A 121,317-nucleotide genomic window follows, 5' to 3' on the forward strand; every position below is an offset into this window, starting at 1 on the left:
TACAAAGTATCCTTTACGCGCGCTGTAGTAAACAGAAGTAGTTTTAAACAGCCTCCATGTACGAGGAAGCTCTGATACCTCACGTACATGGGATCCACACTTCCACCATCTTCCTGTAACACCGTCGTTGAAGCGTATGACTCTTGGAGGCTTACCTGTCTCCAAAATGGATTCCTGTCTAGTCTCGTCGATTCTGAATAGGAATTGAACCGCTGGCAAAGCTGCATGCATCGTTCGAGCTTGATACAAAGAGTTCCAAGTGCCTGCACCAATTATTTCAGCGTGACCGATAGGTTCTGCCTTAGCCGCAGTCGTTGCATCAACCGGAGGCGGGTTTATGGCGCTAGAAGTGTGTACATAAGGTAGGTTCAGCACTGGTGGGAGCGGATCTTCTCTTGAAGCTCTGATAACCTCTCTCTGCAGTCTTCTCAGCGCGTTTTCCCGTCCTTCTCCGTATATCAGGGGCATATGAATACCGAGAAGTCCGAGCAATGAGTATGCTGCATCTTCTTCCCGCTTAGTGGTGCGCTTGCGTGCCCATGAAATTCGTTCATCAACTGAGAAGTTCGACAGTGGGCTTCCAAGTAGAGCTGCTTCAGCAATACCAGTAGTCCATTGAATCTGTGCGAGGAGTGTCGTACGATCCCCGAGTCGATATCCGTCCTGTGAGTAGAATTCGATAGAAATAGGAGCAAGGAGTTCCTGGAGTGTCCAGCCCCGAGTGAACCACCTGCTGCTTCGAAAGTCCGATAGCCACGCTAACTCAGAGTCCGTATCTTGATGCGAGGCGGCTCCAACAGTAACGTCGGCAAGATACACGTAACAAATGACCGCATTCTGGTACCAGCGATACATGGAGTTAACGGCCTCGCCGACCTCCTGGCTACTCTCCTGTTTGATGCAGCATGTATCGACCCAGAAGAAATGGATGTCGTCCCTTAGAGCTTGTTCTCCACAAAATCGGGCTTTGCGATAACCGAAAGGTTTGCTTCTTGCGCGGTTCTTTTTGACATCCTTGAATGAGATCTCCTCGTCGTCAGCACCCCACGTGTGCGATAGAATGGCGTAGGGAGGAATGCTGTTTCCGAAATATTCGACAAGGCTGAGGTCGCCATTGCTATTGATTTGAAGAAGACGCATTTGGACAGGGTAGTTGATGAGCGAGGCCTGAACTGCCGGACCAAAGATGGTGTCGCAAAGCGCTGCCTATCAGCAAGTGTGGTGCAGTCGGATGTCGCGTATATCTAGGTATCACTGTCAGCCGTGATGTTATGGGACGGCACAGATACACTGCGCTGCCAAGGTCCGGTGACCGTGATCAGCCACCCAACATGGGCGATGGGTATCATTGGACGAGGAACAAGCCCACTCCACCAATCGCGTCATACCGAGCCTCTCCATATATGTCAGCTCCCGATCGCGCAATGATGCTGCGAATAACTTGCCATTCAAGGCGGCCACTGCTATTGATCAGGATGATCGTGTATAGTTGAACTTGGTCCATGGATGACATTTGCAGGGCCTACTCGTATACTATGGTCGGCATCGCTGCGTAGATTTTGATAAGCGAACGGAGCGGCAGCCTTGTCCACGACCGCAATCCGACTGAAACTAAGCGAAGAATCGGAACTGTAGTTGATGGTATCTCGGGTGTGTCTTCGCGAACCATGGTGCCCCTCTGGCCACATCGCAGTTGCGCAGGCAGCAGTTTTGTTTTCCGCAGGCAGCAGATGGCTCCTACTATTACCCCTCACCCCATTTCTCCATATGAATGGAACGTACTCTACAACAATGAGTCCTTCGCATAACGACATGGACCGTCTCGCATCAGCCTTGGACTCTATAACAATGAGGTTTTCGCACAACGACATGGACCGTCTCGAATCAGCCCTGGAATCGACAACGGTTCAACACAGTACATTATACTTGCGATTTCTCTCACTCGTGAGAGCATCTTTTCGTCTAGGTCGTCGATCGGTTCAACACAGTTTGGGTAACTTCGGTGTATTGCCGCTGGAACTCCGGGAACAGATATGGCTTTACGTTCACGACAGTCCCATCGTCTATGCGGCACCAGTTTGCGACACGAAGCCTTTGCCACTTCTGTGCTGTTGCAAAGCGCTCCGGGAAGAGATCATATCCACTATTACCAGGAGATGTGAGGTGAAAGCGAAATCGCTGGAGAGTCTAGCTTCACTCATGCCGAAAACGTCTGGAAGTCTTTCTACAACATCAGCAGGAAGTATCGTCGGAAAGATCTCAACACCGAGCAAGATCTACGTCGATTTATCGGCTCCGTTGGGGATACTTGCAGAATTGCCGAGACCGGGAAGACGTGGCGACTCAATCAAATGTGAACGAGACATGAATGATGGAGGATACACAATGCCTGATCTAACGGGGGCTGGATTTGTCGGTCTCATAGAGTCCCGCCTTGAAGACTGGCGCCAGATCTTCAGGGCTTCCACTATATCTCCAACCCAGAAGATGATTATCATTGGTCTCGGAGATGTGGGACAAAGTGGTCGCGTTTCCGGAACCTCCATCGTCCATGTATGCCACTTCGCGCGCTGGGCAGCTACCTTGATACAGTCAAAGAGCGAAGGAAACTGTCAGGTCGAGGTAGACGTGCCAGAGGCGTTAGTATTGCGGGTTATGAGACCGTCACCGTCATTGAAGCAGTACAAGAGGTAGAGCGCGTGCGAGTAGGTGGTAGTCGAAGACGAAAGCACCGAGAAGTCGCGACGCGAACAGTCGTTTGACCGAAAAGAAACAACCGAGTGCTTGCAAAGGAGTACTGAGTTTGAGACTATCAGCGTCAATTCAACATAATAGACGAATTTCGAGCAAGATATGAGAGATAGTGAATGCCGACGTCCACAGCAGCTTGGTTTTCATGGCCGTGTACGATCCAAAGCAGGCACCCTGCACATATGTATAACGGATAGAGCGACTCTTGTGTTGACGAATTGGCTGTCCAAGCGCGTTTCCGTCTTGTCCACGTGTATACAGCCAATATAGGGGCTTCGTGGTGTCTGTCAACGCGTTCGCAAGGCTCCTCGGTTGTGCTATGGCGCGGTCGAGATTCGGGGATCGAGCGATTCGTTTGACCCTGGCGCTGGGCATATGCGATGGATTGACGCGTGCGAGGTTCGAGTGGCTCGCGAGAGCGCGAATGCCCAGGTGGTGTTGTGGGATCAGAATCGAGCGACCCGCGATGTGTTGCCGGGTCGGGATGTTCCGAGCACGCTAATATCGTTACGTCATGCGCTTCCCCGACCTCCTTTCACCTCCGTCAGGCGTAGCGTGAAGTTGCGCGTTCACACAAACGATCCAACAACACGCTGGCAATACGCGTAGAGAAGTCTAGCTACCAAAAATCCTCTCAACCAGCTTGCACTACGGAGAGACTGTCGATATAGCCAAATGGTGGACGTGGAGCTTCTTTCTCAAAGGGCGAAAATTGACGATGCACTTTGGACTATGGCAGTATACGAACGATTACGATATGCCTTTTCACGATGGTCTTCGCGTCGACCGTGATGGTTTAAGTGCCCGGACAGAGATGGACCTTTACCAGTGTTCTATCGGCCTTCCATCCCATATCCTTCCTTCTCAACCACCCAACGTTGCGACTTCTCTCACTACTGGAACATCGGTTACGACTTTCTTCTACCAACCGAGGTAAACGTGCGTTTGCGCACTCGCCGAGACCGACATTGCTTCATTGCCCGTTTGTTATTAACTTATACATGCTCTACCGTTACAGTAGCCTACCTAGGTAGAAAGGTTCTTGACTTTACTGCGGGGTTCGGGAACACGCTATGGGGCGTATAAGAGAACCTTCTAACCGTATATTTGGCACTGCATCATATACTAACCACCGCTAGCATTAACTAACAGCCAAAATGGCCCCTTCAACCCGACTACGAGCTAGGCCGGACCGCCGTGTCAACTATGCTGAGCCCTCTGGCCCGATAGGTACCCGCAATAACCCTGTTCGTATCGAAGAAACCCCAGAGCCCGAAGCCGGCTCCCGAACCTCGCCTGCTCCTACCACATCCGGCAGAAAGCGCGGTCGTAATCTTCCTGTTCGCAAGAAAACTAGAGCTATCTCACCCGAAGCACCAGAGGCCTCTCGCAAGAAGGATCCAAAAGCTGTCGCTCGTGTCAAGGCTGGTGCCGTCGTCAAACCACAAGCAGAGCCGAAGACACGCAAGAAGGTTCCGACACCGAAGGAAAAGGAGCGGCCGAAGAAGCAAGAGTGCTCAATCTGCGCAACAACAAAGGACACGTCTAGATCTTTCAAGGTCCCCAATGATGCTTGCGAACATCTTCAGACTATTTGCAACTTATGTGTCGCAAAGATGCTCAAGACAAAGGTCGCCGATCGTCAGCTTAAAGACGCAGAGCTGAGTTGTCCGGTCGGCAAATGCGACTACTTGTTAGACTATGCAGCTCTTCGGGCCATAGTGAGTAAGGCAGCTTTCGAAGAGTAAGTCATTCACCAACAACTCCATTGATCAATATGCTAACCCATTCCAGCTACGATAAAGCCGTCACGAAGCATGCTCTATCTAGTGGCGAATCATACATCGCCTGTCTTTCTGCCAAATGCGGCCGATACTTCTCCATCGAAGACTGCAAGAATACCAAGCAAAGCAAACAGCAGGTTGCCTGTCCCTACTGCGAACACAAAATTTGCTTGAAGTGCAATCGCCCCTGGACGTCGCATGGAAAAGGCGGGTGTGACCAGGCGAAGAAAGCAGAGGACGATTTGTCTAAGAGGGCTGTCAAGACTATGGGGGCCAAGCCATGTCCAAAGTGCGGTATGAACATCCAGAAGCACGGTGGATGCGATCACATGACATGTAAGTCTCGAATAAGGTCAAACATCAGCCGTGATATCCGATACTAACGTACATTTTCAGGTGAGCAGTGCGGCCACAACTTCTGTTGGGTGTGTCTCGTTGAGTACACCAAGGACATTCGGCACCTCGACGACTGCCCGCATGCGCGAGTTCACGTTGCTGTCGATCCTGGCAATTGGCTTCCTGAAGACTTGACTCTTGCGCAGATCAACCGCCTTATCGCCGAAGCAGATGCTCGTCTCGATGCGCCGGTGGAAGCTCCCGCACACGCTCATGTGAACGTTCCTCATGTAGCGCCGGCACCACAAGCCCCAGCACCAGCACCACCGCCACTAGCCGTCGCTTTCGGCGGGATGCTCAACCCTCTTAATTGGAGGGGCGGTGGAGGCGGAGGTGGCGCAAATGCAGGTGCGGGTGCTAATCGTCACCCACCTGCCCGGGACCATGAACGCAGACGACGGGACGATGAGTTTTGATCAGCTAACGAAGCGGAGCAAAGACGGTCAGAGTCAAACCTACGTGCGGTTGAGCAGTGATAGCTCATGACAAAGCGATAACGATAGACTTTAAGGTATCGAAAGCGCGCCGATGGCGGACATCAGTGTAGGTCTAGCTAGCGATAAGAGTTGGATGCAAAATTTGACAAGATCATCGTCATACCTGTATGTGTCCGAGCTACCCTATCCTTTGTGAGCGGTGACCACTCTACACAGTTTTGCTTGAGCAATAGTCGTCTTAATACGCTGAGTCACAGATGTCTAGGAGATGTCATGACCATATTTTTGGTACGATGTTACACATCCAACACTAGGTAATCATGTCACGTTTGGTCCTTCGAAAGCTCAGACGCCAAAACATACCTGAACATCATCAATACCACTACCACTCGTTCCCAGAGTCACTACAGTCATCTAGGAACAACTAGCCACGTTACGACAAATACTATGAGTTGCATCTGAGGCTGTCATACTGGTAACAGCTCGTCTCCCATATGGGGTCTCGGACATCGTACGTAGTGCGGGCCACTTACGCTAGTGAGGAAAACCTGTGCTGTTGGATGAGTCTTGCTCCTGATATATTAATCTGCTATCTGCTGATTACCTGCTCACTAGATTCTCATTAGTTGATAAAGCCGTCAGTCAACATGACTGACGCGACGCTGCCTTCCGACGTCCTGGGACCATTCTCTGGCCCGGTTTCTTTCGCAGTCATCGCTACTATACGCGTATACGTTAAGACTCTGAGAATATGTACGGAGCGAGAATGAGTAAGAAATATGATGCATAGCAGACGAGCGACGCATACGCTGGCAAAAGCCTACGACTCATGCAGAGTATAAAAGGTTGGGGGATGTTGGCATATACATTTTGCATCCAACAAGCCCACAACCTTACTACAGACTCCATCTCCATACCTACTCACCCAGCAATTTGCTTGAAGATATTTATCGACAATAAGCGAACATGTCCGACCAGTCTTCCAGGAACACGCATCCCGAGGCCAGCTCTAGCCGAGAAGCACCAGACGAGGTGATGGTACGGAAGTTGACGAATGAGCAGATCAAGGAGAACGCGTTAGAATCCTGTTCCTTCCCGGAATAACAATACTGACATGCAGCTTAGTCAACCCAAATCAAGCCTTATCACCCCAATGGTTGCCCGCGAGCCAGGAGAAGCCCAGTTGCAAAGAATCGGAGAAACCGATCACGGCGAGTCCTACAAGAACGATCGACACGGAACGCAGACAAAGGATCCTGTTACCAGCGGAAATTGGGGTGACGCTTATTATTCCACCAAGAACAAAAATCTGGAACCCGAAGAAATGACAGCTGAAGAGCTTGCTAGAGCATCGCGCTGGGTGACTTGCCCGACCTGTCGGTATCCAAACTCCCCGGATAATGGAAATCAGTGTAAAGGCATGTTCAACAACCAGCCTTGTACAACGACATTGAAGGACGTTGTCACGGACAGGTCGCGAGGATAGGGCTAGAGACACGACTAGTCGAGAGTTTTCGAAAGATTCTGGGCTGCAGCCGGTGTGAGAACGGATCTCGGCATTGAGAGAGGCTATATTCACGAGCACCAAGACTTTAGTTTATTTAAAGTCTTTCAAACCAACTGCAAATGCTTACCATGAAATTAAAGTGTTCACGATAGACTTTGTAAGATTATTTCAAGTTCATCGAGCGTTGTTTGGTGTGATGTCGTTCTACTGGGTCGAACACGGATGCCTCAGGGCTGACATGCACCTTCTCTAGCACTACTACTCGGCAGGCGGTAAGAAGGCACAGCGTTTTCGCATACCATAATACGAAAGAGATTGAATGTGATGAACCTTGTCTCTCACATCAAAAGCTACCCTGAAGCCTACATTGTCGTTATGCTGTTGCAATTGTGACGTAGAGTCGATGTCACGCTCAGAATCAACTTCCAGCGCTGCTTTCTGTTAGCTTTATCGCACCTTCCCATACACCCAGCAGCAAACAACAACAACCGTGCGGCATATCCGATGGCAGTCGCGAACCACACCACCCAACATGACTTACTCGCAATTGCGCTCTCACAGTCCTCCTTTCTACAACCCGCTCCGCGAAGTGCGCCACCATGAGCGATGCAAACTCCGACGACTGGGTCGACTCATCAGAGGGCTCAGACGACGACATAGACGACGAGGCGAGGTAAGTGACCTTGAAATCCTTCATGTCCCAATATGGAGTTTTCTGTCCGCTTATGCCGCTAATGTATCCGACTCGCAGCGACGGAGATGATGAGACCAGCACCAGTGAGCAACAGTTCCCGCGCAGGAGCGTGGATGAAGTGGAGAGCGCTGCGTAAGTATCTGGCCACCCCCAGCAGTCTTCCGCCCACTGAACTCACCTATTGGCTCGATATGACGGCTAACCTATATCTACAGCGCAAACACGCGCCGCCGTACGTCATCCATCTCATCCGGGCTCGCCGCCATGACACCCGCCGAACTCACGTCCACTCAACCACGCCAACCCACTCCCCCGCCCCCAAGACGCAGCTCCACGCTCCCGGATCAAATCGAGCACGACCCCAGCCATGATAGGGCACGATCTCCCAAATCATCACTGCCGGACTACCACGACCCGGACTCACCTACCCAGAAACGAGGCCACGGTATACCTCGCAACCCCGTGGCGGATACATGGCGTGAGGACGCGTACCTGAAGAAGGAGCCCAGTGAACGGAAGATCTCCAGCGCAGAGGCCGGGAAAATGCAGGATAGGTGGCGATGCGAGTATTGCGGTCGACTGAATGAGAGGGGAGCCGAGACAACAACACCAATGCCTGATCCAGAGGATCCACGTGTGGGTACTGCTGGTCCATCTACCGCGTACGTATACTTTTTCCACGTCGGACAGCAACCCCCAAAAAGTCGTTCGGAAACTTCAATGCTAATACAGATGTCAGACCAACCGGCCCAGTTCGTATTCCCGCATACGAACCCTCAGGTGTGTCGGAAACGAAATGCGCATACTGTGGCGAGAAACTTAAATTGGACTTATCCCAATACGATCCACGTGAATTTTCGGAGTTTGGAGTCAACTTCAACCTTATGTATTTCAAGGACAAGGCGGATTACGTAGAACAGGCGAGGAAGGCTTGGCAGAGAGCGCGTCACAGGGTTGGCATTAGGTGGAGCGAGGATGACAGGAGACACAGATCAGAATCAAGGAAAGCAAAAGAGAGGAGAAGGGAGGAAGAGGAAGTTCAGAGTCCGCTTGGATGGACGGTGAGGCCAGGAAGTGAGGAGAGAGTGGAACCTGGAGAAGACGAGGGTGGAGATAACGATGCGAAGGAGAACGATGATGAGTGGGAGGATGACAATGAGCCAGGAAGCCCTCAAGAGTAGACCGTTGCGCTGATGTAGGCGCCCGACCACATCGATAACTGAACAATCATACTACCAACTTCCCAGCCACCAAACCAGACCCCCAAGCCCCAGCGTGACACCACCATGCCACGCGATGCCCCAAGCCATCGCGAACAAGAACTTGGGACTAAACACCGTCCAAATGAAAAGATGCTGCCTCAACACCGTACAAGCCAGCATAACAGCGCCCAACATACCCCCCGTCCAAAACGTCAACAAAGCAACATGCCCCACCCACTCCTTCCTTTCCTTCCTCGTCTCCCGTCCCTTCTCCTCCTTCCGCGCCAGCTCATTCAACCACTCCCTTTCCTTCGCCACCCAATCCGCAACATGCAGCTCACTAGTATCAATATAGCGTTGCGTGCGCCCATGAGATCCCAACAGCAGTATACCCGCCAAAGACCAATACACAGGTCCCGCCCAGTTCGACAGGAACACCAGTACACCGACGGCGAGGACGTTGTAACCCGAGATACCGTTGTAAGAGTTTGACAGGTCGATGGAGGAGATGGAGTTGCTGTTTCCGAGGGCGAAGAAGGAGGTTTGGGTTAGGAGGAGGGTTGTTAGGGTTACGGCTGTGGGGGTGAGGTCCAGGAGGGCTGTGGGGGGTTGGGTGGTTAGCGCGTGGTGTGCAGAGAGAGGGGGATGTGGAGGCAATATGGGGTGGCTTACTGAGGAAGAAGTATTGGAGTCGGAAGAGGAAGTAGAGGGGTATGTTTTGTGCTTTTGTCTGTGTGAGCAGGAAGAGCGTTGTTAGGTCGAAGAAGGCGACGGCGAGTTCTGGGGTGCTGTTAATAAGTCTTTTCGACTTCATGTAGGAGGGGTGTGACGTACCGCCGTTGCCCTGCTTTCCTCGTCTTTTTCTCCGCTGCGATCGTGTCCATTCTGCGAAGGTAATCCAGACTCCGCTTAGAAGTAAACCTCCGAATACCATGCGCGCAAGACCTACGAGCTCCAACGTGTCGACCATATCTACCAAGCCTGCGCTAAGGCCGTAGGTCATCTCGGGTGCATCCTTAACGGTAAAGGCGAGTTTGAAGATCAACGCCGTGCCGCAAAGCGGTAGTACAGCAATAGTTCCAAACATGCGATTCTGATCCGTGGACTCAATCTCCACACTGTGCATCTTCTGTTCGCCGTCGAAGGTCGCAATAGAACGCGCAACATGTCTGGCTATACGGATCGTAACATCCATGTACGTAGCGCCGATGAGAATCCAGAGTATGACGGACGAGTTGCCGTGGAAGAGGCCGCTATTCACGATGTCGTCGGCGCCAGCGTACTTCTGCCCAGTCTGGTTCCATCGTCTGACAATCCTGTGTATGGCCAGTGCCATGATGGCAGGATGGAAGAGCCAATTATTGTACCATTCCTTCCGCATGTTGTTGAAGAAGAGGCATAGGAACCAACCGGACGTGGCCCAGTACCAGAAGTTGTGCTCTTCTTCCACGTATGAGGATGCGAACATGAGGACAGCGTACAGCACGAGAGCAAAGCCGTAGTAGATGCCAGCTGGCGTGGCAGGTCGGAAAGCGGGGAGTGTGGAATAGCTCAGCGCGCAGATGAGGAAAGCTAGACCGGTTCCGAGGAAGAGGCGAGTGACGTTGTAGTTTGAGGCTGTGCTGGACATCATCTCCTGGGCTTCGTGCATGAATTCGTACACGTTTTCTTGGAAGTCGGCACCACCGCTGATCGCACCGACAGCCGATTGCCAGAGGCATGCTAGCATCTGGCCGTCAGATAGGCGCGAGCGACTTTCCCCCGATTTGAAGCATGCAAACCCCAGATCATCCTCCGTCAATGGCTGCTCATCGAACCGTAGGCTGGTGTACTTGGCTTCGACAATCTTCTTCATCTGCTTAGCATTGCGGTAGAGAAGTTGCATGCGGTCCGACGGATTATCCCAGAATCCTAGGAACTCCTTCAGAAAGACACCGAGATTGTTCTGTGGAACAGGAAATCCTAGCAGACCCGCTAGTGTCGGAGCAATGTCGCTCTGTTCAACCAAGCGGTAGTACTCGAACTCTCCTTCGTTCTTCGGTTTGATGGGACTCCGCTTGTCAGCCGCTTCAGTGACTTTGCTGAGCTTCGGGCTCATGAAGACGAGTGCGGGAGAGGTCTCGCCTAGCGATGAGCCACCGTGATTGCCGCCATCGTTCATGCCGTGATCGCCGCAGAGTACGAGGAGAGTGTTGGAGAGGTGGTCTTCGTTCTCGATTGCTGCGTAGATGTCGCGAACGATACCATCCATCTCGACTTGTTTAGGGACCATGTTAGGACTGTAGATAGATTAGCCTTGTGCCGCTACTCAAGTGAGGGACCAGAGAAGTGCACCTCTTAGGACCAGCCTTATGCCCAATATGATCCAAGCCCAGATAATGCATAATCATAGCATTCCAGTCACTGTTCAGCAACTCATTAGGAACATGCCTCGTCACATTATTGTCAACCTCCGTGAAATCCTGCACTTGAGAATCAACAATCTATTACTCCTACATACAGCGGAGAGCTTATGACTGACCGATACAAAAAAGCTGCTTGTGCCATCGGCGCGCTCAAACACGTTTGGGAAGAGCTTCAGCCAGGTGTCATCGCCGTACATGATCAGCTTTCCTTTCCCATTATCATAGTCCTTCGCCTTGATCTGCGCGAGCCAGGTGTCTTGTGTCGCGAGGGTGGACGTCGTGTCTGATTCGGCGAAGTTTAGGATTACGTCTACGAAGGAGGGTATGGAGCCTGTCGTTATGGCTTTGACGCGGGGCATGGTGATCGTGGGAGAGGTAGCGTGAGCGGTGAACGGAAGCGCGGTTCCGTCTCGTATCAGACTAGGTAATAGTCAGTTCAATTGCGCATGCGCAATTGTTCAAGGAGTGCCATACCTCTGCACGAAAGTCATGCCGCTTTCCTCTCCGTACGCGAAGTCGCTCCTCAGCGCATCAACGACCATGAAGATGAGCTTGTCAAACGGTGCCGCGGGTGGCTTCTGCCAATCCTCTCCCATCTTCTCAGACCACGCAAGTTCTTCATACTCTGCTAATCCGGGCATAAAAGGTTTGTACGGGAAGAAGCCTGTCGCGAAGACCAGTATCGCGACCGGGATGAGGAGGTTGGCAACCGTGAGCAGAACCGTTCGAAGCGCCATGATGACCTGTCAATGTGCGTATTAGTTGATTAAAAGTTCAGGACGCGCTCATAGCATGACGAGCAAGTCCAATGCCAGATGGGAAATTTGACGCGTCCAACATGGTGTCGCAAGACGCGACGTTACGTTTGAGGCTCTCAGAACTCAGGGTCCGAGCTCTAACTCCAAAGGACTTAGTGGGGAACGCCATGGAGCCAATGACATCACTACCTCGGATGTGAGCTTCCTTATTGTCAGCATTTGCTCCGAGCAAGCATTCATGTCTCCAACGCCATTGGGACTTACTGGCTTAGCAAGGACGAGTCTACCTGTGTGTAGCCCGATTCGACACACCTTTCTCCCGATCCGTTGCATCCGCTCAGCCACGCGTTTCTCGAGATCCGACCGAACTTTCGAAAAGCAGCTCTCTGCATACCTCCAGCAGCAACACCTTCCGCACACTCCGAGCTCATCATCTCCGGCTTCCAACATGTCCTTCCTACTTCCTGGTCTTCGTAGGGGCTTGATGCTCAGCACGCCACTCATCTTGTCGACGCCTTTACTGGCGTATCAGTTCCGAAATGCGCAGCGCATACGATGCGATGGTCCGGATCCTATCACCAAGATCAAAAATGACCTCACAAACAACTACACAAATGAAGCGAGAACACCAGTCATCACTCAGTCAGGTGCCATGAACCCGCAGGCAGTTCGTCAAATCAGCATGGGAAGCATTCTGGGTGTGATTGGAGGACTGGGAATCAGCGTGTTCAGCAAGCCATTGGCTGTACTGATTGGGCTGGGGATCTTTGCTTTGCAGGTAAGTCAACGGTATTGTTTGTGAAGTTTCGATTGGAATCTAGGATACATGGATGGGTACGCCGCATGCATTTGTGGATATCTATGTGGTATATGCAAGACACGCTACCGCTCGTTATGCTTGTAATCTCGAAGAAGATGAGACTGACAGAAGATAGTTCATCGAGTCGCGAGGTATCCACGTCATTCCGTACTCATTCCTGGAGCGCCGGGTAAAGTCGATGAATGTCCGATCACTAGTACGCGACAACGTTGCCTTCAAGTTGTCTTTCGGCCTAACGTTCGCAATGGCCGCATTTGCCGAGTTTTAAGTTGCTGGACGATGTGTATTCTTTCAGTATGCATTGGGCTGTGGGAATCCATGGCCGAATCGATGTGCTGGGTTCATTGTTTGGGGCTGTAGTTGCATTTGCAGTTGCTTGCACGTCTGCCAGAAAGCTTTCACGCTGTCTTTGAAGGCCGCGCCATTTCTTGCGTTTCTGTGTGTATGTCAGTACCAAAATACAGAAATCCAGATCACGAGCCAAACTTACCTGGTCATGCTCTCGATGAGCTTGCGCACCAGATCTTGAACACTTTGATCCTGCTGGAACCGCTGCAAAAGCGGCTGCTCTGCTAGCGCATTTGTGATGTATGCCCTAGAGTTCTTGTCGGCTCGAATTAAAGCTCGCAGAGGTGCGACAATGTGCTCTAAACTCGTAAAGTCCACCTCTCCGCATACGTTGGCCATAAGTGCAAGCGTCACTGTCGGACCGAAGTGCGCCACAATCTCCTGCGTTGTAGCCTGGTGAGGGCTATTCGTGTTGCCTGCAAGCTCGAAAATGTCTTTCCACAGCTTAGCAGCCGCGCGTTTTGGTAGGACTTCAGGCGACTTGATGGACTCAACCGTGAAGCCGAACATGCCCGATAGATTCTCGGGTGATTCTTGAGTCATGATACGCGGATCAGTGTTGATAAAGTTCTGGACCAGTTCTATACAGCCGACAGCGATTTCCGGGTCGTTGCGTGGATGTTGCAGTGCCCGCATGATGCTGAGGTCGTGTTGGAGTAATCGCTGGGCCTGAGCCTGGAAGCCTTCCGGTTGGTGATGCTTATGCGATGAGATCCAGCAGCATGCTGTCTCCAAGACGAATGGCAGTCTCGGTGTCTGCACAGTGGTCTTCGTAATGAAGTCGATCGCAGCAGAATGAGGTAGTACGAATGGACCCGACACGGTTTCCTTAAAACCTGTGCGGAGAACACAGCACGCCGCTTCGATAATCTCATCATTTCCAGGAAATACCTGGGTCATATAATTGACAAGATTTATGACCTGGTTCTGGATCTCTTTGCCTGGACCTTGCAACCAGAACACTGAAGGCTCCTTGTCGGATTCCAAGTCCACTACTTCTTCGTCCGATGCTTGCATTGCCTTTCCAACGCTTGCAAGACACTTCAAAGTAGTCAGGGCCAGCACTTGGCCTTCTTCTGCGTCGCCTCCTTCTTTGGTGATGTTGATTGACTGCATGGCATCGCGTGTGATGTATTGGAAGAGCTGCCGTACACCCTCGAACTGCTTCTCTTCTGTATCTTGAGCTTGTACTATAGCGGCGATTCCCTTCAAGACCATACTCTTGGTGAACTCCTCAGCAGTGGCATACGTTAGGAACTGTTCGTACATTTGGAAGAATGAAGGCAGCTCCCCTATCAAGGACTTCCGGCACTCGGAGCAAAGTGAAGCAAAAGACTTGGCAGCGCCGTGAGCGATAGCTGGCTGAGCAAGAGCTGTGAGCAGGAACGGAAGAACTTGAGGCAGGAACTGCGGGTTTCGAAGGAAGAAGTGGTTCAGGGCGGCGACGAGTTCCACAGCGGTCCTTCGGGTGATCGCCGGTACACCAGGAGTGCTGGATATGGTTGCGAACAACGGTTGCTCGAACAGTCGGGTTAGACGATTGTCGGAATTTTGAGTTAGAGCGTCGGCGATGGCGATCAGACCAAACAGTCCAGTCTCGAGCTCTAACCAGTCACCCGCACCTAGTCCGCGTAAGGCGAAATCGACAAACTGGTCAGTGAGCACGTCACGTAACGGGTCGTATGCCTCCATGATGATATCTCGGACGTCAATGCGGAAGACCTTGAACGTCTTCCTTGCGTCCGAATCCCATGAATCGGTGACATCAGCAGGTGGATAGATGATCTTCTGTACAAGCTCAGAAACTGCTTGGAGAACATTGGTCTTTGCAGTATTCATCCAGTCGGGCACTTGCTCTCCAGCGGCATACAAGAAAGTTTCTTCGGCAACAGCGCTGACATAATTGCTCCAGAAGTCGAGCACCACAGGTGCAATCTCGTCTTCAGCGCCTACCGGGTCTGGGTATTTCAGAAGATTATGCAAGAAGGACATGACCTGCTGATGATGTGTGCTTTCTGGCTGCGTGTAGATAACCTTGGTTTCAAGCAGAATCTGTCCGTAGGCGACAATGATCCGGGCGAGGGAAACGGTTTCGGCGTCAGAGTTGTTAAGTATCTCCATGCCCCATGGACCTGAGATTGCCGACCAGAGCATTTCTTGATGTTTTGCTTCGAAGAAAGTAGGGTAGTTCTCAAGGATCTCAGCTACTAGTTCCATGGCATCTTCAACATGATATTCCAGACACGTCAGTGCGAGCTCATTCACTGACCGGAGATGTTGGAGCTTCTCGAGGTCGTCTTTGAACTCGGATTGGGCGTAGAAGATCCATCCGGTAAAGCACTTGAGAGCGGCGATGCAAATCTTCTCGCCTTGCTGCACTGATTGTGCGTAGTTGGGGTCGTCGATGGAGATTGACAGCCATTTAATGCCACGACCGAATGAAACGTGGAGAAGAATCTCAACGCTCTCTACGTTTGCTACCATCCGCTCTTGTGACTTCCGGTCTGGGGTGTTAGACGGCTTCTTCGCTTCATCTGCTAAGCTCATGGCAAAGTCAAGCATAACTAGAAGTTGCTCATCTGAGAATTGCGGAAGGAGATCCCATGTTGAAGGATGTTCTTTCAAAGCCTCGTCTAGGACTGGACGCTGGGCGGCAAACGATGCGGCAAGACTCCTGATGCAGTGGGTCCATACGGAAATGGGCTTTGAGAAGTACTGTGCCAAGGTCGAGCTGACTTTCCGGGTGGCGATGGATGAGCTAGGGCGTGAGACAAGATGATGAATAAGTGTTGAAAGCAGTTGCTCGGATTCCTCTTCGCTTAGTTCAGCCGAGTCGGCGTTGAGCTTGACGGTGAGGGTCAGGGCACCGAAGAAGCGAACCTGCTCGTTGTCGCTCTTCAAGAGGGTATCTGCAATTTCCCAGCCTTGGGGAGAGCGTTGAAGAACGCGAAGGGTGGCCTCGGTTTCGGCGATCTTCTTTGCTTGGCCGGGTTCGTAGATGGACTTTACTAGGCGTTCAATCTCCTCGTAGGGCAGAGGAAAGGCCCCGTTGCTCGCCATGCTGAGTTCTCTAAAGAGGCTTTGCACTACGGACTGCTGTCAGTTTTGCTGCCAGATGCCAGGGTCCCAGGAACCAGGTCAGACGTTACCGAAAGCAGGAAGGTGCGACGTGAGATGTGGAAGGCGCGAAAAGAGGGTACACAAAATCGAGTGCGATGGTGACTGCGATTGGCCCCCTAGACGATAGACATAGCCCGTCGTATTTCGTGATTGTTAGGGATGGCGGTTCTAGGCCGTGCCGAAATATAAAGGTGCAGGGCTGGGGGTTGGGTAAGGCTGCGCGAGGTTGCCTCTACCTGCGCGTATGGTGGGGCAGAATCGGAAGCAGACTACGGCGACGGAAGCTCATGTTAGTGACTGTCCAACGTCGGGGACCTGGTGTTGCAATAAATACAGATGCGCCTCCCTACGGTGCCTGGGGGTGAGGGCTCTTGCGCTTGGCAAGGCTTGATTGGAGCCCTGGCGATTGCGCTTAGTGCGGGACTGGCTGCGGCGTTGTCGCTGTGCTGTGGGCGGGCACGGCGGGGTGTTGTGCATGTCCCGATCGTAGGCGCGAGACCGTGGCATACCCTATATGCTCCTCCCGCGTTTTCTAGGGCGCTCCCACGCGACAGCTGCTGCATATGTAGCCGCAAGGACGCCATCTTTCCGAGCCAGACCCTTCCACGCTTCTGCTGCCCTGCGTGCCATCGACATGTCCAAGGTAGACACGACCCAGCGGCTGGCGGACCTCCGCAAGCTCATGAAGGAGCGCAATGTCGACATCTACAGTAGGCGCGCCCGTGCAGACATGTGATGACATATAGCTGACGCATAGTAGTGGTCCCGTCTGAAGACAGCCACCAGAGCGAGTACATCGCCCCATGTGACGCGCGACGAGGTCAGGCCCCCGCTACCTATCGCATCCCACCCATTGACACCACTCAGAGTACATCAGTGGCTTTACTGGCTCCGCTGGCTATGCAGTCGTCACCCACGACAAGGCCGCCCTCTCCACCGACGGACGCTACTTCAACCAGGCCGAGAAGCAGCTGGACAGCAACTGGGAGCTGCTGAAGCAAGGCATACAGGATGTACCCACCATCCAGGAGTGGACCGCAGACCAGGCCGAGGGGGGCAAGGTCGTTGGTGTAGACCCCAGCGTTGTCACTGCAGCAGACGCCCGCAAGCTTGCCGACAAGATCAAGAAGAAGGGCGGCGAGTACAAGGCCATCGACGAGAACCTGATCGACCTCGTATGGGGAGACAAAAGGCCAGCCCGACCGAGTGAGAAGGTCATTGTTCAGCCTGAGAAATACTCTGGAAAGAGCTTCGAAGACAAGATTGAGGACCTGCGCAAGGAACTTGAGAAGCGGAAGAGCCTGGGCTTTGTCGTATCCATGCTCGACGAGGTCGCATGGCTTTTCAACCTCCGCGGCAGCGAGTATGAGCATTCTTTCCCGATCAGAGTACGTCACTGACAACATGCAGCATTCCCTACAACCCCGTATTCTTCTCGTACGCCGTCGTCACGTCCACCGCAGCCACCCTATATGTCGACGAAAGCAAGCTCCCCGAAGATGTCAAGAAGCACTTGGGCGACAAGGTTACGATCCGACCATACGAGGCTATATTTGGAGATGTCACATCGCTGAGCAAGGAGCTGTTCGAGGCCATGGATAAGACCGAAATACAGAAGAAGTTCCTGACTTCCAACCGAGCATCGTGGGCCCTGAACAAGGCCCTTGGCGGGGACGACAAGGTCGAAGAAACCCGTAGTCCGGTCGGAGATGCAAAGGCAGTCAAGAACGAAGTCGAACTGGAGGGTATGCGTCAATGCCACATCCGTGATGGGGCTGCGCTGAGCGAGTACTTTGCCTGGCTGGAGGACCAACTCATCAACAAGAAGGCCACGCTCGATGAAGTTGACGGTGCCGACAAGCTCGAAGAGATTCGTAAGAAGCACGACATGTTCATGGGTCTTTCTTTCGACACCATCTCATCGACAGGGCCGAATGCAGCTGTTATCCACTACAAGCCGGAGAAGGGTGAGTGCTCGGTCATCGACCCCAAAGCTATATACCTCTGCGATTCTGGAGCGCAATATCGAGATGGTACTACAGACACAACGAGGACCATGCATTTCACAGAGCCGACCGAGATGGAACGTACCGCATATACGCTTGTGCTCAAGGGCAACATGGCTCTCGAGCGCGTCAGGTTCCCCAAGGGTACGACAGGCTTCGCATTAGATAGTCTGGCTCGCCAGTTCCTATGGCAGGAAGGTCTCGACTACCGTCACGGCACTGGACACGGCGTGGGCTCATTCCTCAACGTACACGAGGGTCCTATCGGAATTGGCACTAGGGTTCAATATTCTGAAGTCTCCTTGGCTGTAGGGAATGTGGTATCTGACGAGCCTGGATACTACGAAGATGGCAAGTTCGGTATCCGCATCGAGAACATGGTCATGGTCCGAGAAGTCGAGACGAAGCACAAGTTCGGTGACAAGCCATTCTTGGGATTCGAGCATGTTACGATGACTCCACACTGCAGGAACCTTGTCGACATGAGCTTGCTTACAGAAGACGAGAAGAGCTTCATCAACGAATACCACAAGGAGGTCTATGAGAAGACGAGCAAATTCTTCGAGAATGACTCTTTGACATTGGAGTGGTTGAAGCGGGAGACAGCACCGTACTAGAGAACTAGGGTGCCGACATTCTGAACAGCGCTTTTATGCATCGCAAGGTAGTCTTCGGTATTGGCACGGCATTGGCATACTTACAGCGTTAGTAGTGTATACGGCGACATGCATGGAGCCTGGCGTTTCCACCGTCTATCAGGGTCCAGGGCCGGCTACTGCCCCACTCGGCCCGAAATCACATTAGATGACGGGACAGCTTGTACCATTCTCAGCGACAGCACTACATAACCAAATGAAACCATTCAAATCCTCTGACTAAGCCGACGGCAATTCACGGCCATGGATCGCACTTTCCCGACGGCTGATTGGCGCATACACATCGCGTGTGTCAAAGGGCGCATAGCGGGGTCTAGATGTCCCTACGCCGCCGCGGAACATGGCGGGGCAACCTCCGAGCTGCGAAGGCGGGATGGAGGGACCTTACAAAGGCAAAAAAATATTGCGATTCCGCGGGTACATGTACAGGTAATACATCGCGGACGACTTTGACTCACGATCTTACCTTATTTTCCTCCCCTTAGACTTTAATACCTCATCGTCTGTGAAAGTACCTTGCTCTACTACACTACTAATTGACCCGATCTTACTTTACTCTTACCTCCGACATCTTTTCGATTTCCTCCGATCAAAACTCACGATACTTCACAATGGCAACTGAACTCCCCACCACAAACGGCCACGGTGCGCAGGATGGCGAGAACAACTTTGCCGTCAAGGCCGGTCTGGCACGCATGTTGAAAGGCGGAGTCATTATGGACGTTGTTAACGCCGAGCAAGTAAGTCTTGTCTTCTCCAAGCTCACTACGCGGTGCTTTGGGTAACGCGACCAATTGCTAACCAATGTCTCCTCACAGGCACGGATAGCAGAAGAAGCCGGTGCATCAGCCGTCATGGCTCTGGAGCGCGTCCCCGCCGACATTCGATCCCAGGGTGGCGTAGCCCGCATGAGCGACCCCAAGATGATCAAGGAGATCATGGACACAGTAACCATTCCCGTCATGGCCAAGGCGCGAATTGGCCATTTCGTCGAATGCCAGGTACATCCAGCGCTTCCCCCAAACCCACAAACGGCCTGCTAACACCAAGACCCCAGATCCTCGAAGCCCTAGGTGTAGACTACATTGACGAATCCGAAGTCCTGACCCCCGCCGACGCCATCCACCACGTCTCCAAGCACCCCTTCCGCATCCCCTTCGTGTGCGGCTGCCGCGGCCTCGGCGAAGCCCTCCGCCGCATCTCCGAAGGCGCAGCCATGATCCGAACAAAAGGCGAAGCCGGCACGGGCGACGTCATCGAAGCCGTGCGCCACATGCGCACTGTAAACAGCGAGATTGCGCGCGCAAAGAGCATGTCGGACGAGGAGCTGTACTCGTACGCAAAGGAGCTGCAGGTCGACTATGCGCTGCTCAAGGAGACGGCTAAGCTGGGTCGTCTGCCTGTTGTCAACTTTGCGGCGGGCGGTGTTGCGACGCCCGCTGATGCCGCGTTGATGATGCAGTTGGGCTGTGATGGTGTTTTCGTTGGCTCGGGTATCTTCAAGTCTGGAGATGCGGCGAAGAGGGCTAAGGCTATTGTGCAGGCGGTTACGCATTACAAGGACCCCAAGGTGCTTATGGAGGTTAGCATGGATTTGGGTGAGGCTATGGTTGGTATCAACTGTGGTAGCATGGGCGAGGACGAGAAGCTCGCTAAGAGGGGGTGGTAGATGTGCGACCTTGTAGCGAGAGACACCTACTGAAGGTGTCTGCAGCTGGTATTGGCGTTTTGGAAATTTAGCTCGGGCATGGGTTATGAAAATGTATAGAAGAATAAGCTCAACTCGGAATGACCATCAGTTCAACATGAATCTTCTTCTACTTCAAACTGTATTAAACCACGATGTATCGCGGTGACATAGAAACTAATAGTTGCGACATCTACTTCCACAACTTGCAGATCACGTCATACGGAAAGCCGAGGTTACATGCGGAGTCAAAAAAGGTACAAGATGGGGAGAAGTGATTTTACGTTTTGATTGAGCTACCTGCAATAGGTCACAAACGGACGTATCGAATGCAACGTACAGTAAGCCACCGTAATGTCCATAACCTGCTGGTGCCCAATACAAGGACAGTCTCAGCATCATGCGCTTTGAAAAATACCACAACCATGAACTCCGCTGCGCCGGAGACAAAACCCTTCAACATATGCACCGGCCGGTCCGTATTTGTCCGCGGTCCGTTGACCAATGCGATACGGCGGTAAAGAGGTCAAGCGTACCCAGGCGCGCGCATTTAGCGGTCCTCGGCCCACTCGTTCTCGCGGCGGATCTGCTCCTCCTCCTCGGGGGTGAAATCGTTCTGGATGTTGAACGTCTTGCGGATCTCATCGGGAGACTTGCCCTTGATCATGTTGGCGACGGTCTTGCAGCCGACGTCGAGAAGAGCCTTGATGTCGAGGTAGTTCGCGGCGAGGATGATCTCGAAGAGCATCTCCTGGTCGACCTGCATAAACTTTTGGTCCCACTCGTCGATGTCGGTGGACTTCTTGCGCGAGTCGGAGTCGTCGTCTTGGGTGGCGGGCGGGTCGTTCTTGTGGTGGCCGCACCACTCGATGACCTTCTTCATGACGGCCTCGTTGACCTGCGACATGTTAGTGGCTGTTCTTGGTGGAGGTGGGAAGGTGAGTACGTACGTTGGGGATGGGAATGGACTCGGAGGATTCACCACCAAGATCCTCGAGCAAGTTCTTGATCAGGATGGAGCGCTCGGCGACGGGGCGCTCGACATCCATCTGGATGCCATCGGAGGTGGTAATGTTGATCATCTTGACTCCCTCAGCGTTGGTGGTAGCCATTGCGATAGCTTAACGTTAGGTGTTGGAGGTGGTTGTAGAAGTGGGGTAAGCTGCGGATGGAATTAAGCGGCAGGGTTAAGCGGCCGTTGCGTTGAGAGTTGATGGAGAATGTGTGTGGGAAGAGCGTCTGGGGCTCGGGTGGGCAGTGATTATATAGGCGCAGGCGTTTTGCTTCCACGTTTGCGCGCTGTGAGGGTGAGAGAGGCAACCACGGTCCAACTCCGCCTCGCTGTTTAAGCTCAGGCGCCAAGCTCGCTCGATGGGGCAAGGCGCAAGGCTGCAATCATCAAAGGGACGCTGTGGTGACGGGAGAACGCAGGCTGTATGTGCTTTGAACCAGCTTTGTTAGACGGCTTCACTTTGCTGCTTGCTGATTCAAGAAAGACATTGTGAATTGCTGTCCTCTCGTTTGTGGGCCAGCAGCTTGTGCCGTGTTTGCGCTCACTTGAACTTTGGGCGAACCCCCGCGAATGGCACGGAGGATGACTCCACGCCGCACACAGCCGGCAGAAGTTACCAGAATACGACGTGGATTCGACTCACGGAGGATGATGCCTGGGGCCAACACGACCCGTTCCAGATACCTGTCCTTGGAAGAGATGTACGTTGAGTCCCCGGCGACATCTATCTGGGTAGGTAAAGGTGCAAGGATCAGCCAGAGTCGCCAGCGGGCCAAATGCGCGGTGACTCAAAAGGCTACTTGATACGTTTCAGTATTGCTCACACCAGAATCGCAACATCAGATCTGCCGCATCAACTTCAACCCCATCTACACGTATCCTTGAAGGGGTACTTGGGTACCTGATCCACTGATGTTGCGCCACGTGACCTTTCTGCCTGCAACGGATCCGCATGCAAAGGCAGCCTAGACAGCCGTGGACAAGTCCGATGCACCATCGGTTGCTGCCACATCGCATCTGATCAGGCCGCATGATAGTCGGCCGATATATCAGCCATGCTTCTGCTCGCCATGTAGTTCGCAGATCGTCACAGTGCACGAGTCGCAAAGCATAACTCACCATTCGCTCTTGCAACCGGCCCCCCTATCCGCGTGCAACTGGTGATTGATTGACGTAGGCCACTAAAACATTTGTTGGCCTCACTTTGCGAAAACAAACACCACAGCGGACAGATATGCGCCTGCTCAACCCCGCCAAACCCCCAAACGGCACATCTCGACTTTCGACATCATGTGGCGGCGTGTCTATTTCCTGCTGATCCTGGTGCGCATCTACTTTGCACTATCGCCGAGCTATCTGCACCCGGACGAGAACTTTCAGGGCCCCGAGGTCATTGCCGGTATGTCGCGACACTGTCTGGATATGCGCCCGTGGCCACGACTGACTTGTATCCAGGGCGTGTCTTCTCCTACCCCGTCCACGAAACCTGGGAGTTCACCTCCGAGAACCCCATCCGCAGCACGTTCCCGCTATGGCTCGCATACGGCTGGCCCATGTACATCTTGCGCTGGCTATGGGAGGGCTTCGGATATGACGTCTCGCCGTCGGTCGTCTACTGGGCGCTGCGCGTACTCATGTTGACGCTGAGTGTCGTGATGGAGGACTGGGCCATCCATGAGCTGGTCGCTTCGCCCCGCGCGCGTCGCGTTGCCGTAATGCTCGTCGCATCGTCGTATGTGACCTGGACGTTCCAGACACATACCTTCTCCAACAGCATCGAGACGCTGCTGGTGCTCTGGAGCCTGGTCTTGATCCAGAGGATAACGGACGATAAGGTGAGTTGTTTCGGTCCGCTCGCCGATCTAGGATATGCGGCTAACGCAAGGTGCAGAAGCGCTCTGGCATCCTGGCTTCGTCCATCCTCGGCTTCATGGTCGTCGTAGGCATCTTTAATCGCATCACCTTTCCAGCATTCCTACTTCTTCCTGCGACGACTTTGCTACCCCACTTCAAGCGCAAGTAAGTCAAGCCTGTTGTCGCCGTCTTTTGGATCCCCACTAACGTTTGCAGACCATTCTCTTTGGTCTTCCTTGCAACCTTCGCTCTCTTCACAGCTTTCCTTGCTATCTGCGTAGACACGGCGTTTTATACCCCCGGCGAATTCACCTTTTCCAAACTCCTCAGCGGCGCTGTCATCACACCCTTCAATAATTTCCGCTACAACTCGGATTCCGCGAACCTTGCCCAGCATGGCATACACCCACGATACCAACATTTCCTCGTCAATCTCCCTCAACTCCTCGGTCCGGCGGCACCACTTCTGTTCTTTCTGCGCAGGGCGCATATCTCTATGATTCTCATCTCAGCCATATCTGGCGTCGCACTTCTCAGCATCTTCCCACACCAAGAAGCACGATTCTTACTTCCCGCCGTACCATTAATACTCTCCTCAATACGCCTACCGACTCCGCGCATTCGAAAGAGCTGGATCGTTACTTGGGTAGTTTTCAACGTTGCCCTGGGTATCCTGATGGGCGTATACCACCAGGGTGGCATCGTCCCAGTTCAGATGAACATCGCCAAGACGAACGAGACAGTTTCCAATGCGTTCTGGTGGAAGACGTACAGCCCGCCAACGTGGCTACTGAACGGCAAGAACCAGGAGCTGAAGACCGTTGATCTGATGGGCTGTCCAGCGGAAGAGATGATCGAAAAGGTCAAGGAAGCACTACCGCCTTGTCGGACACGAAAGCCACCAAAAGCCGACCGAGGCTCTGTGTACGTGGTTGCACCACGATCAGCACATGCTTTGATACCATATCAAAGCCTAAACACTTCAAAAGACGTCTCGTTAGAGGAAGTCTGGAGCTACCGACAGCACCTGAACCTCGATGACATGGACTTTGCCGATGACGGCATCTGGAATACAATCAGCCGCGTCGTCGGCGATCGGGGACTGGTGGTCTGGCGAGCAACCCGGAATTGCTGGTCTACACCTGAGTGAGCTAGAGGGGTCACATATAAGAAGTGATCTCGTTGGTCTGATATTTTGGAGTCGTGGCACAAGATGCAAAGAATTTGGCAGCGCAAGCTGAATGTCGATTTGTTTCCTTCTTGACTTCTGCATATATACCCATCACACTTCTTCCATAGCTCCTCCTAATGTTAATAAAGTAAAACGTTCAACCACCCAAGTGCTACATCCTCTGATCGTGCTCTGCGCAAAACATCGCATGTATCTGATACATAGTGGTATACACAATCCTTAACCTCCTCACAAAGCACCACCCAACACCCTAACAGCCCACATCGCCATCCTAACATCCATCCCAACCTTCCTCTCCGGCCTCTCAAACTCCTTCTCACCCACCTCCCTCGCATGTTCCCCCAACCACCTAACCTCCTCCCCCAACCTCTTCCTCAACCCCGGATCCTCAGTCGCAATAACAATATTAGCCTCGAGATCCAACTCATACGCCCTCTTCGTATAATTACTACTCCCAATAACCGTCAGACTGGGATCTTCCTTCTCCCCTCCTCCATTGGCAGAGGGAAACGTAACCCACAGCCCCTTGGCATGATACGTCCACCCGCCCTCCTGGCCCACCATACCCTTCTTCCACTCCTTGAGCACGATGCTCTCGCTGAGACCTTCGTGTTTTACTTTACGCAGGAAGGATTTCGCGAGGTGTGTGTATGCGGCTGGGAGCAGGCCGCTTACGCCTTTGGAGCCGTAGAAGCCGTTGGCGTGGGGGTGCGCGGTTAGGACTGTACCCGAGGCGGGGCGGGTGGAGAGGAGGAGGCGGCGGAAGGAGGGCGTCATGTTGAAGTAGCCGGCTGTGAAGGTCCAGGATGAGTTTTGTAAGGGGGGTGTGGTGAGGTGGGTTAGGATTTTTGTTAGGGCTGGGAGTTCGGTTGAGGAGGGGAGGAGGGGGACGAGGGAGAGGATGGGGTAGATTGTTGTTTTTGAGGTGGAGGGTGAGGGGGATGTGGTGGTTGGGGAGTTGGATGGTAGGAGGAGGTGGGCGAGGTGCTTCTCCGCGGCGGATTTGTAGTTCGAGGGGGAGTCTAATGGTGAGGGCGCGGCGTTGGTCGTTGGCCAGGTCATGGTGTAGCCTCCGCTTCCTTCTTGGGTGCTTGGCTGTATGTCGAAGCTTAACTTGGCGACGCCGTCGTGTATCCTCTTAAAGTAGTCCGTCAGGTCTTTTGACTTGAACAAGTGATACCGGTCCTGTCGGTTCGTGAAGTAATCTTCACTGAGGTTTGCTCCGGACATGATGATCTCATCATCAACGCCGTACAATTTCATGTGCTGCAGACCCCAGCCTTCGTTGATGCGTTTTGGGATGTACTTCTTTCGCAGACCGGTTAGGTTGGGCGTGTGGTACATGCGTACTTCTACGCGGTCTGGACCGAATTCCGAGATGAGAGGTGTCATGAGAGAGGCAGTTGAAGGATTTGGCGTTTCCCTAGTTCCGCGAAGAGCGTCGGTGAGGAAAGAGATCTTAAGGTTGGGGTTACGTTGGAGAGCATCTCGGATAGTTGAGATGAGTTCATGTTCGGTCTTGCCGATGTAGAGTGTCGATAGATAGACCCGGTATTGGGCTTTGGATATTTTGTCCTGGCTCCGTTAGTACGAAGTTTCATCACCGCGAGTAAGCTTGCTCACAGCGCCTCCGTGCCTCTAGTCATTCATTGGGGATGGAGTGTTGCCATGAAGTTCGCAAACACGGTACAAGGGCAGAAGGAAATAGGCATGGGGGATTAGTGTGCCCCTTGGCAAGATGACAGATAGTAAAGAAGCACGCTGATTGAAGCATGAGATGAAGGTTGTCTTGTATGTGTTGAACGTTCCAATAGAGAAACAAAACAGAAGAGTGAGTAGGGAAAAAAGACAACAACAAAGACCGACCTACCTTCAATGTTTGATAGAATTCAGCAGGCGTCTGAAGAATCTCAATCTGATCTGGCTGAATCTCAAATCGCGGCGCAATCTTATCCAAATCCGTCGTTATCGTGGCAAGCATAGACGCTTGGCTCTGAGGCACAGGTGAAGCCATCTCAGCACTCGAGGTCGAATATCTTCGCGTTGTCCTGAATGTCCGAGTGGGGATGCGGAAAGTTCTCCTCCCCGCGATCTTCGGTGCTTGGGCGCGTAACAAGCTTCTTATTATCATGTTGGCCACTCGCTATCACGCCGGATGCTGGTATGTGCTTCGACTCCTGAAGTTTTGATGCACTTTGGGGTTGGGCGACAAGGATCACGTTTGCACTAGTATACTTTGGGAAAGGTGTGAGAGTGGTGCTTGGCATCGTCAATCGCGAAGCAGCAACATCCGACCAGCATCACGAACGCTGAACTGACCAAACGCCGCCATGTCGACGCTCATGAGAACACTGCGCAACCTGCGCCGAGTTGGACTTAAGGTAAGCTTCAATACCTGTAGTAATTGACGTCGCAATGCTAACACGTCCGCAGGAATATGGCCACCAAATGGCGGTACGCTCGCATCCCCGCGCCCTCACCTTATATCGCAGATAGACTGATCGAGTCGCCCGCACGCTTAGAACATCGGTACGATTGGACACAAATAAATCGCCATGTTAAGGGAGGGGCTAATGGGGCACAGGTGACACCAAAGCCGGAACCTTGATCGGCCAGGACAAGTACGGCAACAAGTACTTCGAGAACTTGGAGGAGGAGCTTCCTCGTAAGATTTGCGGATCGCAACGATGAAGGCATATATCTGACTGGCATAGTCCGAACCCGCTGGGTCGACTACAAGGACCATGAGTTCGATCCGTATGTTGCAACGAACGTGGAGACATGGAGCAAAACTAACGTTTGTAACAGTTCTCAGATCGAACCCGGATGGTACGCTACCGCACCAAAAATCGCGAAATACGACTTTCGGAAGAACATACATCTGACTTTGTACACAGGCACGCCTGGATGTCATACATGGTCGACAAGTCACCAGCCGCAGACCCGCTTCTGCAGCGCCAGGTCCGCGTCTGGGAGCCAAAGGAGCACAGGCCGACTCTCACATGGACCCGCTCGGGATACAAGCCTTACAACACGTACGTTCCAGACTGCGACATAGACAGGTCAGGTACTAACAGACGATAGTGTCAAGCCCAAGTACTCTCCTTGGACACCCGTCGCCAAGGCTCGACAGTAGACGCGCTTTCCATACCAAGCATTGTATATATCCAGAGAAGAAATCGATGTTTCAGATGCTATCACTTCCATCCACTCTCGATACTCAGAGTCCCTCCATTAACATGGGAAGCACAATCTCCTTATTGAACTTCCAGAGCGCGCTGCTATCTTGCGCTCGGAACGTCGCACCGCTCCAATACGTGCTCCTCACCCCCTGTAGCGCGTTTATATCGTCATAAATGCCAGCTTGTATATCCTGGGGACCGGCTTGCATGTAGAACGGCGCATGTGATGTAAACACCACGAACTCTGGCTCTGTTGCTTCGAACTTGTCAGCATTTACTGTTTGCAGTCTCTTGATACTCGCGATCATCTCCCCTTTAACAAAGTCATCAGAAAGTGGGTATGTCGCATTCGACCGTTGAGAACCATAATAGATAGCTTTGACACCAGGAATAGCGGTTGGCCCCATGGTATAGACACCCGGCAGGGCAGCGAGGTTGTACGGGGTGTCCGGCGCGCGATTGTAGATGACCAAATCGTCAGGTGTACCCGTATTTTTGACCAGAGCAGCATAATACCCAGTATCGACAAGTTTCCCAAAGACTTCACGTTCCTGCCTCCGCAAATCGAAACGCGCAAGCAGATCCACACGCGGCGGAATGGTAACAAGGAGTTTCTTCGCGCGTACCAACTTGACGCCATCGGGTGTCTTGACCACGAGTTCCACACCCCTCTCCCTCCGTACCGAACGCACGACCTCAGAAGACAACAACAAGCTACCTGCATCGAGGAGCTCAGCCTGCGCTTTCCCGTACAACTCGCTATTGTTGCGGCGAGCCGTGGTAACAAGACTACCGGAAGCGAGTTGCTGGACCAAACCCAACCCGTTGACACGCGCATTCTCCACTACGGGTACACCGAGTATATCTCCGATACCCTGGTTCGTATCGAACATCATCTGTACCAGAGCTTCCAGACCGAGCTTGGCAACGAGGTCGCCGAACGGTATGATTAGGTCTTCTGGGACGGGGTCAGGGAGAAACATGCCGCTTTCTAGCTCGGGGTATTGGGCTAAGAACGTGGCGTACTTCTGAAGTCCGGCGCTGAGGTCTTGTACACTCGGTGCGCTGACGTTGACGGCGAGACCGGTGCTGAAGTCGTAGTTTGCGTCGTTCGCAGCGTATTGTGGGGGTGCGAGGGGAATGTCGAAGCGGGCGAAGTAGTCGAGGACGGTGCTCTCATTATGGTAGACTTGTACGCCGTAGTCTTGGGCGAGACCGGTTGCGGGGTCTGTGTAGGTTTCTGTGTGGCCGCCTAGCCGGTTCTTGATCTCGACGACCATGACGCTTTTGTTGGCGTCTTTGAGCGTGATTGCGGCATGTGTGCCGGAGGAGCCGCCGCCGATGATGGCGACGTCTCGGGTTATGATGACGCTGGGATGGAAGGATGGGTGGTGGTGGTTGGGGGTGGTTGAGATGGTGGGAGATGCGAGGAGGGATGCTAGAAGCACTGCTGTCGAGCGTGTGAGATGCATGTTCGATGGTGAGAATGTTCCTTTTTGAACAACATCATCATTGAGAACCATGTGAGATTATATACTACGGCGTACTGTCTGTATGATCGCTTAAAGGTGCCGTTTGTAGACGACGTAGACTCCCGTCGCAGTGGAACAAATGCAGCATCCCGTGTCAAAGTACACAAGAGCGTTCGCAAGGAAATCAAGTCCCAATACTCAAGCCCGGTGTTAGCGCAACAAAGCCTCCAAATCATATGATCCAATGCCCTTTGCAGGAAAGAAAGGACATGAAGCATGTCAGCGTCGAGATTCAAGTATGCGTATGCGCGCCCTCTTATGTGCGCCTGCAGTTAAGCAGCTCGCTCGCATCTGAGATGGAGTTGTGGAGTTGTAAGCTTTCTGACAGGCTGACAAAGGCTTGAGGCGTTATATGTGGCGTCCAGTGACAGCAGCCTGGCGAGTTGACATGGCCATGCCCTGACTATCTCCGACGATTTCATGTGTTTCTAGATAGAAGGCGTACTGTGGGTTATGATTGACTAGTGTCTAGAAGCTCAAAGGCGTCCAGGCGAATGGAGCGGGTAGTCGACTGTCGTATCGTTAACGTATGGAGATCAGTAACATGTATGCGTTCCGAGTCCCAGACAAAGACAGACTATACGCAGGCCTGAGAGAAGGTAACGACTGTTCGTATAGGTCACGGGGATGTGAAGAGGCAGCACGTGGGCGGGTTGTTTTGTCTGACTGCTGCCCAGCGGGCTGCTGGAACCAGGCTACACCTATGGACGACAATGGAGAGGGGTTGAACGTAGGTTGACAAGAGAGCCCTGTATGTCTGCGCCGAAGTAAATCCTAACTATGTGGATATCTAGGTAGGCGCGAAATCGTCAATTGCTGTTCTCGATAGAAGTTGGTCGCCCAGGTCATGCCGCGACACTACCACGTGCCTCATCGTACCTTCCTGTTTGACGTTGGAGGATTGCCATCTCTTGGGTAGGAACTTGTCCATGTCGCCATCAACATGCCCTCTAAGCTACGTCGCTCGACGCGGTTTGTCGTTCTAACCCAGAACAATTTCTTGCGCATGCGAACTTGGTACATTGTGCGATTATAGAAAGACACCTGTGTCACAGTGGCGGCACCAAAACTCTGCGCTCCAACTGCAGATGCTTCAAGGACGTCCCTGGTATGACCAGAGCGACGATTGCGGAATCAGGCCGTTTTCACATGTCGCAGGACTCGAGCGTTGCGCGGCGTTCAACGCTGTGTTCTCTGGCCAAGGCGTTGGGCGCGCCAGGGGAGCCGGCACCTGCGCAGATGGCGCCAGCAGGTAACTTGGGGCGGCATGTGTGTGCGAGTCTCTCACCGACTTTGAGGCTGCGCCTAACGACGGGCCTATTGGCAATGTCAGCAGCGTTACAGGTGGTGTGCACGGCAGCCGAATTGGTAAGCTGTGGGGAAGCTAACGCCTGGTCCCACTTACCCTTAGCCGCGGAGGTGCTTGCAGCCATCACAGTACCCCGGACATCTGGACTTTGCCATGTCCGGCAGCCCGCGATAGAGCTGTCGTCGCTATAGGAAGGTCCCTTATGGCTCTTTCCGACTCGTTATGACTCTTCTCGACTCTTTTACGCGTTCGGTGTAATTCCTTGGTGCTTATCGGCCTCTACACTAGGGCGAACGTGAGGCCTTCTGGCATGCGCCAGCTACCACGGCCTGCCTGGTAGTGAAGAGAAGCATCAGGCAAGACATGGCGCGAAGACAGACGCAGTTAGCAACGTGCCCAATACTGGGTTGCACCGACGACACGACCGATACCTCCAATGTGGAAGCGGGAGGCGTACGGCACGTATCAGCGCGCCCTCGAACGGCCCTTTCGCCCTTGGAGCGGTTGTCACGAACCCATCGGATTATGACTCTGCGAACTTTAATGGAGGCGGTCAATATGTGAGCGTACGGTAGTGTGAAGCTGCAGAGCGGCAGAGCGCGACAAAAGCCGTGAGACGGATGCATGGCCTGCTCTGTGACACATGCGCATCGGTGCATCTGCTGCACAACCATGTCACCTTGAGTCAAGCGGAGACGAACCCTGTCAAACAATATGTCGTGACGATCTAGCTCTCTCTGTGAGACTGCTTGCTATATCCACACCAGCAGCCACGGTGACGGTTCGATAGAGTAGTTTGCGACCGCTCGCTGTGGCTCGTTGCACCCGTTCTTACATTGGGCCGGTTATCTGATCTGCAGCTATCTTATCTGATCCCAGCATCTCGGTTGCACATCGGCAGCAATAGCTAATTACATCATTTGTTAGTTCGGGCACGCGCGCGTGAACGTCAGTGCGGATCTGGAAAAGCTCTTGCGGCAAGTGGAAGCGCAAACCGAAGAAGCAGTTCCCTTCCTCACAAACCACCCTATCCTGGACACAATCGCTGGAGGTCCCCTGCCGCCGTTTGTTTACTTCGGCGCAATCGAGCAGAAGGCGCGAATACACCCTCCGGTCCTTCCTTTAGTCCCAATGCGCCTCAACAGCCGTCAATAGCGAGTGCGAGTGCTGGAGGTTTGAACACCACCACAGGTCACAACAGGTCTCGTACGACTGCGGCAGACACCATGTTCGCCCACTGTAGAGGCCCGTTCTGGGGCAGAGACGACTTCTCGAGGTGTTTCGAGCAAGAGTAGGTGCTTCTTTTTGCTTTGCGCCACGACGCGATGTCTCAGATGCCACTGCAGCCATCCGATAGGCGATGCGCCACCATCAACGACCACTCAGCTAACACGTCGCAGCTATCTTCAAACACTATTCCCTCTCATCGTATGCGGAATATCCGTCGTTTATCTACTGGTCCAACTCTATTTCGCCGCCACCGCGTCCCGATACTACCACGCCTACAGTGTCCTCGAAGACCCCACCAATGTTTGGTCCTTCCGCAGCCCTCGCTACGATGGCGACGAACCCTACGAGGATGCCGAAGACGACCTTGACCGGAACGAAGATCTCGCGCTTCATGCCGTCAATACGGTCTCCACCATGGCCGTAGACAAACCCCGCGGAGAGCTCACGGTCGTCATACTCGAGGAAGTTGCAGTACTGGCCCAGCTGGCACTCCACGTCGCTGTGCTGGTGACCAATGTCTGGGGCAGGCACGGCAAGCTTGCGGCCATTGCCAATGTTGCGGTCTGGGCCTACATTGCCACCCTGGCTTCGCTGCGATTGCTGTTCTCCAGCACCAGCAGATTCTCGTTTCCCAAGCTGTGGTACCACACTGCCTTCATTTACGGGTTCCAATGGGTCTTCAGCGTCCTCCTATTCCGGTCGGCCATCATCCACCCACGATCGCCTCTACACCGGAAGCTGATGATTGGCGATTTCGTCCTCGTCTCGCTACTATTCCTTATCTCTCTGTGCTCAAGGAAAGGCAACAAGGCGGTGGAGCTAGAGTATGAAGGCGACATCGCGCCAGCCCGGGAACCTATCGCCAGTGTTTTCTCGCTTGCCACTTTCAGCTGGGTCGATCCAATCGTCTGGACAGGATATAAGAAGACATACGAGCTTACCGATGTCTGGAACTTGCCCTCCAAGGACAAGGCTGCAGCTGTCATCGCGAACTATCGTCAGGTCAAGAAGACATCCGGCTTAGCTTACCACCTTTTGAAGCACTTCAAGCGTGGTCTACTCATCCAAGCAGGCTGGGCTGCCATTTCTGGTTTCCTTACTTTCGCCCCGACGCTCCTTCTCAAGGTCATTCTGGAGTACGTCGAGAAGCCCGAGCAGACGCCTGCCAACGCCGCGTGGTTCTACGTCATCTTACTGTTCGTTTCTGGCAGTCTATCTGCACTTGCTGACGGCCAAGCGCTGTGGCTCGGTCGAAAAATCTGCATCCGTCTGCGCGCTGTCATCATTGGAGAAATCTACGCGAAAGCGCTCAAGAGACGAGCAGCAGCTACCACAGAGAAGGCCTTGGGTGAGGAGAAGAAGAAGCAGGAGAATGATGAAGAACCCAAGGGACTGAAGCGCATCTTTACCTTTGGCAAGAAGAAGAAGGCGACTGGAACCTCGAAAGAAGACGAAACATCGAAACCCGAATCCGACGCCCAGGTCACCACCGGCGCTATCATCAACCTTATGGCTGTCGACGCTTTCAAAGTCAGCGAGATCTGCGCTTATCTACACTTCCTCTGGGCGAACACCCCAGTCCAAGTTGTCGTGGCTGTCTTCTTGCTCTACCGCATCTTGGGTTACAGCTCGATTGCTGGTATTGGCATGATGGTTTTCTTGCTCCCAATCAACATGTATGTTGCGCGACAGTTCTCCAAGATCCAGAAACTCATTCTCGCGGCCACCGATGCCCGCATCCACACGACCAACGAAGTCCTCACCAACATCCGGATTATCAAGTTCTTTGCTTGGGAGCAACGCTTCATTGGTCTGGTCAACGAAAAGCGGTACATTGAGCTCAAGCATCTGCGACGGAGATACATTCTGTGGGCGGTAGCAGCTACGATATGGTCGGGCTCGCCAGTCTTAATCACGTTCTTGTCATTCCTCGTGTACACGAACGTTGAACATAAGGCGCTCATTCCATCTGTCGCATTCACCGCCCTCTCGCTTTTCCAAATTCTGAGGATCCCGCTGGACCAGCTCGCAGATATGGTTGCCCACGTCCAAGAATCCAAGGTTTCGGTTGATCGTATCGAGGAATATCTGTCCGAGCCTGAGACGGACAAGTACTCGCAACTCGTGACCCAGAAGAAGGACGAAGATGGCCAAGCTATTATTGGATTCGAGAACGGTACATTCAGTTGGGGCGGAACAGACATGGCAGACCAGGCCTCGGCAGATGCCTTCAAGCTGATGGACCTCAATCTGACGTTCCGTGTCGGCAAGCTCAACGTTGTTGTTGGACCCACTGGCTCTGGAAAGACTTCATTGCTCATGGGCCTGCTTGGTGAAATGACAAAGCTCAAGGGTAGTGTTTACTTGCCTGGTGGACTAAGCCGAGAGGACCTGACTCCCGACCCCGACACTGGTCTCACTGACAGTATAGCTTATTGCGCTCAGCAAGCTTGGCTCGTCAACGGTACGGTCAAGGACAACATCATATTCGCAAGTCCTTTCGACCAGAAGCGCTACGACGAGGTTATCGAAGCCTGCTCTCTGAAGCGAGATCTTGAGATTCTTGATGCTGGTGACGAGACGATAGTGGGAGAGAAGGGTGTCACGCTCTCCGGAGGCCAGAAACAGCGTATTTCATTGGCCCGTGCGTTGTACAGCAAGGCTCGTCACGTTCTTCTTGACGATGTTCTGAGCGCTGTCGACGCCCATACTGCCAAATGGATCTTCCATTACGCACTTCACGGACGACTCATGGCTAACCGAACTTGCATCCTCGTCACACACAACGTCAGCCTCTGTTTGCCACACGCAGAGTTTGCTGTTGCACTTGAGAACGGCCGAGTGGTCGCACAAGGTACAGCAGATGAGGTCATCAACTCAGGAAAGCTTACCGAGGATCTTACTAAATCACGGCCCGCATCAAGAGGAGCGTCCAAGCCTCCTTCCCAAGAGCCCTCGGATGCTGGTGAAGAGGCAAACGGCGATGCCAATCATGCCAACGGGTCTGCTAATGGCACCGCAAATGGCAAGCCGGACGCTAAGAAGAAGAAGCCAGCCAGCAACAGTCAGGACGAAAAGAAGGCAGAGGGGGGCGTCAAGCTGAGCATCATCACCATGTATCTTCGAGCTATGGGCCCCTGGTACTACTGGCTTGGTGCTACCATTGCTTTTGTAGCTGCGCAAATCTCTTCGGTATCTACCAACCTCTGGATCCGCACATGGGCGAACGCGTACGCTGAAAAGGGCTATGCTGTGGCGAGCAGCCATCACCAATCTCCGGTAACGCATGCTCCGACAATAAGTGGCATGGGAACATGCATGAACAGTGGTACCTGCAGCTGGAACATTCCCTTCTTTACACAACCGGAGCAGCAGTCATATGCCTATAACACCATGCAGACTACCTTCAGTAACCCGAACCCGGACGTCAACTCTGCATACTTCCTCAGCGTTTACGCCGTTCTTGGACTCATCTTCATGTTCATCACCTTCTTACGAGAGGGCTTCCTCTTTGGAGGGTCTCTCGCTGCTTCAAAACGCATACACGAACGTCTCATTCAAAAGGTTACGCATGCCAAGTTCCGCTTCTTCGATCAGACCCCACTCGGTCAGCTCATGAACAGGTTCTCCAAGGACATTGAATCTGTCGATCAAGAGGTAGCGCCAGTCGCCATTGGTGTTGTCCACTGCTTCGCTTCCATCATCACGATCGTCATTCTTATCTCGATCATTACTCCTGGTTTCCTAATAGCGGCCTTCTTCATCTCCATCCTCTACTTCCTCATCGGTCGCTTCTACATCAACTCGTCCCGCGACCTGAAGCGATTGGAATCCGTACATCGAAGCCCGCTGTATCAACAGTTTGGTGAGACACTATCCGGCATGACGACTATCAGAGCCTACGGTGACGAACGCCGCTTCATCCGCGAGAACTTGGCGAAGATTAACACTCAACACCGTCCGTTCATCTATCTCTGGGCGGCTAACAGGTGGCTTGCGTTCCGAGTAGACGTCGTCGGTGCCATGGTCGCCTTCTTTTCCGGAGCTTTCGTTGTGCTCAGCGTTGGACACATTGATGCAGGTGCCGCGGGTCTCGCGCTTACCTATGCTGTTACCTTTACCGAGAACGTCTTGTGGTTCGTTCGTCTCTACTCTGCTAATGAACAGAATATGAACTCGGTCGAGCGTGTCAAGGAGTACCTCGATGTCGACCAGGAAGCTCCATCTGTCATTTCAGAGAACCGTCCACCATCCAACTGGCCGAGCAAGGGATCCGTAGAGTTCATCAACTACAGCACGCGATACAGGACTGACTTTGACCTTGTCCTGAAGGACTTGACCTTCAAGATCCTTCCAGGTGAGAAGGTCGGTGTTGTAGGCCGAACGGGTGCCGGCAAGAGTTCAATGGCACTTGCCTTGTTCCGGGCGTTGGAGGCTGAGAAGGGCAAAATCTTGATCGACGACATTGATGTTGGTACGATCGGCCTGCACGATCTGCGGGAGAACGTCGTCATGGTACCGCAAGGTAAGCACATCTTTATCTCTAATTAGGATAGAACAGATGCTAACACTACACAGATCCGACACTATTCACAGGCACTATCCGAAGCAATCTCGACCCCTTCTCTATCTTCACTGATGAAGAGATCTACACCGCCCTTCGCGAAGTCAACCTGATCTCTACTCTATCACGCCCCGCGTCCGGCTCTGTCACTCCTACTGGAGCGACCACCCCACCTCGCGCCGTCCAGATTCCCGTTCCGACAACAAGCGCTGTAACAGCGGATGTCAACGGCAGCTACTCAGCCGCTACCACAAATCCTGGGTCCATTCTGGCGAACCGCGACTGGGAGCGTGGCGAGACACAGGAAGACACTGTCGTGGTCATGCCTGATGGTCGTACTGCGGACCGCGACGATGTAGCGGCACAGGCTGCTATGGAGGCCGACAACAAGAACCCATTCAAGAACCTCAATTCGCTGGTGTCGGAATCCGGGTCCAACCTGTCGCAAGGTCAACGACAGCTCTTGTGCTTAGCGCGAGCGCTACTGAAAGCACCCAAAGTTCTGCTGATGGACGAAGCCACAGCGTCCATCGACTACGCCACCGATGCGAAGATCCAAGAAACCATTCGTCAGATCAAGAACACCACCATCACGATAGCGCATCGTCTCCAAACGATCATTGACTACGACAAGGTCCTTGTTCTGGATAAGGGCGAGGTCATCGAGTACGGCCATCCCTACGATCTTGTCCGGAAAGATGGCGGTTCATTCCGCTCCATGTGTGAAACCAGTGGCGAGCTAGAAACCTTGACCTTTACAGCAAAGACTGCATACGAGTCAATACCTACATCAGCTGCCGGATAGAAGGTCGTAGCTCCGCCGTACGGTCGAGGGGTCTTGGGACGAGAGGGGAGAGTCAAATTTAGACGGAGTTGGAGAACAAAAAGCATGTGATCAAGACGGTTTTGCATGAGCGAGGCATTATTTCCTTTCTGTTTCATTGTCGGCGTATACCAGACAGGGCCTATGGGTGGTTACCTGCTCTTAGTGTGCATATAATTATAATGGACACGTTGACGTACCTACCTCACACAAGAAAAAAACTAAACAGGTCTAGAGCCTACATCAACACCAGGTCCCCTATTTTGTAGGTCTTTGTGTTGATGTAGGCTGCAGGCCTGTCCAGCTTTTGCTTAGTTGACGTGTACCACTAATCAGGCTGGAGCCTACATCAAGATAAAAACATACAAAGTAAGCGGTCCAAGATCAACGTAGACCCCAAGGTGTCCGGTTTTCCCATTGTATAAGGTGACTTGGGTAAGCGGTGCTCGTCAGCATGTACATGTCAGCCACATTCGAATATCGGATCTTGGCGGATCTGACAAAACGCACCACCACGTCGACGAAGGCCACCGATCAGTAAACAGAAGCAAAGGCTGAACGCGTGCTATTAAGCCAGTCGCGCTACCGCGTTGCATCAACAATATTCTGATCGGTCAGCAAAAAGTGCAAATTACGCCGTTGGGCTTTGTGGCTTTCGCTGCGGTACCAATCACGTGGCTGTCGTTCCGCCGCGTTCGGGTCTTACTTGCCTTGTCCGGCGTCTTATCAGCGTTTTGTCATGCAACGCGATCTGGTGTATGAGTATTCGCTCAGTTGATGTCTAATGGCTTTTGCTGACTGTAGTGTTGATTTGTCGTTGGGGAGGAGATGGCTTTCCGGTGCGTTGGCTGGATGGGAGGAGGAGAGCAGAGCCGCTTGATGATTAGAATAGATGGTAAGGTTTGTTGGTATAAAGGAGGTGTTACACCGGAAAAGTTCGAGTAGCCTTTTTGATAGTATCGACTTTTGCGACATCTCGTTTGCGTACCTAGAGGCCATGGAGACGATCAAGGAGATCGTCCGCGACGCGCCTTTTGGCCAACTCGTCCGTTACGCAACGCATAACGGGTTCTTCAAGTATCCAGAAGAGCTACCCGATTTCGAAATACCATCTGCATACACCGACGTCGAGAAACTTCCCTCCCATACCGCAGGAGTTGAAGGGACTTCGACACGCAACTCAACCTCAACCACCCCGCTGCCATCGCACACCCTGCCATTCAGCCCCTCACGCCTCGAAGCCGACCTAGCCCTCCACGCCACCGAATCGAACAGCCACGCCATCGCCCCCGTCAAGACAGCCGACGGCCTCATACTGGCAGAGTGGTACACCACGACCGACACTGCGAACCCGCAGAACTGGTCGCAGGGCAAGAAGGCATGGACGGCGTTCTTGATCTGTCTGTATACGTTCATTGTGTACGCGGGTAGCTCCATCTATGTTAGTAGTACGTTGTTGGTCATGAGTGAGTTTGGGGTGGGGGCGTTTAAGGCGAGCTTGGGATTGGCGCTTTATGTGCTAGGTATGTTGCTGATCTGCGTTGAGATATATGATGGGATGGGATGGATAGCTGACGGTGTATAGGATATGGGATTGGTCCCTTGTTGTTTGCGCCGTTGAGTGAGGGTAAATCATGGCCTATCCTATGATTCTGGGGTTTTGCTGACGGTTCATGACAGTGCCGCAACTCGGCAGAAACATACCGTACATCACGACTTTCGCGCTCTTCACCATCCTCACTTTGCCTACCGCATTGGTAGACAATCTCGGCGGCTTCCTGTTCCTCCGTTTCCTGCTTGGCTTCTTCGGAAGCCCCTGTCTAGCGAACGGTGGTGCTACGATGCAAGACTTGTACTCTCTGCTACACATACCATACGGTCTAGCTTTCTGGACAGCCGCGGCTTTCGCTGGACCAGCTCTCGGGCCTCTTCTATCTGGATTTTCCGTCTATGCGGAGAACTGGCGATGGTACGTCTTTTTGCTTTATTGAATCAGTCTTCCCCTGTGCGCAATGCTGACTAGACCCGTGTTCAGGTCTCAATGGGAACTCCTCTGGATGGCCGCCCCAGTCTTTCTCCTTTTTTTCTTCTTCCTCCCAGAAACGCAGCCTACCACCATCCTTCTTTACCGATCCGCCCGTCTGCGTGCACTGACCGGCAATCCGAATATCCATACGCAAACCGAGATCGATCGCAAAGGCACCAAATTCTCCACAGAACTCCTCGATACTCTCATCAAACCTCTGGAGATCTGCGTCAAAGACCCTGCTCTCTTCTTCATCAACGTCTACTCCGCGCTGACCTACGGCATCTACTACTCCTTCTTCGAGGTCTTCCCTCTCGTGTATCTGGAGATATACGGGTTCAGCGTCGGCGAGATGACGATTGTCTTTCTGTCGATCATCGTGGGATGCGTCATTGCTATGACGATCTACTTCTCGTATCTGAGGTTCTACCTCATACCGGATATCCTCAAGAGAGGGCTGAGACCTCAAGAGCATAGACTCGTGCCGGCGATTTTCGCGAGCTTTGGGGTACCGATTGGATTGTTCATCTTCGGTGAGTCTGATTTTGCGACTGGACTTCAGACGTTGGGTACTAATGGCGAGACGTGTAGGCTGGACGGCTCGTCAATCTGTACATTGGATTGTTTCGACTATCGGTATCGCTATATATTCGACTAGCGTGTACATCATCTTCCAGGCTGTCTTTTGTAAGTTATCGCCTATACCTCTACTGTGGTTACTGTTGATATCGCTAACGTTTCTGCAGCCTACGTGCCCATGTCTTACCCGCAATACGCCGCGTCTCTATTTGCGGGCAACGACTTCTGTCGCTCCGCCTTCGCTTTCGGATCCGTACTCTTCTCCCGTCCCATGTATCTCAAACTGGGAATAGGGAAGGGCATTAGCCTTTTGGGTGGCTTGAGTGTCATGGGTATTGTGAGTTTGATAAGATCAAGCAAGTCCGTGAATGCGCGCTAACTCGAGATAGATTGGAATGTATCTGATCTGGGTCTATGGTGCAAGGCTGAGAGCGAGATCGAAATTTGCTGTATGAGATGCGAGCGACGACGATGCCGATAGAGACGGCTTCATGTGCGTCATGTGTGGAATTCTGGGTGGCTGGGTGGCTGCCATCATGTTGCCCGAGGTCAGAGCTCGCTGGGTGCTTGGGCTAAGCGCGATTTGGACTGGCGCGCACCACGCGCTCTGCGGCTTCCGAGGTCATGATTCCGGATCATTGCTGGGGAGGTGTTGCGCGTCTTCTCTGATATGACCTCACAAGCGTTTTCGAAGGCACGTAATTTATAACATCGTGGCTTTGTAATCTATAGTTTCGTCGCATTCCTTTGAAATTACAGCTGTTGATGTCATGGCCATGATCCTCAACTATCGAGCAGGAAGCCCACACAGCGGAGGGCGCGAACGGTATGTCTACGCGTTATCAGCGCAGAGCACAATCATTACTAACGCGCAATTCAGTGCCACGGTACGAATGACGAACACACTCGTTGCCACGACGCGTCGACCTCCCCTCCTCTACGCACAAGCTTCCGCCAACGTTGCGCACAATTTCCGGTGAAGCCACATGCATGTCCTCGAAATGAAGATTCTAGAAACAGGTGCATTGCATACCTACTGGCGTATGGGCTGATGCGCTGGTCGTCAGGAGCTCCCCGTGTTAGCGAGACTGCCATTTGCCATGGCTGTGACGCCTGCCGCCACTGATACCGCCAATGGGGTTGATTGCACCTGCCCTGCCTTGCGATGACTTTCCGGTGAGTACTGCTGAATGTTAGGCCTCATTGCACTACATCAACATATCTCCCGTCAGTTTTACATGGCGCTGTGCACTCTATGGCGCTCTCAATACCGGCTATGTTTTGACATTGTAGCGCTGAACGCTTTCTACTTACATTCAGTAGTACTTACATTCTACAACAACCCCACTCTAGCGCTAGCCATGTCAAGCTCCGTGCCTTCCAACACAGTAGGTAAGTACTTACTGTTCAACAAGCGCACCTTTTTGCTTATGTAGTCTTGAAGCACCCATACGAATCTTATTGTAGAAAGCACCTCGAAGATGCCCGTCAGGATCCCTTGTTCAATGCACCGCATCTGAATAAGATTTCCGTGATTACCTATCCGAACCTCCTTCGCAATGGCACCCTGGAAGTTACACAAACGGCGCTCGCTTTGCTTGGTTGTACACACATGCCATGGCTTATAGCCTCCAACTTTCTTCGGAGTTTAATCCAGAAGACTATGATCCGATCAAGACAGCTACCAAAAAACGTGAAGATCCGAAGTTACTCTTCCTTAGTGGTTATCCCTCGGCTGGTTGTGTGATTCGTTGACCCATGGTGTGATGTTGATGGGTACGTCACGTCGTGGAGCGAATCGGGCGTAGCGCCTTCCATACGGCAGGTGCGACTAGACTTCTCCCCAGCACACCTCACCATCTCAACTACACCATGGCAAATCCGAACGCCTTTAAGGATACGTTGCGTGAAGCAACAAGGCAAACGAGATCGATGGAGGATGATGGTGATGCGTGAGTACCTTCGCTCCTTCCTGTTTCTTGCTAACAATATGTAGGGATTCGGTGGCAGATGCATGTGCGGATGAGGATATGGAGAGAGCAGATGGTGGAGAAGTTGCGACGCCGATACCGCCGCCTGGAGCACGCCAGCAAGGCTTCAGCTCGATCATGAGGGCCGAATTCAAACCCGAAGTGACGACCCCATTCGGTGATGATGGGCGGCAGCAGCACACCACACCACCCCGCGCCATGGTGAAAGGCGACCAACTGTGGGTGTTTCGTGCGATGGAGACGAAAACGTTCGATTTCGAGATGCAGGACAAAATGGCTGCTGCGCGTGCAAAGCTGGACTTATTGCGAAGGAAGCGAGAGTTCCTCGCGGCACGAGGAATACGTCAATTTCTAGATGAATACGGAGCAAGCGATGCCGAGGCGTTCCGCAAGCTACTTGTCGAAGGCGATGCGCAAGTCCACAGGTTGAATGAGCTGGCAGCAGAGCTGAAGGGAGAGAGGGAGAAGTATGGACTGCAGCCAGCGGAAACCATGGAGCAGAGATATGACGAGTTGGCTTTAAGGTTCAAGAACCTCAAAGCCGAGCATGAAGGAGAGGATGGGAAAAGGGGGCTGGTGTTCAAGTACGAAGCTCTCGAGAAGAACCTCAACGAGCTGGAAGAGATGCATGACGGGGGAGACGGCAAAGGAGGGTTTGTTTCAGAGCCTGAACAGCTGAAGCAAAACCATGCGGACTCGACCGGCAGGTACAACGACCTGTTGGAAAAGTACCATGATAAAGACGGCAACGGGGGAGTTGTTTCGGAGCTTGAGTAGCTGAAGCAAAACCATGGGAACTCGGCCAACAGGTCCGAGCACCTGGAGGAGAGTGACCGTGGGAAGGGTGGCCAAGGAGGACCAGAGGTAGCTCGGCAGGATGGAAGAGCAACGGAGAATTGAGGTGATCTCGTGGGAGACGGTGGCGGGTGAGCGGCAACGTGAGGCGGCCTGGTGGAAGGATGCTGCGAAAAGGGCGGATGTGGCGATAACGCAACGCGACGCCGCGATCCAACTAATGCGTGGGCACATAGAGAAGACCGGTTAGTCGTCGTGTTGATGAATGCAGAGCGTTTCCATTTCTCTTTTTGGTTCTGGGAGAAGCAAAGGCTGTGATGATGCCTGCATGTACTCCCCTCAGCCTGACCCCGCACGAGGCTGGGAATTTTAAATCGTTTTCGACCTTGGCTTCAATCTTCTCTTACAGAGCGCAACGATCTGCCCCAACTGCTCTGCGCTATAGGTCATCGACACGAACAATAGCGTGATCAAAGGTGCACTGACGGCGAAAAATACCCATAGGTTGAGTGCCGGCTTTTCTACTAGTGGAGTGAGATTCATGCCAAAGAAGCTTGATACAAAGCTTAAAGGTATGAAAACGAAAGCCAGGCGAGTTAGTCTAGTGACTACTTTGGCTTGCTCAATAGCTTTGTTGGATTCAACAATGCCTGCACGTGAATAGAGTATCTGGAGACGGCCTTTACAGAGATTCAGAAGAGTTTCAGTACGGCGGAGGAGGGACTCGTAATCCTGTATCAAAGTCTGAGCAGCGAATTCAGTCTTGTTTCCAATGAGATCGCTCGTGGGATGCGGCCATCCGGCCAACTGGCGTGACTTGATAGATGCAATTGTACGCCGTATGCTTTCTGCGTGTTTGTCCAGAAGACCCTGGAAATATATCATATTTTCTGGGGGGATATTGTGATCTGGCATGAACTCGCGTGCCATGTCACTATCAATTTTGGACTCCACAGCATTCAGAAACTGTACTTCTGACTGTGCGCATATCATGAATAGTTCGTGAAGTGCATAGAATGGATCTTGGCATACGGTAGGTCCATCCAAGGTTTTTCCATAGTCGAGGTGAATGAGAGATGCTGATTGTTCCGGCGCGTGCAATGGCCGACGATCCTGTGCAATGGACATGCTGAATGGATGCAAAGCCGCGAAAGGTCGCGACTGAATCCATGGTAAAAACGTTTCCCTGCCCGCGATTCGATTCTTTTCCAGCGTGGATCTCCAAGGGCCAGGCTGGTCTGGAGACAGAGGTCTGCCAGTATCGAGCCAAATCAGGACTGCCGCTGTCAGATGGGAAAGAGAAGAAAGGCAGTCAAAACTCACCTGTCCAGCCCTTTCGTGTGCGACCCAGAGAGATCGATGCTTGTTGCTCTATTGCAAAGTGTTTCTTGTCGAGAATGTAATAATCTCGAACCATGGATTCAGCAGCAGACAAATTCCGCGCGATGACTTTTCCCAGATTGTTGTGATATTCGGATAGCTGTTTCACTGCCGAGTCTCTCATGCTGCTTAAACTGTCTTGATTCGTATGGTCGTGCTGTGGAGGAAATTCTCCGACTGTCATGTATCTAAGCTGAATGACGTTTGTTGTGGTTGACATGAGCGAAGGCGTTGAGAAGTATTGTTTACCTGGCATGTCGGAGATAAAGTCTAAGTGACGAAAGAAAAGCTCTGGATCAACATGGTACGCAGTGCCTGCCCGAACAAGCCATTGTGCACACGGTTGGCCTCGTAAAAAGAGGATGTTACTTGTCTCGGATCTCGAATGATGTAGTAGTTCAATAGGAGTCGTGGGCGCATGGTATGCTATCGAACCGTCTTTGGAGCATTTGAATAGTGTTGCAAAGTCAGACACGCACTTGTAGTTGTAGACGGGCGATTGTCCTGTGGTGTAATCGAAAGGTTTGCGGAGGTAATCGGCGATTCGTGTAAGATGAACACCAGCGAAGAGCGAGAAGTGCCGCTGTTTCGCGTAGTCTGAGATTGAAGAAGTATAATGCTCGGGCGTCCCTGAAATTCATGTACATATCAGCAACTACGATCAGGTGAGAAACTGGACAGAGAAGCCTACATCGACGAGCTGGACTGGAACTGATAGATGCGGGCTGATCTTCTTTGGCAGAAGGAGCAGGTGGTTCAAGAGTCGCTGTTGTCATAGTAGCGCAAAAGTTCCCCACTGAAGATCAGAAAATTATAGTGACAATACCACTACAGCACTCGGGCACAAAGTATATACGTTCGATTACGATGTGGACGGGCTTAGAATTTACCGGGGGCGTCGCTGTGCCCCGCAACCGCCGCGCACCTGAAGGACGCAACCCGCCTAGCGGCAGCCTGGAGCCTAATGGCTGACGCGCACGTACCCATTGGCCGTGGAAACACATCAGGGGCTCCCGCTAAGCCGCTTTCAAGTTTCAATTTCGCCCGAATATCGAGATTGTAACATCTCCTCAGAGAACATAACCCCTCCCTCTGGCCAGGGATGCAAAATTCAGGCGACGTGTGCAGTTTAAATCCAACGCAGTGTCGCTACACTGACTACCCCGTTTGTTATATCGTTAGGTACATTTAACGTGACCAAAAGGTGACCAATCCGTCAAAGTCAGCCTGAGAGGAATCACAGTCCCCTGACAACGGCGCACGTAGCACTTCTCTGTACAAACTTTTGCTCCTGCTACGCATCTCCTCTGCTTTAACAGAGAACCCTTGAGCTTTCGAGATTCTGCTCTTCCAGAAGACTGCTCTTGCAAGCTCAGGATGGAAGGATTCGCTCTTTTCAAAGATACGAAGCGCTTCGTCAATGTGCACACTTTATGTTTAGCATGCTACCATCACTATACAGCGACGAAAGGCCACACTTACTTTGCTACAGTGAAATCCTTCAACCTGAAGTAGTGTTCCGCGATCCTGACGTGAACGTCCCCAGTATGATGATGATCTGCCCCGATGGTCCTTGAGAATTGACGGAGCGCCTTCTCATGATAATCAAGGCTTTGACCGAAGGTGCCCTGTGATGCTGTAACATTACCAAGCGCGTACCAGAAAAGACCAGATCTGTGCAGTCTTAGTAGTCTGCCTTCGTGCTTTGAGAAGTAACTTACACAAACGATCTGTCAGTATCCTGTCTTCTCACACTCTCTCGGTGTTGCAGGCCTTCCTCAAGTACCTTCGTGGCCTGGTCAATACGATCTGTGAGACAATAGACCAGACCAAGGACGATATAGTACTGTGAAAAATGCCATGGTGCGAAGTTCTCAATTCGCCGCGCGATGCTCATGCCACGATCGAAACAACGTTCTCCTTCCGCCCACAACTGGTTGATCATGAAGGCGTTTCCTAGTTCAAACCAAGATACGGCAAGACGGTTCGCATTCATCTGCATACCTCCATTAGGCTGGTCAAGCAACATGGCGTTGTACCTGCTGAAATTGGCAAGGGTAGCGTCAGGCTGATTTGTCTCTGCGCTTATACGTCCAAGATTGTGGAACGTTTCTGCGAGTACCGCATCGCATAGACTCACTGAGATTTCAGTGCCGACGCTAGATTCCTTCAGATTCGTTCTTATAGCTTCCGCAATCGACTGAGCGTGTTTTGTAAAGATTTGCGATTCAGCGAACTGCCCAATCTCGCAGTAGTATCTGAGGGTAAGTTGTCAGCCTGGTCCTACACATTTGGACGATTAGCTTACAGCCCAGCGTTATTGATGAGCATGCAATAACTGAGATCGTCTTTGGCGCTGTCAATAACCCGAGGTTCGTTTCTTTTCAGGTTCAGTATATGTGGCAACAGCTGCTCGCATTTGCGCCATCTCAAGATGTCGCCACGCCATCCCAAGGTCTCGAAAGGCCATATCTGCGCAAGCAGGCGAGTTGCAGCGCTGAACACCTCTCTATACCGCGCATCGCTCATCTTGGATTGGGTATAAGCTGTGACCAATCTGTGAATCATCACATTCCTCAATGAGTTATCTCTCTGGATTAGCGAAGATCGAATAAGTTCGCGCCGTGCTTTGGCATATGCTGTGTCTGATGTCGGATATCCCTCAATTGCCACTATCGAGTATTGTTTTAACATAGCCTCTGGAATACCATCTGGGTCGAGCAGAGAGAGGACGTCCAAAAGTGATTTGGCGTACTGTAGTCGTGACAGGACTAGGTCAAACACATACGATAGTGAGGCGGTCTCGTCCTCTGGATCTTTGTTCCGCGGAGTGTCCAGGGCTTGCACAAATTCTTCGAATGTCCAGTTGTTCTGATGGATGAGTGCCGCAATCTGCGCGATGGCAAGCGGCAAACCTCCAATCCTTTCAGCGACCACACGTCCACCGTTGCTTCGTCTCGTAAGACGCTCTAGCATGCGTCCAGACTCTTCGTTATTGAATCCCTCGATCAACATGGAATTCTGGGTAGAGAAACCAGACTTCCTCGCGAAAGAGGGGTCTTGACTCGTGACGAGCAAACAGCCAGGTCCATCGAGTGGCCATAGGAGTCCAAGCCTGTCGGGATCATGCATGTCATCAAAATGATCTACATTGTCAAAGACGATTAGCCAACTGGGGCTGGATACCTGCTGTGTATCTTCTCTGTTGAGGAAGTTTGCGGGGTTAGAAAGCCATCCCCTAACAAGATTTGCCGTGACAACATCATCTGTTGCATCCTGGGGCCTGACTTGTGATATTCCGAGCCTAATCGCAATCTGTGAGATTCCTGCTGCTACACTTGCGGCGCTGTCGGCATAAATCCAGAACACACTGTGAAACGATCCCGTCCCGTAGCAACGATACACGTATTCCAGGGCAAGTTGCGTCTTGCCAACGCCACCCATGCCGTAAAGTGCGAGGCTCCGAACTTTAGTACCCGTATTGGGGGGTGACGAGGCCGGCGCCAGGAAATAGGAGTCTAAACTGTCCAACTGGGCTTGTCGACCAAAGAACAAGGGGTTGCGGGGAATTGGGACGAGAAATTGTCTACCAGTCTCAAGACTAGTGATAGTAGGAATGATGGCTGGCGTAGAAGTGATAGACATACTGATTGCACGTACTGAATTGGTCGGATCCGTACTAGATCCGACTAACTCGTAGGCATACTCATTGAGCTCTTCGCGTTCGAGACACCACTCTGTCAAGCGTTAGAGGGAAGCTTCGAAAGGAAACGCAAGTTGCTACACCTTGGGATGGTGCAAAATTGTACTCACCAGGATCATTAGGTTTCGATGAGATACGAAGTCGCGCGTTTACAAGTGCACTTCTAATGAACTTGAGCACCAATGGATTATCAGAGCCATTACAAAGATCTCGATGATCAGAGTCAATCCCAACGATAGACTCCTCACGGCTATTTGTCCATACGAGCTGTCTGTCCACGAACTAATCTGTCAGTACAGTGAATGTGACAAGAACACCATGTAGTATCCGTGATCCAAAAACATACCTTAATTTGTTTGAAGCGAGGCCATGTGCGCAGTTTTGTGGCACGCTCTTCAAATATCGTAAGAATTGAGCATGTCACCCCCCCTTGTTCAAATGAAGAGCAACGTGCAGCCAGTTCTCTGATACATCCCTGGTCAATCGGTGGTTTCATCAGTCGCGGAGTGTTCAAATAAGGGAGCCACGCGATGTCTCTCCATTTGCTCTGTTCCTCGGACACGGAATGAGGGGTTCCCATGAGTATGGCGCCCGCTAGGTTGTTTCTGAACAGATCACAAGCTAACGTGGTACGTTCAGAGGCATGACGGAGCGTCTAATTCTTATCAGCAAGATAGGGAGCTACAGAATCTATGTAGCGCCGGAAACAGTACCTCTTTGACAATGATGCCCCCGAGACTGTGTCCCACGAAGAGTACAGGGCAAATCTGAAGTTCCAAAAGTTAAATTGACCTGGTCCAGCGCCCGATGAGGTTTCTTGGGTTACTTACAAGGCCGTCCTCAAGCAGAGTCAAGATGAGCAGCAGGAGATCTTGTCCTAAATCGGAAAAGCGCATCCATAGATTGGGATCAGAATTAGTGATATTATGGTCGTATGCATATAAAGCAATCCCAGGAGCGTCGATCCCCGATAACCAGAGGTTCCCAGCCTTGTCAGTCCACTCGTCTGGTGGTTTGGTACCTACTCCGGGCACTGCTATCAATCTGTGAAACTCAGAACATAATTCTTCAACGCTAGGGCGGCGGTAATCTAAGACCTACATGGTATGGATCGCTTTATCGCAGCTAAGCGGGCGAAGGGTGGGCTTGACAGGAGAAGCGCCGTCATTCTTCCATCGAGGCATTGCTGACCACTGCGCTAGCCTGACCCCCGAAAAGGACAATGAGATTGTGCTAGGCACCACTGATGGCCTTCGTTCTGGGAAGAGGTGCTTCAGATGCTTAGGACTGATCTATTTCATTGTATGTGGAGAGAATGAGGGACAGCCTTCAGCTAAACCAAGTCGGGTATAGATCCGTTATGTATGGCGCGCGCTGCGCCTCGTTGCCTGGCAGCCATCTGCGTCACTGCAGTTTGACCAGGAGGACTGGCATCACCGACGTCATCACGCAGCTTACTCAGGCAGGCGAAAAGCAAGTCTCGCACCATTTGCAGGATGTAACCCCGCATCTGTAGATTATCATCGACGGGCCGCACTACATGCCCGTGCCTTTACTCTTAGTCCTCCCGCCTTAAGTAGAACATACTTGCAGATATTTGTCTATGGATGATCATATCTTCGTACAGTCGATTTCTTATTAGAATATCACGTGCTGCCAGTCAACCTGCTTCTTCGACAGCAATATATGCAAACTCGACGTCGTCTTTACGTACCCGCTGCCTATATACGACTACTAAACGTATCGCCTAGTTATCGTCTAGGTATTTGATATATATATAGGCAGCGGAAATGGTGCTCTGGAAATACTGGCGATTTAATCAAGGGAGCTGTGTATACTATAACCAGTAGAGAGTACTCACTGATGGACTGCTGTACCGCCGGCGAAAGAGAAGACTATGTAACAAGAGGGGATATCTCTCAATTGGTGACTACACTGCCTGTCTGCCGGTGCTTCGCCTTAAGGATTCCCAACCATCTGTGTGTCGTCATCAACTCTCCAAATCATACAGCAAGCACCCTCCAGTCCTGAAGTTGTACACGAAAGCCTTTCCTACAGCTCCTTCTCTATTTGTTCCACCTTCGCCCTTGTTCTCTACCCACTTCGCTCTGTAACCCAGCAGTAAGTCGTGCAGCTCTTGCAGATATTTCCTCTCAGCAAGCGGCATCTTTTGTATAAAGTAACGCCACGAGTCTGGATCGCTGAGACGCGTCTCCTTGAGCAAGTTCATGACCTCTTCCTTTGACTCGATAGCAGCGATGGGTGCGGATTGGAACGCGGAAAGTAAATCTGTCGATCGCGATTGTGCGGCTTCGACAATAGACCACTTGTTGCTCTTCTTAGATCGATGTTGGGCGATAAGGACGTCGACGTTCGCTTTTGACGCGTTGGAAGTGTTGCTTGAGGTTGGTGGCGGAGCCTTGATGAGGCGGGCTGCGCTTCCTTCGCGTTCTTCGCGGTCTCGGAGCTCGTTGCGCAGGTAGTTCAAAAGATCGGTGCTGCGCAAATCTGTGTCTTCTTTCTTTGCGATGGATTTGACCTTGAGCTCCGGCTTGTCAGGGGCGACGCCGTGTTTGATCACGATCACCCAGCTATGTCTGTCTTCGCGATAGTGACGTAAAATGTCTTCGATGGAGTGCGCATCGACGGCGAGTTCGGCGGTATAGCCATGGGCGATGAGGTCTGCTACCATCTTGATGCCAGTGGAACGGAGGACGTTCGGATCGAAGCTAGCGACTAGACAGTCACAGCGTCGTGGCATCCAAGAGATGGATGGCGTATCTTCTTCAGCGTGCTTCCGCAAGAACGTTGACTTCTCAGGCTTCTTGATGTATCGGCTCATGGAGTTGACGAGTCTGTCCCACCCCAAGTTTACACCAACAGCGTGGTAAGCAGCCGCTGGATGTGCATGACTCGAGCCTCTCGGGCAGTATTCTTCGATCAGCTTATCGTACCGGCCACCTGCAGCAAGCACTTCCCTCTGCTTTGTGTCGAACAGACATTGGAAGAGGATGCCACCGGAATAGAACTTCTCATTGAAGCTGCTCAGTACACTGATGTAGACCTTGCGCTTCACGCCCCACAACTTCATGTAATTGATAACAGAAGTTAGGTGTGCAAAGACGACGTGAGTCCGATCAAGGCACTTGGTGCCCTCGAAGAGTCGCCGCAGCTTCGCAAAAGCCTTTTCTGGGGTATCGCGCCAATCGAAGCGCGCCAGATCATCTAAGGATGTCGATGGAATACCTATATCGGAGGACCGTAATTCGTTGCGAATCAACTGCCAGTTGTTCTTTCCGATATTCAGCTTACTAAGAACTGCCTTGACCGCCGCGCGCTTTGGAACACTTATCCTGCAGAATTCCATGATCATATCTAACAGGTCGGCGTGATTCAGATGGAAGCACATCTGCGTTGATCGAAATGAAGGAAACTCATCGATGATCTCATCAACGACCTTGAGAACCTCTGCCTCCTTCAAAGTAAGGTCAAGCGTATCGTATGACAATATATCAAAGTCTGCCTCGCCGTTACTACGTGGAGCACTTCCGGTGTAGTCGTCACGATAGACATGACCAATCGTAAAAGTCTTCTCCAGAAACGCTCCACCTCTACCAATACTACGTGCATACGGCAATGTCAAGTCGTAAGGTAGCTGCACCAGGGTTCCAGAGGGATCGAAAAGCTTGACAACTTTCGTGTCCGCATAGTGGTCGGACCAGGGTAGTAGAACTTGACGTTGTATCTCTACAGCGCCATGGCTCCGAAAGACCATGGCCAATCTGTCCCTCACGAGATTCTGTAGAAGCACATCATTGGCCTTGATCTTCTGAGTGGTCGCGCTCAGATCCCAAGCATGGTCTTTTGCTTGCGTATCGGGCTTTTGTGAGAAAAGAGCAGCCATCATCTTTGCGTAGTGTGGTGAGTTTCGATCCGAGAGGGCCTTGAGCGCTTCTTTGACGGCCTCGTCCTCCATCTGAGCAGGCACCTTGCCGCTTCTCAGAAGCTCCGTACATCCAGGTCTCTCTGAAGGGCGATGGCTGATGAGTGACTTGATGATGCTACCCTGCAACGACTTTTCCGGTGTCTCAAACTCTTGTGGAAGATCATGTTTCCGCTCCCGCAACGATCGAATGACTTTGTCGCGCTCCATGGCAGTCCTTAGAGGAAAACACATCTCGAAGAAGATGATGCCCATGGAGTACATGTCCACCTTGTTGTTGTAGTCGCCGATAACGGTCGAGCTGAGCTCAGGAGCAACGTAAAGCGCGGTACCGACACTCCGCGTCATGTCGCCGCCATCCTGGGTACCGTTGGGGGACTTTGTATCAGGTCTCTGATACTGGCCACTGGTGGCTAGTCCAAAGTCACCAATCTTAGGCACCTTAGCCATATCGATGAAGACGTTGTCAGGTTTGAGGTCACGATGAATGATACCGTGGCCATGGATGTGAGCGAGCCCTTCGAGAATCTGCCGGAACAATCTCCAGTACTCGTCTGGATCGTCATAAAGTCCGGTACGTATCAAATCTCGGAGTGTCTGCTTCTCGCAAAACTCCATTTGAATGTACAAGATTGACCTCGAGGGTTTTACAGGTGTTGAGTCGGACATGGCGCGTTTCTTGACTGGCGAGAGTGGTCCTATACTTGCCTCATCTTCTGTCTTCAGTCAGCTTGTTGTACAGATCGATCCATGCCCTTGGCTGCTTACCTGAGTCGGAGCCAAAGATTACTGCACCGACGTCATCTTCCGATTCTGCATCAGACCCAAATTCGATCTTGGGATATCCACTGGAGCTGATGAAGTCTAAACCACCAGTGCTTTTTCCGTAACCGCCACCATCAGTCGTAGTGGTGCCTGGAGAAACGTCCGATTCCCAGTCAGACTCGTCGCCATCTGACGTTGCCGAGTCATAGTAATCATCTGCTTCGGCCTCTGGCCAGGCGGTGTAATAACGTACCACACAGCTGTGGTTGAGCCGTGAAAGTAGCATGACTTCCGAAAGAACTTCGCTTAACGCTGCAGCAGACTTCTGCTTGATCTTTTTGATAGCATACAGACGACCATCGACTTTGTTGCGGGCCTTTACGACTTCGCCGTACCCGCCCTTACCCAAGCGACCTTGTTCGGCCCAGTCATTCGCGTATCGTGAGTATGATGGAACAACACCAGAGGAAGACTCTCGTCGCAGCCTATACCGACCCAATGAAGTTGAAGAGTTCCTCGAACGTACAGGTGTGGGGGGTCGCTCGTATACGTCTACATCGTCGCGCAAGAACTCACATGGGATGAGGTCAAAGGCCGAGGGTCGTTTCTTGGGGTCGGGCTTGAAGAACTTGCGCAGAACTTCTTGTAACGGTTCGGAGCAGCCAAGAATATCGGACAGTTCTTTTGGCGAATTGTACTTTTCAGGCACATCGAGGCCGAAAAGCATCTGAAGGAACGTGACGCCGAGATCCCATACATCCGTCTTGCGGGTGTGACGCGCATCCTGAGACAGCTCGGGCGCTATCCAGTAAAACGATCTTACAATCTTCATCGGCTGTTCATCCCAACACAAGCTTCGCAGATGATAAAGAGAGCCTTGAAAGCTGGCGTCGGTTAGCAATACTGTGATTCCACCACCGGGCGATCTCTTGAACAGGATGTTGTGAGGGTGAATGCGCTTATGGACTATACCGTTGCGGTGATAGAAGTCCAGTGCTTCTAGAAGCTCGATGGTCCAGGAACGAACTCTTGCGACTGGTAGGGGTCCATCGTCGGCAAGCCGCTCGCCTAGAGATCCTTTGTCGGCGTGATCCATGAGGATGCTAATCTCCCATCCTGAATCGGGTAGATGCTCTACTTTGAACTCCAGCACCGCCATGATGGCTCCTTGCCGCAGTCGCTTGATCTCTTCCATCTCGTCTTCGAATTCCATAACGGCCTTTTTTAGCTGTGGGCCAGCAGCAGCGTTTCCGCCCCCCACCCGAGCACGTTTTAGTACTAATGTAAGCGTTGCTGTGCTTCCGGCCGGTTTCACCAACAGCTGTTCGGTCAAAGGGCCAGAACGCAAAGGAAGCGGATTCTCAACGCCACTGCATTGGATGGTCGTGTCTTCGTGCTGGATAACGATCGTCCTGTCGAATGAGATGTAGTTGTTACTTTCGGCGCTGGGAAAGTACGAAGGCGGAGTATTGGCGGACACACGGTGCTTCTTGCGCTTTGCCAACAGGTCTTTTCGGCGCATTTCGTCACCTACCATCTGCTGCAAAAGACGCTCCTCCTCAGCCTTCTCTTCGTCACGCTTTTTCTGCAACTCTTCTTCCTGTTGCTTTAGATGTTCGACAGCAGCGGCTTCTTGTACTGCTCGCTCGGCGTCCAGATTCTCGTAGGTACCGTCCGTCTCGCGGACAGCGATCTCGTCCTCTAGTATCTCTTGAATGGCCGTCGCAATATCGTAGATCATCACCTCGCCTAGCAGTTCACGAGGTCGAGACTTGAGCAGGCCATAGAGCCTGTCCCACGTGCTTTTCCTAAGGCTGCCACAGTCCTCTAGTGAAAGTTCGGGCAGGGTCTTGGGGTAAGTAGCGGTAAGCTTCGCACAAAGCGTGATGGAGATCTTTTCGTTAGAGAAAGACGTCAACTTGACGCGCAATACGCGATCTGTAGTTTTCTGCCATCTAGTTAGCGGAGGTCCAGTGATGAATACTCTGGTTTTGCACAATTTGGATGCAAAACTTGAACACATCTTAAAGGGTACGTTGTCGCAGGTCTCCAGGCCGTGTGGGCGTAGAGCCTGGACGGCGACTCTAACGGTGAGGTTTCTCTACTTACGCTCCATGCTCCCTTGGCTTCTGATTCTTCATAGTCGTCCATGAACACAGCCTTCAAGACTTCGCGTTCATCTTCTTGTGCCTTCTCGTAGGTTTCCGAGGTGTGTGAGACCAGCGAAGGTCGCGGTTCCCCGAGCGGGCTTGTTGGGCCCATGTCGTCATCTCCCGGCGTGGATGCATTGTGCGTTTGTTTCTTGTTCTTTGGTGTTCTTAGCGGTGCCATAGTGGGCTACTGGTGGTTGATTGAATAGGCCGTCATATAGTATGGGTATTGACGGAGAGACTAGCAGCCGTAGCCGCTGCCCTTCACACTGCAGACATCTCGATCTTAAAAATTTGTAGTGAATGAAAAGTGATGAGAATGGCGATATGTAGAGACTTCGTGGCCAGCGCACGTCGAGTAGCGGTCGGTGGGGGCGATATGTTGGCGACGCCCCGCTACCCTTCCTTTCCGCGCCATCCCTGCAGGCGCCAGCAGAGCCGCCGGACGCGACTTCCTCTTGTCTGGAGATCAGCGAGCAGGCACAACAAACAGCACCACACCTTCCCTTACCCTGACGATGCGCTAGCAGCCTGTCGCATGCTATCCCGGAGGTGTTTGCGACTCATCTGGAACTATTCGAGGTGCACGAAAACGTCCAGTCCACCTTCAGCCCTCGTTTTCTGCGAGTAAACAATCCGCCAAACAAACACGGAAATATCCACACGGCGCATGCGATCCCCATCCTCCCACCAACCCTCTTAGTTCTCTCCTCTCGCCCCACGACGACGACCCACGCTTCGCCATGTTCTCGTGGATTACCGGTCCGCGCATCACAAACGTGATAGAAGATCTCCAGCCTGGTTTGTCTCACTGAGCTACGCGTCCAGAGACGTACTAATAGTCTTAGAAAATGACTACGAGTCCACCTTCATCGAACCTCCCGAGACGCCCGCTCATCAGTTCGCCGTCAAAGCTTTCAAGCACGCCATATTTGGAACGCCTGCACCCGAAGAAGCGAAAGATGCCTCCAAGAAGAGCGAGAGGAAGGCGAGGATAGATGCAGCGAACGCAAAAGCATTTAATCTCCCCGCGCCGAAAGAGAGTGGGCCGCCCATCTCTCCCTCGAAACAGCCAGGCGGCATCCTCATGACGCCCGGTACCGCAAGCAAGGGAAGGAAGCAGGTGTCGTTCGGGTCGCACGTGGTAGACAATGAAGGCAAGCGCGGCAATATTGGCAAGACCGGCATACCAAGTGACTGCCCCGGGAAGTTCCCGAGCCCTTGGACACCTGGCACACAACTGAAGCTTGACCCGGAAAGTGACAAACGACCGCGCACCCGCCTCACCGAAGCCCTCCTTGACGCGCGGACAACCACACAGCCGAAGTCGGGACAGAAACCGAAGGCGCGAGACGACAGCGACATCACAATAGACTTGGGTGCCCCGCGTTCGGAGTCTGGAAAATACTGGAAGGAGCAATACGAGAGCTACGCGGACAAGAGCGAGAAGGAGATGAAGAAGGTCATTGCTAAGCAGCAGCTGGCGAAAAAGTTCGCCATGAAGAAGGACGGTGAAGCCACGGAACTATCCACCAAGCTCGAGCAGGAACGCAAGCGATACAGGCAACGAGAGCGAGACCTGGAACAACAGAACAAGGATCTTCAGGAAAGGCTACGTCAAGCGATGGCCGAGAGCATGTCGTCGAGTATCGAGATCGCAGCGCTGAAAGCCCGAATCACAGTCCTAGAAGCGTCAGGCTCGGTACCTTCCTCTGAACTTCAACAGAACAAAGCTCCATTCGAGATATACGAAGATGCGAATAAAGATAACCCGCAGTCGCCCACACGTGGCTTAGATATGGATCCTGAAGTGTCATTCGCTCCCAATAACAGCATGGCTTCGTCTACCAAAGAGAACTCGTCGCCCAAGCCCCACCGTCACCGCCGTGGTACGATCCCTGACACATTGAACCGACCAGTGCTCCCATCCAGACTTGGAACAGCAGAGGGTGAAGCCTCTATCATCCTAGGCAGATCGCCTCGTGCACCGGCACGCCCCTTTGAGGTTACACTGGAGAAGGCGCTTGCACAGCCTCAGCAAGAGCAACCCCAGAGATCGCCACTGAAGATTCGCAGACCAGTCGCAACTGACGAGAATCATGCGCCAAAATCGCCCGCCGCGATCCCGCCGTCCAGTCCGTTGCCTGTACCATCTCCGGGTCTTGATCCCTGGATGGAGATTAACAACAGTTCGATAGCGCAAATGGACAAAATGGCTCTACCGGTCTCTACTGGTCAGCCATACTCACGGCCTGAGTGGAACCCACCACCAAAGCAACATCGAGTATCGAAATCCGTATCGCACGTAAGGTCGACGGAGACAACCAAGTCAAACGAGAAGGTCACAGTTCCCGAGCATAAGGCTGAACCCACACGACGCCGAGAACGTGCGACTGAGAAGGCGACACACGTCTCAGAGCTCGAGGCAACCTCCGTTTCGTCGAAGAGAGAGGAGAGACAGAGGCCGGACGAGTCAAAAGTCAATGCAGCATCTCACCATGCTCCTACCGACAACAAGTTTGACCTCTCGAAAATCACAGCACACCATGCAGAAGGTTCTGCGCAAGTGACGCATGACCGGAGCCAGATGTTACCTGTTGACCGCAAAGAGCAAGCAAGAAGAAGACTCGAAGAGAGAAAGAGGCTGAGGAAGAACGGTACTACGATTGTTGGTTCTTGATTGTTCACTGGCGTTTTGCATAGGAGTGTGTTGCGTTTTCGTCTGGTTGATCAATATGTTCAAGACATATGTTATCGGAGTATGGGGTTGTCCTGAGCATTGGATTCTGGTTTATCGCACGATACCTTTATATGCTTCATCGTTTACAGCATTCAGTTGAATATTCATACATTGTATTGTTACTTCTCATGCAGAGCGCCTTACGGTGGCTCATAGGGTATCGTCCCAAACGCCTTAGAAATGCTTCATCGCCCTGTGCAAAGATCTTACTTCTTACCTGAAGCAATATCCTCCAACGCCTTATACACCGGTATAGTAGTCTTCTCCAGCTGCGCCCGCTGATACGACGTCATCTTCCCAAGCACATACTTGCTCACCACATTGGGATCCCTACTTTCGGGTCTCCCTATTCCAACGCCTACTCTCCACCACTTTACGCCTCCCAGACTTCCCTGACAGCTCTTAATGCCGTTATGCCCTTTCGCGCTCGCGGCACCATCTCGAATTGTAACCTTACCCAGCGCAGACTCAAGCTCATCGTGCACAATAACCAACCTCCCTTCTAACGTCGCACTCCCCGCAGCCTGCCGTACGCCGCGCAACCACTCACTGTAAGCCTTTTTCACTGAGCCCCCGCTTATGTTCATCAACGATGTAGACTGCCAAAATGTCCAGTCGTCCATTGCATCTTTGTCTGTCGCTACTCTCCGGTATCCGGTCAGGCCAAATGCCATGTGTGTGGCTGGAGGTTTTGAAATTAGGCCCGACATGCCCTTTTGGAAAGGGCCATAGCGCTTTGCTTCTGCGAGAGCGGAGGTGACGATGTGGCCAGCAGAGTGGAGCGTGTTGGCGTAGGTTGCGCCTGGGTTGCCGATGGAGGCTATGAGGAGGGGGTATGCGGTTTGCGCGGCGGGTTTCGCCATTGAGGGCGATTGTGGTATGGGAATGGTCGAGTCGGAGGTTTCGGTGGCAGGCTTGTGACTTTGCTTTGGTGACTTGTTCGGCTGGTTGCGGGGTTGGTTTATTGGTGTCTCGGTGTCGGAATGTGTGGGCGTAGGAAGGGCGGAGTCGTGCCTTTGCTTCTCTTGTTTACGCTCTTCTTTGCGAAGCTGTTTTCGCTTCCTTCGTCTTGCGGCTGCGGTCGTGGGCTCGTCGCTGCTGTACTCGCTGTCCTCCGGTGCTGAGGTTTGGACATTTTCTTGGGGATCGGCAGTAGGGATTAGCGAGGCCGCCGAAGGGCTCGCCACGTGCGCACGTGTGCTCGCGTCTGACATGATAATAGCGGAAATGGTTTCTGGAGAAATGACGGCAGGAGCATTATGCGGGATGTTCGGTCATTAAACTAAGCAACACTGTATGCTGGGTCCACTCTGTGAAGAGTGCCATGGTTCGTCATGACAGCCGCTGTGAATTGTGCCGCTCACAGCCACACGTAAGAGTCATAGGGGATTGGTAAGGGCGCAGCATGGCAAACCGCCCTTTTCCGGATGTGACAAATATGTCATCATGGAAGATTGGAAACGATTTTGCAGACTTCATTAGCATGTGGATAGTGATTTGAGATGCGCATCGGAAGGTACAGATCGTGAGATCTCTTGGCGTACATCATTGCTCAGGAACAAGGGTCCCGGTTCCACATCGCTCTAACCCCGATGACACTCGCCACTTGCGCGCCTCTAGCCCTCCTGTCAGGCAACTCTTGACTAATTCACTCGAGTACGAGCGAGCGTATCACAACCACATCTAAACCCTCCCATCATCTCGACATGTCCGGACGACCATCAACGCCGCCACGAGCGACTCGCTCAGCGGGCAAGCTCCCGCCAAATCCGCCCACTCCAGAGCAAATCAGGCGCATGGAGGAGGCTCGTCTGAGGGCGAAGGCGGCTGCACAACAGACACAATCATCGAAACCTTCACCAGCGCCGGTCGCAGGTGCGAAGCGCGCATACTCGTCCATCACCGCCGCGCAAACTCCAGCCACCGTTCGTAATGCGGCTGCAGCGTCTCCCCAGAAGCGCGACCAAAATGGCTTCATACAGCCACCCTCGAACGATTATATCCAGCCAGCGAAGAAGTACGCGAGATCCGACTTCATCGACTACGACTTCAGTAAAATGACGGACACGAAGGGTGGGTTCCTGAGTACCGTAGACGACCCACATAATAAGGCTATGCGGAAAGGACAACAGAATGAGGAACAGAAGCCAGAGGGCGTATCAATGGTAGAGTGGGAAAGGGAGCGCATAAGACGAAAGCTCCGCGCCAACCGGGCCGGACCTTATGAGCCAGGTATCTCTATCTTGGACACCGTCAATGGCAAGGAAGAAGAAGACGAGGAAGCCGCACTGCTCGAGGCTGCTGAAAACGCCGAGATCGAAAGCGGGACATTCAAAGGCAAATACGGCGACGGCAAGCGCGACGTAAAGGGCAAATGCCGAGAATGCAATAGTCTGGAGATCGACTGGAAGTGGCAGGACATATTCGGCATCGGCGTATGCAGTATCTGCAGGGAGAAACTTCCAGACAAGTACTCCCTACTCACCAAAACCGAAGCTCGAGACGACTACCTCCTTACCGACCCCGAACTCAAAGACGAAGAACTCCTCCCTCATCTCGAACGGCCGAACCCACACAAACAATTCTTCCATCCTATGCAACTCTTCCTGCGTCTGCAAGTCGAAGCTTATGCCTTCAGCCCCCAGAAATGGGGTTCAGCAGAGGCGTTGGATGAGGAGTATGCGAAGCGACAGGTCGTGAGCAAGGAAAGGAAGCAAAAGAAGTTCAAGAACAAGCTCGAAGACCTGAAGAAGAGGACGAGAGTGGAAGCATACAAACGGGCGCGGCTAGCAGGCGATAACGGCGATGCGCAATTCGGGCAGAAGATAAAGGGAAGGTATGATCGACACGAGCATGAATGGGGCAGGAGTGTGCTTGACCCGGAAACGGGCATGACAAAGAAGAGGTGTGAAGAGTGCGGGATGGAAGTGGAGGAGCTGGAGTTTTAGATAGTTTGGAGTGACATGGCGATACGATGCGCAATATGATACCCCATATATACGCGTTCTTCACAGGTAATGCGTTTCACTTTCCTCTCGAACTGTGTGCTCAGCGTATTCAGGCATACTGATCACGCTTAGACAGGATCGTGTCTAGCGCACAGGTTGGGGCTCGCAGCCTATCACCGTCCTTCAGCGCTAGCCCCACTGCCCCTCCTTCGCTACTGCCTCACACGCCACGTCTCGATCTCCACCTCGTCGCTTGGTCTCCTTTCCGCATCCACGTCGGCCCATAGTGCTCAGCAATATTTAACTACAGATTGCGGAATCATTCATCGAAAGAACTCACGGGCCGGTAACTCAGTGGTAGAGTGTAGGACTGCAGTTGACCAAAAACCGTCTTCCCGAAGTCACCGGTTCGACTCCGGTTCGGCCCTGAACGTTTCTTTTTGCCTTTTTGTCAAGCTAACAGTATCTTCTTTTTGCCCGCAGCGAGGGCGTCGAGAACTGGCGCGGCGTGGTGCGTGGTTGAGGGCTGTGGCGTCCTTTTTGCGCCGGTGTGAGCATGGTGGGGCAAGACACACGTACATTTGGACACTATACGTCGCAGGGACAAACGAAAACAGGATAGGTCGCTTCATAACCCTGCTACAAAAGATACGCAGCGCGTTGCCAGAGAGTTTCTTTCGGAGCGAACGCCTCTCAAATAACCTTCGATTATCGCGGGCAACCCTTTGTTCAACACAGATAGATGTCTTCCACCTGCGAATCCTCTAGTCCTTCCATCGCTTCACCCTCCATTAGACCTAAGACAAAACATTCGCCGATGAGCTGATAATGCCCAGGTTCAGCATTTGGTCGGACTACGAAGGGCATCTCGAGCCCAAATAAGATGACAATCTCGTCTCCGGGCTGCACGTCAGGATATACGAGGCCCATGAAGCCCGTCGTGCTCACGAAGCACTTGAAGTTCGAACTTTCTTTTCTGTCGTTAGCGCGACATTCGACATGTTCTAGCTTTCGGTTGAGAGGTTCTGGGGCTTCGAGTTCGATCCTACCATGCATCCTACGGGAGATTGGTTCGTCTGTCGTACTGTTTCCCGTCGTAGACTTGATCTCATCATTGTCTTTCCCCAGATCGCAGCCTGGAGAAGTTACATCGTCTTTGATACACGACCAAATGCTTGTGACTTGCGGCAATACTTGATCATCTCGCCGGGGGTGTATATGCGCGCTCGCGACATACGAATACGCATGCTGTGTAGGCAACGATGTGTTGCAGTACACGGAATGTGCTTTGTCCAGAAGGTCATAGTAGTCGCTGAACGAGTCGTTGCCACGACGGGGGATAAAGCCTTGGATTGTCAAAACGCGTACTCCCTGAACCCGTAAGCAAGGAACTTTTTCCACCCGGCCGATGTGCTCGTGTTGGGCGAGAATGGTCGCGTTTGATGCTCTTCCTTTCGAGACTGAAGAACCGTTGGCTTGTAGGCATCCCATCAGTATACCCGATGATCTTGGTAACGCCTCTGTCCAGTCTGGGATCCAAGACGGCCAATATTCTCCTTGTGTGGTGATCCGAGCATGAGGCCTCTTCTGGTTGGTTGTCGCCACTGAGCCAGCGTCTTGGATGAATGTAATGTTTGTATAAGCTCCTTGAACTTCCATGCATGCAACGCAGGCAGAGAGGTACACATCTAGAACCGGAAGGCTGTAATCCACTATGAGGCCTGGGCTGGGTATGTTATGTCGAATCATTAAACCTATTATCCCATAGACCTTATCGCGTGGGTTCGTGGCTTTGCGGGGGCGGATGATGCGCAGGATGTTGGCCCTACGAGCAGTCAGCACGTTCGCATCATTGTTGAAGCAAAATGTACACGTGAACTTCACGGAAGAGGACTTAGAGCGTTTTGTGATATGTAAGTTCCCTCCCACAGTTTGAGTTGCTGACCGATCCAGACTCCATGTAAAGGTTACGCAAGACGTCAATCTCCGCGAGTCTTCTACATTCCACCAGGAAATCGCAGGTATGCGCCTGAAGGCACGCGCTGATTAGCTCCTTCCATCTAAGTGTATTGGGGCCAAAATATATCACCGCCTCTCGAGCTAGAATCAGCTCTTGCAGAGTCCAGACGCGCTCAAACCAGGGCAAGCGCATTACGCAGCTCAGAGCATCGGTACAGGCCTTTGGGATGTGTAACTCATGTGTAGAGGGTAATTTCCATGGCAGCCACTCCTGTCGATCCTCAGAGGCTGCATCGCCAAATGATCCGTCGGTGAGAGCTCCCAAGATCTCGGCCTCACGACCTCTCCAGCTGTTGAGCTTATCGATTATCGTCTCCAAATCTTTGGCTAGATGAATCCTACATGGCGGGCACCAGATTATCACTCTCTCCGCTTTTGAGTAAATTTGATCCATCATTGGTATTTGGAGAGACTTCTCTGCGTTGTCGCTTTGGTTGATGCATATTGCGTCGATCCAGAGTAAGCGCCAACCTGTCGCAGGCCGGAGAAAATGAAGTATGTGACTAACTGTGACGCTCACGTGTAAGGTCGACTTATCGACGTTGGAAGGAGGATGAATAGTGCTATTCGTGGCCGTGCCGATATCCTTGTTCAGTTCGAGTGGCCATCCAGTTCCATAGCCCCAAGCGTAAGAAACCGTTTCGTACAGGGGAAGGTCTGCAATCGAAGCTTCAAGCAAGTAGGCTACATCTTCGGGGTTTGTGGGCCATGCGAGGAGCCTGATGGTATCTTGTGGCCTGTGCAAGGCGTGATACTGATAGGTCTCATGCATTGGAGGCTTCTGCTCTTTCGCTAGTACGTGGCATCCTTCGCATAAACCATCATCTTCTTCTCCTTCAAGGACGTATCTTGAGTCTGATATGCGAAGACTGTTTTCGGGTCGCTCTTCTGTAGCCATTATATTGATGCTCTCTCGAGACCTGACAAGGTCCATGATTAAGGATGAAAGTAGGCGTATTCATGCCCATACAAGAAATCGTAAGAGCGTACAGTTGGGAAGAAGCGACCGTCTTCCCGTGATTTTGCATACATCCCCACTATGCGATAATGGGCTGGCAATTGCAGTCACATGCGATATCAAGCGCGGGGTGGTCTGCGGCACAGTTATGGCGACCAGGGTGATGTCGGAGGCTAGTACTCTTCTGATTATACGGTCGGCTACTCGCTTCGTTAAGCAATGTTTAAAACCGAATGAAGCGTCCTTAAAAGTTCAACTCTTAGTAACGTTCGCGATGCTTTGGGCCCCCGCTGGTGACGACATCGGGAAGAACGTGCCGAAAGACGCACAGCCAGTGACCAGAACGTCACCACCTTCGGCCTGCGTCTTCGCACATCGGGTACATGTCGGAGACGATTTAGCGATGCGCATGTCGATGGGAACGGTGTCGAAGATGAGAGGAGTTGCACAGCATCACCTCCGCCATAAGCTGGAGACTATCTCGTCCTAGCGTCGGATTTAACTAGACACCATAGCCCCGGAGCATTACAACACGAAGCCACGCCCACGTCAGCACACACATGCATCTAGACGCCGTTTCTCCATAATCTTGTCAGCACCACATGATCGTCAGACGAGTATATCAACCTATATCTCGATCAATTTTCATCGGCACCGCACAAAGCTCGTCATTCCATCGACTGCGTCCGAGATTCTACACGTCCACAATGTCAGCCATCCCGATCGTAGTCTGTGGCAGGAACCCAAACATCGCAAAGGCCGTTCGCGAGGGCGTGGGACCAGAATACGATGGTACGCCGCGATACTTTGCGCCACGCTCCACACATACGTATCCAACTAATACATTCATCCAGTAATCCACATCAACCTCTCCGTCGAAGAAGCAATCATCTCCATCCCTCACATCATCTTATCCAGAACACCAGCCAACCCTACCCCCAACATCGGCTCCATGAACTACGGCCAGCGGCCTGCTGCTGTTGCTCTTGGAGGCGGCTTCAACGACGAGATGTTTGCGCAGATTAAAGCTTCTTGCGGAGATGAGAAGATGGTTTGGGTGCGCACGGATATCACGAGGAAGGATGAGATGCCGGATTTCAATGAGCATGAGGCGTATGGGAAGGCGACGGCGCAAAGGTTGAAGAAGTGTTTGGATGGGTTGAAGGTTGGGAAGGAGGGTGGGGAGACGGAGGGGATGTACTGGTTTTGATGATTGTACTGGACTCGGTGCATATGGGTACGTAATGAAACGGCAGCAAGCGATATAATTATGATTTTCCAGGCTCCAAGAAAATTACATGTCGCAAGAGCTCTCTTTAGGGGACATCATGGCACCGTTGCAAGTTGCCCTTGGAGAAGGAGTCACTTGGAAATGGTTGTGTCTTTTGATCCAAACAACAGCCAAAAAAAGTCAAGAGAGCAGGCTCATGGGAGGGAGGTCTAGTACTTTTGATATTTCAGAATTGGAAGTAGATTTTGATGCTGTCTTCCTTGCGATCGAAAGAAGATTATATATTGACATCGCCTGCGGGCGTTCGACTGCCGCAAACATGAACTTATTGTCTGCTCATTTTAGTGAGCCTCAGGACAGAAATTTTGTCGTGAAAAGTGCCAACTTTTATTAAATCAAGAAGCTCAGACATTTCCAGATCATGAGGACACACACGTCCAAGTTTGAAGTCGTAAAGCCAGAATGCGCCATCGGACATCGTCTGGCGCAATTCCAGCGAAAGGATCTCATGGTGGGCCATAGTGGGCTTTTTGGAGGGAATAAAAGGACAGTGATATTGAAGAGGGCCGGAGTTCATCGCAGAAATGGGAAGACTTTATAGCTGCACAGAGCCATGTAGAAGTTGCAGGGTTGTTTTTGACAGCCATAGAAAGCATAGATATAAAGATTGTGATCACGGCTAGCTGACCTTCTCAGCATTCCGCCGGGACATGTGTCAATTGCTCTAAGATTTTGTGCAAGACGACCAGATCATACATCGGCATCGCGCAATTTTGATGTGTAACCTTAGTGACGAGCAAAATATATAATTGAAGGTGTTCTATTTTGGTGAGGAGACCCGGTCTCATGCGAGGGTCTGATACGTCTTTCAGAAGAACGAAGGAGCAGTCTATATGAAGAATAATAACCAGTTTTGGAATTGTTTCAAAGGAAGTATTGTAGGAGAGAAGAGAAGGAACAGACCACCGTAAGCTTTTGTATTCTCAATCCCCAACGGCTAGCGGAATAGCCTGTGCCTTGTTACTTTTCGGTGTCCAATTATCTCGTTCGGCGGAAACATGTGTTCCTTTTCATGTCGCTTTTCGCACTGCTTCAGTGTGCGCGCGCACTCGAACATATTTTGAACATGACGAACGTGGGAATTGACCAAGCTAATTTGAGGGCGGGAGGGGGAGACAAAGGACATGAACGTTGGTCTTGTGAAATTTGAAATAAGGGCGAAAGGCACAGGCATGAGGCTCATTCTGCCAGCTCTTGAGGAATGCACGACTCCCAAGTGTGCGATAAGAAAGAGAAGATACTGTGGAGGAAAAGGCTGGTATTTATACCCGCTAGCGTGCGGAGCCGTTCAAAAGAATTGCAACAAACCCATAAAGAAGTAAAGATGCGCATGTCCCCAAGGCGTTGCTTTGTAGACTTCGTCCCACCAGTCTTTTGCTCCACATGTCACAGCCCAGCTTCGTTTTCGGTCTCATCAAAATCCCAGTACACTTTTTATTTTGACTAGAGAAGACTGCAAAAACACTAACACATGGCGCAGACAGAGTCTGTCTTCTAGCTCGTCTTTCATGTCCAGGTGTCCTTTTCGTTTCGGTTTTTTTTGAACAGAAGAAGAAGGAGAACACATCCAGTGCTTTCCGAAGTTGTTTGGACAGCAAACATAAGTAGGTAGTTTCCTAATTTCGGTACTTCCGCAATGCAAAGAAGTCAGTAGGAAGAACGCCATAGCACGCCTTGCGATGCATTTTTTGATTGAACCTGGCTACCGGGAAGCGCAATTCATTTGCCGGTGATTGAGGCCTTTTGGAGGAGCGCACAGGAACATAACGATGTCGTAGCCTGAATTTCGCAACATGTGAATGAACGTGGTGAATTTTTCAGAAAAACAGGCAGACATGCACGATTTTGACGGCTGTTTTGGTCTTTTTGTCCGCAGAAGTATAGTGAAGAAAGAAGAGAAGAGAAACACTGAGCGAGATATTTATACCCAGGCTCAGCGCCCAGTCCATAATACCCGCATAGTGTATTTTTGGTTCCCGCAGACCACACTCCACAAGTCCATCAGCTGCCGACATTATGTTTTTGAGTTTTCCAAGTTTGGAAAACAGTCGATCAAGCGCTCATGTGTCGTGAACATCTTGATTTCGTTCAGAGGCACATGCGAAGATGTTTCGCCGTTTTTTGTTGGCATCAAGATACGTGCCGATCCAACAACGCGTATCCGCAAACTCTCCACGGAAAGCCGATCAGAACTCCACCGCTTCGCAGTTTCTGATGTGGAATTGCAGAGAAACAATCTCATGATATCGCTCTCGGAATTTTTTTCGAAGAGGCGCATCCGTATGAAGCATTGATTGTCGTGTGGGTAGTTTTTAGCAAAGAAGACCTTGCTCCATGATGGCGAGGCCTGTTATTTTCGAGGAGAAAGCGGAACAGGACATAAGCAGCCATCTACGCGCTTTTGGTAATTCGAGATACAATGAAGGTGATAAGGGAAAGGGAGAGGAATGGGGATAACGACAGTTCTTGTATGCTCTCCGGTGCCAAGCCCGAGGACTACCATCGTTTGCGCGTGGGGTTTGTTTCAAGCCTCCACCAATTGACTTCCACGGGTTCAAAGGATGCACGTCTACGTGGCACGATTTAATGGTTTGTTTGAACATTTCATTTATTTACTACCATTATACGCTTTTACCGCGCATGGCATCTATCCTACCGGGTCCACTCTAGTGCTTACCCCAGTACTTGCCCTGGCCCCTCCTCTTACCCTTAACATCAGCCTGCTTAACAACAAAGACACCACGGTCAATAGTGTTGATAACAACGTAACCAGACTCAAAGGTGTAGGCAGACCAGGTACCAGCGTCCCAGAGAGCGTCACCGCCGCCGGGCTTGACATCATCCGGAGGGTAGACGTCAAAGTAGGCAATCTCCTTGACCTTGGAGCCGTCGGGGAACTTGGGGATGCTGGAGACGTCGAGGATGCGGAGACCGGCTTGGTAGTTGGATTGGTAGTCAAGACCGTCGTAGACGTATTGGTTGTGGTCGACGGAGCGGGTCGTGGTCTTGTAGTAGCCGGTGACGACGGGCTTCTCGAGGTTCTGGATGTCCCAGATGTAGGTCACGGCGAAGCCGTCCTTGGCGGGCGAGTCAACGGCAGTGCGGTTGGGGTCGATTTGGCCCTCGTCAAGCTCATCGTCCATGACGATGTGGGTCTGCCACATGGCATCGAGAACCCAACCCTGATGAGTGTACGAAGCACCGACGTAAGGAGTGCGAGAGATGATGGCACCAGCGTTACCAAAGCCAACCTTGTTGGTGACGTCGTAGATGGTCAGGGTGTCCTCGTTGTAGCCGTAGCAGATGTCACGGCCGTAGTACTTCTTGTGAGGACCACGGTAGACAATGCACTGAGCGTCGTGAGTGTAGCCATCCTGACCATTGCAACCAGAGACGTAGGGTTTGGTGGGGTCGTCCATGTTGATGAACATGGGTCCACCGGCACAGGTGTCGTTGCGACCGGGGCGACCGCCAGCACCGCAGGCGACGGCGTAGTTCTTCTCGTTGTTGGCGACGACGGTGTGGGTGCGGCCCTTGACACCCTGGTTGATGTCGACGAGAGCAGTGTCGGTCTTGATATCGAAAGTGTAGGGCTTCTTGGGGGAAAGCTTGAGCAGCTTCTTCAGGTCGAAGACCTGGACATGGTGGCCGACACCTTCGGAGCCGACGATGAGGCTGTCGCGAACAACCTTGATCTCACGCCAGATGACGGAGTCGTTGTTGGCGGGGAGGCGACCAAGGTACTCGAGCTGGCCATCCCTGGTGACCTCAGAGAAGGAGGCACCGTAAGTCTGACCGATGGCAATGAAGTCTCGGCCCTTGTGCGACCAACCCCAGGAACCACTTCCCTCACCAATGGCATCACCGAGCTCCTCGTGTGTCTTGAAGTCGTACATGTCGATGTTCTTGCACTGTGATATTGTTAGTTCAGCGAATCATCATTGATCTGAATCCTGCTTACCTTGTAGGTCTGGTCGGCATCTCCCTTGACAGCCTCAACGCGGCCGTGCTTGCACTCAATCTTGTTCTTGTTGGTCCTCTTCTTAGAGAAACCGTTCCAGCGCTTGTTGTCGTAGGCGCCAGCAGCGCGCTGCTTGGCCCAAGCAGCCTCCTTTCCGGACATCATGAGGTCCATAACCTCTCCAGAGGCATATTGCTGGTGGGTAAAGCCATGAGCGGCGACCAAAGGCAACAAAGCCGTGGTGATAGTAGCCCACTTCATCGTATCGAACAAGACTGCGGATTGACAATTGGCAGTTGATGATGAACCGAGAACCTGGGAGCAGGAAGCAGCACTTTATACATCTTTGCCTCGCTGCACCACACTCGCGGAACCACCGAGTTCCCAGAATGCAGACTCGTGCAGGACGCCGCACATGACTATCATGAGTATACCTTCCTATCGTAGGTACTCCGAAAAGTTAGCAGCCGCAACCAAGACCGTATAGAAGAAACGACAGCGGCCGTTAGACGCAGTAAAGTGCTGGGCGCGCCTTGGTGAATCTTGGGGGTGCTTCTCGCAGGCGACCGTTCATGTACGCCGAGAGCCGTGTGATGCTTGGCAAGCATTCCGCCTTGGATTCGAGCATGGGAGCTGGAGCTACGGCTAGTGTACCCCAGTATTCTGCAGGGCTGGTGGCCGAGAACAAGGCAGGGCTACAGCAGATGCGGTGCAAACTAAAGTGGGATCTTCTCGCGCGGAGACGGAGATTGGTAGATAGCGTAGCCGGAAGAGGAAGCTGCTTTGGTTGCCAAGAGCTGCTGGACCACCACGACCAAATGACTGCAGAGAGCTTTGAATCCGACTATCGATTCTAGAGAAGGTGGTGAGCGTGTAAGCCGATGGTAGACTTTAACCGGAGTGATGCTGTACGTCGGTGTACGAGGGGATTCAGGCTGACTTCCCAGAAGAGGGAAACGCATGTCAGATGTCGCAATTCTGGTCCTCTAAAATGTGCTTGAAGCTGAGAAGCACACCGTACTGTGCTCATTTCGGCCCAAAATGCTGGATAATAGAAGCCGGGACAAGTGAACAACCGACTGTGCGTATCGGTAGACGTTTACGGCGGCACCGAGGCCCTTATCTCGAGGTACGTAACTGGGAAAGCGGAAGGGCGATCTCCATGGTCGGCCTTGGCATGGGAGTCGTTGAGTTGAACAGCATAGGTGGCGGAGATGAGGCAGAGAGTAAGGTGGCGACTGAGGGAAATTCGGAATGAGCGTGGCCGAGGGCGCGGGGGCGACAGTCTCTTGTAGCGTTCCCCATGGGCATTGCTTGAGCTCAATTGATGCCTTTCTTGAGCACAATTGAGGGCATTACAGACAGCACCACGATGGGGCTCGCCTGGAAGCTGCATGCATCGCGTACTTCCAAGTCGCTAGTCAGTTGACAGGACCACGGTCGTGGTACTGCCATGGCTTTCACCCTGGGTGATGGACAGGTACAGCCAAGGCCGTCAAGAACATCGTGTTCGATAGTGCTGGGGTGGTTGCAAGATGCGACACGTGATGCAAGATATGATAGAGTCAGGCAAAGGTCCTTGGAGGTGAGAGTGCTGGCGGAACGAAAGTCAGCGCGGAAGGGAAGCGCGCCTCGGCTGGACCTGCCATGGCGTCGTGACGTCCCTTCTCACCACCCAAGTGCGCGTCCTAGGCCAACTCTGCCCACCCCAGCGCCGGCCAATCACCCCGACGATGCAGCTCACCGAAGACGACCTCTATCGCAGCTCCACGCAGTTCCGCAATTGGTCATTTACCGCCTCGCAACTCGCTGCGCAGCGCCTGAAGATCAACGTGCAAGCCACCGAGCGCGTCAAAGCCAATGTCGCGCGTCTAAGAGCCCAGCGCGGCAACGACGCCGTAGACAACAATGGAGTCGATTCGGGTATGGATAAAGAGAATGGGAGTGGAACCAGCGGCGCAAATACACCAGATGCGCGTATGCAGACAGTGACGGAGATCAATTGCCTCACCGCAGAAGAAGAGTTGAAGATAGTAAACGAATTCTGCGAGCGCGCAATCGCTCTGGGAAACCATTACAGCTTTCCCTTGAACGTTGTCGTACGTTCTCAACCTTCAAACATAAACAGAAAGATATAAAATCACTAACAAACCCCCCAGGCAACATGCATCCAATTCCTCCGCCGCTTCTACCTCTACAACTCACCCATGACGTACCACGTCAACAACATCCTCCGCACAATAATGTTCCTCGCCACAAAAGTCGAGCTCTTCCCCATCCACGTCTCGTCCTACGCCGAAGGCGCCGGCCGCGCCGTAACCTCCGAAGACGTGCTCGCTCCGGAATACATCATTGTGCAGTCGCTACGTTACAACCTCGACGTCCGCCACCCCTTCCGCGCCATCAAAGCCGGTCATATGGAGATGCTCGACATGGCGCGGGGGAAATACCAAGGGCCTGCGGGGGAGCTGGCGGGCGCAAAGGAGGTGCAGGCGAAGATGTGTGCGGTGCCCGTCAAGGTGGGGGCGCAGGCGATGAAGATGCCTGAGAAGAAGGTCGAGGAAAGGGTGAATGCCGCGTATGGTGCTGCGACGAACACGCTGCGTACGGTTGCTGTGCTGACGGATGCGTATTTCTTGTACACGCCCTCGCAGATCTGGCTCGCAGCTCATCTCCTCGCCGACGAACCACTCACCCTATTCTACCTCTCCCTCAAAGTTCCTACCTCCAGTCCCATTCACGCGAAACTCCTTATTACGCTCCGCAACTGCGCGTCGCTCATCTCGAGCCACCGGCTTTATGTCAATGCGTCGTTGCCGGCGGCAGAGCGCGAGGCGAAGGAAGCGAAACACAAAGCGGAGGTTAAGACCCTGGTGCAGAAGTTGAAGAGTTGTAGGGATCCGGATAAGGTTGATTTGGTCAAGTTGAATCAGGCGCAGAAGAGGGATGCCGTGCAGGGGGATGCGTTGGAAGAGAGTAAGGCGAAGAGGAGGAAGTTGGCGAGGGAGGGGTATGAGAAGGAGTCTGATGCTTTTTGGGGGCCGGAGTTGGGTAAGAAGGCGGTGTAGTGGTGTATCGAGAGGGATGGCGATTTGGCATCAAGAGGGTTGAGTGGTTTGCATACGGTCATGGCGTTCATTCATATTAGACAGCATGGCATGGCGTTCTAGAGCTTTCAAAAAGATACCACTGAGCTTATAGGTTGAGCGGCACAAGGAGTTTAAGGGGGTCTGTACAATCGATTTCTCATTCTCGCTGATATTGCTGCACGCAGACTTGTCTTGAAGGTCTTCATACCACCACCCGTTACGTCGTGTTCGCAATTCAACGCTTAACCAATCTCGCCTCTCATGGACCTCACCACACTTCCACACATTCACCCGCCTTGTCCGAGAGCCGACGTGTAACCAATGCTTTTTCGACTCCATCCATGTTCGACTGAGCCGACGCTGCCAAACGCTTGTACTCTTATGCGAGAGCTCAATCCCGCTTTGAGTCCCCCCCGGAGTCTCCACGTGTCAATTAGACATCCGGTCGATATATTTCGTCAGGTACTTAAACTGCACTCTCTCCTTGCGAGGTGCTTCTGTTTGATTTAGTAATCATAGAATGTTAACGGCCGCGGGAGTACGGAGGAGTACTGCCATGCGGACCTTTTGCAAGACTATCTCTCTGGTCCTTTCTAATGCCGTTCGGGAACATCGGGGCCACTGGCGCGATGCCTGTCGGTTTCTTGGGGCCCAGCATAGACTTGCCGAGGGACTTGGTGTTGTAGTTGCCGAACATGCCACCGGCGGTGGTACCTGGGCGCGCAGTCTGTCCAGATTTACTGTTGCTTTTGTCAACTTGCTCCTGCGCCTCATACTTCTTGCGCTGCTCGATCAGGACCTCCATCTCTCGAAGGTTCTTGCGGGCCTTCGCTGGCACCTTGTTCATGTCGTTCTGGAAAGAGTAGAGGATGTGGGCCTTGCGCTCCTGGTACTTCTTTTCTAGCTGGGCGACACTGTACTCGGCTTCGCGATCCTTCTTTCTCTTCTTGAGTGGGGGTGGCGAACTTGGCGAACTTGACGAAGAGGAAGTCGGAATTGCAGGGGGGCTATCGTCGAGCTGTGGTACAGGCTGGTCGTGCTCGGCATGGGAGTCGGCCTCGTCTACAAGCGGTTGCTCGGGAATCGCTGCATTTCGGGGGCTAGATGCAGCCTTTGGCTTAGTAGTGGGGGCCTCGATCTGGGACTTCTTTTGCACAGAGGACGCGTACTCCTCGCGACGACGCGCCAGTTCTGAACCTGCTGTCTGAGATTTGACAAGAGCACTGTCCTCAGCATCTGCCTCGTCGACAAACTGTTCTTGAGGCTCTCCACTGACCTCGCGAGCAGCATGAGTGTACTGTGGGCCTGGTGATGGCTTTTCCGACGTAGTAACGCTTCCTCTATCACGGGTTTCTGGGGTACGCTTTGGGTGGGAGTGGCGAGCCACGCTCTGGTTTGCAAGTCGACGAGTGGAGTGGGGATCCACAGGAGGAATTTCGTCATCATCGTCGTCTGAATCATTATCTGAATCATCGTCTGAATCTCCATGGGGTTGAGACGACTGGAGCGCGTGTGGTGGTGACATCTTAGGTTCCGCCACGTCGTCAATGTTTTCGACGTCGTCGACAGGAACTTCCATGTCATCTTCGAACTGGGCCGAATCATTGGCAGTGGCATTGCCGAGCTGTTCAGAGTTCTCTACCCCGTTTCGTACAAAGGAGGGAACGGGAGTCCTGGAGTTGTTTCCATCGCGATGACTGTGTTTGTCTTGGTGATCGCGACGACGGCTTTGATCGTAGGTAGAATCGCGGTCTCGGTCACCGTTTCCATCTTCACGATCCCTCGAAGGCCCTCCAAAGTCGTGCCTGTAACTAGGCGTGACGCGATCGACGCGTTGACCAAAAGTCTCGTCGAAATCTTGAAGGACACTCTTCAGATCGACAATGGCTGTGTGTAATTCCGGAAAGTCACTACCACAAGAAGAGTAGATCGTGACCACGTTCCAAGACGCAATCATGAGGTTGTTGAAGTTGGGGAACGCGGTCTTGACGACAGAATTGAAGAGGTCGACTTTGATGTTGCTTGGGATGGTGTTGAAGATGTTACTTTTCACATCCTCCGGAATTATGTCGAGACCAGCGCGCTTGCGCTTGTTCGAGATATGGGGAATAACCTCGTCATTCGGACGCCGCTTTCGTGACTTCCTCGCTGTTCAATTGTCAGCGCTAGAAGTTCATGATGTAGTTTACACTTACTGTGAGTAGAAGTGCGATCGTTCTCAGCCTTCATTGGATTGAGCCTAGTAAGACTCTATTTGATGTTAGTCAACAGTACTCAAATGCTTCGATTCATCTGAAAGCAGTGTCTTGCGATAGCTTTTGTAAAGCTAACGATGAATGGGCAGACATACCTCTCCGTCATCGAACAGCACCGGTGCCTGGTACGGCATATTGTAAGCAGCCCGCCTCGCTCCGTTGATCTTGTTCACCCTCATGTAGAGAATCTGATACTTCTCTTTGAACAAAGGTAGCATACCACGAGCAATGAAACCATGAATGGGATGAGAATCGAGTTCATCCTCCTCCAGAGGCAATGGATCTTCAACGTGCATCTGGACTTGGTTATCCTCCACCACCAGGTAGATACGGTGTATGGCGTTCTTTTCTTCCGGTAGTATGACATTTCCGAGATCGAAACGAGTGGCCTCTTCTTTGAGGGTAACAAAGACGAGATCAGGCTTGACCACACCATTGACCCTGGTGTATGTGGGTGGCTCGTCGTTGCTTAGGCCCTCGATGAATGTGTTCAGATGCGTTGGGTCAACATAGCGAAGTTGGTCGCGGAGAATGAGCGCGCGTTTCTGGGGCTTGTTGAGCGCGCTGAAGGTGGGCGCTGCCGTTGCAACAGCAAGTGACATTTCGAGTTGGTGTTTTAGTCGGGAGCAGTGGTAGTCTTTTGTGAACACTGAGCGAAGTTGCCCCAAAGGCGCAGTCGATATGAGATGGCTATACTGCAGTGCAACTCAAGCTGGGTAGAGCGTAGTGGGAGAGATGAGATATCAGATCCGGGTCGTGAATTGCTTTATATATACCCCAAGGGGGGCGAGCTAGTGCACGTCTTTTACCCTCGTGGACTGCATTGCGGAGTCTTCTACCTGGGTAAAGGCGGGGCCCCTACGAATAGTTGAGGTAATAGCGCATATTCCCCCGCTAGACTTCGCCCATCTGCTATGTTCTTGCTGTCGTGGTGCTCTTGCTCAACCTGGCAAGCCCCGAGCTCGACTGGAATTGTGCAACGGGGGATGAAGACAGACTGGCAGGATCGATTAGCATTTCTTGCGATTTTATGTCCACAGAGCGGTTCGTAGAGGCAGGGAGGAGAAAGCGATTGTATAGGAGACGATAAGATAGGTGGTGGTTTCCTCTTGACTTTGATCGGATGACACGAGCTGTGCACGGTCTCTTGCAGACTCTCAAGGCAGTCACGACCCGGACAGAACTTCTGATTGGAATCGCTGCTCACTGAGTGGTCCCGAGAGTTCCGATAATGAATGAGACGGCGACTCCACCTCCCTCGTAGGAAGCAGCCCTCTTTCATGCTTCGCTGCTATTGTCAGCCAGCGACATCCCAAACTAGAAAACTCACTGTAGATACGCGCAGATATACATCACGAAAAAACTAAAAGGGTGTGCATGTTGTATAGGTTTCAAGCCGTGATGAGATGCTTCCTATGTGCAACTTGTACTAATACACTTGCACATTGCTCTTGGGTGTTGAAGATGATGCCTTTCCCTTGTGCTTCTTACGTTTACAAGTACAAGCCCTCCGGCTCACCCTCCGTCTTCGTCTTAAGGACACGTTCCCTTGCGGTGCGGAAGTCCTCCATGTTGACGCGCATACGACGCTCACGGAGCGCCATGAGACCAGCTTCGGAGCAGATGGCCTTGATGTCGGCACCAGAAAGGTCGTCCTTCTGGTTGATGAACTCGTCGAGATCAACATCCTCGTTGAGCGACATCTTGGAGGTGTGGAGAGTGAAGATCTTCTTCTTGGTGGTTTCTGCAAATGGTTAGCAAGTGTATCGCGGACAGTGGGGAATAAACTCACGATCGGGGTTCTCGAAGAGAATCTTGCGGTCAATACGACCAGGACGGATCAGGGCAGGGTCGAGTGTTTCGATCTTGTTGGTGGCCATGATGACCTTGACATCTCCACGGTCGTCGAATCCGTCCAGCTGGTTGAGCAACTCCAACATGGTTCGCTGAATCTCACGCTCACCACCGGATGTGGACTCGTAACGCTTGGTACCGATAGCATCGATTTCGTCAATGAAGACAATGGAAGGCGCGTTCTCGGCGGCAGTCTGGAAGAGCTGTCGCACGAGCCTGGGACCGTCTCCGAGGTACTTCTGGATCAGCTCACTACCCACGATACGCAGGAAAGTTGCACTGGTCTGGTTGGCCACGGCCTTGGCCAGAAGCGTCTTTCCGGTACCTGGTGCACCGTAGAGGATGACACCTTTCGGGGGCTTGATACCCATCTCCTCGTACAGTTCTGGATGTAACAGGGGCAGCTCGACCGCCTCTCGCACTTCCTGAATCTGTTGCTCTAGACCACCAATATCCGCATACGACTCTGTGGGCGCCTTGTCTAGCTTCATGACCGAGACTAGCGGATCGGCATCGTCTGTGAGCACACCGACTACTGAAACCGACTTGTGATGCAGCAGGATGCTCGCTCCGGGCTCTAGCAGATCCTTGTCGACGAAAGACATGATGGAGACGTAGTACTCGGGCCCGGTGGCGCTGGAGACAATGGCGTGGTCGTCGTCGATGAGCTCCTCGAGGTTGCCGACGCCCATGGGACTGCCGCGCATGTCGTCGACGCGTGAGCGCTCATCGGCGTTCCGGTCTTCGGCATCCCCTGCGTTGGCTGCGGGCGCGTTTCCTTCCTTCACCGCCTTGGCCTTGCGCAGGCGCTCCTGGTTCTCGACGTACTCCTCCTCGAGCAGGAGATGGTCGTGGATGCGCTGCATTCGGAGGTAGCGTAGCTTGCATCGTGCGGTCGGGTAGACGGTCGGGAGCTTGGCGGCGGCGCTGGGCCCGGCGGCCTTCTTCTTCTTCCTGCCGATGCGGGTTGTGGGTTGTGGCGGCGGCTCGTACTTTGGCTTCTCCTTCTGCAGAGGGCGTTGTTAGTGCGTGCCAGGTGCGGTGAGGCAACAGATAGCGGACTCCCGAGAGCCATCACCACGTGTCGTGGGGCAGCACATACCTTGTCCTTCTTGTTCTTGTCATCTCCTGGAGGCCCGCCGCCTCCAGCACTCGATTGCTGGTTACCCTGCACGGCGTTAGCATGTGGCCATGGTGGTTTCCGCGGGAGGCGATCTTACCATGACACGCGATCACACGATGAAAGACGAATCAGGCGCTCGACAGTATGCAGCGACTAGAAGAGGAAGAACCACAGCGAGGGTGGTGGTAACGGGCGATGGCGGTGGTGAGGCGGTGGTTGTTTGCAAGAGGTGTTGATGCGCTGATTCCGAAGCTCGTGGATGTCGGAGGATCGGGGTTAGCGCCTCGTGGCGTCACTGCCTCGAGCCGCTGGAAGCCTCACCATTCCACCTCCATAGAGCAACAGACACGTCAGGCCCTGTCCGATAGCCGTACATTTCTCGCTGTGCGCTCCATTTCACTAACACTTCGTCTTCACCCACCAGATTCCCGAACCCCCCGTTGTAGTATTCCCTCTGAGCTTCGACCCCGCCGGCGAGCCAGCTCAAAGCTCCCCACGCGGGTCAAGAGGTACTCCCCGTCGCTACCAGACAAGGTCTTGGAGTAGGTCCAGTACGTTCGCATCGCTTCTCAGGTGAATCACCACGCTACAGCCCCCTCTCAGACACCCCAAGACCTGTATGACACAGTCCCCGCACTGCAACTTGGTCGAGCCGGGACCACTTCGCGAGCCTGAGGCTGACTTCTGTACCTAGAAATACATTGGTCGCGCCTGCCTGCTGCCTACTCGTAACACTTCCTCTTCATCGCCCTTTTCACCCCAAACCTTCCACCATACCCCACCACCATGACTTCCAACCGCAACCGGCGCATTGCCAAGGAGATTGCCGACATCCACAACGATCAGCACTCCAAGATCGTCGTCGAACCGGCAGGCAATGGCGAAGATCTCACACATCTACGGGGGCAGTTCTTCGGTCCTCCTGACACACCATACGAGGGAGCTACCTACAAGGTCGACATCCGGATCCCGAGCGAATACCCCTTCCGCCCACCGCTCATGAAGTTCGAGACCAAGATCTGGCACCCCAATGTCAGCTCACAGACAGTACGTAGCAAGCAAGATTCCCAGATACCGTTCAAGAAAGCTAACAGTAGTAGGGCGCCATCTGCCTCGACACCCTCTCCTCGCAATGGTCGCCAGTTCTGACCATTAAGTCCGCTCTGATCTCGCTACAATCGCTGCTCAGCACACCCGAGCCCAAGGACCCACAAGACGCAGAAGTCGCCGGCATGCTGCTTAGGAACCCCGCCGAATTCGAACACAAGGCACGCGAGTGGGCAGTCACATTCGCTGGTGCGCCGCGGAAGGAGATTGCTGAAGGAAGCGGGGGAGCTACAGCGGCGTCCATCAAGAAGAAGGCCCAGCAGGCGAAACAAAACGAAGAGCAGTCCAAGCTGGCTGCGTACAAGGGCTACAACAAGGACCTGGTAGATCGCTTTGTCGCTATGGGCTTTGATGTCGACGCCGTCGTCGCCTCGTTTGAGTATGTTGGTATCGATCGCATGGGCGGCGAAGACTACGAGCTGGAAGAAGCCTACATGGGGGACATCACTGCTCGGCTCTTCGGCGAAGCATAGTAGCTCCCCATATCTTGTTTCGACTCAGCATCTCTTGTTCGACTTCCAGGGCGCAAAGGCGTTTTCATTCCTCAGACCATCACATCCATTACATTCTTCATGGGAGGCGGCGTAAGTTGATGGGTTATTAGGAGTATTGGGTGTACATGATCACGGGAATAGCGTAGGCGCGCTCTTAGTGAGTAGCAATGTAGTGTCAATCAAAGTTCGTTACATTATGCTTCTTGTTTCGTTATTCGTATGTACAAGCGTCTCCTCCTCTTTTTGTCTACTGTTTATACCGGATATCGTTGACTGAGATTCTTACGCGGTGGCACGGTCAGCGTCGATGAAGACGCCATTCGAGTAGACACCCTCAACGCTTTCATCCTTCTTGAGAGTAAGAGGAGCATCACCAAAGACAGTCATCTTGTTAGGCTTCTCGATGTTCTGCTGGACCTTGACAGCTATACACATATTAGCATTTCGCTCTACAAATACAACACCCTGAGACCAGGATGCCACAACCGGAAGGATAAACTTACTCTCGCCGTCATACTCATAGTCAAAAGTAGGAGGATCACAGCTCTTGCTCTCCATGGGGTTCTTGCTAGGATCGTACTCGTAGTCGCAGACGGTGTGAATGACGTTCGTGCCAGAGTACTCGTCAGACACAAAGTCCGCGAGGAGCCTCTGCGACTTGAAGCCGGAGTCGAGCGCGTGCTGTGTGATGGTGACGTTCCATTTGCCGTAGACTTTGGCGTTTGCGGCGGTGGCGGCGGTGGCCAGGGCGAAGAGGGCAGTGCTGAAGTGCATTTTGGGGGTTGGTTGGTGATTGGTTGGGTATGGGTGTTGTTGTGTTGGGAGTGATGGGGATGGGGAAAGGGATATCTAGAAAGCGATGACAAGACCGTCTTATATGTCCATCTCCCTTCGTAAGACGACGTCAAGAGCGGTCTGTTGGTCGGCGCATTTACCCACCGCCTCGTTTTCGTGCGCCTAGCATGGTCCTAGCATCTGGATACTCTACGGCTGCACTCACACAAATACCGCTACTGCTGACGCTGGGTGAGCACTTCAAAGTTCAACTCTGTCTGTGCTCAGATGCAACGGTCGTAATTCTTCGGCGACGGCGATAAAGACCGAGCCATCGGCGCGCATCTAGGTCGCGACGTGGAGAAAGGGAGACGGTGTGGGTTCCTGGGGCTAGGATTTGTAGTTGTGAACTTTGTGTAGGCGGTCAGATTTGTAGAGTTGGGCTACTGTGCTTCTAGCTTGCGTGAGTCTTCTGTCTCACTCCTTTCTTTCTCGAGATATAGATGCTGGGTTTCTATCTTTGTGAATGCGACGATCGATTAGAGACTTTCATTGACACTACTGCCTCGGTGAGGTAAAGTGGAGCTGTAAATCTCCGAGCTAGCCTACGCGGAAGTGGCGCCGTGCTAAATGGGGAGACGCCGGATCCTGGACATGGGCTTTCACGGATGCAGGAACACCAGCATCGCGGGCAGGTATTATGCGGGAAATTCCAGTATGACCCCACAGGTCCTTGTGTGCAATAGGTTAGTCGCAAATGCTCACACAGTTGCAATGCGGTGTAACGGTGTTTCAATACTGATTGATCTATGTCTATTTCCTGGTATCCCACTACCTTCCCAAGAGTACTCGCTCACTCTTCCTCGTCTCAGTCGCGTAGTTTCGCTTCTCTCCTGTGACATGTAGCTGGATATGGCCCTTTGCTGTTGGTGCATACTTCACGCTCGCGCCTTGTTCTACACTAAAAGCTTCGCATGCAGGCTTGCTGTTCAAGATCCACTGCGCAGTAAGCTTAACACCCGGATCCCAACGCCCAACACTCGCAGTAACCTCCTGGCCCACCTTGACCTTCTTGTCTTCGATCTTGGGGTCGGCTTGACGCTTGATGGCTGCTTTGCGACCACCGTATTTGATGACATCCTCCCATACATTTCCACGGGTAGAGGGAGCAGTGGCCGAAGGCGAGAGTGGAGTAGGGCCATCGGGGGCGTGGTCTTGGACCCATCGCTCGACCAACTCAAGGTAGTCCCAGATCTCGCGTGCTTGGTAGTTGCCACCATGGGGCTTCTCGGGTAGGATTGTGACATTGGCCCAGCCGGCTCCACCAACGGCATCGGTGCGCTTCTGGAACTCCATGACACCTTCATTGAGGAAGTAGTTGTCCCAAGTGCCTACGTAGACGAAGATACGTCCAGCGAGGGCAGCGCCGAGGTTGCGGGAAGAGTTGAAGTTGGTGACGACATAGTCGCTAAGGTCGAACGGCTTCCAGTATTCGACTGCCTCGGGGTAGATCTCACCGGTGACTTTGTCCCAGGGCTCGAGAGGGTAGTTGTTATAACCTTGGACTCCGAAGACGGCGTTCCAAATATCCCACTGATTGAATGACCGCGATGATGTGCCGAAGGTCAACTCCCAATGGTTTTCCTGCGCGGCGGTAGCGAGGATGACCTCCGTGCCGTTAGTGTGGGTGCGGATACTGGGGACGGAGCTACCATCTGCCCGTTGGTATGCATTAGCAGCGCTGTAGAGTTCGATGTCTTGGTGGCGGTGGAAGTCCAGGGAGTCGGGGTAGGAAGAGAAGCACACGCCGAAGAGGTCTGGGCGGTAGATGACGTTGGCAATCGACTCCCAACCACCAGTCGAGCCTCCGTCCTGGACACGAGCATATGGTGCGCGGATGGTGTTGAAAGTGTCTTCAAGATGAGGGATCAGCTCTTCGTTGATGGCATCACCGTAAGGACCAAGGTTGGCAGTGTTGACGGCATACGAGTCATCGTAGTATGGAGCTTCATGGCGGAAAGTCACCATGATGAACTTGGGTGCCGGTCGCGCTGCGGTTGTGTTGGTGCCGGATATGATACCCGCATCCCAAGCTGCTGTGAACTTCTCATCGGTGCCATAGTTGTAAGCGCCTTCGCCGGCCGGCCAGTGACCTTGGTTGTAGATGACGGGGTATCGTGTTTTCTTGTCGGCTGCATCGTAGCCAGAAGGCAGTACGACATTGGCACCAACATACATGTCGCGGCCCCAGAACTTGCTCAACTTCTTGCTGCGAATCTTGATGTGTTTGAGCGTATCTGTGTCTTCGTAGTTGCCTTGGTTGCATCCACCGATCTCCTTGCCGGCGAAGTTTTCGACAGCTGTAATGTTGTTGAAAGTCAAGTCGATAGTCTGGCCGCCTTCGGAGATCTCAACGTCTTGAGCCGATGTGACCAAGCTTCCATAGCCGTTGACATTTGGCGCGCCATCGCCGCATGGGAATCTGACGCTGACCTTCGAGCCATCGCTTCTCGTGACAGTCTCATAGCGGGTGAGGAAAGCCTGCACACTGTAGGTGCCTGGGTCGATGTCGCTCAGGCTGACGTTCGGCCAGCCATACACACCGGTAGCGGTACTGTTGTTGCTTCCGCCAGAGAAGAAAACCGATTGCTTTGGACCGAAGTTGTATACATTCTTTCCAAAGATTTTGTTGGGGGAAGAAGTGACATCTGTATCGTCGAGGGGATCTTCGCCTTCGGGAGCAAACATCAACACAATGCGGCCATCGGTGGGAACATCCAGAAGACCACTCTCAATAGAGAGCTTGACGTTGAGATTGGTGTTGTAGTCGCGTTCGACATAGTGCCGAGTTGTGGGAACAGCCGACACGCCCAAGGCGAGTGAAGCGAGGAGGAAATTCTTCAACATCTTGCTTCTGTAGACTGTTATCCGGTCCGGTTAAACGCAGAGCACTCGTCAATTGTGCTTGACCAAGCTGTCGGTGGGACGACAAGCTTTTTGATATGCGCTCAAGCTTTGACTTGGTGAGAGTAGAAGCGAGCAGCACCACTAACCGGAAGAAGAAGGCGCGAAAGATAGTACAGCCTTATACGGCATGAAAGATAAGAACCTGCAGCTAAGGCCGTTTGCAAGTCATGGAAAGAGGGTCGTGATTAATTAATCTTCATGTTCGCGGACCGGGCAGTCGAAGAGGAGGAACCATGGGAGCGGTAGCGTGGTCCCGCCATACTGGTTTCTGGTGTCGCTTGCGCAGGAACAATTATTTGCTACACGCTCAAGCTATTCGCTTCGACTCCATGGAAGGTTCCGCAGAATTCGTGGATTGTACATATCTGGTTGATGTCGTATGGGTATAGGATGGCTGCCGTGCACATATCTTTGAATTCCGGCATCGAGGCCGAGTCGCTAACCGCTTTGAGGGAGGAGCGACCAGGTTACGTGAAATGTCTATCTTCGCATCAAGCCACTTTCACGTTGAGTGTGACATGTGACCGTCTTGAGATGTTGATATGTCTCGCAGAAGAAGGGCTCACTACGTCGTACTTGCGCGGTAGGCCTAGTGAGACCATTTCCTGACGTCACCACTCTTGCATGCCATGTACGTATCGCACTCTGTACGCATCTCCTCCATGGGATACCCACAACAGCACGAACACAATGACCAACGTCGTCCTCAACCACACGAAGCTCGGTGCGATAAGATGTCTGCGGGAACCAAGCGGCTCGATCGTGAAGATATTAGGTCTGCCGTACGGGAAAGTTGCCCAAAGATTTGCGCGCGCAGAACTCTCGAACAAGCTTTCTGGTGGAGAGAGCAAAAGGTTCCACGATGGAGTTTTCGATGCGACAAAGCCAGGAGCGTCCAGTATCCAGCCGTGGGGAAGCGTCAAGTCTGATGCAGCCAACATCCCGCTGCCAACCGATAATCTGCCGGATGACGAAGAACAGTCGGAAGATTGCTTGAACCTTTCCATACATCTACCGAAGTCATGTGTCGATGAAGGCGGGAAGATACGTTCGGGTATGAAGTTGCCGGTCCTTGTCTTCATCCATGGTGGTGCGTACTTCCTTGGTTCTGCGAATCGACCATATTACAACCCCGAAAATCTTGTGCGCCATGCTATTCAGCGTGGATCACCCATCGTCTTCGTAGGAATCAACTACCGACTCGGTGCGCTAGGCTTCTGGCATTCGGATCATGCTGGAGGTATGGTACCGGAGAACAATGGTCTCTACGACCAAAACACGGCGTTCGAATGGCTGCGCGAGAATGTTGAGGGGTTTGGCGGCGACGTGGATAATGTTACCGTCATCGGGCAAAGCGCAGGTAGCGAGAGTATCTCGGTGCAAACAATGCGTAAACCGTTGTTCAAGCGCGCGATCATGTTCTCGGGGACGCCAGTTACCATGCCTGCAATGACGCATGACGAGCATCACGATAACTTCCTCAAGCATGCTGAGAAGTTGGGGATTCGTATAAGAGAAGACGACGGCAGTGAGAGGAACACGCAATCAATAGCCAGAGACGTGATTGGCGTTGACGCGTCGAAGATTCGAGACCTGGCATGGGTTGGTTTGCCATGCACGAACAGCGAGTTCTTTCCCTTCGAGCGGCCGACCATGGATCTGGCTAGAAAGGGCAAAGTCGCTCCTCCTGATTGGAAAGACTGGGCGAGGCCTGTCGAAGCTCAAATCGTTGGCTCCACTACCTATGACGGCGGCATCTCCTACAATATGATGAGGAATGATGACAGTCGCAAGAACCATGCTCAAGCCTTCGAGCAGATTGCCAAAGATGTTCTGTCTCCCGAACAAGGTGCCGAATTGCTGAAGATATACGGTATCGAGGGGGGTCTTGATGATGCGGACGCACTCCAACGTATCTGCCTTTTTGAGAGCGACATAGGTTTCTTTGCGGCCGCGTTGAGCATTGCGGAAGGTGATCTGGTCAAAGAAACCTATTTTCAAGTCTTCGATCTTCCGAACCCTTTCCCAGGACCAATTCAGGAGCAAGGTGCTTTCGCTACGCATACTTTCGACATTGTGACGCTGCTTGGTGGCGTGCATGAAGACTGTTTGCCCTCGCATTATGGACCTGCGGTTGCTAGGTGGCGCGATACCATTCTCGATTTCGTTACCAGGGGGACGCCCGCTTGTGCAGAGTTTGTTGGTGTTGATGGAGGGAGGAGAGGATTGATGGTGGATGAGGGAGGCGTTCGCGAGGTCGGCAGTGAGGCGTGGTTGGAGAATGACGAGGGGAGAAGGCGGAGATTGTTCGATTTGGCTCGGCAGATTGATGCTGATACCGGACTGGACGTTCTTTGGGTCGACGTTTGTAGGCGCTTCTTGATGCGCGGGAAGTGAACGGACGGGACTATGACGCTGCATCTGTGGCAGCGTCACTTCATCCCGGAGTGTCGAACGTGTGTCTTGTCGCCTGTCAAGGTGAATTAGCATAATGAAGGATTTGGGTTTGGTTGCAAGAACATACCGGAAGACCTTCCCACCTATCCCAGACGCGAGGTGCTAGCACCCTTTGTCCTGCACTTCGACAGTGGTATGATTGGCCTCCGTCCAGCCAAAGTCTCACTGCCAGCGCTCGGAATAGGCGTTGCTGGTGCCTCGTACTCATCGTCTGTCTCGCCTTCAGCGTCCTGGTCAGTGATGTTACCATCACTGACGTCCTCGGATGCCTCTATGTCCAGACCCCAACCACCCAACTCAGCGAGTTCATCTTCCAGCGCCGGATCAAGCTGAGGGCTGGATACCTCAGGCGCCTGATCTGGTGATGATGAGACTCGCGGCGAGGACTTGTAGTCTTCTGCGCCGTAGATGCTGTCGTCATCTGAGTTTTCTTGGTGGTCGCTGTGGGCCCTTGAGCTATGCTCGGACGGCGGAGACGGGGTCCATTGTGTGGCCGGGAAGGTGTCGGAAGTGGCGGGGGAGGGAGGGACCGAGAGGAAGAAGGAGAGAGAGGGGGTGGGAGAGGGAGAGGAGGATGAGGAGGAGGATGGTGATTTGGGACTGTTTAGTGAGGCACGAAGGGCGTCCATCTCCCTCGCACCTCTGTCGACCATGTCTTCCAGCGCCGCAATGCGGGCTTCGTGCTGGTGGCCTATGTCGAGGGCCTCTCCCAGCTGGCTCTCACGCACCGCCATGCGCATCTCGAGCATCTTGACTTCGTCGCGTACAGCCTTGCTCACGAGATCCCGGATCTCGGTCTTGCTCATGCTGATCTCTGGTGCTATGTCATGTCAGATCATTTACCCAAAGACCAATGAGTGATGAGACTTACCTGGGCTTGACTTGGAGGTCATGCTGTATGCTGCCGCTATGAAGCCAGCAAGCAAAACGAACATGACTGAGCCCATATCGAGGGCGAAGTTGAGGAAGCCGTTCGGCTCGTAGTGCGTTTGAGGGAGATATCCTTCCATCTTGGTAGTGGTGCGAGCGGGATTGTTTGTAGGTGTGGGTGGGTTTCTGGGTATGTAGCTGTTTTGGATAGTGACGAAGCTGTTGGAGAAGAGGAAAAAGATTTGTGCGAAGAGATTTTGAGTTGTTGACGTTGCCTAGGTGAAGGGCAAACGGACGAGTCTTGGCAGTAGAAACCGTCTTCACCGCGACAATAATACCTACTCACCGCGCCTATATCTAGCTTAAATAGATTCTAGTACTACTCATTACTAATTTCGCCCCAAAGACTGTCGCTATTGTCTTCGATTGTCTCACTGTCGAACACGGACAGAATAAGACACTCGAAGAGCCGCCTCGAGGTGACCACCGCGCATTGTGACAATACAATATGTCTCACTATAGAACAAAGAATGAACTGTGTGGGAGCTGATCTGGAAAAAGAGAAAGCCATTCTTCTGATACGACTTGCTTGAAAGCAGGATAGGTGATGATGTGAGACGAAACCTTGGGAAAGCATTTTGGAGTATGACATTACACTGAACGTTCGCATAATACAATTGAATCAAAATGATGCGCTAGATTTTGGCTGGTGTACCGATGCAACGTGATGTGCGTAGACTTTGGAAGGTTGATGTTAGAAACTGAGGCGGGCTGTTCGGCTGACGCCGGGGATATCGTACGCGTCACGCTAGCATGACTCGTACTACCGAGACGCGTCGCGATGACGTGAACGTCCGCCAGAAGTTCCCCAGAGCTGCCTCCCTTCTAGTGTACGACAGATACACCTTCCCATCCTATGCTGCGTAAGCATGTCGAAAGCGCATTCGAAGTTGCAACCGCTACAGATTGGGATGGAATGCAGCTATCAACTACTTGAGGGAGCAGCTGCACAGCACAACAGAGACTGCTGGCCTTGAGATGCTTAGTATAAGCACGCGGATGCACGGGATTGTGGTCACTTCGGTGTGGGATGACTCGGAAATGATGCGCTCTTTTTGAGGAGGCAGCAGCTCGAGCATTGTTTAGAAGGAGGAACAGCACGTAATCTACGGGCGACACTTGACAGCGACGAAGAGTAGGTCTTTCTGTGTACTACAAGTGACCCTACTCACAGAGACTTCGATGCATGTGCGTACTCTTTTGGCGTTTTGGCCTGCAGGTTTATCGACCCGCAAACGTTCGGTACACTACCTGGGTACCAGGGAAGTTACAACCCTTGATCTACCATGACATCCTTCTGGATGTTCGAAACGCAGGCGAACCAGCTAAAGCCGACGATGAGAGCCTCCACATGAGCTCTGAGTATATCGAAGGACTTATCAATACCTGATCTAGGGAGATTCCATTCAAATTCCAGACTGAAGAGCTATTTGCTCGAAGCGGTTGATCGGCGCTAAGATGAACAGTGACCGCCGAAATACGCAACCGAGACATGAACTTACAAGCTGTCTGTCGCCATACGGTGTCTGATTACATCTCCACTTTCGTTACCCCGCATTACACGAGCATGCGGTATCCATGGATCACTTCCTCGACGCGTCCGGACTAGCGTGGTCGAATTCACCGTGAAACATTATCACCGTATCCTCTCGCCCTCGTCACCTTCACTACTCTTTGACTCTGACCATCATCAACTCTTCAAGATCTACTCCAATCGGTGTAGACTTCTTCGACATGTCTGTTCCGTTGAAGATGCTGGAGAAGGAGGTCGAACACCCTGATCGCATCGAGGGATGGCTTGACAAATTGCACATCAAGGGCGCCGAGATCGATGGAAGCGAGTGCACCACCGATACCGATGGAGAGGCAGGTTATGGACCAACTACACCACCTCGGCGATCGGACTACCGCTCTGTACCGCAAGATGAGATATCGCCAACCGACACGTCCTTCTCCGGGCAGAGCATCTTCGACAAGCCACTCCGCAAGGATCTGTTCGGCAGTCCAACCCCATACTTGGAGAGACGAGACGATGGTTCCGACACGACGAGTATCGATAGCCGTGACTGGGCGCCGACACAGGGCAAAGAGCGCACACTTGAACGACCTATACCACCTACCTTTGCTCTTCGACCTAGCAAGCCATCAGCCAGGTTAGATCACCAGAAAGTAGCCTCACACACGGATACAGACGACCTCACAACTGTATGGGATCTCGACCCTCAACAAACTCTTCCTCCGAACGAGCCGCGACCAGTCTGGATAACCTCCTGTCTCCAATGCACACTCTCCGGCCTCCCCTGCTCAAGAACCTACCCCTCATGCTCACGTTGTAAGCGACACAACCGTGCTGAAGAATGTCTCCTCCAGCGTCGACGCTTCGCATCCGAAGTTATGGATTCCTCGACGATGGAGAGGAGCACAGCACCTGCTCTACTCAAAGTGAAAGGCGAAGATGAAGGAGTTTGGGAACGCAAGGTCGAGCTGGCGGAGGCATTGTGCGAGCAGTGGGTTGCTGAGCAGGACAAAAAGAATTGGGTGTTGCCGGATGTTGGTAGTGCGAGAGGTGGATGGGGTAAACGCAAGGGTAGGGCTGGGAAGGAGAAGGTGGGACATCCGGGAGAGGGGATTGGACGGCTGGCTTTTCGGGAGTTGTTTGTTGATGTGGATACCTGAGAAGGCTCTGGGGTATCTGGCATGGTCTCTGCGGCGTTCTTTTCAGCGATGTCTATTCGGTTTGTATGACAAGCCGGGTCGTTGATCTGGGAATCCTCTGGGGCTGATGCGAGGGTATCAGTCGATTTGGTTGCAAATATTTGGGCGCTACACTGAGTACGGCACGAGCTCCACCATAAGCAACCTAAGTAAGATACATGATGAGCTGGTATGAGCTTCGAGAAGCTGTATCACGGTACGGCCTTGTCCGGAGCTTAGCAGTCGCAAGATCAGATAGTTATCGACGCAAACCAGAATTCGTGTTCTGGATCTAGCCTCACAATTGAGTGAGTCTGCTACAGATATTATTGCTTGCGCAACGCCATCAAGTCCATTCTAAAGCTTCGCTCCACCTTTACCCTGCCCAATCAACTCCTCCACCGCAATCTCACTCGTCATAAGAATACACGTATCCCTCAAACTCGGCACACGATGCCTGTGGTTAACCTCCTGATAATCCTCACTCGCTAACATGTCCCTAAAGTGCAAGATACTGGGATAATGCGCCAGCGCAATCTCGTCCCAGTCATCTTTCCCGCCGCCCACCTCGCCATTCGTACCCACGCTGCTGTCGGACGCCTTGGTGATCGCCGAGCCGTTGACATGTGTTGCGTTCCCCACGATCTTTGCGTTGCCGCCGTGCTTGGAGCCGATGGATTTGGCGAATGCGGCACCGTATTTCAGGTATTCTTCCTTCATCCCTGGGTTGAAGGCGAGGAGGTTTAACATGGATACCGCGCCCTTGCCCTCTTTAGCGCCGCTGTTGACGAAAGTCTGGATCCATTTATTCAGCTCATCGCTAAGCTCCAAACTTTGGCTCGATTGAGTGGTTTTGTTGCTCTTCTGCTCTTGGACTTTGGGTACGGAGCTAGGGTCTGGATGCAGTAGCTTCTGGTTCTTCGATGCAAAGTCCTGGATCAGGCGGGAGGGGACTCCGGCTGTTACGCTCCAGTGGTGTTGGACGAGCTTTGAGAGCGAGGATGGGAGCGCGTCGGTGCTGGGCAGGATGAGGAGGAGATCCCAGTGGATGTTTCGGGCGAGGAGGTGTTCGGTTGAGAGCTTCGATGGGAGGATTATCCAGCGGACTACGCGTGAGATGACGAGTGGTGAGATGTTGGCGGACTTTAGGGTGGACAGGAAGGTTAAGATGGGATTGGGTGTGGTGCTGTGGAGGGCGACGAGATGGAGTGTGCAGAGCGGCATTTTGGAAAGGAATTGACAAGATCAGATGTTTACCTGTTTCGCGAATACAATGCTCAGACGGCGGACAAGGAGTAGTATAGATGTTGGTAGTGTTAGGTGGATGACGTAAGTTGACTCTACTTTACCGAGGCTCAATTGTGAGGAGCTGTGGTATAAGCTCCTCGGAGCTGCATCCATTAACTAAGCTCACGCCCTGTCATGCACTTCTGGTACATATGTCCAGTCTGTCTGCACCATCTCATCGAACATAAAGCCCCGAGTGCTTGTAGCGGATAAGCTCTTGCCCGGGAAGGTGCGCCACTGCGGGGCGTCTCACCAGACATGTGGATCAAGACCGCAAGACTGTCCACGTCCACGTCGCAATCAATATGATGAGGAAGCATGAAAGAGGGTGTGTAATGTTGCGAATGCAGTGAGATGTGCAGACTCATAGAAATTACCTAGGTAGGTAAGCAATGCAGCCTGCCTTACGGTCACCGATTGGACGTTCGCGCTACCGGTACATATGTGTGACGTACGTTCCTGCTAGTTGTGCCCAGGTGGAGCTGTAGGCAAACGCGATTTCAAAGCGACAGCAGCCTGGCGACTTTTGCATATATCTGCATCGGCACCGACTGTGTTCTTGCCTTCTACAAATCTCTTCTCAACACAATCTCATCTAAACTCTAATCATGCCGAAGCTCTTCATGTAGGTTCAGATGCGTACTCATGCAGGACGACTGGAACATGGACGACATGCAATTGTATTCGATTCTAGATATTTGAGTGCTAACTAGATTCAGCACCGGTGCCACTGGCTATATCGGAGGCGATGCCCTCTACGCAGTAGCAAACACCTATCCGGATCTAGAGATCACCGCACTTGTTCGTAACAGCGACAAAGGAGCCAAGGTTGCAGCACAGTACCCAAAGACCCGTCTTGTGTACGGCACCCTTGATGATACCGAGTTGCTCACTACCGAGGCGTCCAATGCAGACATCGTCCTCCATTGCGCCGACTGCGACCACGTGGCTTCCGCCAATGCGTTGGTTGCTGGCCTCACACGCAGCGGAAAGAAGACCTATCTCATCCATACCTCCGGAACTGGTGTCTTGTCTTTCGAGGACTTTGAGACCAACACCTACGGCATGAGGCGAGAGAAGGTCTATGACGACTGGGACAACATTGGTGAGGTCACGTCGCTGCCTGATTCAGCGCTCCATCGAAATGTTGACAAGATCATCCTTGGATCGAACGATGTTTCAGCAGGCAACATCCAATCTGCCATTGTCTGTCCACCTTGTATCTGCGGACCTGGACGTGGCCCCGACAACCAGAAGAGTGTGCAGGTGTATGACATGAGCAAGGCCGCACTGAAACGCATGAAGGCTTTCGTCGTTGGTGACGGCAAGAACATGTGGACCCAAGTTCATGTCCAAGATCTCAGCGAGGTATTCCTAGCCCTTGTGACAGCCGCTCTGTCGCCTGACGGTGGCAAAGCGACCTGGAACAAGGAAGGATACTATTTCGCAGAGAGCGGAGAGTTCTGCTGGGGTGATATCGGCACCAAGATCGGGGAGATCGCATCCAAGAACAAGCTCATCAACCATGAGGGAGTTGACAACGTCAGCAAAGAGGAGGCAGACGAGATGAGGCCAATGGGCAGCTACCTTTGGGGTGAGTCATGCTGTGTTCTCGGATATGCCGTTTTCTGACATCCTAGGCACCAACTCTCGCTGCAAAGCTATTCGAGCCAACAAGCTGTTCGGCTGGACTCCCAAGCAGAAGAGCGTTTTCGACCTGCTGCCGGAGATCATCGATGGTGAGGCAAAGGCGATGGGTCGCATCAGGCAGCACGCTGAAGAAGCTGCTGAGGGACGTATCATGAAGTAGTCGTGTGCCAGACCAGGCTTCGAGGCAAGGGAGAGGCGTGTCGGATTTCAGTCACTATCGTGGCGAGAGCGCTGTAGTGATGAAGCAACAAACATGCAGTAGCATAGCCTTTATGAACTTTGTATCGTGCATGCCCTGGTATTATGATTACATGCGCGTGCTAGTCATCGATGAAATAGGAGTGAGCGATGCCCAGGTACCCGCATCTGCCCCGCGGCGGAACTCCACATGTCTGCCCACTGTAGGTGATCACACGACCAACAACATCGGGGAATAGTAGATGCAGTGGCAGAGCATCGAAGGGTACTTGATCCAATGTAACTGAAAAGTCGATGTATAAGGACCGAAATGTCGTGGATGTATTCGCCTTGGCGCTGTCATGTTCCTGAGCTCTCTCGAGGTCGCGCTTGAGCCACGTTCCTAGCTTGCCTTGACCAACGAACAACCGCGTCGACATGGAAGAGCGAGTGAGACAACGACTCCCTTAATTCACGACCTCGAGCTCGCAGTAGATTGCGACTAATTTCCTCGCGACCATGGACATCATACAGGCCGTCTCCGGCTACATCACCAAGATGGTGTCGGTCGGGGACAGCGCTGCGACTGGCACCTCCGCGGCCAAGATGAAGATCCTCCTCCTCGACAACGAGACTGTGGGTTTGTCTGCTCTCCCAGGTGGCGGTACACACGTTACTCATGCTGCTTAGGTCCCCATAGTATCGACTGCGACAACACAGTCCGCCCTCCTCAACCATGAAGTCTACCTTACCGAGTACCGCACCCTCGCGATCCATGGTGCAATGCACGGCTAATACGTTGGCAGCCGCCTCGACAACCCAAAGCGGGAGAAGATGCGCCATCTTCGCTGCCTATGCTTTGTGCGACCGTCGCCCGAGTCTATCCAGAACCTCATCGAAGAGCTGCGAGAGCCCAAGTACGGGGAATACAACATCTGTATGCGCCTGGAAGAACACGGGGCTACGTACGCGTGCTGATGCAGACAGACTTCAGTAATATAATCAAAAAGTCGTCATTGGAGCGCCTCGCCGAAGCTGACGACCACGAAGTCGTACGCGCTATTCAGGAATACTTCGCCGACTTCCTCGTCATAAATCCCGACCTCATGTCGCTCAACCTCGGATTTCCCGATCATCGGATATGGAGCACAAGCCCGGATGCGTGGAATCAGGATGCGCTACAAAGATCGACCGAGGCAGTCATGGCCTTACTTCTGTCGCTGAAGAAGAAGCCCTTGATACGATACCAGAAGAACAGTTTGCTCGTGAAGAAGCTGGCGACCGAGGTCCGATACCATATGACACAGGAAGAGCAACTGTTCGACTTCCGCAAAACAGATACCCCGCCCATACTTTTGATTGTCGACCGAAGAGACGACCCGGTGACACCGCTGTTGACGCAATGGACGTATCAGGCTATGGTTCACGAGCTGCTCGGAATACACAATGGACGGGTGGACCTACGCGATGTGCCAGAGATACGTCCTGAGCTCAAGGAGATCGTGTTATCGCAGGAGCAGGACCCTTTCTTCAAGAAGAACATGTATCTCAACTTCGGCGATTTAGGGCAAAACGCAAAAGAGTATGTCGAGCAGTTCGCGTCAAAGCAGCAGGGATCGCAAAAGCTCGACTCTATTGCCGATATGAAGCGCTTTATCGAGGACTTTCCCGAGTTCCGCAAGCTTTCCGGCAACGTCACCAAGCACGTCACACTTGTCGGTGAGCTGAGCAGACGAGTTGGCGAGGAGAGTCTACTGGACATCAGTGAGCTCGAACAGAGCCTGGCATGTACAGACAACCATTCCAACGACGTCAAATCGCTGCAAAGGATCATCCAAGATCCAAAGGTCCCGGCGAACAACAAGCTCCGGCTGGTTGCCATCTACGCGTTGCGCTACTCAAAGACCTCGTCAAACTCCACAGCTATGCTACTTGACTTGCTCGCTGTTGCGGGTGGACTGTCACGGCATCGCATTAACCTCATCACAAAGCTGCTGACCTACCATGACTCGCTGCAAGCGACTACGGCGGCAGGTGGAGTGCCGGACCTTTTCCAACCTGGGTCATTCTTCGGAGGTGCCCGAGATCGACTCAAGGGCTTGAAGGGTGTTGAGAACGTCTACACACAGCACTCGCCTCGCTTAGAGGCTACGTTGCAGGACATGATCAAGGGTCGCTTAAGCCAGCAGCTGTACCCCTTCGTCGAGGGTGGCGGATCGACAAAGGACAAGCCGCAGGACATCATTGTCTTCATGGTCGGCGGCGCAACATACGAGGAAGCTAAGATGGTTGCGCAAGTCAATGCTAGTTCCCCAGGTATTCGAGTCGTGCTCGGCGGTACCACTGTGCACAATAGCACTTCCTTCTTGGAGGAAGTAGAAGATGCCGTCGACTCGTGGCCCGAGCCTCCCGCTACATCAGCTGCGGCTCGCCTGAAGAGAGAAGTAGGTAGATAGTCGATATCGTCTTGCGAGAGCGAAGCAATGATTCGGGAGTTGGGCGTCGAAGCGAGTGGCATCAAATGCAGGTCCATATTACACGGGTTGATAGAGTTGCCTCATGAATACCACAATCATCTCAATAGTGTTCGTCAGCACAGCCCGCAATGAGTGCAGCACAGTGCATGCCCCGCGCTAAGGGTCGAGATGCATCCCACCAAGGCCCACATCATTCGTTTCAAGCCGGCCCTGAACAGCAGCGCGGCCTATAGGTCGCAGTCAGCAATCAATTGTTGGGCGGTACCTGCATGACTCCGAAGGCGGCGAAAAGTCTGCTAACCTGCTCAGAGCCAAGACGATGCGACAAGGCTGAACACGTGCATCATCACCAACAGGTGTTAAAGTCATCGGGGTTCCCTTACGGGCCGACATCCGATCGCTCACTCCACCACCTCAGCCACCTTCCAACCTCACCCACACATGGCGCGAAAATGAGGATTGCGAGACATGCCAGAACAAGGACAGGTCTTGCAGTCTCGAGTGGTCCGCCGGAGAAATCCACGCCCCATCAACAGCTGCGTTGAATGCCGCACCCGGAAGTCGCGATGCTCCAAGACGCACCCTTGCCAGAACTGCACAGCCTTCGGGCGCGAGTGCGTCTTCATCACCGTCCCTGAGAGCGCTGCGCGCAAGAAAGAGAGGGAGCAGAGAGAGCGCGCACAGAGTAAGAGTGGCGCTGGTGTCACCATCCCGGACTGGACCAAGAACCTCCCCGTGCGCACGCAGAGTAGCGCCAGTGTGCATGATGGGTACGAGAATGCGAATTCCGTCGACACCACCACGCCTGGCACGCCTCCGCGAGACTATGAATGGGAAGCCTACCAGCAGGATGTCGAGCCCGAAACGGATGCCTGGGAGAGACTGCCCGCAGAGCCTGAAGAGACGCAGGACGATGTGTACGAGGACGAGAATGACGATGAAGATCAGATTGCGACGGATCTCACGATTCGAATCGGGAGGATGATCATTTGTGAGAATGTCACCGGATTTTTCCGCCCCCAATACGCCGAAGAGGTACTTTCTGCCCTGTCCGCAACTTTTGTCCCGCATTTCCGTTGCCTTTCCATGACCGCAGACTGAATTGTTGTTTAGCTCGGCAAGCTTCTGTCTGAGAGCTTCACCCCGTCGTCATCAGTCACGGGCCAGAGAGCGACACAATCGTCTGCTCTGCTGTCCGCAGAACAGATGCCGTCCCTTGCACCATCACTGAACCTGCTGCTAGGTGGCTCGCTGCCTCTACATCAAAACAATGATGTGGAAGCACCGCAGCTACCGACTAAGATGGAAGCAGAGGGACTACTACAGCGATACACGGAAGCTGTCAGCCCTCTTGCGCACGTTTTGCATCTTCCGTCGTTCAAGCGCATGTTTGACCGCTTTTGGATGAATCTCGAGATTGGAAATCCCAACCAGAATTCATGTACTGCCTTGATATTGGCCGTGTGCATGGCTGCTGCGGCCTCTGTATCGCCTCTGCAAGCCAAGTCGCAGTTTGGCATCACGAAAGAGGACCTGTTCTTGCGCTTACAAAAAGCTACGGAGCGGGCATTGCTTCGTGCTAATTGGGCGAAGACGTCCAATATACGGACTTTGCAAGCCTTGACGATCTATTTGGTACTTGAACCGACATTCTTGATAGAATTCGAGCATACTAACACATACAGATACCCCTCTGTCGAGCGCAAATATCTCGAGCGACGTCTGTCGTAGTTGGTGCTCTGGTTCGCCTGGCACAATGTATAGGCATACATCGCATGAGCCACAGCTCAGCCAACAGCCTGACACCCCTACAGCGACACGTTCGATCGCTCTTGTGGTACCAAATCTGCTTCTTAGACTTCAAGACAGCCGAAGCGCAGGGGCCCCATCCATCCATTCGATCGGACGATTTCGACATTGCGCTCCCGTTAAATGTAGATGACGACGTCTTCGAGTTTGGCAGTGCAAAATGGCAACAACACCCAGCCTCCACCACCGGCTGGTCAGACGTCACTTTATCGCTGATACGCTACGAATGCAACGAGATCCACCGTCTCATCTTTCGCGGCAGAATTGAGATGGACCGCAAGCACATCACCCTTCACGATCTACGCGCCCGCGTAGAAGCCAAGAAGCGTCAAATCCAAAGCAAATACCTGCAGTACCTGGACGCCAATGTTCCCATCCAACGTTATGCAGGCCTCGTAGCAACTCTCTTAATGTCTCGCTGCGACTCCATGCTCCTCTACCGGCACCTCCCGCAAACCTCCCTGCAACCACGCTCAGAATCCGAAAACCGCCTCCGCGACGTGCTCCTCACAGCAGCTCTCACGACGCTCGAAATTGGCGCAACGCTGGACACACTGCCCTCGCTCTCGTCATGGGCCTGGTACTCAACGACCTACCAACAATACCACGCCGTCCTCCTCCTCCTCACCGAACTCTACCGCACGCCCGACCTCCCGCGAAAAGAGCGCATGGCCACAATCATCGACCACATCTTCGGGCACTGCTACGGCGTCGGCGTACGAGAACGTTGCTCCGACCTCCTCTTCACCGTCAAAGAAAACCTAGAAGCCTTCTACGTAATGAAAGGCTTCAACAAAAAGCGCCAACAAATCGCTCCCCAGCAACATCCCACTCTCCAACCCTTACCCTCCTTCGGCGGCTCCGTAACGAGTCCCGCGTTTGGCGCGCAGCAGACACCGAATAACATGCATGGCCATTTGCAGAGGACGCCTACGTCTGGTACGCTGGATGGCTTGAATGTGGATTTCGATAGTATACTCGGGAGCTTGAATGGTGGAGGCGGCGGCGGCGGTGGGGCAGGTGCTGGGTCGGCAGAGGATTACGATGTCTGGGGTGGCATGAGCGCTGGTGCGGGTCAGGATACGGGTGCTATTTTTGTGCCGGTGGATACGGGGCATCATGCTGAGTTTGGGACTACGAGTCCGAATGGGGGGTTGCAGCAGTGGGTAAGTCATGTTTCTGTTTTTGTTATGGTTCGACAGATGTGAGGAAATTGTGCTAATGTTTGTCCAGGAGAACTGGAATTTCCCGCCTCAACAGCAGAAGTACGAGCATTAATGGGTGGGTGTAGTGTGGTGTTTACGGAAAATGCTCGTGTTCGAATAACGCGAGTAGTATATATCTGGTTAGTCTGTTGATTGAAATAGACACGAGTTCATCTCAAGTTCACGAATGTTTCTGGTCGAATCGGTCTCGCTCATCCTGGGGATGTTCATTGACTGTACACATGCACATTCACTTCGCCTCATTGATTGCTTAAGAGATGTATTGAGGTTGAGACCTAGCATCGTTGCTACAATTGAACTTGCGTCTGAAGCTCGACACGTAGACGCTGTGATAAGTTCCACCCAGCTCCAAAACGCCACGACACTGGTGCTTGATGTTCCCTCCAATGTAACGCCGTATACGCCTGACCGCACTGCAGTCGAGAATGCAGACCTGATTTTCCGCCAAGCGAGTCGTGAACAGCATGCCGATACGTCAAATGTTGGCATCACCAGCTGGTGTTCCTGACAGTGGAAGACATGAGCTCTACGACAAACTTGTTAGCCAAAGAGAAAGACAAGAGGAAGATGGCAAGGCCTAGTAGCGTGCTACTTGAGATTCACTCAACGCACTTCGCTTCATTGGCGGCGGAGGTGGCGGCGGCTTCTTCGCCCTCGATGGAGGTGGTGGCGGAGGTGCCTTCTTGCCGCCGTTGGTCGCCTGCTCACCCGCCTGGGACCAACTCGCTGCTCGCGACATGACGCCGCCGCGCCCACTGCCAACAGATGACGAGGTATCGGGGCTAGGCGGCGATCGATCACGGTCACGTCTATATCCGTTTCCGTTGGATGGCGCATAATCGTCTTCGTAGTCGTCAGCAAACGTGTTCTGTTGGCTGGCGCTAGCTTGTCGGACTGGACGGAGATTTGTTCGGCCGGAGGATATGACGGAGGAATCAGTGGGGACGCGGGACAGTCGGCGGGCAGGGGAGTCGTCTCGGTAGCCATTGTTGTTCTCGTAAGTCGAAGTGCGGCTAAGAGAGGGGCGTAGGGAGTAGCCACCGGGCGACTGCTCAGGGCCAGGGGAGCGGCTTCGCTGGGACGAAAGCTTAGGAATGGTCATGCGAGCGGGCTCAGGCTCGGGTTCTTCTTCGACTGGGTTGAAGCGCTCTGCGTAGCCGTGTGCGGTATTGGATCGGGAGCGCGCGGGGCGGCTAGGCATAGCCCTGGTGTCCCTGTGTCATGTGTCAGAAATGTGCTAGGTCTTATGCTGATCGAAATGTCCTCACCTAGCCGGCCATTCCCGCTTGACGTTGAGCAGAATCTCACGACAGCGGTCGTAGTAGCTCAGTTCTGCCTCGAGGAAAGCAGTCAGGTCCTGGACCATGTCGACTTCCGACTCCTTGATGTCCTGCATCCTCCGGAAGACCTCTTCGCTGGTCTCCTCGTATTTGGCCTTTTGGGCACGTAGTTCCTCCTCCATGCGGAAGTCTTCCTTCTTCGTCTTCTGCATCTTGGCGAGGGAGGTGTCGTAGGCCAGACGGCGTGTCTCGAGCTTCTTGCGGGTAGACTGAGACAAATTAGCTTCCATGCCCGCAATTGTTCTGATGCCGCCGTACCTGGTACTCCTTCATCTGAATCAAGGAGCGTTCAAGACCCTCGAGCCATGATGACGTAGCCCCTTGGACATACGTCTCCTGTACTCGCGCCAGACGTTCGTTTGCTCGACCCAGTGCTGCTGATAGTTAGTACGCAGACAGGTGCGATTGGCGTGGAAACGCACAAGACAGGCAATTGCCAAACTCCGAGTCGGGCTCAAAGTCCTCGCCGTGGGTCACCATGGAGGAACCCAGATGGCCACCTGGTAGCTGCTTCTCCTTGTCGGCGCCCTCTGCGCGCTTGGAGAGCGACTTGACGTAGACAGCCATTGCGCCGTGCATCTTGTCCATGCCTGGAAAGTGTCAGTATGCGAGGCTGGTGCTGCTGCAGGGCTCGGATTCGTGCATACCCTCATGACGCAGGTTCATTTCCACTTCGAGCGCCTTGAACTCGTCGGAGAGACCAGTGCGGGCCTCTGCGCCCATCTTCTCGTTGGTCCATTGCTTCAGGCGGTCGAATTTCTTGTTGATGTTCATGATTGCGGTGCGGTGTGCGTGGGTGTCGTAGGGAAGTGTGCAAGCAGCAGAATGACGAGGGGGCTGCGGCGTGCGTAACAAGATATGGGCCGTGTGCAGGGTACAGCTATCGATACCACCAGGGAGGCAGGCGCGGGACGATCAACACCCGGCGACAGAGACCAAGTGGTGCAAAAGGAGGGAAAAGAGGAATGGATGCCGCGAGATAGTAGATAGTAGAAAGTAGAAGTCAGGAGGAGAGTTCGCAATGGCGGGCGTCCTACGGCAAAAGTTGAGAGCCAACGCGTGTCAATATACAGCAGCAGGCTAAGCAGGCGCGACCCTGACCCATTATTCCAGAAACCACAGACCGTCTAGGTGCCCTCCAACGGCGATCAGCGTCGCCCAAAGACGCGGCCCAGCCAGTCCTGACACAGCGGGACGACATGTCGCTATTCCGGGGTTTGCCGCCCTAATGCTTCCGCCGGGCGCCCCATCTACTCACCACAGCCAACCCCTCCACTATCGCCTTTTGTAGGCATGCCCCCCGTTTCACCCGTCTTGCCATACATTGCCCACCGTTCTATTCCTGGCAGCCTCCGTCATGGTTTGCGCAATCACACTCCATCTCATGGATGCTGAGTTTCACCCTCGCCACCGTACCAAGGAAGCGTCTTTCTTAGCTACTCTCCATTCTCTGCCCGACTTCACCGAGCAAATCACCGGAATCAGCAGTAGGCTCCTGTTCGGATCCTCTCCTATCGCGCAGCAATGGGGATTCGATAGACCTACAGAAGCGCATGTTGGCTGTCTAGTGCGCCGTCCAGACTCTTCAATATGCAGCCATAAAGGACGCGAACCCAATCTCCTTCCCTTATCAGGTCAAGCGGTCTTTTCGGCAAGCGCGATATATCACCTGGCCTCTGAAAGCAACGCGATATAGCTGGAAAGCAATCCTTCTACAGTGTAAGCTACCTTGGCATATGCAGTCAATGTGCTCGCCATCTCACACGACTGCACTGCGAACATCTGCTCATCACGGTTCCGGCGTTTGTTCATGTCAAAACACTTCTATCGTATTGTATTCATTACTCACGAGATCAATAAAGACTGACAGGAAATCGAGACAACATGTCCTAATTTGCCTCGAGACGATTACCTTTCAGCTCGCCCCGCCATACAAACCGCGTGCACGTGACTTGACAAGCGCCGTCTCTTCGGCCAGCTGGAACTTCAACCTCAAGTTCGCGTCTCTCCTCAGCCAAGGCAACACCACTTCAACTGCGCTCTCGCATTCGCTTGTATTTCGCGCAGTCGGCTTCTTTCGGCGCATTGTTTGCCCAAACTAGGTTTCTTTATTCCAAAAAGTCCCGTCCGTCTCAAATCACACGAACGAATTTGATTCATTTCTGATCGCGCTACATCATCGCGCAATGGTTCCATTGCTAGAGAAGGTGCCGTGAGGACGTTTACCACAAGGAGTGGACAGACAGACATGCGCTGCAACTTCAGGACTGGGCGGACTAGCCCGAAGTTGCGACGAAAAGCGCGACGCACATGGGCGCGCTTGCAGCCAACACGTAACGCTCGCGAACTCGAAGAAACCCCCAGTACTCCTATGAGTATTTTACCCGGTGTCGCCTTCCTTTCATCTACTTGACATCTGTTGTGACGCCTATACAAGTCAAGAGGAGGATCGAATGGGCAGAGGCTGACCTATGCTTATGAGCAACACCAGGGCATCTGTGGAAGGTCTCGCGCTTTGGTCGCGACTTTGGCATGTCCACTTGTCGAGCGTTCCCCCGCCCGATCAGCGCTTTCAAAGGGACCTACCGGCCACATCAGCACAACCGCCCTAAACCTGAAAACCGCCATTCCGCAGTGGAGCGCATTCAAGGAACGAAAGCCTGACACAACTCAATCTCGCCGGTACACTTGCACCCCGAAATGTGATTGCGCGTCTCTAATCATGTCTTAAACAAGTGCCCTCGACCCCCGTCTGGGCCGGAACAGAGCATCAAAAAGCAATGGTAGGATACTTATAAGCCGCTGACTTTCTTAACAACAGCATTACGAGTTGGGGGAGATGCGGCCATACGATCGACTTGTGAGCAGGAGGTTATGGTGGAAGCTGTGGTGAAGAGACGGCACGCTTGATAGCTGCCCTTGGCCGTGGTCTCACTATATGCGAATTGAGATATTGCTGTAGCACTTCGCGAACATCACGTATATAGCCGAATCAAACTCCCAGACTACAGAAGTTGCCCTGATCCCATCGCTGCTCTGATATTGCTACCTTTTGACGCTTGTTTTGTCAAACAAAGATGCCCTGGTGAACGTGTTCATTGTCCTGCATTACAGGGACCCAATCAGTCGATCTTTGGGCTAGCGAAAGTAGCATTACCTCATGCCTACCTAACCGTGCTCTGTTCGTAGTTCCTCTCCTCGTCCCGCAACTGCAGCCGCAACTACCACCACCAACATCAACCCCCAAACACCACCAACCATGGCCGATTCCGATTCTTCGCTATCCTCTGCGCCCCCGACCGACGACGAGATGGAGGTCGAGGTTTCAGAAGCAAGCGCTGCAAAGGCCGTACCTCAGAAAAAGAAGAAGAAGAATGGCACAATCTTGACCTTTTTCAAGCATCGCTCGCCCTCGCCGCCTCCAAGGAAACGAGCGCCTTCTCCACCGCATGAGGCCGTACCAGAGGATAATCCAGACATTGCTGTACGTGTTGGACGCGTCCGTCGCGTCGTGACGCGCCGCATTGCACCGCAATCGCGCATAAATCCTCCACCCAGACATCGCTAATGCCATGCGCTATAGTTCATTGTAATGTTTCGGTCGCGCTTCAACGAAGCCTTTCCTCGCGGTTCGCCTCACGTAGGGCCTCAAGACATCGAACAGGGTGTCGCGGAGGAGACGCCGTCCGCCGATGTCGAAGGCTTACTATGCGCCCTGCTTGGGCTCGTCCTCAATCGCAAGAAACCTGTCGAGTCAGTCTGACCCCTTTGCCCTTTACAAAGACATATTCTCCGGTCGCGTAGGCCTTACAGAGCGGATGGCATAGTGCACGCGCTGACAGGTTGTGTGTTCTACAGGAAGGGTCACTACGGTCGCGCCCTCGAAGAGGCCATCCAAACCCAAAAGTCACAATGGCCCACCAAATGGACTGGCAACCCCCTCAGTGGCGGTCGCAACTTCAACACAATGATAGCAGAAGAACGGGTAAGTCGCCGTCTATCCTGATCTCGCCAGATGCTAACTTTCGCCCAGATCACCCTCCTCCACTCTCTCTGCCTCTGGAGCCTCAACCAAAACGAGCAAGTCAAGGTCATGATCAATACCGCATACAAGTCTCGCACTACCAAGGACAAACAAGATACAAATATCCCGTTGTCGGTACAAGCGTGGGGTCGCGATGGTGACAAGCGCCGGTACTACCTGGTGGAAGGGCAGAATGACACCCACTTTCGCATCTACCGCGAGAGCGATCCCAAGCTCAAGAACGTACAGTGGATCAGTGTCGCTGGCTCGATCGATGAGCTAAGAGCGCTTGCGACGAAGCTGGAGGAAGTGGACGGACACAAAGAGGCCAAGGCACTCGGCGAGCGCATGCTCAACGCTGTGCCACGGTTCGAGGCTTCAGAAAACGTATGCCCTCGTTCCTTCTACACATCGTCTTGTGCTAATGTCCATGCAGAAACGCAAGCGACGGGAGTACACCCGTCAGCGCAAAGACGCTTTCACGCGCCCAGAACTCGGTTTCTCCCTATACGAAGGCCGCACCCGTGGCAAGCGCCAACGATATACGTTCGACGAAGAGGACGACTTCGACTCGGACAATACATCTGTACGTCGGTCAGGGCGGCAATCAGGCCGCGACACACCCGCTGCGCCTTCTGGTCCTACTGTCACCGCTAGCGGCCGACAGGTCCGCTCTCGAGCAACAGGTTTATACGGTGAGACACTACTTAGTGGACAAGCCACCGACCACCCATCGCCTGCAACTGGCGATTACGTACGGTCTGATGTGTCGGAGGAGCCTGGCCCTGGCCGATCAACCCGCGCCGCCAACAGGGGCACTACCAACGGCCGCTCACTGAACCGGACAGTAGATTCCGAAGATGATGAGGATGCGACATCTTGGGACGGTGGAGATGATGACGAGGAAGAGCCAGATCAGATGGAGCTCGACGATGATGAAGACGATGCGGCGGAGAATTCGTCAGATGAAGAGGAGGAACCGCACAGCCTCATGGTCACTCTGCGTTACCGGAAAGGCGCAACTGATGGCTCTGCTGCTCCCGACCAAGACGCACCCATGGCAAACGGCGTGGACCACGATGCTACTGCTGCGACAGTAGCCGACACAGGCGCGCCAAAACAGCCTGAGGTTGCGCCTGCTCCAGAACCCTCAGCCCCTACATCCGAGCCCAGTTCTACCACGAACGGGATCTCCCAACCCGTCATCCCCGTCGCAAACCAACAGCTTCCTACAGGCAACCCAGAAGCGCTCCCCAAACTCGATGGCTTCTTCTCCGCCCCAACGCCGCCGTACAGCGCCCCCGAAGAAGCACCAAAACACCAGGCTCCCGTCGACGTCCCTACCAACTCTTATGAAGCACCCCCGCCACCACAACATCCCACACCCGCTCCTACCGCCAGCTGGCAATAGATCTGCCTGCGCACTTAATCAAGCCGTTTTCTCATGCATGCTACACATCATCTCCCAAATCCCGTGTGCGGCTGTCTTTGATTCAATTTTACCAACCTTTTTCTTTGCTTGTCCTGTCCCTGTCATAGCTAGAGAAAGACAGATACCCATGGCGTTTTCCATTTCTTTACCTCCTGTACCTGAAGATGGGAGGTGAGATTAAGGTGTTGTCTCTCGTTAGGTTAGCGTTGTGTTAGGATACGTACGGGCATCGGATGTCTACAGTTGTATCGGGTGTTGCTCATGAGTGGTAGACAATGGCACTTTTACACGAAGGGAATGATTGCCTGGGTGGCTGGGATACAGATACTCGGTGTGCACTGAGGGATGTGTAGGAGGAGAAGTTCAATGGATGCAACTTGTGTTGTCATTATGAGCAGCTGTGCGATTGTGTTGTGATGCTTCTTGTGAACCAGGTACATTGACAGTATTGTGAGCTTCGCTAAATATGAAGCTCACGATACTGTCAATGTACCTGGGCATACGTCTTGCTTCAGGCACATCTGGTCCATACCTAATCAAATAGATTTGGACTTGATGCGCCGAAAGCAAGACGTATGCTTTCGCTCCACAACGCCGTCGCCGCCGCTGCTGGTATTATATACATTCAGTCATGTCATCGTACAAATATCTGTCCACATCACCTCGGTAAAGCGCCTGGTATGGCTCCCGCGATGCCCGTCGTAGTCCGGCTCTGCAGTTTCGGTCTCCCCGACCCCTTGGGCCGGTCTCTCTGCTCGCCCCGCCACCGCATGCCGTCTTCCCGGGTATTTCTACTCTGGCTACGAGAGTCTGTTGCGCTGGGTTTCCTAACCCCAGCTCTGATCTCCGCCTCTCGCATCTTCTGGCCTTCTGCTTCTATGCGCTCTTCTAGGGTGGCGTTCTCGGCGATGGGGCTGGGGATGAAGGATGTTGAGCCGGGAGCTGTGCCGTTTCCTTCCATGACGGCGATTTCGTCGTCCTCATCTTCTTCGTTCTCGCCGGCTGCTGCGTCGGCATCTTCTGTGGCGCCGCCTCGTGTGTTGTGTTTGCGGGGCCAGAGTGATGGGAGCACGATTTGCTGGAAGCGCGGTTCTACGGCTCGTTCGTCGAACCAGGCGTGTACGCGGGATTCGATGAGCTGGGCGATTTTGGGTACGTCTTGAAGTCGTGATCGCGAACCGACTAGGGAACGCACGGAGAGGTCGAGGCGGTAGTCGTCTAGGAAGGTGAAGGCTAATGTCGTGGGACGGTGTGGTGGGGCACCTGATGAGGATGCTGGGCGGCTCGGCGAGGAACCTCGGTGCGTATTTGATGTTGGCGATGGCATGGGCGCTGTGGTTGGTGGAGGCGAGGACGAGGGTATGAAGGACACGGCGAGGGTTCCTGAGAATCGTACAATGCTCACAGCGAGCGCGACTGGCAAGACTGCGGACATGGGTTTCGGCCAGTTCAGGTTCAGTGTCGTCTCTACGCCGATGGTAATGACATCGCTTAGATCAACGTCCATTCGCGCTTGCAGTCTCTCCTTCTCATCTGTATTGCCTGGCCCGTACCAGAATCCATCTTCTGCTGGCATGACTCGGCAGTTGCTGAAGATGGGGAATTCATCACCCAATGCTATCTCCGTCACCCTAATCTCGCCAATCCAGTCCGGCTTGCTGCCCGTGTTCAAGATGTCGGTGAGCGAAGTAAGGATTGCATCGTCCTGGCGTGCATCGGCTCTCAGCTGTGCGATTGTTTGCGCAATGAGCACATTGAACCAGTCTAAGCTCTCCGGTTGGTGTCCCTTTACGTTGTAATACGTCTTCGCGAGGATAGTCTGTATGCTTGGGCCTCCCCTGCTCTCCTCGCCTTTTCGTATTATACTTCTCGATGGTTTATGGCGTAAGGAGAGAGACGTCGAGTTTGCACGCGTTCTCAATTGCTTATACGACTGTTGGTGGGCCAAGGTTCGAGCTCGCCGGAGCGAGTTGAGATGCAATGCGCGGTCGTCGGCGGACGGTGGCTCTCCGAAGATGAAGAACTTTATGAAGCAGAACATCAAAATCGCAATCGAGAGCTGGCCGAGTAGGAAACCTTGTGTGAAGGAGAGTCTGTAGTAAGTTAGCGGGGTCTCTGCATTTGATGGGCAACTGTACGATGACGAGCCGCCCTGTGTAACGGGCAGCGCCACGGGCGTGGGCACTGCTTTGACCATAGTCGCGACTGAAGAGTTGCTACCGCGTTGACAATTGCATGTTGGGTGTGGATGGTGATTTCGAGCAGAGGCTGAAAGACGTAATTGTGCATCGGGACCTTGGAAGGATGCCGACCTAGCCATATCGATAAGCCTCCTAATCACTCCACGCCCATCTCCGCAGCCCCGAGGTCTCCCCAGACTCAGACCCGCGACGAGGCACAACTCTACCTAGGATGCCCCTTCTCTCCAAGGTCGTCACCTTCAGGACCCCCACCAACCGCGCCGCTGCCATCAAGGCGAACAGAGTTATCCGATCCATCAAGAGCCGATACCGCGCCCAGGCCTTCCTGTTCCTCGCGTACCACTTCTTCCTCACGTCGCCTATGCACCTCGACATCTTCATCATGTTCTTCATCCTCGTCAGCAACTTCATGAACCGGCAACAGGCCTTTCCCAGCCAATTGGTCATCGAGGGGCTCCGCTTTCTGATCGACGAGAGGAGGTTCATCATGCCTTGAGTGCTAGTTCTACCAAGCCTCACTTCCGACGCGATACGGAAATACCCTGGATTACTCGCGTACACATACCAAGTGCGCGACGTGGCTTCGTTGCCCCTTCACCTGAACCAGACGGAGATAGCGGCAGTTGCAAGTCCGATTGGTTGCCAAGCTCCCCACCTCTGGACCAGTTCACGATCGCATACCATTGTAGCGTCTTCAACCTCCTTATGGATTTCGATACCCAAAGTCAGAGCCTCTCGCCAGGCGCTGCAACTCACAACCCCAATCTCATCCTTCCAGCAACTTGCGACCCACCATCTGAACATAATCCGCCCAAGCGAGCAGTATGGATAGTAGGTCATCAAGCATGTTGCCTTGATCTCGATAGCTAACATCTTCTGTAGGTCTTCGGAGCGACCGGTCACATGGGACGATCCCTCGTTCGAGCGATACTAGCGCACGGCGACCAATGCACCGCGGTGGGATGGACCGAAGAGAACACACCTGAACAGATGGATAAGTGGAAGAACAGAAACTGCTTGGGTTTACTATGCGACGTGAGAGTGCGCGAGACAGTGGATCAGGTCATCAGGAAGAGCATCGAATACTGGGGCCAGGTGGATGTCATAGCGAACAGCACCGGCTACGGCGTCATAGCAGCATGCGAGGACCAGGACGAGTACGACCTGCGCAATCAATTCACCACAAACTTTCTCGGAACGCTACACATCTTGCAACTCTCCCTCCCCTACTTTCGCTCACAAAACTCCGGTCGATACCTCATATTCTCATCCACGGCAGGAGCCCTTGGCGTGCCTGGCCTCGGCCCGTACTGTGCGACCAAGTACGCCGTGGAAGGGCTCATAGAGTCGATGTTGTACGAAGTCGATATCTTCAACATCAAAGCAACACTGGTTGAGCCTGGACATGTTCGATTGGACGAGCCAGATGACAACATATTACCACCCAGCTATACTTCGATGCCCGTTCCAGGAACAGGTCCGCCGAAGCCGAAACGTTACGGTCATTTCTTCGTGAAACCGAACCCCAGCGAGCCCTACTCGGGACTGACAAGCCCCGCGCAACACGCGCGACGGATGGTACAGTGGCTGAACGACAGACAACCGGTGAGCGCTGTAAAGAGCGCAGAGTTGGTGTGGCAACTGGGTCATTGCAGCTATCCTCCGTTGCGCTTGATTCTGGGTAGCTACGCCGTGGAAAGTATTCGCGACAGACTGAAGAGTATCACTGAAGAGGTAGGCATCATCGTTCGTGTGCTGCGTCTAACATATTGACTCTTCGCAGATCGAGGACTGGAAACATCTTTCGTTCCCTGTTTCAATGCCTCCGGAGGAAGAGGACGGAAAAGATAACCTCAAAGAGGAGCAGGAGCAAGACGATGAACAGATGCAGGACTGAAGAGAAACTTCCGCTATTGGTACAACTTACGCGCGGAATCCCCATGCTTGTACCCGATTATACAGATACCACAACTTCGAATCACATCGCTTAAATAAAATGCGACAAACGACACATCAGCTTTTTGAACGTTTACAGTATTGCGATGTGGTTACTCTTCCCATGGATATGTCGAGATAAACGAAGCCAATCCTTTCTCGGCTTATAGCCATCGCAATTGGGTCAGCTCGCTTCGCATGCTGTGCCACCTTGATCTATATGTATAACGGATTTGAGAACACGCGATGCGAACTTGTTTGCTGCTTCCTTTGTTGCACGAGGTTTGCTTGTTACTCACTTACCGTGCTTTCCACATTCATCTATTACTACATCTCGTCCCTTCCACCGTTTGGAATCTTTCGATTCCACGCCAGACTGCTATCATGGACAACGAAATCCGACCGACCTGGCAGTCCCCGAATTTCACTCCCAATTTTCCTGGGACTGAGCGAGATAGCTGGAAAACCGCGCCAGGCACACCGAGAGAAGACTTCATATGCAACATTGACGCTATTTCAGAGGAATGCGAAACACATTCCAGCGATGTTAAGAAGTCGAGTAGGGAGCCATACATACCGAGGCGGGAGTGCAACGAAAAGTCTGAATATGCTGAACATAATTCAGATATCGACGGCATCGACTGGAGACCTGGCTTCAAAAACCAGTTTCCATGGATCGGCTTTGCGGGACTTGTCGTCATCTTTGTGGCAACTGCTACGGCTGTGATCATTCTGGTGTCCTCGCACAAGAAGCGCGTCAAGGACTGGCCGTTTACAAGGCAAGTCTAACAGGTACACCTTGAATCGGGTCGCGACTAATGGAACAGTTTCCCTGCTCAGCCCAACGTCCTTCTCAATATCGCGAACCAGATCCAGAATCTGGGGTTGATCACTCTGGTCAGCCATGGACTGGCGATCGCGTGGTGGAGAACAGCCTTGCGCGGTAGCTCTCTCCGCGTGTTACATAAGAATCATGCATATTCCTACAGCTTCTACGCGATTGTTACCTCCGGCAGGTACTTCAACCTGGTCGCCCTTGCCGCGCTTATGACCAAATTCGCTGTCGTCGATAGCACTCTCTTCCAAAAAGCGACCAGGACAATCGTAACTCAGCAAAAGGAGTACGCCAATTCCACCATGACTGGATGGGTTGAGAGAGACTGGCCTGCGAATTTTGGCGGGATACCGGGGGCAGATGGTCATATCAAGACGGTGGATGCGGCATGGGCCAGCGTCTTGGATGCATACAACGGCAAGCTCGCCAATAGCAAGGTGCACGATTCCCTCAATGACACGGCATCTTTCTTCGATTGTCCCTATAGACAGGAATGCAGTGGTGCTATCGAAGGCTTAGGCTTTGCGTTCGATTGCACCACCGAATACGAAGATGTCGACTATGGGCTACGGCAGTGGGAGAGATCTGAATCTTTCGGCACACCTCATTTGTTGTGGGATGTCAAATTTAGACCATCATGGGCAAGCGAAACCAAGACATACGCCAGTATCGAACTTGAGATGCGGTATGTCGACAGCCACGCTGGGGAGGACGAGCATTCCTGTCCAGGGACCATGAATATCCGCACATGCGATATTAGGCCCGCAGTTGTTCGGTACCCCTTTACGGTCATGGTACCAAGTAAAGAAGAACTAGACGGCGGAAATATCGTTACACATGTCAAGTTCTTCAATGACGACCGGTTCTGGAGTACCGGTACTAACCTGAACGATATCACCCAAATCGACGACTTGAAGGTGCTGAATACCGCCAAGCTCAACGAGTACTTCAACGAGACCTCTACTGTCGGAGCATTGGCCTACATCATGAACAACCTCTACGAATCCTCCGCAAATATCAGCCACGGTTCCACTTGGGACATCGTCGCGCGAGGCGCATCAGCTCAATCCATCTTCTACGCTGAATCAGATGAAGCAGAGGACCGCTGCTGGTACAACATTAAGAAACCTGGTCGAGATGACCCTACCATCGAGCTCTTGCGCAAACTCAATACCTTGAGTTTCGTAACCTCTCTGTACATCAAAGGCGCACCCACAACCGATGTAGACGAACGCAAAGCCCTCGGCATGGCCAGCCAAAACATTACCATATCCGTCACCGGCATCGTAGAAGAATACCTCACCTCCTCCGCCTACGTCTTCGGCGCCCTCGCAGCAACCTTCATCACCGTCATACTCGTCCTACCCGTCTACTGGGGTTTCTGGCAACTCGGTCGCAAAGTCACTCTAGGTCCACTAGAGATCTCACAAGCATTCGGTGCGCCCATCATCGCGCCCGACAAGATGAAAGCATACCACGGCGACTTCGACCAGGTGCTTGAAGATGTTGGAGACAGGGGAGTGCAGTATGGGCAGCTCAGCAATGCGCCGCCGGGGCAGATGGGACTTGCGGAGCCGGAGAGGGTGGTTGTGCCCAAGGCTAGTCATCGGTGGCGGGTTAGTGGGCAGAGGGAGAACAGGAGAATTGGGCTGGCTGCAGTCTTTGGAGGTGCGGTCGCTGCTACCATGTCGGGCAATGCGAGGGATTGAGTGTGATCTGATGAAGTGTCGTGGGTAATACGAGTGCGAGGCAAGGGCGAGTCTGTGCAGTCGTCCGGATTGCAGTATCTGATAATCAACGGATAATGACTTAATGTATAATACAGGAAGGCGAATGCAGTAAGATAATGATGCAAGCGCAAAAAGACTACCTCCAGCTGCACAGGTTCCAAGTTCTTGTCATCTCGTCTGCCACGCTTCGCATCCCGCTGCTAGTGCGGGAGGGCCGGCGCTAGCCTCGCTTACGGCCACGTTCCAATCACGTGTGCTCATCACCAGCTCAAAAACATACTCTTTCCACCACAACGCCGCCAGGACGTGTACATTGGCAAAAAGAAAGATGTGTGTGTGGTGCATCGGCCGGGAATCGAACCCGGGGCTAGCCGAAACTGTCCTGCGGAGGATGGCAACGGCTAATTTTACCACTAAACCACCGATGCGGAGGCGGAGACCAGAGAACTGGGCTGCTTGATGGAAAGCTGGGCAAATTGATTGAATATATTGCAATTGTTCAAACAGTGACGAGTAGTTGGGTCGTCTGGATAGGAGAAAAGGTCAACTTTCCAGAGTTTGGTCCCACTCCCATGCATCCTGATTAGCTGTGTGGGTCGGACAAGGCGTTCGCCGAATTCGGGCAAGGCTGGGCTTGTTACGCCTAACACCAGATGTGTGTCCGCTCTACATGTCTCTTCCATCAAGCGATAGGTTCAGTCTCTCCGATTACCACCTCTATTCGCCAATGAATACACCCAAGAGCAATTAAAGCCACAACCAGTTCGGAATGAGACTGTCTTCCACACATTAGCACGCAGTTCACATGGCCAGTATGGCAGATGTAGTGCGTTGAGATTACCTAGGTAGTACTAGGCTGACACGTGTGGTATATATGATACGACTCCAGCCGCTAGTAGAGAGAAGGTAGCGGCAGGAAGACATTCGACTAGAGATCGGCACTCAATGGCGGCTGTATGAGAGGCGGGAGGCGCACTCATTGCCGATGTGGAAATCTTCCGGAGTGCGGGGACATTATCTACATGCAATCAATTCTCCGACGCTTGAACGTTTCAGCCCTTGTACGCCGCAACACCAAGACAATGTACATTAAACGTGACCCAGCCGCCAGAGGAAGGTAGCATATCTGGCTGGATACGAATCATCGCGAGTGGAAAGGATTGAACGATGCTCTCCTACGCGTGGGACAATATCCCAGCTTATCAACCCACCTACCTAATGAGGCCGAACGACCGCCCTTAATTGCAGCCACTACAGCAGTAAAGGTGTGCGTGGTAATCAGCGGTGGAGATTTACCATGAAAGACCACGTGGTATATCATTGGGTATGCCGCAGCAGCCCTCATCGCTGTAAGCCCTGAACAGCGCCGACAACCACAGCTCTTGATCCAACCCAAGAAACTACACCCACGATCATGCAGTTCTCTCTTCTCCTCGTCGCGGCGTATGCCTGCACCGCCTCCGCACGCCTGTCCTGGTCCTTGGCAAAAGCGTCCAACCCCACCGCCGACCAAAGAGACGCATACATTAAGATCGAAGCTGCAATGACAAAGGCCGTCGCTCGCTATGAGAAGTACTCCGACGCAAACAAGACGATTCGTGTGGCCTACGCCCCGGGTGTCCCTACTGCCGAGGCGAACTACAACGGCGATCTACGATTCGGCTCCAACCGCGCTTACATGACGGAAAGGACTGCGATGCATGAGATAAGCCACACGCTAGGAGTCGGCCAGACAGCGGCTTTTGACAGAAAGTGTGCTGCAGGCGACTGGCGCACGGCACTATCCCTGATCAGGAGCTTCGATGGAGCAAATGCGAAGATTAACTGCGGTGGTGGACACTTCTGGCCATACGGTATGACAAAAACGCGATGTTCCAACTGTACGTGAAACATAGACTGACTTGCCACGTCGATAATTCAGGCCTGAACTATGATACTGAGTGGAGCGAGACGAATGCAAACCGGCATGTGCAGTTGATTGAGGCTATGCTGACTGACGGGATGTGAGGTGGTTGTTTTCCAGTATACTGTTACAATTTAGCGTTTATACAATGCGAACGAGCCCCGATCAATCATTGTGCTACCATCGTTTACCAACTGAAGTGCTCCGTTGTCTTCCAACCTGCCGCAGACCATGCGGATAGGGCAACGATACATGTTTGAGTTTCCTCGCCGTCTATTGCTTCAACTTCCAGACGCTAATCATGTCGTCGCCGCGACTTTGTTTGAAAGAGACTGGGGGCTTCCAATACACAACCCTTTCGAACGAGCCCTGCTCCTTTCCTGTTCCGAGAAGATTGCCGGAGTCGTCGAACAGGCCATCAGCACCATCGGCTAGAAGGTTCCAGTGTACACCGTTCAGACCCCATGGCGGACCTTGAGCTTTCAGAGGCTTCCACATTGGAAATTCGAGGCACACGAGAACACCAGTTGGCGACAAAAGGCTCTTCATGCGATCGGCCCAATCTCTTCGCATCTCAGGAAGCAGGGCACACAGAAACTTGATCGACGTTATTAGCACTCGTTAGGAGCATGTCGGTCGGGACTCTTTGCATGCCGAACGTACTGTATAGTCGTAGATTAGATCGAAACCCTGGAAATCAGGTCCGAAATGAGCCTCGAATCCCTTTTGGAAGAAATCGCCGAGCACGACGTCAGCGACATGGCCAGCTGAAGGATCTAGATGAGATTTGACGTTCTCGTTGGCGGTATCCACTGCTCCTTGGGAAATTTCTAGACCCCATGTCCTGAAGCCATGACGTGCTAATAGCGCCACATCATGCCCCTTACCGCAGCCCTAATGCACGATGAGCCTCTTGTCAAGTACGCTCGTTACGAGACACCTACAGGCACAAATGCCTTCAACTGCCGTTGACTCTGGTCTCGGAACAGCGTCTCGCGATAAGGGTGTTCTTCAAGGAACATAGTCAGAGCAGGCGAAGCTTGGCCCCGATCCCACAGATCCTGTTCCTTCTGTTCCCACAGTTTGGCCCACCCGTCGCTCTGTGCATCCCGGGTGCTGGAACCGTTAGTTGTGGCTACGGAAGTGGCGGCACGTGGCGCTCCTTACCTGTAGCCATCAAAGTGGGAGACCAAGCGGGTCCTGTTTTCAGCAAACTGGGTTTCGGAACTCATGGTGCAGGTGCGGAAGGATGCAAGGATTCAGGATGTCACGGCAAAGCCTGGAAGCCGGTTCAGTGGTGATAGAGATCTGTTGATCCATGCGCCACGCTAACCTCGTGCCTGACGCTACCTGGCTGGAGACAGCGCATCCTTGACGTCACCCCACATTTTTACCAACAACACCAGTAACTTGCTTCGGGATACTTGCCTGCCCAATCGCGCGAGCTTGTGGTCTTTCGCACCCATCGATAGTGAGCCAGATACGGTAGGGTTTTAGGGTTACGGCTGTGCGGCTTAGAGCACGACCGGGGCGTGGCTATGGTAGTGCTGAGAACAACATCTCGTTGCATAGATCCAATATCGGAGTTAAGCACAGGCTATGTGCCTACCGACCCACATGGACACTACTGGACACAGCCGTTCTTGCCACTACGGCTAGCCAATAAAGACTATGCGGGAAGTCACTGCGTTGTGACGCCACAGCCTTGGGGACTTCAAGATTAACTTTGCTAGCCGACATCCGAATGATATTACCCGACTTCCTGCTTCCTCGCTTCAAAAGCCACATCTTGGCCATTCATAGGCCAAGACTTTGGAGTTGAACGTCATAGGGGCGCAGTAGGGAGAACAAGAATAGAGCTTTGCGCCTGGCAGCTGGTTCCGAGATGCCGTTTGGCTCCGCGAGAGCCACTCGGAGCTTGAGTCGTTGCAGTGCACTCGCTCACCGTTCCAATGCGCTGGCGCGTAGCACTTTCCATGAATCTTGGAGGGATGCCACTTGCGGCTCTACAAGAGTCACGGCAGGCGCACTCTCTTAGTATGAGTTCCGAAGCTTAGTGAGCGCCATACTCCTTCTCCTTCTCATCTCTCTGTCGGAGACTTATACCAGCACCCATGGGTCGCCTTCTCCTAAACTCAGTTCCACACAGCGCGCGGACTCTATACTATCTGTGTTACCGGGTCGCTGTTGTATTCTTCATACTTGCCCTATTCCAGCAACAACATCTGTACCTCACTAGTCGACAAGCACTCTTGGAAAAGTACTCTGCGACCAACTTCAACTCCCACAACGAAGGAGACCTACAGGCTCGATCTTGGCAACCCGATGACGAAAGTTCGAAGTTGGAAGAAGAGCTAATAGCAAACCGGGCGTCTTGGAAAGTGCTTGGCGAGGGCTGGGAGGGCAAGGTGTTCGCCTACGGAGACTCGGTTATCAAGACGTTCACACCAGGGCGGAGTCCATTCCGAAATTGCGCGCCAGATGCGTCCAAATGGCCAACGGAAATACCCGCATCACTACAATTTGGGGGTTCCGCTGCCGACGATGCGAACGCGACGAAGAACGGCTTCCTTCCCGTGAGAGCACATTTCATGGCTTCTACAACGCCTGGCGAACCGGCCGAGTGGCACCTCGTCACCCCTCTGCTCAAAGGCGGAAATCTTCGTTCACTTGCCAACAAACTGTCGTCGGAAGAAACGCCTATGGCTTATAGTCAGGTTGATGGACGCTATCGGCCAGCCTTCAACCAACTACTTGAGAATCTGGGTACTTTACACCGTGCAGGCTACTGTCACGATGATATCAAGCCAGCGAACATCTTTGTTCAAGACGAGTCCCACTGGGCAATCGGCGACTTGGGCAACATACGAGAAGTGTCACACCCCTACCACTCGTCGCGTATCTGGAAAGACAACGACCAGCTAGGGGATTGCCGCGCAAACGATGTGCTACGGGCTTTGCAGACATACCTGAAGTTTATCCAGTCTTCTGTTGCCGATGAAGACGACTTCAATGCAGCCTTGTATAAAGGCCAGACACCCTTGAGCAGACTCTTTTGGTGGACACTTGCCGATACACCACATATGAGTGCCAATGAACTTCGTCAACGTTCCCTTTCCGAGCACCCTTTAGCGGAGACAAAGGTGGATGACAGAGTCCCTGTACCTGCGCAACCTCATGCTTTTCTGAGCCTGTTCCCCGAGCGCGAGGCGGTCAAGCGGGCCACTGACCATGCACTTATGACACGGATGGACGAGAGAAGCGTACGACTTTGGGGCATGGTGTGGTTGTTCGGCGTGCCCCAGCCGGATCTTTGTTGAGCGACTTTTAGCGGTTTGTGGAGTTTGATACCCGAGGTACACGGCGTTTTATTACTACCTAATGAATTGATTCTTCATTTTTCCGGCAGAGAAGCAGGTTCCAAATTGTCTGGTGTTACAAAGTTTATCTGATGAAAGTGAAGAACTCCTGTTGCATCGGGTATCAGCCATCTTGGCAAGAACAATCTCCCACACGTTGTTTCCTGCATTGCAGTCAGTTTGGCTCCCGTTTGGTGGAGGGCACACCGCTTACCTGTAATACATGATCTCACCACCAGGGGCAGTCGTCGTAATCAATACCGCCGCCGGCGAAATCACCGTTCTGGTAACTCGTGTACGTCGTCCTTGCCCTGTTTATGCGGTCTTTCTCGTCCTTAACCACAGCTTCGAGCTCTTCCCTGTCAAGCTTATTATGTTTCTTGACATATTCGTAGACCTGGTACAGCGAGAACTTCTTCGCCTTTGTCTTTGTGTTCTCGTTGACCTTGTATTCGACACCAGCGTCGACGAGTTCCTGAGCCGTGACCTTCCACCACTTCCTGAGGTACTTCTCTTGCATGTAGAGATGGTACTTGCCACTCTTGAATCGCAATGGAGCACTGGAAACAGGAGGCAACGCTCCACTAGCTCTGCGTTCTGCGTTCCACTGGTCGATGGCTCTCCGGATGATGTGATCGCGTGGTAGGTTTCTGCAGCAATCGCTGGATATCCATCCAAGGTACTGTTCGTCGAAGCGACTGATGTGCGCTAGTGTGTTCCCCCTGTGCTTCCCGGTTTGAATGAAGTAACTGTGCAGAGGGTTCCTGCGCGCGGACTCCGCGTCTGGAGATTGCTCGTTGATGTATTCGCGTTGTACGTCGAAAGACCCGGGGCCTTTACCCCGCCCGGCGTTGTTCCTTGGTGACGCGCCATAAGGCGAGCTGCGGTAGCCCTGGGTATGGCTCTTCTGCGGTGCCCGACCGTGGTAAGACATGGTAGATGTAGTTGGTAGTGTAGTGTGAAAGTACTTTTGCAAAAAGAGGAAATGATGGTGGGTACGAAAGAAATGGTAGCGAGCGCGCGTCCAGATAATCCTTCTCTCTCCACCTGAACCAGTGACGCCTGCGGAACCGGAGAAAGTACCGACAGCGAAGTTTCGCGATCACCGTTGGTGCTTATCGATAAGGCACGTGTTCACGCGTCTCCCGAGGTCCAACCGTAAGAGGAATAGACTCCTCACATTGAGATATCCAACCTTGGAAGGAACGTGGTTTGCAGTCCTGGTCAGACTGCTTCCGCTACCATTGAGCACACATACCGATTTACAAGTCGAATGACTCCAAATGACACTTCTCGGGGTGCTTCTAGACAGCCTCCGTTGTGGCGAACCACTTCGCTGCATCAAATGACTGGTCTTGAGGTCTGCTTTCGTTTTGAGCGAGTGCTGTGGTAGCAATAACCATGGCGAGGATCTTCGTACAAAGTGCACGAATGAACAGTATCTCCTTGGGAAGGAAATGGAAAAGAACAGCCAGCCTGCGTCATCGCATACAGCAGTCAGTTTGGGCTTCAAAAGATGCTGTAGCAGGTGCAGTCATGCAATTTGCAACTACAGCTGTAGTCCTACCAGTCATTGCTCCTACGACCTTTGTTTTGCTAGTCAAACCTGCCCATTGCCGGATGGGAAGTATTTGCAGGTATCCGCTCTGTGACACGTCATCTGTCCAATGAACTGTACCTAGACGGTACCGCCGTCGAATTCTTTGTACTCATTCACAGTACATAGCATATGATCACGAGACGAAATTGTGTCCGCAGTAGCGAATAGCAGCTGTTATATGCATGCGGTGAGTGACATGCGGTGAGGAAGTCTTCAGAAAACGAGGCGGGTAACGGACCGGGGTGAAGCTTGTATGAGTCGCGTGGCTTGGGCGGCTAGCGTGCGGATCATGACATCGCCAACACCACCCTCCGTCCTCCTGTTGAACACGACCCTCAACGTCGATTTTGTTTATGGCGACTCACGAGAGCACTTGGCAATGATCAAAGGCAACGGTACTTGCGGGAATGGCACCAGCGACCCCAACGACCCTTACGGCACGCGCCGGCCGCAGCGCGCTTTCCACCTCCAAGTCTCCCTCTCCGCCGCGCTTGGCCTAGTGGCCTTCCTGGCCTTTTGCGTGCGTACTCGCAGTATTGTCTTCCGACCTACCTGCTGACTGGTCATATTAGTTCCTTCGCCCACGATGGAAAGGCCTCTACTCTGCGCGCAAGAAGCAGAACAACCTCGCGACATCGCTGCCCGACCTTCCCGATAGCTTCTTCGGCTGGGTTATACCGTTATGGAGGATCACCGACGAGCAGGTGCTCGCCTCAGCCGGTCTCGACGCCTACGTATACCTCGCTTTCTTCAAGATGGCTATCAAGTTCCTGCTGGTCACGCTGTTCTTTGCGTTAGCCGTCATCAAACCAGTCCACGACACACATCAGGACAAGGAGGGAAAGAAGTCTTCGATTGACAAGAAGCCCAGTCTTGAGCGCATTGAAATACGAAGCACACTTTCGACATTTGCCTCCGGCTACGAACAATACACCGACTATCTGTGGATGTATCTTGTATTCGTGTACCTCTTCACCGCCCTCATAATGTACTTGATCGTTTCGGAAACGAGGAGGATAATCGATGTCCGGCAAGAGTATCTGGGAAGCCAGACTACCATCACCGACCGGACCATCAGATTATCTGGTATTCCTATCGACCTACGGTCCGAGGACAAGATCAAGGACTTCATTATGGATCTCGGCATCGGCAAGGTCGAGAGCGTGACACTTTGCAGGAACTGGAAAGAGCTTGACGACAAAGTCGTCGAGAGACAAGCTGTCTTGCGGAAATTGGAGGAGGCCTGGACTGTTCATCTTGGAAGCCGAAGCGTGGAACGAAGCTTGGAGACTCTTCCGGTGGTCCAGCCACATCCGCCACAACATACTGAGGATAGCGGCAACGAGGAGAGCGAGACGAGCCACTTCCTGAGCGACGCAGAACGAGACCCTGGCCACATCAGCCCTTATGCGCAGCAGCGCCCGACAGCGAAGATCTGGTACGGCCGCTTCAAGCTGAGATATAAGAGGGTAGATGCCATTGACTACTATGAAGAGAAACTGCGCGGACTCGACGACGATATTCGGGCGCTGCGCAAGAAAGAATTCGAGCCGACTCCGTTGGCGTTTGTGACTATGGACAGCGTTGCAAGTGCGCAAATGGCCATCCAGGCTGTGCTCGACCCTTCGCCACTACAGCTCTTGGCCCACACAAGTCCGGCACCACAGGACGTAGTTTGGTCAAACACATATTTGTCTCGCGGCCAAAGAATGTTTCGATCTTGGTCGATTACGATCGCTATTGGTGTATTGAGCGTCTTCTGGACAGTCCTGTTCGTACCTATCGCCGGTGCTTTGAACACGTGCTCCATTCAAGAGGTACTGCCCGGTCTGGCAAATCTGCTGCACGAGCACCCTAACCTCGAGGTTCTTTTCAACAATCAACTCCCTACGTTGGCAGTCTCTCTGATCAACGTGCTTGTACCGTTTTTGTACGATTGTAAGTGTGCCAGCCGTCAACAGTCAATGTCTGCCATGTTAACACTCTTTAGGGCTTGCCAACAAGCAAGGGATGATCTCACAGGGCGATGTTGAGCTTTCAGTAATTTCGAAGAACTTCTTCTTCGTCTTCTTCAACTTCTTCATTCTCTTCACCATACTGGGAACTGCTTCCGGTTTCCTGGCGATGCTTGAACGCTTCGCCGAGAAGCTTACAAGCGCTACGCAAATTGCATACGCCTTGGCTACATCGCTCTCTAATCTACTCGGCTTTTACACCAACTTCATCATCCTTCAAGGATTCGGATTGTTCCCATTCCGACTTTTGGAGTTTGGAGCCCTTTCTCTGTACCCGGTCTATCTGATTGGCGCCAAGACTCCAAGAGATTACGCCGAACTGGTACAACCACCGGTCTTCAGTTACGGGTTTTTCTTGCCGCAAACTATCTTGATCTTCATCATCTGTATCGTCTACAGTGTGTTGCAAGACTCATGGATGGTTCTGCTCACTGGCTTGGCCTATTTCATGATCGGACACTTTGTGCACAAGTATCAACTCTTGTATGCAATGGAGCACAGACAACACTCGACTGGCAAAGGCTGGACAATGATGTGTGACCGCGTTCTCGTCGGTGTCGTACTGTTCCAAATCACTGTGGCTGGTCAACTGGCTCTGAAGAAGGCGTTCAAACGGGCCGTCATGGTAGCGCCGCTCGTAGTCTGCACACTGTGGTTCCTTGTTGTGTTTGCGCGCACTTATCGGCCACTGATGAAGTTCATCGCTTTACGGAGCCTGCGAAGTCCGGAACAATCGGAGCTTGGACGCGACGTTCAAGAAGAAGCGGTTGCCAACGGGCAAGCAGGCAGACTTACACTAGATGAAGCCCGTGAACGTGGCCTGCGGTTCCAGAACCCTAGTATCATCATGCCTTTGGATGATGTATGGCTACTACAGAAACATGGAAGGCCTCAGAACGGATCTCATGGATCTGGGACCGATGATGCTAATGGCAGCTGGGAATAGCCCAAGCGCACTTTCCTCGACAAGTTTAGGGATGTTCCTTCTTGTATGCATCGGACATCCTTACCACCTTGTATAGTCGTCGTTCTTTCCTGGTTTGTGTTTGTTGATACCCACTACCGCAATGAATTTGGTTATGTTCTTACCCCGTTGTACCTCACGTTCTTCACCCACTCACCGCAGGCACTTCTGACGCGACACCCATACCACGCCACGCATTCTTTCGTCATTCGAAAGGAGTCACATCCTCTGAACTGGCTAACACTCCTCTGGTCTCCTTCCTGGTCATTATTATCAGCAACTCACCTTGAACCAACGGTGCACCTCCATCACGGGGGTGCTTCAATCACGTCTTCTCAGATATACCTTTCGCGTGGGGTGGCGGAAACCAAGTCCGAATCAGCGCTTCCTATCATCCAACTCGAACCTTTTCGGGTAGCCTCATTCTCGGAATTGCCAACCACGCGCATACTGTCTCTCACTCCGCCCCGTTCCCGCCGCGAACAAATGTCTCACGCAATGGACTACGCAATGACGACCCCACTCTTGGCTGACGCAACCCTATCGCAGACGAATCCATTGGACGAAGCCACCCCAAGCAATACAAGCAAAGCGCAATCGCCAGCCCCAAGACGCTCCGAAGTTCTTCGCCATGTCTTTCCTCGACCTTCACGAACCCGTATCCCTCATAGTCGCAAGACCTTACCTCGAGTTGCCAAAGCTGACCGTTCCAATACTGCTCTCGCATCCCGTCTACAATCTAGGCCGCGAGTGGCCTTTCACAGATACATCACTTCGCTCTTCGGTAGCGCCGCAGATCGTAATGTGATAGCAGACAGTCCGGAAGCAAGATCGCGAGCATCCAGCTTTGGGTCCAGACCGGGGTCCTCGTTATACGGCTCAGTACCCAGCCTAGACATGGTCTCGCCTGCCACATTCATGTTCAGTGGACCAAGCCTCCGCTCCGTAGGGTCTTACAGCGACTCGTTGTCTCGCCTTCCCAGTCTCGCAGAAACTAATAGCGACGTACAACTACTACGACGAGCGCGGACCGACTCATTTTCAATGCTCGACAGTGCCAGCATCATTGAGGATGCAATCCTGGAGCCCGG

At 52.8% G+C, this 121,317-nt stretch overlaps 44 protein-coding genes and 2 non-coding genes across 46 annotated transcripts; 26 read left to right on the forward strand and 20 right to left on the reverse strand.

Annotated features, from left to right (window-relative positions):
* Positions 1-3,908: 3,908 nt before the first annotated feature.
* On the forward strand, positions 3,909-5,347 carry J4E88_006579 (uncharacterized protein; the record flags this gene model as incomplete). The annotated part of the gene is made up of 3 exons (XM_049400204.1): positions 3,909-4,495; positions 4,546-4,871; positions 4,932-5,347. 3 exons carry the CDS (start codon positions 3,909-3,911, stop codon positions 5,345-5,347), a joined length of 1,329 nt encoding a protein of 442 aa, XP_049253823.1.
* A 2,127-nt stretch (positions 5,348-7,474) lies between these two features.
* Positions 7,475-8,750, forward strand: J4E88_006580 (uncharacterized protein; the record flags this gene model as incomplete). Its single annotated transcript, XM_049400205.1, has 4 exons — positions 7,475-7,548; positions 7,627-7,701; positions 7,785-8,231; positions 8,309-8,750. 4 exons carry the CDS (start codon positions 7,475-7,477, stop codon positions 8,748-8,750), a joined length of 1,038 nt encoding a protein of 345 aa, XP_049253824.1.
* Positions 8,751-8,801: 51 nt separating this feature from the next.
* Positions 8,802-11,913, reverse strand: J4E88_006581 (uncharacterized protein; the record flags this gene model as incomplete). The annotated part of the gene is made up of 6 exons (XM_049400206.1): positions 8,802-9,370; positions 9,444-9,551; positions 9,606-11,050; positions 11,106-11,233; positions 11,293-11,596; positions 11,651-11,913. The coding sequence occupies 6 exons, from the start codon at positions 11,911-11,913 to the stop codon at positions 8,802-8,804; spliced, it is 2,817 nt and encodes a 938-aa protein (XP_049253825.1).
* A 469-nt stretch (positions 11,914-12,382) lies between these two features.
* J4E88_006582 (uncharacterized protein) lies at positions 12,383-13,022 on the forward strand (the record flags this gene model as incomplete). The annotated part of the gene is made up of 2 exons (XM_049400207.1): positions 12,383-12,712; positions 12,870-13,022. The coding sequence occupies 2 exons, from the start codon at positions 12,383-12,385 to the stop codon at positions 13,020-13,022; spliced, it is 483 nt and encodes a 160-aa protein (XP_049253826.1).
* A 23-nt stretch (positions 13,023-13,045) lies between these two features.
* J4E88_006583 (uncharacterized protein) lies at positions 13,046-16,162 on the reverse strand (the record flags this gene model as incomplete). The annotated part of the gene is made up of 2 exons (XM_049400208.1): positions 13,046-13,190; positions 13,245-16,162. The coding sequence occupies 2 exons, from the start codon at positions 16,160-16,162 to the stop codon at positions 13,046-13,048; spliced, it is 3,063 nt and encodes a 1,020-aa protein (XP_049253827.1).
* Positions 16,163-16,856: 694 nt separating this feature from the next.
* On the forward strand, positions 16,857-18,845 carry J4E88_006584 (uncharacterized protein; the record flags this gene model as incomplete). Its single annotated transcript, XM_049400209.1, has 4 exons — positions 16,857-16,932; positions 16,983-17,042; positions 17,090-17,585; positions 17,633-18,845. 4 exons carry the CDS (start codon positions 16,857-16,859, stop codon positions 18,843-18,845), a joined length of 1,845 nt encoding a protein of 614 aa, XP_049253828.1.
* A 650-nt stretch (positions 18,846-19,495) lies between these two features.
* On the forward strand, positions 19,496-20,553 carry J4E88_006585 (uncharacterized protein; the record flags this gene model as incomplete). Its single annotated transcript, XM_049400210.1, has 3 exons — positions 19,496-19,624; positions 19,703-19,885; positions 19,942-20,553. 3 exons carry the CDS (start codon positions 19,496-19,498, stop codon positions 20,551-20,553), a joined length of 924 nt encoding a protein of 307 aa, XP_049253829.1.
* A 568-nt stretch (positions 20,554-21,121) lies between these two features.
* Positions 21,122-21,683, reverse strand: J4E88_006586 (uncharacterized protein; the record flags this gene model as incomplete). The annotated part of the gene is made up of 2 exons (XM_049400211.1): positions 21,122-21,469; positions 21,522-21,683. 2 exons carry the CDS (start codon positions 21,681-21,683, stop codon positions 21,122-21,124), a joined length of 510 nt encoding a protein of 169 aa, XP_049253830.1.
* A 1,190-nt stretch (positions 21,684-22,873) lies between these two features.
* On the forward strand, positions 22,874-24,587 carry J4E88_006587 (uncharacterized protein; the record flags this gene model as incomplete). The annotated part of the gene is made up of 4 exons (XM_049400212.1): positions 22,874-22,982; positions 23,039-23,418; positions 23,475-23,602; positions 23,654-24,587. The coding sequence occupies 4 exons, from the start codon at positions 22,874-22,876 to the stop codon at positions 24,585-24,587; spliced, it is 1,551 nt and encodes a 516-aa protein (XP_049253831.1).
* A 270-nt stretch (positions 24,588-24,857) lies between these two features.
* On the reverse strand, positions 24,858-26,760 carry J4E88_006588 (uncharacterized protein; the record flags this gene model as incomplete). Its single annotated transcript, XM_049400213.1, has 2 exons — positions 24,858-26,204; positions 26,500-26,760. 2 exons carry the CDS (start codon positions 26,758-26,760, stop codon positions 24,858-24,860), a joined length of 1,608 nt encoding a protein of 535 aa, XP_049253832.1.
* Positions 26,761-26,959: 199 nt separating this feature from the next.
* Positions 26,960-27,765, forward strand: J4E88_006589 (uncharacterized protein; the record flags this gene model as incomplete). Its single annotated transcript, XM_049400214.1, has 6 exons — positions 26,960-27,010; positions 27,246-27,294; positions 27,344-27,386; positions 27,438-27,458; positions 27,527-27,664; positions 27,714-27,765. 6 exons carry the CDS (start codon positions 26,960-26,962, stop codon positions 27,763-27,765), a joined length of 354 nt encoding a protein of 117 aa, XP_049253833.1.
* An 84-nt stretch (positions 27,766-27,849) lies between these two features.
* On the reverse strand, positions 27,850-29,283 carry J4E88_006590 (uncharacterized protein; the record flags this gene model as incomplete). The annotated part of the gene is made up of 1 exon (XM_049400215.1): positions 27,850-29,283. The coding sequence occupies one exon, from the start codon at positions 29,281-29,283 to the stop codon at positions 27,850-27,852; it is 1,434 nt and encodes a 477-aa protein (XP_049253834.1).
* Positions 29,284-31,878: 2,595 nt separating this feature from the next.
* Positions 31,879-37,251, forward strand: J4E88_006591 (uncharacterized protein; the record flags this gene model as incomplete). Its single annotated transcript, XM_049400216.1, has 3 exons — positions 31,879-31,943; positions 32,053-36,407; positions 36,461-37,251. The coding sequence occupies 3 exons, from the start codon at positions 31,879-31,881 to the stop codon at positions 37,249-37,251; spliced, it is 5,211 nt and encodes a 1,736-aa protein (XP_049253835.1).
* A 1,015-nt stretch (positions 37,252-38,266) lies between these two features.
* J4E88_006592 (uncharacterized protein) lies at positions 38,267-40,253 on the forward strand (the record flags this gene model as incomplete). The annotated part of the gene is made up of 6 exons (XM_049400217.1): positions 38,267-38,717; positions 38,855-38,896; positions 38,950-39,238; positions 39,305-39,828; positions 39,887-39,982; positions 40,042-40,253. The coding sequence occupies 6 exons, from the start codon at positions 38,267-38,269 to the stop codon at positions 40,251-40,253; spliced, it is 1,614 nt and encodes a 537-aa protein (XP_049253836.1).
* A 1,569-nt stretch (positions 40,254-41,822) lies between these two features.
* On the forward strand, positions 41,823-42,642 carry J4E88_006593 (uncharacterized protein; the record flags this gene model as incomplete). The annotated part of the gene is made up of 2 exons (XM_049400218.1): positions 41,823-41,830; positions 41,871-42,642. 2 exons carry the CDS (start codon positions 41,823-41,825, stop codon positions 42,640-42,642), a joined length of 780 nt encoding a protein of 259 aa, XP_049253837.1.
* A 2,876-nt stretch (positions 42,643-45,518) lies between these two features.
* Positions 45,519-47,172, reverse strand: J4E88_006594 (uncharacterized protein; the record flags this gene model as incomplete). The annotated part of the gene is made up of 3 exons (XM_049400219.1): positions 45,519-45,714; positions 45,762-46,298; positions 46,349-47,172. The coding sequence occupies 3 exons, from the start codon at positions 47,170-47,172 to the stop codon at positions 45,519-45,521; spliced, it is 1,557 nt and encodes a 518-aa protein (XP_049253838.1).
* Positions 47,173-49,733: 2,561 nt separating this feature from the next.
* On the reverse strand, positions 49,734-54,782 carry J4E88_006595 (uncharacterized protein; the record flags this gene model as incomplete). Its single annotated transcript, XM_049400220.1, has 3 exons — positions 49,734-52,402; positions 52,455-54,399; positions 54,561-54,782. 3 exons carry the CDS (start codon positions 54,780-54,782, stop codon positions 49,734-49,736), a joined length of 4,836 nt encoding a protein of 1,611 aa, XP_049253839.1.
* A 562-nt stretch (positions 54,783-55,344) lies between these two features.
* Positions 55,345-57,281, forward strand: J4E88_006596 (uncharacterized protein; the record flags this gene model as incomplete). The annotated part of the gene is made up of 2 exons (XM_049400221.1): positions 55,345-55,402; positions 55,450-57,281. 2 exons carry the CDS (start codon positions 55,345-55,347, stop codon positions 57,279-57,281), a joined length of 1,890 nt encoding a protein of 629 aa, XP_049253840.1.
* A 266-nt stretch (positions 57,282-57,547) lies between these two features.
* J4E88_006597 (uncharacterized protein) lies at positions 57,548-58,555 on the reverse strand (the record flags this gene model as incomplete). The annotated part of the gene is made up of 1 exon (XM_049400222.1): positions 57,548-58,555. The coding sequence occupies one exon, from the start codon at positions 58,553-58,555 to the stop codon at positions 57,548-57,550; it is 1,008 nt and encodes a 335-aa protein (XP_049253841.1).
* Positions 58,556-59,047: 492 nt separating this feature from the next.
* J4E88_006598 (uncharacterized protein) lies at positions 59,048-60,289 on the forward strand (the record flags this gene model as incomplete). Its single annotated transcript, XM_049400223.1, has 1 exon — positions 59,048-60,289. The coding sequence occupies one exon, from the start codon at positions 59,048-59,050 to the stop codon at positions 60,287-60,289; it is 1,242 nt and encodes a 413-aa protein (XP_049253842.1).
* A 340-nt stretch (positions 60,290-60,629) lies between these two features.
* On the forward strand, positions 60,630-60,717 carry J4E88_006599. Its single transcript has one exon. It is a non-coding gene; the product is annotated as a tRNA-Cys (tRNA).
* Positions 60,718-63,973: 3,256 nt separating this feature from the next.
* Positions 63,974-64,476, forward strand: J4E88_006600 (uncharacterized protein; the record flags this gene model as incomplete). Its single annotated transcript, XM_049400224.1, has 2 exons — positions 63,974-64,058; positions 64,121-64,476. 2 exons carry the CDS (start codon positions 63,974-63,976, stop codon positions 64,474-64,476), a joined length of 441 nt encoding a protein of 146 aa, XP_049253843.1.
* A 2,747-nt stretch (positions 64,477-67,223) lies between these two features.
* On the reverse strand, positions 67,224-68,779 carry J4E88_006601 (uncharacterized protein; the record flags this gene model as incomplete). The annotated part of the gene is made up of 2 exons (XM_049400225.1): positions 67,224-68,468; positions 68,519-68,779. The coding sequence occupies 2 exons, from the start codon at positions 68,777-68,779 to the stop codon at positions 67,224-67,226; spliced, it is 1,506 nt and encodes a 501-aa protein (XP_049253844.1).
* A 1,472-nt stretch (positions 68,780-70,251) lies between these two features.
* On the forward strand, positions 70,252-71,586 carry J4E88_006602 (uncharacterized protein; the record flags this gene model as incomplete). The annotated part of the gene is made up of 2 exons (XM_049400226.1): positions 70,252-70,617; positions 70,678-71,586. The coding sequence occupies 2 exons, from the start codon at positions 70,252-70,254 to the stop codon at positions 71,584-71,586; spliced, it is 1,275 nt and encodes a 424-aa protein (XP_049253845.1).
* A 544-nt stretch (positions 71,587-72,130) lies between these two features.
* J4E88_006603 (uncharacterized protein) lies at positions 72,131-74,464 on the reverse strand (the record flags this gene model as incomplete). Its single annotated transcript, XM_049400227.1, has 3 exons — positions 72,131-73,755; positions 73,803-73,857; positions 73,958-74,464. 3 exons carry the CDS (start codon positions 74,462-74,464, stop codon positions 72,131-72,133), a joined length of 2,187 nt encoding a protein of 728 aa, XP_049253846.1.
* An 891-nt stretch (positions 74,465-75,355) lies between these two features.
* On the reverse strand, positions 75,356-76,939 carry MTS2 (26S protease regulatory subunit; the record flags this gene model as incomplete). Its single annotated transcript, XM_049400228.1, has 4 exons — positions 75,356-75,606; positions 75,655-76,723; positions 76,819-76,884; positions 76,937-76,939. 4 exons carry the CDS (start codon positions 76,937-76,939, stop codon positions 75,356-75,358), a joined length of 1,389 nt encoding a protein of 462 aa, XP_049253847.1.
* A 686-nt stretch (positions 76,940-77,625) lies between these two features.
* UBC1_1 (Ubiquitin-conjugating enzyme E2 1) lies at positions 77,626-78,419 on the forward strand (the record flags this gene model as incomplete). Its single annotated transcript, XM_049400229.1, has 2 exons — positions 77,626-77,886; positions 77,940-78,419. 2 exons carry the CDS (start codon positions 77,626-77,628, stop codon positions 78,417-78,419), a joined length of 741 nt encoding a protein of 246 aa, XP_049253848.1.
* Positions 78,420-78,722: 303 nt separating this feature from the next.
* Positions 78,723-79,214, reverse strand: J4E88_006606 (uncharacterized protein; the record flags this gene model as incomplete). Its single annotated transcript, XM_049400230.1, has 2 exons — positions 78,723-78,865; positions 78,944-79,214. 2 exons carry the CDS (start codon positions 79,212-79,214, stop codon positions 78,723-78,725), a joined length of 414 nt encoding a protein of 137 aa, XP_049253849.1.
* Positions 79,215-80,045: 831 nt separating this feature from the next.
* J4E88_006607 (uncharacterized protein) lies at positions 80,046-82,121 on the reverse strand (the record flags this gene model as incomplete). The annotated part of the gene is made up of 1 exon (XM_049400231.1): positions 80,046-82,121. The coding sequence occupies one exon, from the start codon at positions 82,119-82,121 to the stop codon at positions 80,046-80,048; it is 2,076 nt and encodes a 691-aa protein (XP_049253850.1).
* A 684-nt stretch (positions 82,122-82,805) lies between these two features.
* J4E88_006608 (uncharacterized protein) lies at positions 82,806-84,578 on the forward strand (the record flags this gene model as incomplete). The annotated part of the gene is made up of 1 exon (XM_049400232.1): positions 82,806-84,578. The coding sequence occupies one exon, from the start codon at positions 82,806-82,808 to the stop codon at positions 84,576-84,578; it is 1,773 nt and encodes a 590-aa protein (XP_049253851.1).
* A 143-nt stretch (positions 84,579-84,721) lies between these two features.
* J4E88_006609 (uncharacterized protein) lies at positions 84,722-85,648 on the reverse strand (the record flags this gene model as incomplete). The annotated part of the gene is made up of 2 exons (XM_049400233.1): positions 84,722-85,458; positions 85,510-85,648. 2 exons carry the CDS (start codon positions 85,646-85,648, stop codon positions 84,722-84,724), a joined length of 876 nt encoding a protein of 291 aa, XP_049253852.1.
* A 1,654-nt stretch (positions 85,649-87,302) lies between these two features.
* J4E88_006610 (uncharacterized protein) lies at positions 87,303-88,244 on the forward strand (the record flags this gene model as incomplete). The annotated part of the gene is made up of 1 exon (XM_049400234.1): positions 87,303-88,244. One exon carries the CDS (start codon positions 87,303-87,305, stop codon positions 88,242-88,244), a length of 942 nt encoding a protein of 313 aa, XP_049253853.1.
* A 375-nt stretch (positions 88,245-88,619) lies between these two features.
* On the reverse strand, positions 88,620-89,486 carry J4E88_006611 (uncharacterized protein; the record flags this gene model as incomplete). Its single annotated transcript, XM_049400235.1, has 1 exon — positions 88,620-89,486. The coding sequence occupies one exon, from the start codon at positions 89,484-89,486 to the stop codon at positions 88,620-88,622; it is 867 nt and encodes a 288-aa protein (XP_049253854.1).
* A 735-nt stretch (positions 89,487-90,221) lies between these two features.
* On the forward strand, positions 90,222-91,359 carry J4E88_006612 (uncharacterized protein; the record flags this gene model as incomplete). Its single annotated transcript, XM_049400236.1, has 3 exons — positions 90,222-90,229; positions 90,269-91,143; positions 91,190-91,359. The coding sequence occupies 3 exons, from the start codon at positions 90,222-90,224 to the stop codon at positions 91,357-91,359; spliced, it is 1,053 nt and encodes a 350-aa protein (XP_049253855.1).
* A 536-nt stretch (positions 91,360-91,895) lies between these two features.
* Positions 91,896-96,940, forward strand: J4E88_006613 (uncharacterized protein; the record flags this gene model as incomplete). The annotated part of the gene is made up of 8 exons (XM_049400237.1): positions 91,896-92,012; positions 92,067-92,131; positions 92,183-92,313; positions 92,364-93,820; positions 94,445-94,888; positions 94,967-95,488; positions 95,539-96,828; positions 96,896-96,940. 8 exons carry the CDS (start codon positions 91,896-91,898, stop codon positions 96,938-96,940), a joined length of 4,071 nt encoding a protein of 1,356 aa, XP_049253856.1.
* A 525-nt stretch (positions 96,941-97,465) lies between these two features.
* On the reverse strand, positions 97,466-99,002 carry J4E88_006614 (uncharacterized protein; the record flags this gene model as incomplete). Its single annotated transcript, XM_049400238.1, has 5 exons — positions 97,466-98,102; positions 98,157-98,437; positions 98,487-98,602; positions 98,651-98,818; positions 98,876-99,002. The coding sequence occupies 5 exons, from the start codon at positions 99,000-99,002 to the stop codon at positions 97,466-97,468; spliced, it is 1,329 nt and encodes a 442-aa protein (XP_049253857.1).
* Positions 99,003-101,487: 2,485 nt separating this feature from the next.
* On the forward strand, positions 101,488-103,663 carry J4E88_006615 (uncharacterized protein; the record flags this gene model as incomplete). Its single annotated transcript, XM_049400239.1, has 5 exons — positions 101,488-101,712; positions 101,812-101,981; positions 102,087-102,213; positions 102,262-102,639; positions 102,689-103,663. 5 exons carry the CDS (start codon positions 101,488-101,490, stop codon positions 103,661-103,663), a joined length of 1,875 nt encoding a protein of 624 aa, XP_049253858.1.
* A 679-nt stretch (positions 103,664-104,342) lies between these two features.
* On the reverse strand, positions 104,343-105,881 carry MMM1 (ERMES complex subunit mmm1; the record flags this gene model as incomplete). The annotated part of the gene is made up of 2 exons (XM_049400240.1): positions 104,343-105,777; positions 105,823-105,881. The coding sequence occupies 2 exons, from the start codon at positions 105,879-105,881 to the stop codon at positions 104,343-104,345; spliced, it is 1,494 nt and encodes a 497-aa protein (XP_049253859.1).
* A 215-nt stretch (positions 105,882-106,096) lies between these two features.
* Positions 106,097-107,782, forward strand: J4E88_006617 (uncharacterized protein; the record flags this gene model as incomplete). Its single annotated transcript, XM_049400241.1, has 4 exons — positions 106,097-106,365; positions 106,575-106,716; positions 106,768-107,619; positions 107,669-107,782. 4 exons carry the CDS (start codon positions 106,097-106,099, stop codon positions 107,780-107,782), a joined length of 1,377 nt encoding a protein of 458 aa, XP_049253860.1.
* Positions 107,783-108,204: 422 nt separating this feature from the next.
* Positions 108,205-110,364, forward strand: J4E88_006618 (uncharacterized protein; the record flags this gene model as incomplete). The annotated part of the gene is made up of 2 exons (XM_049400242.1): positions 108,205-108,590; positions 108,810-110,364. 2 exons carry the CDS (start codon positions 108,205-108,207, stop codon positions 110,362-110,364), a joined length of 1,941 nt encoding a protein of 646 aa, XP_049253861.1.
* Positions 110,365-110,725: 361 nt separating this feature from the next.
* J4E88_006619 lies at positions 110,726-110,813 on the reverse strand. The gene has a single exon. It is a non-coding gene; the product is annotated as a tRNA-Gly (tRNA).
* A 986-nt stretch (positions 110,814-111,799) lies between these two features.
* On the forward strand, positions 111,800-112,392 carry J4E88_006620 (uncharacterized protein; the record flags this gene model as incomplete). The annotated part of the gene is made up of 2 exons (XM_049400243.1): positions 111,800-112,238; positions 112,307-112,392. 2 exons carry the CDS (start codon positions 111,800-111,802, stop codon positions 112,390-112,392), a joined length of 525 nt encoding a protein of 174 aa, XP_049253862.1.
* Positions 112,393-112,561: 169 nt separating this feature from the next.
* J4E88_006621 (uncharacterized protein) lies at positions 112,562-113,520 on the reverse strand (the record flags this gene model as incomplete). Its single annotated transcript, XM_049400244.1, has 4 exons — positions 112,562-112,885; positions 112,952-113,182; positions 113,233-113,404; positions 113,456-113,520. 4 exons carry the CDS (start codon positions 113,518-113,520, stop codon positions 112,562-112,564), a joined length of 792 nt encoding a protein of 263 aa, XP_049253863.1.
* An 882-nt stretch (positions 113,521-114,402) lies between these two features.
* On the forward strand, positions 114,403-115,608 carry J4E88_006622 (uncharacterized protein; the record flags this gene model as incomplete). The annotated part of the gene is made up of 1 exon (XM_049400245.1): positions 114,403-115,608. One exon carries the CDS (start codon positions 114,403-114,405, stop codon positions 115,606-115,608), a length of 1,206 nt encoding a protein of 401 aa, XP_049253864.1.
* Positions 115,609-115,876: 268 nt separating this feature from the next.
* Positions 115,877-116,581, reverse strand: J4E88_006623 (uncharacterized protein; the record flags this gene model as incomplete). Its single annotated transcript, XM_049400246.1, has 1 exon — positions 115,877-116,581. The coding sequence occupies one exon, from the start codon at positions 116,579-116,581 to the stop codon at positions 115,877-115,879; it is 705 nt and encodes a 234-aa protein (XP_049253865.1).
* Positions 116,582-117,536: 955 nt separating this feature from the next.
* J4E88_006624 (uncharacterized protein) lies at positions 117,537-120,208 on the forward strand (the record flags this gene model as incomplete). The annotated part of the gene is made up of 3 exons (XM_049400247.1): positions 117,537-117,767; positions 117,820-119,185; positions 119,238-120,208. 3 exons carry the CDS (start codon positions 117,537-117,539, stop codon positions 120,206-120,208), a joined length of 2,568 nt encoding a protein of 855 aa, XP_049253866.1.
* Between the last annotated feature and the right edge of the window lie 1,109 nt (positions 120,209-121,317).

The sequence above is a fragment of the Alternaria novae-zelandiae genome (assembly GCF_023758075.1).
Source record: "Alternaria novae-zelandiae strain BMP 2774 chromosome Unknown scaffold_13, whole genome shotgun sequence".
Lineage (NCBI taxonomy): Eukaryota > Fungi > Ascomycota > Dothideomycetes > Pleosporales > Pleosporaceae > Alternaria > Alternaria novae-zelandiae.